Source organism: Anopheles marshallii, chromosome 3, assembly GCF_943734725.1.
Source record: "Anopheles marshallii chromosome 3, idAnoMarsDA_429_01, whole genome shotgun sequence".
Classification (NCBI taxonomy): domain Eukaryota; kingdom Metazoa; phylum Arthropoda; class Insecta; order Diptera; family Culicidae; genus Anopheles; species Anopheles marshallii.
In genome coordinates this window covers 71,896,259-71,998,384 of record NC_071327.1, presented here as the reverse complement: position 1 = coordinate 71,998,384, position 102,126 = coordinate 71,896,259, and the positions used below count along the sequence as shown (strand labels likewise).

The 102,126-nt window shown below is 43.1% G+C and overlaps 8 protein-coding genes across 8 annotated transcripts in view; 4 read left to right on the top strand and 4 right to left on the bottom strand.

Moving 5' to 3' along the window:
- Nucleotides 1-11,918: 11,918 nt before the first annotated feature.
- On the top strand, nucleotides 11,919-50,691 carry LOC128711896 (uncharacterized). The gene is made up of 7 exons (XM_053806785.1): nucleotides 11,919-12,027; nucleotides 23,298-23,662; nucleotides 27,317-27,418; nucleotides 27,730-27,838; nucleotides 42,753-42,929; nucleotides 49,460-49,573; nucleotides 50,339-50,691. Exons 1-7 carry the CDS (start codon nucleotides 11,919-11,921, stop codon nucleotides 50,689-50,691), a joined length of 1,329 nt encoding a protein of 442 aa, XP_053662760.1.
- A 4,908-nt stretch (nucleotides 50,692-55,599) lies between these two features.
- On the bottom strand, nucleotides 55,600-57,836 carry LOC128711725 (alpha-1,3-mannosyl-glycoprotein 4-beta-N-acetylglucosaminyltransferase A). The gene is made up of 5 exons (XM_053806609.1): nucleotides 56,840-57,836; nucleotides 56,614-56,744; nucleotides 56,243-56,544; nucleotides 55,694-55,955; nucleotides 55,600-55,629 (listed from the first exon to the last, which is right to left on the bottom strand). The coding sequence occupies exons 1-5, from the start codon at nucleotides 57,819-57,821 to the stop codon at nucleotides 55,600-55,602; spliced, it is 1,707 nt and encodes a 568-aa protein (XP_053662584.1). The 5' UTR covers nucleotides 57,822-57,836.
- Nucleotides 57,837-59,254: 1,418 nt separating this feature from the next.
- LOC128715016 (uncharacterized) lies at nucleotides 59,255-61,081 on the top strand. Its single transcript, XM_053809897.1, has 9 exons — nucleotides 59,255-59,312; nucleotides 59,373-59,566; nucleotides 59,635-59,739; nucleotides 59,797-59,967; nucleotides 60,032-60,166; nucleotides 60,232-60,345; nucleotides 60,408-60,553; nucleotides 60,626-60,763; nucleotides 60,829-61,081. Exons 1-9 carry the CDS (start codon nucleotides 59,255-59,257, stop codon nucleotides 61,079-61,081), a joined length of 1,314 nt encoding a protein of 437 aa, XP_053665872.1.
- Nucleotides 61,082-61,723: 642 nt separating this feature from the next.
- LOC128713642 (serine-threonine kinase receptor-associated protein) lies at nucleotides 61,724-64,393 on the top strand. The gene is made up of 3 exons (XM_053808505.1): nucleotides 61,724-61,829; nucleotides 63,341-64,006; nucleotides 64,074-64,393. The coding sequence occupies exons 1-3, from the start codon at nucleotides 61,724-61,726 to the stop codon at nucleotides 64,391-64,393; spliced, it is 1,092 nt and encodes a 363-aa protein (XP_053664480.1).
- A 5,611-nt stretch (nucleotides 64,394-70,004) lies between these two features.
- LOC128715685 (serine-rich adhesin for platelets-like) lies at nucleotides 70,005-78,795 on the bottom strand. Its single transcript, XM_053810595.1, has 14 exons — nucleotides 76,169-78,795; nucleotides 76,014-76,098; nucleotides 75,710-75,929; nucleotides 75,287-75,620; nucleotides 75,063-75,186; nucleotides 73,724-74,984; nucleotides 73,520-73,648; nucleotides 73,259-73,456; nucleotides 72,534-73,182; nucleotides 72,189-72,351; nucleotides 71,807-72,081; nucleotides 70,800-71,728; nucleotides 70,335-70,646; nucleotides 70,005-70,078 (listed from the first exon to the last, which is right to left on the bottom strand). Exons 1-14 carry the CDS (start codon nucleotides 78,688-78,690, stop codon nucleotides 70,005-70,007), a joined length of 7,275 nt encoding a protein of 2,424 aa, XP_053666570.1. The 5' UTR covers nucleotides 78,691-78,795.
- A 6,843-nt stretch (nucleotides 78,796-85,638) lies between these two features.
- LOC128713985 (E3 SUMO-protein ligase PIAS2) lies at nucleotides 85,639-92,847 on the bottom strand. The gene is made up of 11 exons (XM_053808860.1): nucleotides 92,806-92,847; nucleotides 91,577-91,740; nucleotides 90,847-91,501; nucleotides 90,521-90,761; nucleotides 90,334-90,439; nucleotides 90,116-90,244; nucleotides 89,876-90,039; nucleotides 89,486-89,583; nucleotides 89,221-89,404; nucleotides 86,808-86,885; nucleotides 85,639-85,772 (listed from the first exon to the last, which is right to left on the bottom strand). The coding sequence occupies exons 1-11, from the start codon at nucleotides 92,845-92,847 to the stop codon at nucleotides 85,639-85,641; spliced, it is 1,995 nt and encodes a 664-aa protein (XP_053664835.1).
- Nucleotides 92,848-94,192: 1,345 nt separating this feature from the next.
- Nucleotides 94,193-97,216, top strand: LOC128713986 (calnexin-like). The gene is made up of 7 exons (XM_053808861.1): nucleotides 94,193-94,315; nucleotides 94,449-94,853; nucleotides 94,923-95,056; nucleotides 95,126-95,714; nucleotides 95,787-95,927; nucleotides 96,252-96,380; nucleotides 96,839-97,216. The coding sequence occupies exons 1-7, from the start codon at nucleotides 94,193-94,195 to the stop codon at nucleotides 97,214-97,216; spliced, it is 1,899 nt and encodes a 632-aa protein (XP_053664836.1).
- Nucleotides 97,217-98,879: 1,663 nt separating this feature from the next.
- LOC128713687 (small subunit processome component 20 homolog) overlaps nucleotides 98,880-102,126 on the bottom strand; it is a 9,100-nt gene continuing 5,853 nt past the window's right edge. The window contains exons 2-5 of the mRNA XM_053808551.1: nucleotides 100,811-102,126; nucleotides 100,564-100,729; nucleotides 99,467-100,468; nucleotides 98,880-99,395 (exon numbers count right to left, since the gene is read on the bottom strand). The exon at nucleotides 100,811-102,126 is cut by the window's right edge and continues 1,529 nt beyond it. Coding sequence (XP_053664526.1) covers nucleotides 98,880-99,395; nucleotides 99,467-100,468; nucleotides 100,564-100,729; nucleotides 100,811-102,126 — 3,000 coding nt within the window. The remainder of the gene's footprint in view (nucleotides 99,396-99,466; nucleotides 100,469-100,563; nucleotides 100,730-100,810) is intronic.

The window sequence follows — 102,126 nt, the reverse complement described above, 5'->3', positions numbered from 1 at the left end:
ATCCGCTACCGCCCTACCATTCCATTTTACGATCGAGTGTAGTTACTGAGTAGTTAACTTATTCAATGTGACAGAAAGTAAGACTTGCCACTTCTCGGACCGTAGCAGCACATCGTGATGTGGTTTTAGTGCCCCGAAATCGAATCTTCTCACCAAGCCAAATGATGGGGTCGGTTCACTCGACAAGTCGCTCGCACACACACACGCAAACAAGGCTAACAATTCCGACCGGGGGAACGAACTTTTCTAACTAGATTCGCTTGGCAGATCTTTCCGTTGTTGTATCTCGTTACTTACCCGCTTAAAGGGCAATCTTTTTTATTTCTCCCACCCATCATGATGTCCTCTTATCCACTTTTCTTTTGTTTGTGTGTGTTTGTGCGTGTATGTGGGGAGGTGTGTGTGTGTTTTAGTCGTTGTTGTTGTTGTTGTTGCTTTGCTCACACTTGTCCATCGGTTACGAACGCTGCATGCAAAACTAAAGCAAAGAAAGCAACAGAAATTCAATAATCATCCTTTTGAGTTATTCTGTTTCCGTCCGACGGGATGGCCTCCGGATGGCATTTTCACAGCGCGCCCCTGGGAGGCTTTCGTGCTCCTTTACTTGATTTACATTATGAATACATAATAAAGTTGCCGCGGGACGACGAGGGCGCGGGGCGCCCCGGCGTCAACCGTAACGAACCATTACCACCGGAAGCCGCGCCCGCCTCCGAGACCGGGACCGTCCGAAGCTGCCTCCCGTGGTGGATTGTTTGGCCCGTGTTTGGCTAGATATGGATGGATTTACCGGCGCCTAATATCGACATTCTTCTACGCATTTTCGGGCGATACCTTCGGATGCCATTATGCGTAAGCTTTTCCGCGGTGTGCCCGATTGCATGATGGATGGTCTGGGTGGGGTTTCGCTTAATGGGCACACGCTTTCAAGTGTTACCACTGCGCAACGATATTCCGCGCGCCCTGATTGTTAATAAATATTGCGCCGGAATTATGCTGCCGCACGGGGCCCCGGGTACGTATCCGGTACCGTGCCGGCTGACGGGTGCGGTTTGTGTGTTTTTTTTTTCGAAGGCAAATCTTCCCTGGTGAAAGCGGTATTCGCGATACCCGAATATCTATCTTCATTTGATTAGGAGGAAATTAAATTTGCGCCTTTCCGGTCCTGCGAGTCTGTTTACAGAGCGGCTAGCGGCTAGATCGCGGAGGCGTTGTGGCTTAACAACCATCCAACCAAGACTTATGCACGCACTCTCTCTCTCTCTCACGAGGACCAACAAAAACAGGAAGAAATCATTTCCTGATGTAATTATTGTACGGCATAGCGATATTGATCACTGAGGCTGCTCCACCTAACCGATCATAATTTATTCCATTCCCCCGAACTGGCCACTCTAGCCCCTTCTGTGACGCACTGGCATGGAGTTGCGCTTTGCAATCCTTTTGATTATGGAAGTTCTATTCCTTACATTTTTTTTCGTTGCTTTGTCGCGTTGCCTTTGAGAGCGAAATTTACGACCACTTCAGTGGCAAAGTGTGTGCCCCGCGGGAAAAAGGCTATTACTCGGCTACAGCAGAGCAAAAACGCCGTTCCGGGAATATCACGCCCGGGGAAAGGGGTTGAACTTCTTTTATGCTGAGTAACTTCAATGTTTCACTGTTGGCGAAGGACCAAAGTTTTGCTAACAAGATTTACAAGATACGGAACTGTGGAACTTTGGCATTTTTTTTTTGTCTGTGTGTTTCAGTTTTGTGAGACATGGAATGAATTTCTTTAAAATCTCAAACTAAATTAGCATAGCAAATGCTGTCTGTTGGATGTCGGTTGGGAAAGGTGTAGGCAGTGAATTACAGTTTAATGAAACATTAAAATAAATGTCATTGTTTGAAGCATTATCATTTGTTACTTATTATTTCAGTATGTTAATAAACCTTAAAAAACTACCAATATTTACCAATTTACCAATATAATATCATTTTTTTTGTGAAGTGTAATAACCTCTTCAGGGTGATATTTCATTTTAATTACAAATTTGTAAGCATAGTATTGGGTGTTAATTGAAAATTGCATTTTAAAAGTATCCAATCATACCTTCACTGTAAATACCTTAACTGGGATGTAATTATTTTGAAACTAATCAACAATCGAATAGTCGTCAACGGATAGCAAAGACCGTGTGCCTTGTGCTTGTATTTAGTAAGATTTAAAATTTTTATATGATTTAATAATCAATATTCAAGAATTGGTCAAAAATGTCCAGGAATATGGCCGCGGCATTCTTTATAAATCAAAAAGATTGACTACAATATCTTTACACTGGATTAAATATAAGAACTCAGTTTACTCCTCCACAACTACAATCCGAGTCCGAGTACTATGGAATCTTTTGTATGTTTAATATACCGCTTGGAGGACACACCAATTTGATCATTTTATTTAAATTAATTATGTTATATTTGTATTCCCATTTCCATTTGCTTTCATGATTGCCCGCTTTTTGTCCATAAATATCGCAGTGACACTTTTATGACACACACCCAGCGTCATTTGCGTCATAATAATGCTACGAGACACATGCATCGATGAGATAAAGAAATATCACCCTGATTCTCATGCATGTTATGTCATCTCTTCATCGATACCTTAACAAATCTATTAAAAGGATTAAAGATAACGGCTTGGACGGGGAAAAAAACCCTAAAATAGGTGTCAGACAAATCGCACCCATTTATTTGATGCTTTACGGGATAACGAAAATCAATTTACTACGAATCGATTCGAAATCATAAATATGTGTCTACACCCGTCCCGAAATTTATTAGTGTGAGCGATAAAGGGACCGGTGCGTTGAATACGTTCCGTTGTTGTTCCACGTCCCAGCGGTCGTTATCAAAATTTATAAGAAAACTTTCGGGATTGGGAACAATGGCGAACGGCAGTAGCCCAAATTCTGAGTAAACAACAAAAAAAAAACACTCACACACACACACATACAGATTGGAAAACGAAACCAATGAGCCATCCGTGTGGGATGTGCGATGTTAAGCGGTGGGGTTACCATTGTTCCAGTGGTGTTTGTTTTTTTTTTGTCCAAACATAAAGTAGCACAACAATTTAAGCCTCACCGTACAGCAAACGATCAATTATAAATCTGCAAACTCATTAAAAATTATTCACACCGGCATTGGCGAGATTAGGCGGCCCGATGCCGTATGCTTGGCAGATAACGTGCAAAAAGTTACCTTTCGGTCGAGGAATTAGGGTGAAAACTTTCACCCCGTATATCGTTGAAGTTTCTAATCACACTATCGATTTTCTTTGCGGGCGTATCTTGCAATCTAAAGTGCCGCAGTACCAACTTACCCCACTCTCGAGCTAATTCTCGCACCGCAAGAAAACATTCGGCCGCAAAAAAACGGATGCAAGGAGAGGCAAAGGGTAGATTGCCGTGTTACGAATGGATTTATCGTTACGAGCTAGCAGCACACTGGCACCCCGCAACCAAGCCGGAGGATCGTTCGAATTCATGATCATTTGCACCACCTGGAACGTGACTTGCTGCCTTCTGGTTTTTGTGCTTAAACAAATGATCCAATCCCTCGTTAACTTTTACGACTTGACCCATCCAGGGCGGCAGTGTGGCCTCAACAGCTATGTTTGACGATTAGCGTGCGCTTGGTTGCCGAGTGGGTGGAAATGGAGATGAAAATTTAATAAGTTGTACTTGTTGCAGCCAATGATTACCAGGCGCCCGCCCAGCATGGGACTATTCTTATGCTCAACGGTGTGAATAGCTTGATGTGTTATTTTTGAGGGGTTAGGGCAACATTTAACCGTACGATGGACTGCAAGCACTGGGGATGGGGTTTAATGTTTTAAAGGTGCCAGCCATAATGTGCCGCATTGGAATCTTTCGGCACAAAAGAATTTCTAAGTTGATCCGCCTTAAAATACGTACCTGTTAATACATCAAAGCGCACAGAGCACGTAGGAACGTGCTGTTCAATGTACACAGCGCTAATGGGATTTCAATTGAAGCCGTTTCCACTTGGCGAACGCGTTAAACACCAGAGCAAAAACATTATCTTCCACAGCAATCTCTTCAACTTTCATCTAAATCGTTTCAACTCTAGCGTTGCTTTCAGCGACGTTCTTCACTCATCCGGTACGACGTTCTTCACTCATCCGGTACGACGATAAGCCTGCTTATCTTTAAAAAGCTTCCCATAACGCATTAACTCGGCGACGGGTGTAAAAAAAGGTAAAAGTAGGCAACGAAAAGACAGAAACCGTGCGACATGATTTCGCTCTTCCGCATTCAGTAATGCAATTGCAAATCCGGACCGAGACGTCGTTCATAAATGAAGGAACAAACGCTCTGGGTCGTTTCATGCCAAAGAAACCCTTGTGAGTGTGGTGAAGATTTAACACTACTTCGTGCGCATTGTAAGCAGCTTTAATACGCCATATAACACATTCATTGGTAGTGGATTCAAGTAACGTTTGCATGAAAACGGGATTAATTTTAGCATATGAGTTGCTTGAGCCAGCTACAAATGACTCCAGCAAACGGACAAAATTTGACAGCTCTGTTTGCTACTTTGTGTGTTCCAACTGCGTTGGAAGATTTGAAGTGTCCCCGGAGAGAAGATGCTTTACAATGTGAGATACTTCGTGCTCATTGTATATAGTCGGTCTGACATCTACAACATCTTTTTCCTCTTGGAGATAAGCCAGAGCGTTGAACAGAACTTTGTCCAGACATAGCCGATCGAGTCTCGAACAAAGTCCTACTTCCAGATTTCCATAACAGATATGGCCTTCAAATGCAGCGCAATGTAAGTGAGAAAATCGACTGCTAAATAACCTTGTCACACTCCCGGACACATACTGATTAAGAAACTGGACAAGATAGAAGGATACTCACGTACAAGAACGTACGTGAGTATCAGTAGAGTCCGACTTTTTGGTCTAGACGGGCGTCGAGAATGACTTGGCATTGGATGGATGACATGAGAACTGAGTTCTTTACGTCCTCCACCGAATTGAACCGAATTGAGAGTTACGAAGAATTGGAATATGATCACAAAATGTCTTCCTGCAAGTTGCCACCTCCATCAAGACATATCATGCAAAGGATTTTTTAGCCGAAGAATCACTGGAGGATGATATGACATTGTTAAAGATCAATGTTTTATTGAAGACTGCCAGACATTCCGTAATTGCGCTAAGAGGCGACAAACTGAACTTTTTGAGACAAACCTTTTATTGAGGATTTCGAGGATCTTTCGAAGATTTCAAAATCAAGAAGGATCTTGAGGATCTTTAAGGTGCTTAGAAAACAGTTATTCTCCATGTCCACGTAAGAGCTGAACTAAAAGCTGATATGTCCTTTTACATTAAACTTTTCTTAAATTTTGGTCAGCTGGCGAAGTTGTCTAGCAGGATGCCGACATCTATTTTTTTAGAAGACTTCCCAAACATAGAGCTCAATGCAAAATGTGTTTCTTACGATAACAGTCGGTAACAGAGCAAAATTTTTCAATTAAACCTCTCGTGTAATATTGTTGAACTCTTGTTTTTAAATAACAGAAATCTCTGAACTGTTGAACTTTACATTTTAAACAGAATCCCCCTTAAGTTAGGCTAACCAAGGGTTGGAGGTGGGTTTCGCCTGTCCGTCTCGCCGGCTCGAACTAGAACCGTTGAATGCGTATGTGTAAATTAAATTCGACCTAATAGAATTGTGTCACTGGCACCAACTTCAATCAGCTTTACCACTCCCAGCCAGGAACTCACTCCAGCAACGGGCTGTAGTGTAGCCGAACCAGTGTATGCGGGCGAACAAATTAAATGGTTAATTTCATTGGACGGCAGTTGTCTTGCACCGTTTTATGGCATCTCATCGGTGCTCGCGCCGAAACAGAGAGGGGGGAGGGAGAGATTGGTGCACGCACGCCCTGTGCTTCATTGCCAAGCCATTTCCAAGCCCGAATAGCAGTGTAATGAAATTTGCGTGCGTGCTTCCGGCCCTGCACGACACGTATCTGCCCCAGTCGTCCCCGGGGGCGGGAAGGTGGCGTTGTAAATGATGCTGGGCCGGGCATTGTTGTTCGCATTATTTGTGTCCTGCTGTGGTGTTCGGGTTTGGCGCTATCGAGCGATGCCTTCCTAAGCATTAATGAACACTATAACAGTTGATCATTAAATATCACATATCTTGTTCGAGGTGCGGTGTAAATGCGGGTCCCACACATTGTCTCGCGGGTATACTCAACCGGGACGTCTCGCTTGATGAGAGACTCACACATCCATGATAGGTCTAGCTTTACGCAGCATGACGCAGAACACACATTACCGGGGGGCGGAGGAGGATTCCGAGGGATTCCTGAATATCCCGCGAGGTGCATTAGCGTGGCCAGAAATCACGATGCTCTGCAATGCTAGTCTCATGGTGGGTTTGACCGAACGTATCGAAATCGGAAAGATGACTGCAGGGTATAAGTTCCAATCAAAGTAAGACCTTTGGGCGCCACCGCACGCAAGCTCCCGTCTGCGGTCGCCGTCTCCTGGCAGCGGAGGAAAATCATTAGCATATAATTATAGTTATTCGAACTTTTACGTGCAAGTACAACCTGAGCAAACAAACGATCACCCAGCGTACATGATACTGGTCGTTTGGTACCAATGCCCTGCTGCGGTTTATCCCTTCCGGTGCAAACGGCCCTCATTATGCTACGGGTATTGATTTTCACGTTCGTTAACGGTTCGCTTCCGTTACGTGGCTGTTGTTCTTTTCTATTATTTTTTGGCGCTTGATTGCAGCACGATGTGATGTCGAAGTTAGCTTCATTAGCCGAAATCACAGCCCGGTGGCTGGCCGTAACGAGATGAGCTATTTCGCTTTGGCTGCAGTTGCGCTTCGAACGCGATGTTATCGATACCACCGTGCGCCCGTCCCGATTTTCCCGAGCTAATCAAGCGCGGACGGTGGCAACTTCGGTATCACCGGGTAACCGAAAGCCGGTTAATCGAAACTAGAAAAGTCAGCAAAATTCAAACCGTGTAGTTGCGGGCACACAGCGGACCACTGCCCTGAAGCGCATCCAAACCATGACCGGATCGGATAGGAAAGAACGGCGAGTTCGTGGCCAGATTACTTAACGCCAAGTCTGGAAGTCTCCAAAACCGGCGACCCTCCCGACGCTCCGATAACTTACGGCTCAACGACCAATGCACACGGGTGGGACGGAAATCCGTCGAAAATTTACTAGCCTTCCGGACATCCGCTTTCCGCAGTCAGCACCGAACCAAAACACAACACAATGGATGATTTATTGATAGTTAAGTTACTTTACCATCCCACCTCGTGTCAGGGTCGTTGCTTCCTTTTCACCTTGTGGCCCCATTTTTTTTTTTTTGTTGTTGCGGGGCGTTTGTTCCCTTTTAAAGGTTATAATAGTGGCCGTTTGTTCCGCGCGGCTCGCTGGTTGATGTCTTTTATAATGCTTCCTGGCACTTTATTACAATGCACACACATACAACCCGTACCAATGGTGGCGTGGCGAATAGCGAACCGTAGAAGAATGCTGGGTTGTGTGTTGGAAGAACGTTTCCACTTCGCTGCAGATATGCTGGGGTTCGATTGACCACAGTCAGTCAAAAGGGCAACGAAAAACCCATCCATGCATGCAGTAGATTAGCGAACGGCGTCCAACTAGCGGTTGGATAAATTCGGGAGCACTTGGACGGTTTAGTGTATGGGTGTGTTTTCGCTGCTGCTTGCGGAAGCATGTACTGTGACGCTGTATGGGTGCTGGGTTTTATGGATTGCCTTTCAGCGGTGAAATGAAAGTGACCGTAGAACATATTTGTTTGATTAATAACGATATCTAATTACACATTGAGCTAACAATAAAATCTTTTATATACTCTTCCTTTTTTCTATATTTCTTGTTTGTAATAGTCTGCCTTACATAAAATCGTTCTTGGTTTTGGAATACCATTTGATAAGATATCAAACAAAATGTGTTCAATTTTCAAGTACATCCAAGTTATCGGACAGCTCGATAAGGATTGTTATCGGGCGGCCCGATAAGGATTGTTATCGGGCTGCCCGATAAGGATTGTTTTCGGGCTGCCCGATAAGGACGTTATCGGGCAGTCCGATAAGGACGTTATCGGGCAGTCCGATAAGGACGTTATCGGGCAGTCCGATAAGGACGTTATCGGGCAGCCCGTTAAGGACGTTATCGGGATGCCCGATAACAGCCCGTTAAGGACGTTATCGGGCAGCCCGTTAAGGACGTTATCGGGCAGCCCGTTAAGGACGTTATCGGGCTGCCCGATAAAAGCCCGTTAAGGACGTTATCGGGCAGCCCGTTGAGGACGTTATCGGGCAGCCCGTTAAGGACGTTATCGGGCAGCCCTACATAAAATGCCCACCATAAATTCAGTCAGTTACACGCGACTTACTCCATCTTCAATTTAACAAAACAAAACATTGCTATCCATGTTCTATTGCATACATCGGTTTTCCCATCAGGGCAGGAAAAACCCCCCTCGAAAGTACCGAGGAAAGATTGTTGCGTTGATTACGCAGATTGCTCAACGCTCAGCTACATCATGCAAAATTACACTCCTGTGGGCTCTTTGGCTCAAAACCAAACTTCCTCCCCTCCCTTACTGACGATAAGTTTTGATGAGCTTGAAGGTGGAATTCTCGTTGCAAATGATACGGCTGGATGACTTTATTGCTTCGATTTACCGGCGAGGCAGTGGAGCGTCGTTTGGCGAACAGAAGCGGCCAAAAGGGGGGCGGTACACCATAGCGATGGTGGCTCTCGTGTGGGTTTACTGTTCAAACTTCAAACACACAAAAAGATCCTACAGTATGCTCGCATCACCTGCAACCGACACACCATTCATAAGCAATCGGACGCATTTGCTGCCGCTGTCTTTCCTGGAAGAAATATTCAGCTATGGAACGCAACTGATTAAACTTTCGATATTATGCGCTGCATGCAAAATGTAGCAGCAAACTAGCATAAAATAAGGTGGCATTCTTTGGCAAAACCTCACAAACCACAACCCTCTCTCTCTCACACTCTTTCTGTTTGCTGTATCAACACATAACGAATACGTGCATCGATTTTTGGTTTTTGTTGCTCAGCACTCCACTGGTGTGAACTAGCATCTGCGAACAGTCGAGCAGGTTATTGGCGGTGTCAAATGCCCCCAGCATTCGATTGAAGGGTATAGATTGTTGCATACGTGTTCGGTTTGAAAAGGTCGCCGAGCGCCCGGGAATCCCTTTTCAAAGTCATTATACGATGCTTTTGTCAGCAGTTTCGTATAGCTTCATTGGTTGGCAGAAGCACCACCGAGAAACAAGGAAACGGAAGGGGGAGAAGAAAAAAAAAACCAGAAGAGAATGAATTTTCCAAATAGTGTCCCATTTAACATTGCACAGAATGCTAACTACATGCGATTCTGCGAAGGAGATCTCGCAATTTAATCATTCAACGACGTGATGCAAAACATATCTCGCAAATTTCCATCAAACATCAGCCGTCTGGTGTTCTTTTGCTGTGCTTCCATTTTCCAGCACTCACAAATTTCCAACTGCGTACCTTCTTCTCGAGGGTTGTGTCCTTCTGGGAGGGGTTGTTTTTTTTTTCTTTTGGTCCCAGAAGCTTCTTTACAAAGATGCACTTCACAAAAACGCCCTTGCAATGGATAGTGGTTTCAACAGCGCTACTGGCAGCGCAAAGGAACCTAATGAACCCTGACGCGAACGGCAACCACCGAATGGGATGGAAACCGTAAATAGACATTCGTTTTGATCTTCTGGAACGTTTCCACAATGATACACAAAAAAAAACAAAAAAAGAAAAGGCAAGAAAACCTCCAATGCAAACGAAAAATTACCAACCCCCAAGCCAAACCACGCGGGGTTCAAGCTTCAAACTGCTTCCAATGCAGTTCGTGCTGCTGCGGATTATTTGATTCTGGACAGCATTTTAAATAACCACGCGCTTTATTACGTGATCCCAGGCGTTCTTTACCCATTTCGCTGACCGTTGACCATCGGTTCGGTTCGGTTGCCATTTATTAAAAGAGTTTACAGTACACATAAGTTTACTCAAAGCTCATAACAAGCGCATTACGAGGTTGCGCTGCCAAAGCAAACAGGTGACTCGTACCCGCGCTGTGATGTTGGTGATCTTGATTTTTTTTTCTCTCTACCCTACTCATCGTCTCGTTTCATCGCAAAACCCTCCCTCGGGTCGCACAAATTTCGGCATCGTCCGTTCGAAACCAATTTGTCTGCATGTTATTTAATCCTGGCGTGTTGGGTGTCTGCGGTCGCAAAAACCGGGAACGTTGCCAACTTGCCGTAAGTGGTGCAGCAGGGAATGAAATAATTTTACCTCAGACGTAACGTTTGCTGATGCTGCTACTGCTGCTGCTGCTAACTATCGATCGTACTCGGAGCTCTCAAAAATGCTGAAACCAAAGCATTTTGGAAGGAAACGAAGAACGTCCTCTCCTATACGGGAGTCCTGCCCAAATAGTACTGCCGTTTTTCTCCGATAACGAACATTGGCGTGTTGACTCCCTTCTCCCTTCTCCACACTGCCAACCTCGCTCCCACCCTTACACCACATTCCCGAACTCCTACCCCAACATCCCCCCATGAGTTTCCCCGACCGGCAAGCTTTTTCTACGCTGTGTGTGTGTGTTTTTAAGCCGTTAGCTTTGCGGCTTCGTCTTAGCACCATCCCTAGGTATGGGAAAGGCATCTTCGACTCAAAAGCGAAAAGTGATTGTAACTCGGTAGATTATGGACGGAGAAACACAAGTATCAATTGTATAATAAAAGGCGAAAATAATCCTCTTATCTTTCCCACAGCGGATCCAGCAGGCAGTGCAACCGAGGGAGAAACCCCCGGGACGAGTGTACTGGACGTGTGTGCGTGAAGTGTGTGCAGTGCCGTGAAAGGGAGCTACACTTCGGTACCACAGAAAAATGGGACAAAAAAGTGTGTCGCCCGAAAATATGAAATTAAAATGATAGTACACCGCCCCCACCAACACTAACATCACACACATACACACCCGGCGCCACAGCTGGCAAACCACTGGGCCACATTGATTGTCAGGAATTGTTCCAGTTCCCGGGGCACAAATGTGAACAGTGGCTACGTGTGGAGGCGCTGTGGATCCATACATGCGGATGCCGATGTGTGAAGTTGAGAAAGAGTTTTTGTGTTTTGCCGACAAGAAAGTGGACACCAAAAAAAAAAAAAAGCTTGGGATAAAAGGGTGGCACAAACACCACACGCCGCAAGTGTTGCTCTGCGCCCGGTCGCACGCTAGTGCTGACTGGCTGGAAAATTGGCGTTAACGTAACGAAACAGTGGAAGCGGAACAGTTCCGACGCAGGACAGAAATCCCAAAGCACATAATCATGTTTTTTAATCTTCACACGTCCTTGCCACCGTTACAAGGATATTAACGGGGAAAACCGCTTCGTCGTGCGGTATTGATGCCGAACGAAACCGAGTCAGATGCACGAGTCTCATCCACGACCCCGACGGTCGCTATCTTCGAGCACCGTGATGCCGATATGGGAACGGGCAAATTGATGAGGATTGGGATTTGCACATCGGCAGTGAAGCGATAGGCAGCGGCATGTGTGTACTACACTTTACAGCACAAACGTACAAACAAACCGACGCAGTAATAGCACAAACTTCCACGGACCTCACGTGAATCCCGAACGGCTTAGCTCTGAGGAAGGGTTCCGGATAAAAAAAACAACAACCCCCTACAGGACACACAGTCTCCGTTCGCTCTGTTGCTGCCCACCAGCTGGGCGGTGTGACACGCAACGTCATAAAAATTCTAAATTATGATAAACGCTGTTTATCCATTGAGGATATCGACCAACTTGAATTGCCTGTTTAGGACGTGGATTATTGTGCTATACTTTTTGCAGGGCTGTCCTCAGCTTAATACGGGTAAGTACACCCTGTTCCGTTCCCTACGCTCCAAAACACACAATTGCGAATTCATATGCGGGAGACATAGAATTTTATTGTTACGGCGAGGCACTTGAAAATATGTTTTCGAAGTTCCCATTGTTAAAGCTTCGCGTGTGAGGACATCATTTATCTCTTAATGACTACCCGCTGTCGGTAGAAGATGCTGTTATGTTTTAATTCATACGTTACAAAATGTTAAATCGGTTCCTTTTGCGTGGGAAATTTCAAGTTGTATAAAGTAATGTTATGATTTTATGTATTTTTTTTCGATCCGAGATAATCTCATTCCTTTTCATATCATTCTAATGATATTCGTTTAACGAAATGTCTGTTCAAGCAGCCCACACGTACAGTGGTGGTTTGTGAAATAAGGCTACTGTGTAGTTCATATTATTTTAAATATGAATAAATTAAATATGACATTTTTTGCATGTTTGTTATAACTTTTCGGACAAGGATAGAAAGTCGACCTGCTGACCAACCTGTTCCACCATACGTACGCGAGTGCGCCTACTTTATTTTTCTATTTCCATCCGTACAACCCTATCTGTCATGATGCGTTTATGTTGAACGCTTCAGTGCTGCCCAAGGTGTATATTTTTATAACAATGTTCAGTAGACTACGGTCTTCAAGTCCCCATTTTGTTGAAAAAAAATATTTTTTTTCTGAACTTTGAGCTTTCTGAAGCCATTAAAGCAACAAGAGGTCCATTGCGCTCTATTTTTATTAATTAAATCTACACGTTTACTCAAATCAATCATTAACTCTGCCTTACTTCTATGGCCACCACTGTATACCCTACAAGAGCAAAAGGTATCGAAAGGAAAGATAGCTGGCGCTCCTCAGCTCAACGATACGCTTCACGTGAATTGATCGACTAGACTAATCTCGCCGACGGATGTATTGATTTAGATTTGATTAATTTTCCCATCATACTTCTTATAAAAGCGCCAGAGGGTTAAGGATTATACGTGCAAATACATAAGGTATTGTTTTTGTTGTTTCGATTTTAGACCCTTTCGAAGGTCTCGATCGGAAGCTATCGATCCTGGGCCGGTCCTGAGTCAGCATGTATGGCTTGATAGAGAGCACGAGTGATGTATTTCACACCAACCGGGCACACATTTTATCCTCCCTGGGGGGGTTTTTATTATATTCGATTTTGAATCCGAAAAAAAATGACAGGAAAGGTCCAATATGTTTCATAGTTCTCGGTACACCATTGCATCATCGCAAGAACAGCACCCAGCAAACGTTCGTGTGTGATTTTTAATTCAGCACAATAAAATGGTTGCTCACGGACACAGACACACCAGTGCCGTGATGTCGCCATATCAAGATGCAATCCATCAGCAAAGACATGAATTTTCGGAATGTTGTGAAAACATTAACACGGAATGGTTTGAAGTTTTCAGATGAATAATACACGCGTAAAACGGTCGGAACAGCCGGCAATCATACGGCCGGTACAGCAGCGCGAAACCATTTGCTTAGCCAGGCCGTCCCCACTATAGTTGCCGAGCGGATGAACGGCCGTCTGCCGTCTGCCGCTTTTATGTGTTTAGTGACGCCAGCGAGTGTTTGCGTCGTATTTGCTTTCCGGGTGCCACCGATGCCCATTTATTTCCATCTAATAGAGCTTTTCCGGCTCCGGCCAGCGGCAAAGCGTACTGAACGTCCAAATCCTTCACCCACTGGCCTGGTGGTTCTAGGGAATGAGACCCCCTTCTTCTACCCGTACCCTGCTGGTTTAGGACAATATAGGGAATTTTATTTTGTCCCACTCCACTCTCCGCATCCCAACTTCAACCATTCACACGCACAGTTCACAATAAATAACATTGATGTTCGGCCTCGGGGCGCTCGGATGGTCGAACGTCCACGTCCGCAGTCGCAACCTTCACGGCCCAAGAACACTTCTAAGAATCCAGCTCCATAAATGCTAAGAGCGTTTCATAGTTTCACCAGTGCCAGTGCCTTATCTCATGCCAAGCAGTTTAGCAGTGCCGTGTATGCGAAGAGTGAACAGATCGCCAGTTAATGTTGTTGTGCTTACCCCAGTCGCATCGGCCGGTACGGTTACGGCGGCGATAGAGGCGGGCTGGCCCGGTAGTCAGTTATTTCTATGACAAATGACTGGTGTGCTTGGTTGTATGTGTGTGAGTGTGTTGGTGGGCAAAAGGATTTAGTACGAGGAAAGCTAACTATAAGTGCCAGAAATAATCCATGGGACATAGTATATCCCGTACTTGCACGGCGAACGATATATGTTTGTACAACATAGATATTGATGATGTTTTGATGCTTTATGGTTTGAGATAAGCGCTGTTTAATTGATATTAATTAAAACAAAGTGCCCATGAGCATTAGAAAAATGATGCGAATGGCCATTGCGAAATTATTAATTAGTGAACCATAGCTGTACAAACCTTTTTTATGTTTGAGATACGAGACTGTGAGACATATAATCATTTAAAGTTCGTTGTAAAACACAAGCATTTTTAACGAGTCTTTATGTAGTGTAGTTACAGTTATGTTTTTGGCAGTTAGACGTTTAACGTTAATTAATTAAACAACCAGCACTAATTAAACCATCACTAACTAAATTAATTATTCGGCGTGGAGTATGTTAACTTATGAAGTTTTCGGTTTTACAGGACTTTAGATATATCAAATAGATTCGGAGCTTAGAATACAATCTGCCTACTTATTAGCAAAGACCTAAAAGGGCGAAGGATTCCAGATCTTTTTCGGCACAGTCTAATTACATTCGAACCGGATTCACACAAAGGTCCGAGTACACCGGATCAAAGCGTAAACCCTGTATGTGTATTACTAACAGGTTGGGAATTACAGACTAAATTTTCTTTGCAACAGGATCTCTTAAGTGGGAAGTTTGAATGTTTTAAATACATTCTAGTTCAACTTGAAAAACATCCTGAAATTTGAAACATTCTGTCATTTGAACTCGCAAACCCTGTAATGAAAGCAGAGAGATACACGATATATATCGCTTGAAGCACGTCGTATAGAGCACACATTGTTGTGGTTTATTTACCTTGTTAAAACATTATTTATTTAATCATATATTATCTCTCTATCACTTCAACTTTTACTTTTGTTCTCAATTTAAAAAAAGTGTGTCATGCACCGTCCGTAATTTTTAAATTAATTTATGTTATCTAAGAACTACCAGCAGTGTAGCTGTACTCTTTCCCTATAAATTCGACGGGGATTGTACCAAGTTTAAAGCACAACCCATGGTCCCATAAGTGCCGCTAGCACTGAAACTGCGGGAAGCAGTTAATCAAATGCCGAAGATTTTCAATTTAAATGCAAAACGATTTAATTAATGTTTCGCCGCCCTTACCAGTGTGTATCGCAGAGCAATGGCGAATGGTAAACACACAAACGGCACAGTGGGAGCGAGCACGACGAGTGCAAAACTATTTAGAAACAGCTTCATTTTACGTTCTCCATTTATGTGCAATGAACAGTGCTTGATTCCTCAAATTAAACTGCCACTTTATTGAGCACAAGATTGTACGAATTTGACCGACTTTGGAAAAATCTACGCTTAATTACTGGCAATGTAAGGGAACCCGGTCTAGCGATACGTTCGCACCGTGACGTAACATTGGCCATTGCATCGCAAACAGAACGCCACTAGTGGCAGCCAGAACGGGGGGGGGCAAAAATCAGCCAACATTTTATTACATCTATATCGAGTGCCGCGCACAAAAAACGATGGGACTGAAAAGTTTATTACGCTCGTTTACGGTTGCTCGAAGCTTGATAGTCAATTTCTGCTACCCTTAACGGGCACAAAAAGCTGAACAATCCGAAAGGTCTAAAACAAAAGCACACACTCTTCAAATGGGACGGATAGAACCGAAAAACCGGAAAAATAAACTCAAAATCGAAAGCACTTTGAGCGAAAGTCAACCAAAAGGCAAGCAAGTGAAAATGTGCCAAGCGACCCACGGGGTTGGGTTTATCTTTTCTTGGCCAGCATGTTTTTTTATGTTATGGAATCGAAGGGACATTTGCATTTAACGATGGGAGGATATTGAAATTCTCCCCTTTTCCCTTAGTCTAGTACACTCCCACCCCCCTCACTCCCTTGTTTTTGTTTTACTAAGGCCAACCCAATTTTACTACCCCCCAAAAACTACGCCAAACTTCGTGCCATTCTGTGTGCCCGGGGCGGTGTTTTGTCCGTGCGTAGTTCGAAACAAAACAAAAAGCGGCATCAATCGTGATTTACTATCTGCCTATAGAACTTAATTGCTGGCGTTGACGGGATTGACTGGCACAGCGCTTAATGATGCAGTAAAACGACAGACGGAAAAGCCGGAGATAGATGGAGCATCAGGATTTGCACTAAAAACGAGCAAAAATCACAGTACAGCAGTTGTAAACATCACGTCCCTGTGCAGCGTAGAGGGGCGCAGTAAATGGATCGTAATGGAATGAAATAATTTTCCTCCTGCACCGCGAGTTTCCGATCGTATTATTATGATCGAGAGCAGTTTTGAAGGAGTCGCGCTGAATTTAGAGTAGCTTAATTTTAGCAACATTAGCCATGCATGCGCGTGTCTTTCTCGGGCGTCGTATATGGGCGTCCCTCATAAATAATCAATCGTTTGGGTTTCGGAGCTTAAGCAGAATACTAAATTGACGAAGGTTTTTCGAGCTGTTTCGCTAGTTCATGCCGGTTTTTCGGGGCGGGTTTTTGCACCGGTGATAGGGATCGGGCCGGCCGGGATCCAATTTCATGCATTCCTAAACCAGACAATTCAGCAAATTTGCAAAATATCCTTTTCACGCCATCGAATGGTACTGTGTTTGGATGGATGTTTCACATTCATCCGCACACGGGGTTGTGAGAAATGCCAGCTGCAGGATTCGGGCGTGTGTTGATCGTTGTGGAGTGTTTTAAAAGAAGACATACTCGTTAATGAAGGCAAAAGGCTATTCAAGCCATACATTATGTACACCCCATAATTACGTCATTGATCCGGATCACTGTTCTGTGAAATAGCTCACATCGGGGAGGAGATCAAAACAAAACCGAATTTTTCACGGTGATTAGTTAGCGGACAAGCGCTTAAAGACATCACCGTTGCAGCTAGCTCACACATCGCGTGTTTTTACAGAGTATTATTGTAGTTTTATGGGTTTTTACTGAGAAAAAAAGTATTTTACTAGTCAACACAACCTAGTGATCTATTGACTAGGAAGCCATTCGTGCGATAAAATTCCCTTGAATAAATCCTTTCAGTTGTCTAAATTCCTATGCCTACAGATTGGAACCACAGTATCGCAAATATTTATCGATCACATCGGCCTATCATAATTTTCGTTGTCGCATTACAGGGTTTATTGGTTCCAATTTCTCTTGTAACATCATCAAACGAATTTACTTCCACTTGATAAAATACTTAATATGAAATGTGCATGGGAAAAATAATAAAATACCTTCTTTCGAATGAATCAATTAAATATTTTCTATTATTATAGCAGCACGACGAATGTTCAATACCTCTATTTTCTCGTTGAAGGATAGCTGTAACACACGTCGACGGTCCAGCTGAAACTCCCCAGTGAGACAGCGCGCTGTTAATTTACCCATTCGAGCAGTTTTCTTCGTCAGGCTGTCTCATTCGCTCGTGTGTCATGGAGGTAGTGTGGTGGCGTCCCAGGTTACATAAAATAAAACAGTGTTTTTGAGCTATTCATTAATTTTAAATGGTTTTAAAACGTTTAACAACATTTACTCTCCACGTGGTGCATGCTGATTTTCCCTCGATTTACCGTTTTTGAACATGTTTGAAACTGCTCGAAAGAGTAAATTCTTCACCTTTTCGGCACAACAACCTCAGGAGGCCTACCATTTCTGGCTTTCTTTGACTTATTTTACGCGTAGCTGGATAGTCAGTCCTGCGTCCAGGGGATTGATCCGGATAGGATTTTGGTCCGGGTCGTTCGACCACCGTCGCTACCATCATGCCACCGAGCTGTCCCCGAGGGTAAAAACCCTTTGATTTAAGATTGATGATTTAAGGGTAATTTAACGGAACTTGTCTCACTTAATCGTTTATTTCTAATCCTTCCCATTATCCGGTTCGTCTATACTTGTTACTTAATTTCTTATCCATAATCCAAATAGTTTAAACGACAAACATATCAACAAAACAAATAGCTTTTTAATACTGTTAGGCAAACATATTTCTCTCAAAGAATTATGTTGAACAAATTGATGAAAATGTAGAACAAAGTCCTCATTGATTGGATCAAATTGCGAATATTAATGTTGATGAAAAGATTGTGATGAAAAAAAACGTGCATTTGCCAGAGCAAAGAGTACGAAACATTGTTCCAAATATGTATTGCACACTCGGTCAGGTCATAATGAAATGTATTTTTCTGAGAATTTTTCAGAAACTCAAATACACAGTGTTGTATTGTACCTTACTGCTTGAAGGGTTCACTAGCTGTCAACAGATGAATTGCGACTCTTTGTTTTACCCAACATGCTAACAGTTCTGTTACACATTGCTTTTAATGGTAATGATATCTCTATCTGCTACAATTTTTCGGAATCCGAAATTAAACTTCGTATTTCACATTGATACTCGTTAATTTCGAAGAACGCACCTCCAATTTGAAAACCCATTTGGCGTTATTAATGTTTGCTCACCAATCATTAAATAACGCTGGTTAAAAGTCAGTTCCTAAAACAACATAAAAAGAATGCAAAACACATTACGACGACGACAACAAAACCGAACATTTTTACCATGGCAAAACAACTAATTGATGTTTGACCTTCAAACAACATTATCTAACGCTGCCTTGCAAATCGAATTTCCATACTGTGCCGAATGGCATGGACCGGGTGGCCGGGCATTACAGCTAAGCTTTGCGCTGCCTCGTCTCGGTATTACACAAAGGATTAAATATTCAAACATCACGCACAGTACGCAAAGCGTGGCACCAACAAAAGCAGAACCGTGCAAATGAATGTATAAAGCCGTGTAAATATTGAATATTCCACCGGTGTTTTAGCGTTGCCAGCGGCAGCACAAATCCATTCACGCTAAGCAACGCACCACCGCTTGCTGGTGGCGTTATTATGGTGGAATCAGGTGGCACCGATGCTGTGGGGGTGGTTTTTTCATCTTCCGTAAGCTTCCATCCATTGCATTGAATGAACCCTTTTCTTCGACGCATATCCTCCGGCCGGGAATGTTAAACCGGTCAATGGTAGGATTGTGTGTGAATGCAAGGAGATTATGGAAACCTCAAACTTTCAGCCGGATACACTGAGATACGATCGATATTGATAAAACCCAGTCAACTCAACCAAAAAACAACCTCTAAATCTAGCGTTTTTAAAACATTCTATTGATTTGTACGATTGCTGCAGGGGTTTTTTTGGGAAACGTAAAAGCTTGCACAGTAGAAGCGATTTGGCTTAGTTCTTTGTTGTACATTTTCCATTTGTTATGGTGCACTTTGCCTTGCACAGGGCAACGTACAAAGTCAACGTACAGTACAATAACAATGAACTGGTAAATTAACAACATATCATAAAGACATTTAGCATAAAAAGTTATGCGTGCAGGAACGTTCGAGTGTGCTCCCGTGCTCATGAATATGTGTACACAAAGTGAATCCCTTACAGTATGCGCACATTATGACATTCATTCGGAATGCTATCAAATTCTATATGCCGGCTGCCCATCAAGATAAAACGGCTCCAACTAAACATGGAAGCCGGTCCAAGCCGTTGAAATCAATTACACGGAATAGTTTGCATAACCTGCAAACCTATTGCAGCCATTATACAATCCATTAACAAACATGTTTGCCGCTAGTCCTTTCGTCTTGCTGGTTCCGGCCCACCCTTTGGACCCCCGCCCATCCGTTCACTATTGCTCGCTCGGCAGACGATACGCCAATGCGAACTGATGGACCGGAGTCTGTTCGGCTCTATTTGCGGAGTGTGTCTGCCCCGTGCCGGAAGGTACGGTTCCGATGATATCGATTAAATTTATTTTTGATCGCTGCACTGTTCCCCGGCCCCCGGAAGGGGCTTTTGCGATTTGTTTATCAAATATCAACAATTCATCCGACCCGACTGGATGGGCGGCACCCTTTAAAGGGTGCGCACTTTGCATTCAACCGATCACCCCCGGTATCAGTTTGCTGCCACACCGGCTGCTATCACGTGCCGGCAAGCATCATCCGTCCCGTAACGATGCCGGTGGTCGTCGGTTGTCTTCCGGCCTGCCAGTCACAGGATGCCTTACATCTGCTCCTTTCCTCGGGATGTGCGTTGACTTTTCCAATTCATCCAGCACTCCAGCCATGGCTGGCATGCGGAATGGTTTGCCAACAATTATTCTACATCCTTGTGAAGTGCACCCCCCGCCCTCTATTACCGACCGCCTTTCCCCCCACCTCATCCTTCTATCAATCCATGATACGTTGCTGGAGAATGGTCTTGTGGTTAGCAGCCCCATAAAAAGCTGATTTTGCCACCCTCGTTACACTCGTAACGATATTGGTACACATATTATGCATGAAATGTTGCTGCTCGAGCAGGGAATAAATTATAAGCTTTTTCCGGATCTCATCCCCGAACACTGCAGCCCACACGGTTTATGGAGTCCGATTCGAACAAAGACGAACCCCAGCCCGGCGATCGGGGCTGCGGCAAAGATCGGTACGCCCACCCAACCCCCTCCCCCCCTAAAACCGAGATGTGGGATAAATGTGAAAAATGGTGTCACGAAGACGATTATAGGATGCTCCCCACGGCAGATACGGAGTGTTCTACACGGTGGGTTTCCGGTTCTGTGGACGTGCAGCTATGTACCGTATAGTGCACGGTTCGCATCACTAGTGCCCGTGCACAAAGCGATAACTCACATACCAACTCGCTGATCCACATCCGACCAACAATTTATATTTGTTTTACCTCCCACTCATGGTGCTGCATATGCCCACACACGGGCTTCACGCGCCCCAGTCACCATGGGAGCGGCAAAACAAAACCAGGGGAAAACCGAAGAAGAACAAAAAAAAAACATTTCGAACATTCCACTTGCGGGTAAGAAGCAGCATCATGCATGCTGCTTAAGAAAGGCGTTTGCCTCCAACCATAATAAGCAGGGAGAAAATATGTCCATTCCTTTCGCTGGCAACTGGCTGTTTGCTGGTGCCACTGGTGCCAACCGTGCACCCGAAAGGTACGGAATGCCGGCTTGAAGTTAATTGACTGTAAAGCAATAAATTGTAGCTGTACATTTCAACCGACCGGTCCACCCGGCCCGGGGGACTCCATCGGCAATGGCTGCGCAACAACAGCGAAAAGCTCATTCCCGATTTTGTCTTTGTCGCTGTGTGTCGCATCGTACGCACTCTTCCTGTTTGGGGAAAAAACAGTTTTGTCTCCCTTGTCATCTCTGCTACCCTTAAATACCCTTAAATAATATCACCTTCTTCAACGCTCCGTTCCCACCATCATTTACCACGCCCAGATCAGATTCCAACACACGCACCGTGGGAACGGTCTAGTGCGATTCCATTTCTTACGCCCGTTCGGTTTCGACCGCAGCTTGCTGAGGTGATTTTTCATCCGCTTAAAATGAACGAGCTCACAAAAGTTAATAATGCTAGCCAATTTGCTGGCGTATCACCGACCGTCATACGTCACGCGGGCAAAAAGGAAGATGAATTAGTTTCACGCAATGCTAAGCTCATCTGCATCTCTAGGCAGTGTTTTTTTTTTCACTTCCTTCACGCTTCCTGAGTGTACTGGAGCTTATTTTTGCATACTAGACAGCTCAAAGTTTGGCTGCACCTAATTACTTAGTGTGTCACAAAACTGACAGGCTAGACCAAAAGACGCTTATATCTATGCACAAACACATACAAGAGTTATAATTTGCTTCCATTAAGGTTGATGCTAGAAAATGTTTTTTAATAAATTTGAATAAAGTATTGGAGCGATAAAATTCTACATCAAATCTGATTTGTTTATAATGTCAGATGATTGCTTACTTTGGTTCTTTTAGGAGGATTTTTTCCCCCTCCAAAATCTCCAATTTGATTGATCGCTCACTCGTTTTGACATCTTTTCCATCATTCAGCCGAAACAAGGGTCTTTAACAACTTTAATAATATTTGACCTTTTTACTTCTTTTTTTTCCTTTTTTTTTAATCGTAACCAATCGATTAATGTCAAGAGTGTAGTACGAACTCCCTTTGCTGTTCTTACGTTTATTAGGCCATTGTATATGCACAAAACAAAAACTGTACTTTTATTTAAAACCAAACTTTATAATTAAACATTATGAATTCCGACCATGTATACGACTTCATTCTATTTGTTTATCTTAAAATGTATTGATCTTATTTGAAAGTTCAATGAAACAATTATTTTCATTAATTCATGTATTATAGTTTAGATCTTTAAAATTCATTCAAAACAAAACTTAAATTGAGTTTGAATGATGGTGAACATTTAAAGTTACTTAATGACTGTGAATCGCAGAGCCATTTTTAGACAATAACAAAAAAAACTACGTTCTTTCATCTCCTGTTTGTTGTTGTCCTATTGCTTTTTTATTATTTGGCGAAGAAAACATCTGTTTCAATGCGCTACGTTTTGGTTTATTCACCTCTCAAAGCTTTTTTATACGAACTACTGGGCGTCGCCATTGCTCGTTTTTTATGGTGTTTCGTTCATTATTGATTTAGTCTCCTTTAGTAGTGTATGTGTGATTTGAGTATACCCCAGCATAATCGAATTCAGATCTTCCAACACTTTGGAAGGATAAGCTACAGCTACAGTTACAAATTTTAGAGGATATATTAATTTAAGTATCGATAAAAATTTATCACATTTTATCGAAAATGTTTCGAAAACTGAACACACGTTTTTCGTAATTGTTTTATTATTTATAAGTTTCGTTGATTTTGGTTTAAAATTGACAAATTAAATTTCCATCTCGTCCATTTCCATTTCCAAGCACATACCAATCAATTCCGGTTTAAACTCAAACGTCCATATTGACGAATGCTTTCAAACAGTCCGTGTAACTGCATTTGAACAAGTGTTTCGCCGATAAAAAAACTTCTTCGAGTGTGTGTGTGTTTGCCTATTTTTCAATAATGGCACCTGTTTACACTACTGTACTCGATTTGTTTCACTTTTCTTCCCCCCGCCCAGGAATGGCATCGTTGATCGACCGCAGCGATATGATACTCAGGACAGCGTTTTTCCTGCTTTCACCCCACACGCCGGACAAGAATGGTGCCGGCGGCAACACGAACTCACTCGACAAACATACGTACGGCCATCGGGGCGGCGGAAGTGCCGGCGGTACCGGCGAGGGTACGAATGCGGGCGAGAGTGGCGAATCCGGCGGTCCGGGACTATCGAACTACTTCGAACAGAGCAGCGACAGCGAGGAGCTGCTCAAGTACTACAAAATGCCGATGCAGTTCGGGACCGAGAACTACACGCTGGTGACGTCGCAGATAGGCAGCACGGCACACGTCCCCTGCCGGATTCATCACATCGGCGAGGGTGTGGTAAGTGAAGCCGCCTGTAACTGGCTCCATTTCGCGTTACAAATGTGGTCCATTTCCGGAGGGGGGGGTTGTTTGTGTGTGTGTGTGGTAAAAGGTAGCATAGTCGACAACAGTGGTGAAGGGTTTGTTGGGAGTGTACACTCAACCGGCGCACTACATATCGGATGGCACTTGATGGTTTGGCAGAGAGTTACTTTCGAATCAAATTTCGATTTTTGTTTTGTTCAGTTACTTCGAAAACAGGGAGTAAATCGATCTGTTTCGTGCTATTCGTGTGAATGAAATATTTCATTCATACTGCGATGTTGTGTTTGCCAACAATAGTATGTTGTATTGATTCTATTTTTGATTCCGCATTTCATATCGCGTAGATATTTTTAATTAAGTTTGTAACAAAAATGATTGAAGAATATTGGTTCTATTCTTTCTTTTTGTTAACAGAATATGATTCCTTCAATGCGTTTTATCAAATGATGTGCTTACAAAATAAGAATAGTTGAGTGAGTTAAATTGAGTGAATGTGTGAGTTATTTTGAATCTTTGTGAAAAGTTCTGTGTTTCAATTCACTAAGTGAGAATTTCAGTTCACTAAGTGAGAAGTGAGAAAAAATTAATTAAAGAGGTAATTCATCATTGAATCAAAGAATCTTCAAAGAGTTCAGGCGATTTTTAACTCACCTACCCAACCCGTCCGATTGTTTTATGGGTAATATTCTTAACGCGACAGGATCGGTACCAAATCTCATTCGGACCCTTTTTTCTATTAAGCTGAACTAACTGACATATCCAACTATTCCACAATAAAAAAGAATCAGTACATAACATGAATGATTAAACAAGCTAATTTACTTAACTTCTGGAATTGTCGAACCTTTGAAGTAAACTACAATTATTTACAGTAATTTTGTACAAATCTCACCATTGTGTAGCATAAACTTAATAAGCGCATCGTTTAATTTAATAACCAAACATTTCCCGTTGAAGAAACGATCGGAAATGCATGGAAAAATGGTAAATTGCTGCTAGATCTGTTGGAATCGTTTCAAGGATTAGATCCGAATTGCCTGGATGCCCGATAGCCCGACACCGAACCGAAAGGCAACCGTCCAACCGGTAGTCGTCAGCCATCGTGGCAGACTCTCAAACAACCATCAAATGATCGAAAATGGGTGATTACTGAAATTGTGATCGGTAGGAGTTTAGTGGGTCCGGTCAGGCGATAAATAAAACATGCCGAACGTTTCCCATGGACCTGTGGTGCAATGGGAGTTCGTGACTGGAATGCTAATTCTCGTTCGCTCTTTTCACGTGCAATAAACTAGGATTTACGTTCGCTGGCGCCATACCGAACCGAATGGACGAACGGTTAGGCACCACCTTAGCCTGCCATCCGATGGAAGCGACAAGCGTCTAGGCGGAAGGAAACATGAATGTTTAAAGTGCCACCGGATTGCGAAAGAACTGCACGTCACCGGTGTTGGGCGAAATCTGTGTGTCCGCGCGGAAGAATGTTGATCCGAGGACGTTAAAGAAACCGTTGCATCAAGAGCTTGGGAAAGAAAATCCGCCTGCCGGATTGATGGTTTCTTGCGCTGTGTACTATTTATTATGCTAATAGGCTACTATCCCAGGTAATATTTCCATCACAAAGCCGCTCTGCCTGCTGAGTTGGGTGATGTGTCAGTCGGCAAGGTATGTTGGAAGTTGCTTCCGCACCAAACATTCATCTTTGTTAGAATGTAAACGGTTACAATATCCTTTAATCCTATAAAATACGGCTTGAAGTCAACGAACACTTGAAAAAGCATGAGGCGAAGCACTAAAATTACTCAATAATGATCTATTAAACCCTCCTGCAGTGAATAGTGTCCTCGTTAACGTATCCAATCGATTCAAAGTAACGTGTACAGTGCGCATCACCGACTATTGATCCCATGCAACCACGGCGAACCATTTCATTCCTCAAAAGTCACTCTTTATTGTCCATTTCTTCAAGCAGAATAATACAGCAAAGTGCAAAGCGAGCGCTTTAGCTGTTGGCTGCATGAACGATTCGTGTATGCAACTGCACCAACGATCCGTTAGCGAAAGCAATGAATAAATAAAACACACAAACTGTCCCTCCGCAGCGGACGGGACGTTGCTAGCATGTGGAAGACTCGGGCGGTAACGTGGTTCGCGTTGTTCGCAACGCACGCTGCGCACGGAACAGACAAAAGCGCCGGATATCGGTGGCGCTTTTCTGCTTGCCACTATCGATACTGACAGATGAAGCGTGTACGTGCGATGGTACAGCATGGTGTATCGAGTGCAGCGATAAAAAATCGGTTTGATATACGAGTATTTGAGTGAAATTTAGCAAATCTGCACCGAATCCTTTGACAGTTTCCGTCCATTCAGTACCATCCGTCAAAGCGGGTGGAAGCGGTTCCAAAAACTCAAGTTGCTCTTGCATGCAGCATCGCCAGCACCGTTGATTGGTGGACAAGCTGTCTTTATGTCGTTTTTCCGTCGGTGACACTGCCTGCCCGTATATTAAGCCGTGAGAACACAGCTCTGTGTTCGGTTTCTTCTGGTGCATCTGTATTCGAGCATTCATCAAACACTTAACTTGAACGGGCGAGTATAATTGCAAAACTTTATCCTCAACCTCTCATTCACTCGCCCGTGCCCGGGAACTTTGTGACACGATCGGGGGTTGGGGTTGGAAAGTCACCGTTTCCGCCTAGCCGAACAGCATCGCAGCATCATCCAGATTGGAACAACATCCATGCCTGCAGTTCGGTATGAGCAGTCCGCCGTGAACCACAACCCAACAGCTCGCCCGACGATCCCATCTTCATCCATAACCTTCCACTGCACGTATCTTATCGTTACCCAGCAGGTGATCTATTGTTTTTTTTTTTCTCTGCTCCACCCGACGACTGTATGTGCCGCCTTCCGTACTGATGCCCACGTGCATTGTGTGCGCAAATACAGTGCACCCAGCAGAACACATTCCTGCTCACAATAAACATGTACGTTACGGTGGTACGAATTTTCGGGATGCGCGTTTGGGCGCGTAACTCGCTGAAGCTTCCTTGTGCAGTGTAATTTGTTTTCTCCGTACAAATAGTTGCACATAATGGAGGAGTGTTTTGTTTTTTGGAGGGGATACGAAACTGATCCAAACATGTTTGTAATAAAATTCTCAGCTAAAGCTCGTAATAACAATAAAAAAACAGCACCCACAAAGCTTACCTCCCAACAGGCACACCACTTCCAGGGCTTCCAAAAGGGGTTTTTACAAAGGGACCACCGAAAACCGCAAATTTCCGAAATTCTGCTGCAAGCCACTGCCAACCCGAGCGGAACAGCCAGGATATGGGCATGTTTAATGTTGACCGCACCACTATGGAATTAAACCAAGCAAGAAATCGTTGTAAAAGTTTGTTCATCGTTTAGCAATAAACCAGTCACGGCACGCATTTATCATTTCCGGGAAGTTTCTCCCATGGCGAAATCCAGACCCAGCGTGTGCGTGTTGCGCAGGCAACAAACACCAAACGTACCTTTTGCATAGCAATGTGAATGATCGTATGTGTGTGTGTGTGTTTTGTTTTCTTCTTTTCTTTTTATGATTCCGGCGCAACGACGACACGAACCCGCCCATAGGTGTCTTGGATCCGGCGAAAGGACTATCATCTACTCACCGTTGGCTTGACGACGTACAGCAGCGATGAAAGATTTAGTGCTACCCACCTGCAAAATTCAGAGGTTTGCCAATTGCACTTGTGTCGTGTTGTTTATTGTTTTTCCTTGTGTTTTTTTCGTCCGTAGTTAGTGTTTTCCTGTGCGTTATTTTGGTTTTTGCACCATCACCATGTGATATAAAAGAGGACCCCAGAAAAAAAAAACATAAAAGGTCCTGCTCTGTTCTGCTGAGCTTAAGTGTCGTTCCAGCACGCACGCACTCACACACGTTAACGCGTGTCCTTTCTAACCTATCACTAACATGTGTTTTGATGCTTTGCTGTTTTCCTTCCCCCAACCGCCCATCACACCCACACGCTGGCGCGGACGCGCAGGACTGGACGCTGCAGATAAAGTTCGTGCAGGATCGGGACGCCGGTCTGTACGAATGTCAGGTGTCAACACACCCACCAACGTCAATATTTTTAGAGCTGAAAGTGGTCGGTAAGTAGCATTAGATGACGATTCCCAACAGCAGTGTGTGTGTGTGTGTGTGTGTAATCACCGGCGTAAAAGAACCATTTTGGTGGAGTGCAAATAAACGCCGTACGGGTGTGTGTCGTAACCATTTCAATCGAGGCCAACGATTAAATAGCACCACAGCCCAATCTTTGCGCCCGTTGCATTAGTCGCACTCTAATTACGGTTGCATAAGAGGGTGGCGACCGTGTGTCTAGTGCTCACACGAATTGTGCAAGGCTTTGCAGGGTTGAGCAGGCTTGGAAAATCTCATCTTTTCCCTGCGAATGGGCATTTCCCTAGCAGCAGCTAGTTATTATCAGACATTACACACCGGTACGTGGGTGGGACATATATACACTGCATTTAATTATCGACGGCACAAGAGTGTGTCGACACGTGTAAAACACCACTAGAAATAGTACAACATTGGGAAAACTCGAGAGCATGTACAGTGACGGTCATTGAAATAAGACTATCTACTACTTTTAATGTTATTCAATAATTTTCTTTCTAAATGTCACTCAGCAATTTGGAAGTCTCTCAAATCTTGAATTCATTAAGTTAATATATTTAAAAAAACACATCTGTAAACCTTGGAAAATACCATCTCAGCTGAACTTGTTAACATAATCCCCGAAAATCCTCGGTAACTCAATGTTGATGTTGAAATTACATTCTGCAATCTGTAGTTCGAATTTATCAGATAAATGATATTCGATTTTGTGTGGCATAGTTGGAGCTTTTTCTAAACTCTGTTCAATAAGATGCCGAGACAGATGAGGAATCTTTCGCAATTTCTGAACGTTGCTCAAACAGAAGCTGATTCTGTTTTTTACTGTCTTGAACTACACAGTGAAAGCTTTGCTCATTAAAAAACATTCCAGATCTCTTTGAATCCCAGAGTTTAGACCTATCCTTTAGAATCCCGAAAAAATTCCGCCTTTAGCTTCGCCAGATGTGATCACTTACCTCAAGTTATAGTAAATTATGCAGTGGCCCTACTACACTGACCACCACTGTACATATCGTAGAACATCGTTACTAACTGGAAAGGCTTCTTGCCCATCATACTCATGCAGTATTGTTTTATTATAAATATATTTTCAATCTTATTTGCGCACAACCCTAGGCACCAACATTCCTACTTCCCTAGAAATGTCATCACCCAGCGTACTGTACCGACACCCATTAATACTATGCTTTATGTCGCTTCACTCGCACAGCATCAAGCAGATTGCGTTGCAACCTCACGTTGGCGGTGTCGTTCCTGCCGTGCTGCATGTAACGTAATACCGTAATGGGCAATTTTATATGCTCTTTATTGCGCCCAACACACACACAGACACAGGCACACGGGTCCAGTTACGCATGTGGAAGGCAAACACCCGCAGGGCCCAATGGAAAAATCCCACTCCGGCCCGGGCCAAGCACAAATATTTCAAACATTTTTCTGTCATTCTTTGCAGCAATTCTGCCGAGCAATGGGTGGAGAAGCCCAGCTATGCTTTGCAGCTATGCTCTGGCAAAACGTTTAGCTGCATTGCATTGGTTACGCACAGCGCAACGTTACGCAAGTTTGTGAAGCATAGTTTAAAGACACTGGCGCGTACCGTGTTGGTACACGGCTGGTAGATAAGAATTATTGCCGACAATTTTCATTAAAAGGATTTGAAATGAATTTGTGGCATGTGATTTAAAGCAACGATTTATTGCGTAACACTACTCGCATTGGATAACGCAACGTTCCATTGGCGTATGGTTGGCAGTGTGCAAATAGCATTAGCGAAACGTACTAAAGTGTCGTCAAGCTTGGAGTTGTTCATACACCACAACCAGACAACAGACAAGCGGTCGGTAGGTGTTTTTGCCAGTCTGACAAATAATAAGCTACTCATCTGAAGCACATCCAATATGCTGCAGCTTGTCTAATTCAACACAACAGCTCCTTCGCAACATCCCTTGGACCGGGGGAGATTAATTCGATAAATCTGTCCCGTGCTGGAGATTGTCTTTTCTTTCACCGGGAACACCGCCGTTGAAAGCTTAGCTGGCAGTATTTCCCTAACGCAACCACACAGTTTGTTTGTTTATCCGTGTCTGTGTCCGTTTTTTTTTTGTCCTTGCTTTTCTTACCTTTTTATCCTTCTTTCTTCGCGGTATGTCTTGCCGGCCCGGTCCAGATGACCCATTAATTCTGTCCATTTCAGGAATTTCCCTTTTTCGCACCGCTCAGCAAACGTACCACCGAACCAAACGTTCCGTGCATTCGGACCAGTTTTCCTTTTCCCACAAGTACATGATTCGTCATCTTGATTTTTCTTCTTGGTTTCTATTGCTTTACCGTGCCTTCGGGTTACCCCCCCAAAAAAAAAAAACAGATATAACCTGGAAGAGCCAGGCTCGTGTAATAAGTGCTGCGAGACAGCAACATCATGCGAACAACATCGTGCCGTGGCGCGTGTTTTCTCTCAGTCAATCCCTTTTGCCGTTCCGGTTTTTTTTTGGGGAGGAGACAATGCGCCGTCACGGCACTGTAACCGGGATGCTGTGGCAGTGTCAAGCAAGAACTGTACCGTAGCGCCGAAGTTGTTTGGAAGCTTGTTGATTTCAATTACATAACTGTCTCCCAAACCGGGCCCAACACGATTCGAAAGCGCTCAGTAAACCTGACGAAGTCACTGAATGCTCGCCCCGAACTGCTGGAAATGAAGAATCAAATAAAACCCTCTCCCCCGATATGGGGGGGGGGGGGAGGGATGGTGCGCGTTCGGGCAGGGCGAAATGGAAATCGTGACAAAATGTCACTCTAACTCGGGAATGAGGGGGGGTTGGAGTTTGTATGTTAGGTACACCCGATTGCTACGGAAGGACGGTAGTATTTACATTTTCCCTCCATTTATCACACATTCGATGCCGGTTTGGAGGGGCGAACAAAAAAAAAACGGGAAAGCTCATCGGGGCACAGGAAATTAAATGGTTTGCCTTTTGAAATGGTTGACGAGTCGCTGAAAATGGAAAAGAAGCCCACACACCGACAACAAAAAAAGAAAGCGGAACTAGACCCTTCGATGCGTGAGGTAGTTAATTTTCATCAAAACCGGAAGCACGAAATTGTCACGCGGATGTTGATTTAGCCATGAATGATGGAGTTTCCGGCTACCGTCGCTCACTTTGGCGGTGAGCCCTGCACCGATCGCACGGTGAAACGCAGCCTTAATACCGCAGTTTCCTTCACAGTGGGGAGAAAACAGAAACCCCGACTTCAAACATTCAAAGAACCAGCAACGGGACACGATACCACGTGCAGTGTTGTTGCGTCATGCGGAGCGTTTGTTTTGGGAGGGAGATCAAAAGTTTTGCGCAACACTGCCCAGAGCAATTGCTAGCGAATGAGCCCCTCTCTGTGTTGTGCCGTAATCGGAAGACAATCGAACCACGATTGAGACCTGCCTGACTTTTTTCTCCTGCCCCGGAAAACTCCAACGCCTAAAGCGGAACTTTTTTGCGAATGTCTGGCAAGTGGGGCCGTGGTTTTGCTGCATCCGCTGCTGATGTTGTCTGCATTTCTCATTAAGCGTATTGCGTGGCGCTTTGCCGGACGACACTAGGCGAGCGAGACCCATGCGAACAATCACAAATGGGCAATCACGGCAATGTTTCCGGAGCGCTTTACCAAGTCTGGTCACGTTTCGCCATGGGAAGTACGCCATGGCAAATAATATTCACGACGGTATAAAAGGGAGGGGTCTTCGTAATCACTTCCCGGCGCTGGTGAATTTTTGTCTCGGGGACGGTTGCGAAAGATTATCGCAACCGGGAGATCAGTGGTAGTTCCGTGGAGGACCTACTCATCGCCACTGATAGTGGACCGGGAAGCAGATTGTACCAATGCTTTCCTTCTTTTTTGACCGAAAAAAATTTAATAAGATCCACAGCGAAAGTACCAGCGAAGCTCCAAAATATGCTGCAACCAAAACTCCGACCCGAGCTTTCGGCATGAAGTTTTGCTCCGGGGGGGGGGAAAAATACTTTTCCACAGTCGCTAGATTCCGCGCGCATTTGCGTGAGAAATAAAGGAGATCACAAGTACTGGAACACTTTCGGGAAGTGGGGCCGGGGGAGGAGGAAGTGGTTGGACGCCAAAATTGAAAACCGAGTGCCAGGTTTGTGAACTCAAACCCCATTTCGGCAGTCCATTTACAGCCGGTTGCAAACAGAAGTGTAAACCCTGCCCCTCGTTCTCGAATAGGCTGACTTTGTTGTGATGTTTTGTGCTTACTCGTTACGTAGTACTCCCGTGTTCCTTCGGAAAACTCTACTTTGAATGTTCGCCAAGGCGACCTACGGAGGCCCTGTATAGTTATGGCTTGCTGCCTTGCATAAACGGGAGCACCACTAAAGCCGAAATAAATAGCACTTTGAGAGCTTTTCTTACATCCATCCCGTACGAACACCACCAGCAACTTCTCTTGCCGCTGGTACGGCGGACCAATACCGGAGGCGATTATTTGCAATCCCTTTTTTTCGTGCCCTTTCGTTGGTTTGTGCTTACATTTTTACACTACTTTTCTTTGTCTTCTCTCTGTCTCTTTCTCTCTTTCTCTTAAGGACGTGTGTGTGTGTGACTTAACAGCAGTGTAGGTTGGTTGGTGGTTAGATTGATGGCACTTCATATTTGTTGTGCGAACGAGGCAAGTTTGCAAAGTTTGCACCTCTTTGTAACGAGCTCATTGCAACATCCACCACAGCGGTACAACATTCACAATCCGTACGAGCACACTTTTTAAGGGTGCTGGCGAAGTTTTTCCTGCTCTGTTAACGGAAGGCACCGGTGTCCCTTTTCTGTATGTGTGGGTGCGTTACCAGCTGGAAAATGGGGGAGTAAAATTTCCTTCGTTAAAGTAGCAAATAAATAACGAACCCGGGCCAGGATTTTAACTACCCTTCGGGTTCTCATATGCAACCCCTTGTCCCCCCCCCCCCCCCCCCCCGTCCTGGTAGCGAATGAGTGATGGACCTGGCTGCCGGTACGAACAACGGGCGTACGAAAGTGATCCAAAACTGTCATCACGTGGTATGAATTTACTCACTGGCTTCAAGTTTTCGCACTTGTTCATTTTTCAAATTGATAGCTCATTGTTCGGGGGCGAGGAGGGAGAGTTTTTTTTATCTCAATCCCTCCTGCTGCTTGTGGGTAACACCCCCATTTCCACCCCACCCCGAAGTCGTGAATGTGGTGAATATTTATGTCCCGTAACTTTCAGCAATTCATTAACGTGATGTGCGCCGGGATAGGATGTGTGAAGGTGTGGAGAAAATTTTAAAACTTTCCATGCTGTGCATTGATTCTCCTTGGGGGTTCAATGATAGCGAAACTACAACGGATACATGTAACTTTCCGAAAGGTTTACCGAAAGCGGAGTTTAAAAGTTATTAAAACTTTTCCAAAATTCACCAGAATTATGAAACAATTAAACAATCAATTTCTAAGCACTGGGTTTTGAACAATTCTTGTAAGAAAAAAATGCCTTATTCTCCGTAAATGAATTTGTGCAAGTGTTCCACTCCACTGGCAATTTCTTGAAACAAAATGAGGCTGAAAAATCTTTTCCACTGAATTAAACTCAATTTGGTTCCGAGAAAAAACTTGTCATTTGGAGTGCCAAACGACACTTTCTGGCAATTTTCCAATGATGGGAGAAATGGCAAACAAATCTATTCACATCATAACCACGTAAACGAATTTTTGTTTCTAGTTTTGAGTTTTCGTGTTTAACGCAAGGGAGATTCTGATTGTAATTTGAGATTGTACGACTTAGTTGTTGCGCTTATATGCTATTTCTTACAATTTGTTTCCCCATTGTCACTTACTTTTTTCCATTTTAACTCAAGCTCTTGGGGAAGTACTTTTCATGCTTTTCACTCAAGTTGTAGCAAAACGATTTCGCAACAGTTAAAATGCAAATGAATTAAACATTTAGAGGATGCTCGCAGGAGATCTATAGCGTGTGGCACCAACACACGTCGTGTTTGTTTAGCGCCATCTTGATGTGATCTTTGCACCGACTCGACTGAACACATTCCTTCCCGAAGCGATAGATAATGACATTCTTTGTTCTATTAAAGTATTCGTGGAATGTCGCTCCATTCCTTCACCACTACGTACGTAACGGAACGCGTCCCAGTTCGAAACGCACCCAAACGCAACTGCTACCTCACGTTACCATCGATCCTGCCGAAGGAAGTGCCAACAACAAATCTCTTAAGAATATTATCCACTCCAGTTCCTGCTACGAGCAGGACACTTCGGAGGGTTACCGTAATGCTTGCACGTGGCATTGGCTTTTCGTGCCCGAGATTGCAGGAGTGCCGAAAACGCAAACAAAAAAACCCACAACACAATGTGCTCTATCTCGCTGCCCCCGTGCTGCTGCTGATGCGGCGCAACGGGACGGAAAATGTCATTTCGGTGCTGTTCAAACTTTAATATTGTAATTTGAAAAGTTCGTACCGTCGGCATGGTCGGCAAACTGGAAAAAGGACACCGGAGATTTCGTCCACCATCTCGCCAACGTCGGTGTTCCGTTGCTGGCGTTTTGGCGGGGTGTTACAGACGGCGGTTTTTTTTGGGCGGGGGAAGGGGGGTGTCGGTGTGCCGTTTGCCGGACACTCACGCGCGGGGTAGGGTGTCGTGAAATGGCACAGAAGTAATGCTTTCAAAAGTGCAGCCGCAACCTGTACTTACGGTTCGGCGGAAAGGTGCCATTATTCTCGGTTGGCGTAATTGTCGTAAATGGCAAAATGTTTGCTCATCCATTCGCCGGCAAGCGCAATTCTATTAGCTGCCGGTCAATAAAGCGACATGGCTCATAACCGGCGCTAAAGTGTAACGATTGCTTCAAGTACTTATTGAGGATTGTTAATGGAACGTGAGTTTACAATGAACAATTCATTCATGTAGTCGTTCTGTTTTTTTATTTATCATACCTTTATTAATAGTGTAACGTTCATTTTATATTTGTTTATAATACTCTTATCATTATATCCCCTGAACACTATCAAAAAGGTTAATCATTTTAGTGTTCCCTTCTTGCACCGCGCAAGCTTCCTGTTTCTAATATCAAAGGTCTGCACAAAATGAAGCTGCCGTTCCTCGCTTTCATGATTATTATACGCGTTCTATCTTGATGCGATGCTAGGGGATGAATAACGGATACGGGGGAACGCTAGAAGTTTCCACACTATTTCCGTTCGGTGGTAGCAAGCATCCGGAGATCGTCGAAAATGGCGATCGACATTCGCTAAGTGGATGATGACTCCCGGGAAACGAGTATTAGCTAATGAATACGTTTTCGTTAGTCCGTATAGTACACTTTTTCGCAGAGTCTTAAACAAACTAAGTTTGCACAACCAAACGGAAAGCACATTAGGATTATGAACCATTGTTTGAGTTGATAAATTCTCCGTTCTTTATTTAAAGCTTTTTCAATTTTTCCGAGCTTGTGCTCGGCAAAAGTAAAAAATGTGAACAAATATAATCCGTATATAAAAGAGAGAGATAAGCTAGAAGGAAGCAATTTCGTGGGTTTTATGGTGTTTTGTCTACAAAATATTCTCCCTTATGCTTCAAGATTGCATAAAATTGCACCAATCCTGAGTGGAGTAGTGAGGAAGGTGAGCACTAACAACAACATTATTATTGAAATATTAATGTCGCCAATCAATGTTTCATTGGTATTTTCCAACAAATTATAATTCTTTAGTCAAAGATTAAAACAATAGTTGAATAGTAACTGTTGATTGCGAAGCGTGGCCCGGTGGTGTATTGGTAGTGGCGTCAGTCCTCACACGACAGTATCGGTCCAGAATCCATCCGGACCAATCCTCCGTACGCAAGACTGACTATCCAGCTATAAAATTGAGATAAATAAAGGGCAAATAAAATCAAAGAAAACCAGAAACGACAGCCTCCTGAGGTTGTCGTGCCGATAAAGAAAAAAACTGATTCGAAGCGAAATGGAGACGCCCAGTACTTTGTACAAAAATTCACAATATTTTCATTGAAGCACAATGGAACAATTGGTTTTTTTTACGAAATTTCATATCCTTAATTATTGTTGAAAATAACCGATTTTTTATAGAAAATCGATTTTTAAATAATACACTCGTTTGTTCAGAAAATCATTGAAACTTTAATGGCCGATGCGTAGCATTCATCTTCGTATGGATCTTACGATAAGACACAAGATCCTTATAAGGCAAAACCCTCCAAGTAATTGTGATATAGTGGCTTCTATGGATACATTCGTAGGGTAAAAGTTGTTTTGCTGACCACTGCTCTTTGGCCATTTAGACCAGACAAGGGCATTCTAGTCTCCCTTCAAGCAAACTGTCCATTGCAATGGTGCGTTCTATGCCAACCGTAACCACAGTCAGTGCTTTAGCGTTTTCAGAGTTTTCTTCCCTCCCTGCTAGCAGTTAAGAAGAGCAGCAATCGCTACGATAATAATCCTTGTTTGTAATGATTCCGACCAAGAAAAAACACACACACACGAAAAGGTAACTTTAGCCCCAAATGTCCTCAACATACGCACGACAGGGAGACAAAAATACGATACAAGCACATAGCCTAGGGCCACCCGGATCACCGCCTTATTTTACCCCTTCCACGTGTGCAAGTATTTATCCTTCACCCCCCGAGCAATCTCAGTAATGAATCATAGGCTTTGCTTGGTAGCTGTTTTTGACTATCATTATTTACCCATTTCCAGCTGCTGCGTTAAGCAGTGTTGCGCTAAACCGGCCCATTTCAACATTGCCAAATAATACGTGGCAGTGGCAAATTATACCTTTCTATTTCCATTACCTAGAGCCAGAACGGGGCTTTTTTTATTGTTTCGTTGTTGTTCCTCGTTCCTCGTTGCCGTGTACACAAATGATGACGACGGTACATTTTCGTGGAACAGATCTCATCGACGATAAATTTTCTGCACGAACCGCCTTGATGGAAGGAGCTTCATAAGGCTCACCTTCAAACAGCGAACCAGCGGTAAAGTAGGAGAGACAAAAAAATCCTCATCACGGTTTACTTTCCTGCTGCAGAAGACAAACGGCTGTGGCTGTGGCTCTTAATTATACCTTTAATTTTGCATTCTAATACTAATGATTACCACATTTGGTGTCGGTTTTCTGTAACGCTTCCCGGGGTACGGTTTTTTTATTTACCGCACAGTGTAGTCAAATAAATCTCCATTGAAAACGGCAAAGCAGAGCCGTTTAGAAATAATCCAGACCACCAAAATGGTGATTTTCCATCGCGAATGACACCGTTTTGCTACCTTCACTAAAGCTGGCCTGAATTTGAGTTGGCTTTTTTTTCCTCTGCTCATCACGTTCATTAATTCTTGCTTTACATCCTCACCGTCCAGATGGACATTTTCGGTGGGTAGGTGTTACTAGTATATAAAAAAACCAAAACTCTAAAAATAAAACAACAAGCGTAAACAGCATTGTCATGCCCGCCATCTCACCCACCGAAAAATTGGTGAATAGGAAACACAATTTAGAGCTCCCGGTCAGGCCGGTGTGGGGAAAACAATTAGCACCCAGTGTCCGTACGCAAGCGTTCAGAGCGCCCAACCGTACGGCGCAAACTGTGAAATGAAAATAAAACAAGCTTAGCATAATATCAGCATGAAACCGGGCGACGGCAGTGCTACATGCAATCAATTCCCAGCGGCAAAGCGGTATGAATAGTCGGTACCCCGTTTCCTCCCCGGAAAATGTTCCTTTCCTCCCATTTCCATGGGTCCATCTCCGATTTTCATGACACTTTTTTTGTTTGGGCACCCTCCAACGGTCCTGGGAAATTGGTTTTGGTCGAAGAAAATAGTCCTTCAATTTATTGCCCTTACGCTTGGCAACGGTGGCTCAGCACAGTTCTATCGTAGTACCCCCCGCGGGAGGGGGGTGGATGGGGTGGAAAATTAATTAACTGTACTCACTGTTTGACCCATGCTGGCGAATGTTACCATTTGCTGTGTGTTTCGAATTTTCCCCCCTTTAGGTGGGGCGAATTTTCGCCTCATTGGTGCTCCATGATAAAAGTCAATCGCTTGGTTTTATTTTGACACTTTTTAACGTTCCCTCCTTTTTTAAATTATCCTAAAGAGGACCAACGTGACGATGTGTCCAGTAGTACCAAATGATCCATTTTAACGATTTTTCATAGCTTTAATAGCTGTGTTTTGCATTGCGAGCGTTTGAAAGCAAATAAATCTTACTATCTCGCTGAAAAATGTTACAAAACGATGAGCCATACCGTTGTTGTTAGTGTTGGAATTCGTTCATTTATATGTGGCACAGCGTGCATGAAACGAGCTTCAAACAGAACTGAATTGTAAATGTATTATTTTTTTTATTTGAAGATAATGCTAGTGTTTGCTTGCCGGTTGGTATTTAATCAAACACAAATTGCTTCCACATTATATCCGTATCGCCACTGGCACCGGGAACGTATCCCAGCGTATGGGCAAAAGTGTTTTTGTGTGCCGTGAAATTAATGTCGTTCCATTACTGAATGTGTCCCAATACATTTAAGATACACATTTTTGCATGTGTCACTTTACCTTCAATGGAACTTCCGATGGAGAAGAAACAAATTGCACACAGTACGCACGATCACAGCTACCGGTGATCTATCAACGAGCAAACTCGTTTTTGTCTGATCTGCCAGTTCCGGATGCGATGATGGAAATGGAAAAATCGATAAAATTGCCTTTTAACGTTTACTTAGCATCTATAAGCGGGACAAAAATGGAAGCATATTTTTATGTTGCAATGCGCTACAGCAAAATCAATAATGTGCATCGGTGTAGCTCAACCAAAAGGGATTCATATGATGTGTCTTTCCATCGATGCACAGTAGGCGGTTTCGATCGGTTTGTATTATTTTTCTTATCGCTTCTAAAGGTGTATTTACATCTGAAAAGTATTGTAAGTACAGTTTTTTTTTTATTTATTCCATTGAAATAATTTATTCTCAAGTAAAATTATTAAATGATTGTAATCCATACACAATTAAAGTTGATATACTCCGATTCACAAATCACGACTTATTTTCGCTTTGTTCACAAACAACCTTTTGGTAATAGATATTTTCATTCCAACTACCTTCTCCCATTAATCAGAGAATAAATTAAATTTGTATTTCGTGCAAATCTTCCAGGACAAAGGACTTTTAAAAAGTTAATCTAAAAACATTCACCGATGGAGACGCCTGGTACTTAATGTGTCTGTTTTAACGGATAGTGGATTAGAAACTTTAATAAAATATTGTATATCAAATAAGAGAAGTGACACAATTCTATGCCTCTTTTAAAATGGAATCCAGCTAAACTTTGAAAACATGTTTTTTTTTAATGTATTTTTTGAACTTGGATTTTTAGCATAATTAGAAGATGGAAAGCAAGATGACCATAATTATACAAATGGTTATAAGAGTTGTAATTATTAATCTTTCTGATGCAGAAAAATAATCAAGTTAGCATCCTAATTCCGTTGGGTTGGGTTGAAAATTACCAAATCAAACCTAATTTTTTCTTCGCAAACCTTTACTTTGTCAGCTTCGTCCTCGGAAAACAGCTAAGATAGAGGTACTTTAATATGAATCTTTTCTTAATTGAATAATAGATGAAACACCCATTGATTAGCCTACATCGTATAAAACATAATGTAGGACTTTTTCCACGGAAAATTTATGATGTCTCCATGATTTAAAACATGTTTTACTCACTTCAGCACAGCTAATTTAATGTTCAATAAATCGTCTAAAAAGTTTACCACGACATTGTGCCATCATACTAAAAAAACACGTGCAAAATTTGTGTACCTTCTACTCACGCCCTTCAGCTTCCTTTGGTAAGTGCACATCCTGCCCCATTGTAGAATGCATTCAGCAAAATTTATGTACTGCAATTTTGCAAATTTAAAAAACAAATAACACACGTTCGCGAACGGTGCCACACTTGCGCCAGATTACTGGTCCTAAAATTACGCTAAAATAAGAGCATGAGCTTGAAGTTGGCTTGAAAGAATGGCACCCGTACCGTACTACCATTCACCAGGCGCTAGATAGGGAAAGCCGAATAGGTAAACGGGATGGTAATAAAGGATGGTGGTTAGAAAATAATAGGAAATGGCTCTCGTCTCTTCTGGCGTTCACGGCAACAATATCCCACGTGTCCTCGTGTGTGTGTGTGTGTGTGCGTTTGTCCCCGCAGTCTTTTGTGTCGTAAAGTGACTTTATACTTGTGGAGGTTTTTTTTTACAGTTTCATTTGCTTTTTATTCCCTTCTCTCTGTGCGCCTTTTCAATTCCGTCAGCTACTACCGCTGAGCACAATGACGTTAATGGGCCACTCATTGTTGTTGAAGCTGTGCTGGAATGAAAGCCACCGCATGAATGAATGCATGACTGGTTCAGTGTTTGTGGTCAAAGTTAAGCCAAAGTCGGTGGTTGATGATGTGCCACTGATGAGCGCAGATATAAATGTGTGTGAGAAAGGGTGCACCAGCGAACATAAATAATCCCATAATGATGCATGAGCCACACAGCACACCATTCTTGCTGAGTTGAGTGGTACGATAAAGATGTCATTAAAAACAATGGACTGAACAGCTAATGGTTAATGATATCGCTCGAGCAATGAACCGTTCATGTAAGAAAAAAACTTTATTTTTAATAAAAAATACTTTAAAATATGATTTTATTAGGATATATGACACCATTTGAGGGATGATCGATATTGCATCATTAACTCTTTTTTAATGAATTTGACAATAATTATCAATCATAAAAATTGAGAAGTATGTTATGAAACCTGTAATGCTTTGTAACACATTTTGTATTGTTGTTATTTTTTTTATCAATCGATTTTTGTTTTATCAATTTCCAATACTACCTCACTCACTACCCACTCACAGCAGCATAGAAAATCATACTCAATCTCTAATCAACAGTCCAATTCACACTAATGTACTCACGGAAAAGTGACACAAATCACCGAAAATCCGAGAAAAGTAACAAGAAACGAAGAAACATTTTGCTGGTTGACAGTGTTTGACTGAAAGCTTTCGGCTGACAACCTCTACTGGGCTGTCCTGTTTCCGAATAAATGTTTCCCAAGACATGTTCAAACGCCTTTTATCAAGGCAACGTTTTTGTGCCTCGCAATCTTAATCTTTTTTTTGTGTTCAACTGTGTACTTGGCACAGTGTCGGATTATTTGTTTTCGGAAATCAAACCATCGCTGCTGCGTTGCCATTTTATTCCCTCATTCACAGTCACACTTTACCTTTTACCGTACGAACCATCCAGCGCGGGCCGCACGATTTACGGTGAGGGTATTTTTTGGGGGCGAACCATCCACAACCCCCACCCCCTTCCCCTTCTATCCCCATGATCGAGTCGTTCGATCACACGATTGAACAGTGTAGTGAACATCGAACGTCTCTCCTTGTTCAACTCCAGAAAAAAAACCGGTTGCCGTTGGCAGTGGCGATAAAAATTGAAAATCCACACCGAAAAAGACGGAAAAGTAAAAATTAGGATTTATGTCCCATAATCAGTTTATTGATAACATTCCGGGATTTTCTTTTGCTTGTGCTCGGTGCGCTTCGGTTGCTCTCCTTATTGCCTTCCGGATTTAGCAGATGGCGTAGGCTAGCAGCACATCTCGAGGGATGCTTCACCGGGCGAATGTTGCTACGAGGCCATCTTCGTTAACGTGCCGGTCCCACTTGCCCCGGGGAGCTGATGCTGCCGCCTTTCGCAAACTTGCAAAGCCGGAAAGAAAATGAGAGTTGACTGCTGGAAATAATCAAAGCCCCCAAGGTTGTTCGCCGCATTGTATTGAGGGCACGTTCTATTATGATGCACACAGTTTGTACAACTGTTACGGAATCGAGGGTTGACGAGCTCAAGATTTCTTGTAACAAAGCAACAACCCTGTCACGAGTCACAATTGACACGAGAGAACAATGTCCGTAGAATTTAAGACAAAAAGCCCCGGAAATGGAAGTAATATACGCAGGTCGAAAGGCCGACCTAATAAATGGTAGGCTTTTGATCCTTACCCAGCCCACATTTGGCGAAGTTACGCGGGAATGTCAATCCATTACTCAGGAATTGTACGGCTGGGGAAGTGGGTATCAAATAACCATGCTATAAAATAACCAACTTGGAATCGGTGAGGTCTAGCGTACATCATTCAGGGGGTTAATAGACAATGCAAGTTTCATGCATTTTTATTATCTTAAAAATTTCGTTGGAAGTAGTTCAAGTATTGTAAAGTATTTTATTGCTTTGTTAGTACTTTATTCTGTCTCATTATTATTAATATGATAATGGGGTATTTGTGAGAAAAATTGTTTTATTTTACCTCTATAATGTCTGCCAATGGTTTTTAATGTAATGGGTTTTAAAATGTCCACCAGTCTGCAAGTTGTCCCGCTATATCTAATGCAGGGAGCCGAAAATCAGCAAAATAAAAATTATTCAACCTAACTTATGTGATTCCACTTTTGACAAGCATTTATATTTATCTAAAAATATCCCAAACATATCCTTTTTTACACCGACTGAGTATACTACCCCCTTAAATAAAAGTCACATAATTAGAGAAGAAAGGCTGCCAACACTAATGCTAAACTTCAATGCACACGTTACAACTGTCAACTTCATCCAGCACTACGAAGTAGCAAATAAGAAATCTCCCATTGGTGACATCAAACACATAACACTGTTGTTGCTCTTCTCTGAAGCTGCACTGTTTCATGACATATTAGCAACTACACACCATTCATCTTCTTCACGTATTGTCATTTCCCATTTACAGAGGCACGGGCGGAAATAGTTGGACCACAAGTGAAGTATCTGACACCTGATTCGACGCTGAAGCTGATATGCCGGGTGGTACAGAGCACCGAAGCCTCGGCATTCATATTCTGGTACCACAACAACCGCATGATCAACTATGACCTCGACCGGGGCATCAACGTTTCCACCGAAGCCGGTAAGTGTGCTGTATTTGTGCTGTGCTTTGCCCGGTTCGCACCGTGCTCCGGCTCCTTTGGGATGGGTTTTTCATTAAGCGCCATCACCTCTTTCCGGCCTTGTTCTGTTGTACGCACGACCATCGACAGTGTTCCATCATGGGCACCCATCGTGAACCGTCGCGAACAGTGACGTTGATGTTGATCGAAATAGCTTTTCAAGTAGCATGATTGGATAAACACTACATAATGGTATTATAATGTGAGTGCCACTGGATCGATGCTTGTCCCCAGCATCGGTGGCAACAGGTATTCCCTGTACGGTGTGGCACATCCTGCAGACTGGTGTGTAACCCATCCGGAAGCCAAACAACAGTTCCACATTCGATAGTTTCCCGTTACCGGTACGAGATGGAACAGCATCCATTTTATTATGCAGCTTGTGGTTGTCGACAGGATTATTTACCGTGATAAGATATCAGAAAAGAGAGAGTGAGAGAGAGGGAGAAAAGGATAATAAAAAACCAGTTTTAGTAAGATGTTTTTCACGTTTTTGCTACTAATATTCAGCATGTAGTTATCGTTCTGATCGAAAACATCGATTTGAATGCTTGAAAAGCTTCTTGAATTTGAAAACCCTCGATCGAACACCCAACTCGCTTTCGGTCTGTATAATGTTGGAGAATTTTATGGTAAAAAAACAATCAGCTGCTGCTACAATTCCAGTCAAGATCTTCAGTGTCTTAGACAAAATTGATCAACCACCGTGCAGTTTTTACAGCAAAACACCATATATTGTATTAAAATTACTGATAAATTTCACAAAAGTTCTGTAAATAGGACAGTAGGACAATTTAGTGAGCAATGATCCACCATGAATAGCTCTATGAGTTGCACGTTAATCTCACTATGGCGCTACTCACTCCCTACTCACACCATGTTCCTATGATTATGTCACTGGAAAGACACCGGACGATCCAACTCGTGAAGTGTTTCCCCCATCTAGCTATAGCTCTATCTTATCATGAAAAATTCGGATGTAATGATACTTCAGCTAGCTCAAGAACTGGTGAATTAAACTTTCGCATGCCACTAAAACAGCTGGTGGGCATCTTGGAATTTGTGATCTTGTGTTTGCTCAGAACAGAGACACTTTATTACTTACCTACTTATCAGGCGCTACAACCGTTTCGCATAAGTCCTTTCAACCGCTTACGGTCGAGCCAATCCAATATCTGCTGGCGGACTCATCAATACCATCAATTTAGACATTCTATCACGCCTCCTCTGTCCATGTGGACAACCTAAAAAGACTTTACGAGCTGGGTCGTCCAGTGTCATTCTCATGACGTGACCAGCCCAACGGAGCCTAGCGAGTCTAATCAGTGAGTGTGAGACAGTGAGTTCGCCGTACCGCTCACAGAGCTGGTCATCGTAGCGGTTCCTTCATTGTCCTTCCACACATACGGGGCTCAACATTCATCTGAGCATCTTTCTCTCGAAGTCAACTAAGAGTTCATGCCTCAGAGGCGCATCTGAGTACTGGAACTATATAAGCCATAAAGAACTTCCCAAGAGTTCGTTCGTCGTAATGGGTGTTTTGAGTGGGGTAGTTTCCTCAGACTGCAGAAAGACCGATTGGCTGGCCTTCGGCACCCACGCGTCTATCTCAACATCAATGTCACTGGATTGATGTTCTGAATATCCAAGCGTACTTCCGTCTCGAAACCCAATTCTGGATTATAATTCATGTCTAAAACATCATTTTAAGTGCTACATACTCGAATAGGTACGGGATAATTGGCGCCACTTCCAAATTGACTTAATGAGTCTAATAATTAGAAATTAATTGCACAAATCGTGCATTCAATTTCGGCGTCTTTATTAAGATACAACTCATTTGTTTAACGTTCATTGACATTGAGTATGCTCGGTAGTAAATTAGTCCGTATATTAGCCTATTATCCTTCGTAATCCGTTCGTTAGCCCATTTTGAAACCCTTATACACCGAACTATTATTATTTAACCGTATCAACCGCGCACCACCGAAGCACGATAAAGCTTACCGCAGGAGTTACGCAGAGGAAGGATCGTACCGGCAAATGCACATCATCATATATGCGAACCGGACGACAATGCAACGCAAACATGATTACATTAGTCAGCCCCTTACAATAGATTACCCGGCTCGCTCCCTGTTTATGCACGGGCGCAGAATTATGCAATTGTCTACCATTCCACACCCAGCCGCCACCAGGTTAATTGATTTATGGACAGGAATCGACACAGCGTAGCGCGCACACCTTCATTTGCTGCCGTTATGCAACATTTATTTCCAATCCATTAGTCACCGAGGCGGACCGTTTGTACGCGGAAGCACTCAACGAAATTAGATAGCAACGATATTGACATTTTAAAACGAGACTACAGTCGGTGCTGCGTAGCAGGCGTGCGATCTTATCCTTCTGCTGCCGTACTGATTATGAGTGCAGAGTTGAGAAGGTCCAAGGCAAACACAACTTGTGCGAACAATAGTTGGCAGAAAGGAACCATTGGGGAGTACTTTAAACATTTTTGCATTTATTTAAAAAAGGCGTTAACAGCTTTTAGGGAATTTGGAACCGTAAATCATGGTGCTCGTCTGCCGCCTTCATGGATGGAGCGGAATAAAATATTGACATCACGTTAGTATGCTAAAACTAACACTGGCCGAACAAAAAAAAAGGTTAAACATGGTGCTGAAGAAGTTAGCTTTCGTCTCTTTTTTTTTTCTCTATTCCGAACAAACAACCATTGAATCATTGTGCATTGTGTCTGTTAACACCCTTCATGTGCCCATTGTCTGTTTGCCGACCAGAACCGAAGGCACTCGGCACTGTACGGTGACCCCCCCTTTTTTTCGGTGCAAACATCTCTATATCATTCAAAAAATATCCCCGGACTGGCTGTTTGGGGCTGCTTGTGGTTGAAGGAAGTTGAGGTATCAAAATAAATATTTTCCCATCCCGGGCCGTTGAGGGCCACTTCACTCGCAAGTTTGGCCCGGTCATGCTGCTGACATGGGCCCACGATTTCACATATCATGGTCGGTGGTGATAGATTTTCTTCATATTTGTTGCGAGGCTTTTCCAGCATGTTGCATGTCGGGTTTCGGTTGTACAAGCATATAACAGGGGTTCGTCGTTCTTTTTTATTACCGCTGCTTTGGTAGATCGTTAAGGGTACTGTATGTGTGTGGGTGTACTGCGTTCCTTACATTTATTAAAATGAATTTTTGACCCAGCCATGTTGCTTGCTCCCTCGGCTTCGGTGAGGCTTCCAACCACCCAACACTACACAAAGCTACTTGAAAACCGGGGAGAATAATGCCGGGAAGAATCAGACCGTCGCCCCGATGAAATATGGCCAATGTTAGCACACACGAGTGTGTCCGAAGTGGTGGCGGTGGCTCGTGATGGTATTTGTGATGAACGCCAGTTGCACCAGCTGACCAACCCGGAAGTGTACCAGGATATTGCACGATGCGAGATAAGGGTTAGCTCGAGCTGGAACCAACGTTGTACATCTGCAAGCAGTACGGTCTGCTCTGGTAGGTTGGGGATGTAGACCCCGTACCTCGGCCGAGTGACTTTATGAACCATGAAGAAGGCACTCGAGTAGATGCACATGGACAAAATCCATTTTTTTTTTCATTTCATTCAACACCACCAGCCGCCAGCACCAAGCCTCAAGCACCCGGGTTTTGGGGTGGCGTCAAGGTTGGCCAGCTGATGGTATCGGAATTGGAAGGAGCTGGCAAATGTGTCTTGTGCAGATTTTATAATAAATGATGGCCTTTTGTCCAAAATTTGCATTCAACTTTCCACCCAACTCGTTTGCAGTTTCATGCCCGAGAAGTTCTCCGCCACTTTGCAGTCGGTGATGTTGGTGAGGTCGCGCAGCAGCTGCAGGAATGAATATGCAGATTGAACGTGATAAATCCCTCGGCCCGAGCAAGCAGTACTGGCAACTCTAAGCTAACGCCACACACTCGGCAGCACCACGCTGCTCGAGCAGCATTTCCATTGCTCCCCAATTTCCGCTCGAGAAGATTTTGATCATGATCATTATAACGCATTTATTTTAATTAATTTTGTACGACAGCACTTTCCGGCTAGTGCAGGGGAGGTGAGATGAAGCTGCCGAGCTTGTAGGGAATCCGTAACATACGCCAGTTATCGACGCTGGTTACCGCACTCGGAGGAGATCTGTAAGATGTTGTACAGATTAACGAGCCTATCTGTCAGGATCGTTGACCAAAAATGTGGGCACCGGTGCTCGGACCACATCCCAAGCACAACACGGGAACTCTCTAAATCAAACGATTGTAACGTCCTTGTTTTGAGACGGTGGCCACATGCATGTGGAGCCCGATGAATCATTTCTTTTTTATGGCTATCTGCAGTATGTTAACGAATGTGCATTGGTACGATGTGTTCGATGTACTGGCTACGATTTATAGCTGACTTCCAGCAAGGCATTTACAAAGCAGAGTTTTTGGCGGCAAGTGTAGGCTCATGTTTAATTAAATACTCTGTATTGATGTCACGTCGATAAGGAATTGAGCTCATGTTATTGCCTAACCTACAGTATCGTTATCACGGAGCTGGTTTTTACCGATGACTTATGATGTTGTGCTTAATTAATTGTTGCTATTATATGTTTATTCTGCTAAAAAGAGGCTAATCAAAATTAGTAGTCACATAACTTATACACATAAAAAAGAAACCTAAAGACTCTTTTAGACAAAATTGTTGAGCGATTTAATGAGAAGAGTAATAGTAGAAATAATACAGATTAGACGAAGAATTAAAGAAGCTTGTTGGTATTTATGATGATCGATGCGGTCGAGCGTTATGATACAATGAAGAGTCATTAGTCATTTTGTGGTGATCTTCCAGAGGAATATGACCTCTCAGTACGATCTTTCTACGGATCCATTTAGACAACATGTGACTTTACAGGAGCGATCGTTACCAAGCGATATAAGTTGATAAGTTAGTATAAGGCTACGTTCATAGTAAAAGTGGGGCTGAAGTTTGGATCTTCGACCTGGGATCTTCGATCTGGAAATCTTGTGGAAATCTTGCGCTGAATTCAATTATTTAGTTATTCACCAAGTGGATGATCTTTATAACTGATCACCTACTGTACCATGATCGTATTGAACATCACTGCTTATATGACCTAAAGCTCTTGATATTACTATTCTGAAAAGGTTATTTAGATCAATATGTCTTCTGTGAAGCACTATGCCTTGCCTAATGTACACAATAAAGCTTTTTCTCTGCAAGATGACCAGATGAGTCCGAAACTTTCCAAGTGTCTTAAACCTCTAATACAATTATTGGCGACAATATTTGGTGATCTTGATTAAGTTTGGGCATTATGAGGGCATCCTTCTTTTCTATCGGCACAACAACCTCAAGATGTCTAAGAGGCCTGCCATTTTAGGCTTTCTTTGATTTTGTTTACCCCCTACTTTAGTCCTGCGTACAGAGGTTTAGTCCGGATGGGATTTTAGACCAAGCCTGTCGTGTGAAGACGGGCGTCGCTATCAATACACCACCGGGCTGCCCCGGAATCAAGGCATTAACACGCAATAATAAACCAAGAGTACGCAAAAATTCCGCGGGTTGTTGGGAAACGTAGTACTAACTTCTTTACCGAAGTCCTTCCAAGCACCTGTGGAGATAATTGAATCTGTAATCTATTTAACCGTGACACCGAATTCCCCACAAAAAAACGTGCTCTTTGTAACGTGAAACGGTTACGAGTTGCTTAATCGAATCTCTCCAGTCTTCAAACTAACACCTTGGTGGCCGTGTAACTGTTCCTATTGCTTTGTAGTACTTTTCAATTTCTCGTCCCATTGATCGATTTCTCGTTCCCAAGCAAGTTTGTTGTTAAAATGGGGAAAGATTCCGTTTCCAATTGACCGAGCATTATACATCCACCAGCACGAACTAGACGTTCGCATGAAGCGGAGCTAAATGTCAAGTGGCTTCAATTAGCGTTTACAGGCAACGGTGAGTGTGCTGCAACCCTGCAAGTTGCACGACAATGTACGAATTGAATTGTACGAATCCCAACGTTTCACCACAAAAGGAAAGCCGATACTCATTCAATTTCATTTCTTTCGTCGAAACACTGTCGGTCGGTCGGTACATCAAATTCGCTCGCGCTAATATTAACCATTCTGTGGGTTGTTGGCGTTTGCTGGAAACAAAAATAGAAAAGTAAATTGCCTTTTTTTTCTTAAACCTTAACCACCATCAAAACAAACAAGAAAGAAAAACCCCCCACCGCCAACGATTGATTGGCTCGATTCGCCCGAAAATTGGGTCCACACGGTTCCTTTTTTGTTGTTGGGGAAAGTTTGTTTTCGGTTGGCAAATGCATGACGCATCACCGTTTTTGGGTCGCACGAATTTGCCCGGTCAACGAAAAATTCACCGAAACTGGCCGCAACCGCTTACTGTTCACATTCTCTCGTTCTGATTTTGACAGATTTCCACTACTCGGAACTTACGATAAGTCAGGCCAGCAAGGAGCATTCGGGAAATTACACCTGCGTTCCAAGCAATTCACAGCCAGCGAGCGTGGTTGTACATATATTCAAAGGTAGGTAACCAACCTCTCCCGTCGTCCCCTTCCTCCCACGGAAGTGTGATGCCATGGTGGTCATAATAATCCGCCCGATCGCCACTTTCCCCTACTTTCCCACGATTACAATCCTGTCCGGGTTGGCGTTCGCCTGATGAAACTTTGACACCGGAGCATTTTTAATTTCCGTTACTGGGTCATTTGTGTGTGTGTGTTTATATTCATCCATTTTACTTTTTGTTGTTGTTTTCATTCCAAGCCAAGTTTCGGTTTTGCTCTGCCTGTTTGCATGACCATTTATGTCCATGGCCAGCTTTCTGCTGTGCATGTTTTGGATTTTTTTTACTTATTTTGTGTCCTTTTTTTTGCTTTTAACCTTTCGGTACAATTATTTTGCACGCAAATTATATGTTTCAGTTATTGTGCTTCCTGCAGCAACGGGCGGCAGCAACTTGTGAAAAGTTTAATTACCCACGCAACTCACCTACACAAAGCGAGCACATAATAATTACTCACTCATTTTCACACGAGCTTTTGATAGAATTGTCGCCATTTTTTTTTATTTAAAAGAGTTTTTTTTACGTTCATTAAAATCCAAACACCAATCTGTTTTTCCGACTTTAAAAAGGAATGTTTTTGCTGTTTCACTGCTACTTTATTCTTGCTTATTTATTCATTTTATTCAAACATGTACCATTTTCATCACACTCCACTCGTGTGTGTGTGTGTGTTTTTTTTTTCTTCTCACCCACACTCCGGACACCGTGTCTGCGACGTCGTTAGGTGATAATCCGGCCGCTATGTATCACGAGCATCGCAGCTCATCAACGATACCGTACCGGGACCGTTTGGAAATGTTGTGGTTGCTGGCCTTCCTAGCGGTGCCACTGTTCGTACGATGGTGGCGTGAAGCCGACCTAGCCGAGGACAACAGACACCGCGCGGTACGAGTGGTCGGCCGGCGGACGAACAGCGCTCCGTGCGAGAACGTTCGTTACTGCAGCGTGACGGCGGGATGGTTGGATGTAGCGTCCGACAGTAGAACACACCACGTACCGGTTTACACCGACGCCGACAACCGTCAGCCACAACAAGCGTTGCATCAAATGGGATGTCATCCGATCGCATGCTTCTGAATCGCCCCACCCGTCCCAGTGCGTTTGGACGCGTGGCATGGCATGAGTTCGATGGCGCTAAAGCTGTACCACTGCACGTGGGATGGTTCGGGCCGTGTCGTTATCTGGGGTTTTGCACTGTAATTTAACGATGTGCTTAAATTCCTTTTTTATCATTATTGTATACTCTTTTTCATTCTTCCTTTATTGGGTTGGGTTTACCTTTCGACAACGTTCATTTGCAGTTTTGTATCTGTTTTTCTTTCATTTTACTTAATTCGATTTTAATTTCACTTACTTTTGTTTTTATACTTTTGTTTTTTAACGTTTCGATTTTGTGTTTTTGTTACACGAGGTGTATATATTGAATTTCTTAGCATAACGCATTATAGGATAAAACAAATGGTGTTACATGTCACGTTTAATAAAACGATATTTTGGAATAAGTCTTCGAAATGCATTCGCGTTTTCAATTAATGTGTTTTTTTTTGTTTCTGCAAAACAATAAGTTTAATAAAACTTCCAGGTGAGTAGATGAGCTGACACGTGTCGCGTGGAATAAAATGCAACCAATGTTGGGAGAAGGCAGCTACAATTCTAAGGGAATTATTAGGCAGATCGAACGTTACATGTACAAAACAATATAGAAAAGTTGAGAAAAACAAACTTCTATACAGCAAGAGAAATTTACAAACTTATCTCATCTTCGTCAAAACAACTTCGTATCATCGCCAGCCAATTATTGCCAAAATATCCAATCAATCAGCGATCCTCTCAGGTTCCAACTCCACCCAGAAGTTACTCCTCCTATCTGTCTGGATTGACACCAAAGTTCCAAAGAGTTAATAGAATATACAAAACCATTCATTGATTCAATCTTTTATATGAAGGTGATTAGACCTTTGAGGTCCCATTAGAGGTGGGTCGAGATCTAGGAAGTTATCCAGATCAAACCGGATCTTTGTAACTCTCTTGTAAGAAGAGGAGAGCAGAATAGTTTATTTAAAAACCAACATGATGGTAGTACAGATTATCAGAATGAAAATTATAGCTACAACAGGTTATTGAGCTTGTTCTGCTATAAAGCAATATGTTAAACGCTCACAGTCGACTCCCATCGTCTATCAATCACTTAACCCCACTATTTCGGCAAACGCATCGACGCACACACTACGTATTCATTTAAGCTTATCTCGTTTCATCTATCCATTTGGCGGAAACGAAAGAAACTTCATAAACTCTTAAGTTCTATAACCAAACTACCGTCTTTCTGCACGACACTCCTGTAAGGTCATCGCCATTGTGCTGCCATGCGAAAAGAAACTAAAATTCCTTCACCGGTCATCAATAGGAATAACTTAGTAGCCTCTGACCAGTGTCCATGTGTTGGGAGTTGAGATACGCGCTGTACTAAACACAAGAGTTAACTGACGTTCGCTCACATCTGAGCAAGCTTTGAATGCGTTGCCAGCACCACAATCTAATGATGTGAGATACGAAATGAGGAATGCTCTACGAAACCACTGAAAATTCGAAACCCAGCTGTAAAGAAAATTCTCCGAAGGAATCCCGCAATAGATATACTTTTCCGCACTGCTTCGATTATTCCAAAATTCTCCAAAATACGTCGATTGCTCCGAACTTCATCGAACAGCTGCGGTGTTACGCCAGTACTCTGGAACGATTCCGGATCTTTCCATTTTCACGCGGATCATTTACAGCGTTTGAGTATTTGCTATTTACATGAGTTTTTCTCCCTCCACCGATTGGTTTTCCAGCAGGTTTTAACAGGTCGATCAGCAGAATTTCACGGGAATTTAGTTCTTCACAGTTTTCGCATCATTTTGTTTGGGAGAAATTTTTAGGAGAAGTATTCCAAAGGTTTTTTTTTAGAATTACTCCCTCTTGCAGTTTTTGTGCAGTTTTTTCAGCTGTCTTTCAGTTGGTAGAAGACATAATGCCAATACCGTAACTCTAGAAGAGCCCATCGCTCCTACACGTTCCAATCATCGAGGGAGATCACGATACGATGCTTTAATTATACGTGTCTAATTAAAACGTGAGTTGGCGTGATAGTGCGAATTGTGAATACTGGCACTGTCTGGTCGGTGCGGCTGCAAACAATCGTGTCTAGTCAGCATGTGAAGATAAATGAAACCAAACAACAATCGTATATTCAAACGAAGCTCTTTTATTTGACACCATTGCACCATTGTGTGTATGTTTCTGTTGAAGTTTATCGTCATAAATTTAGATTCTCATTGATGGATTGTTTGCAGGCTGAATATGGGCGCTACCCCAAATCTGGTTAGCTAGGACGCCTCATCGCTTTCAATCAGTAATAACATAGGTAATGTGGAATGATGATTCCGATCTAGTCAACCCCATTTGTAACGCCTTCGCCGTTTCTTGAGTGATAACACAATACTAGGTAGGGTGTGTGTATCCATTGCTTTACTGCAAACGTGTTCTGCTGAGTATTATCATCGCATCGTTTTGCTTGATTGAGAATAACTGGTACGAGATTCATCACGATTCAATTGCATAGCATGAGCGGTTCTTTTGTGCTGTTGTGAGCTTATGACAAAAACTAACGCTTGGCGAAAAATGAAGAGTACTTCAACAGCGTTGATGGCGTTCCCTTCGGACTGTATCTGCTAGCGGTATTTCGGTACGGGTACGGACTCTAAATTAAATTGTTTCTCTCACTGGGCTGCAGGGAGCACCGTAAAGTTTTACCACCTAAGCTTGTGATCGGAAATTACTGCACGAAACGACTACGAAACCGTGCATAACGAGTACATCCACGACAAACGACACGCCATCAGATGGTAACAGAGCATTAGTTTGATTATTGGCTTATTGCTTTCGCTAGACTACACGAATAGGAACGAACGCGGTGCAGTGCAGATTTAATCACGCTCCATCACATTCACACACAGCATATTAGTTTGCTTATACTTGGCCACAATCTATACATGTATATATATATATCCCCAAACCACGTTAGTACACTTTGTTTTACGAATTTTTAGCAAAAACACCCGATTATGAATTACTACCGAAACCAAAAAAAAAAAACGAAACATAAAACGAAAAGGTAAAGGACACCAATTTCGATTCCACAGCAAACATTACAAATGCCTATCCGTCACGGAAGGTGATCAATCCTTTGCATTCCCACCCGACCCGTCTATTCAGGGAAAAGGCTTTCCAAACCTGTTTTGGGGTTCCGGTTTTTAAGTCTTACTAAAAACGGTGTTTTTCTTCCTTTTGTTTTGCCTTTCTACTCAATTTTCTCTTCATATATCGTTTCTTCTGTTTTATAAATTTGTTCTTTTACAAAAGGCATTTGATTATCTTAACACATTATTCCACAACGAATTTGTCTGTGCGTGTGCATGCAGCATTGTTTCGGGTGTGTACGACTGAAACTGAACTTATTGGACACGCGGTACTGCAATCATTACTCGTTATAAATCCGTAAGTTATGGCCATTAGCGTCTCCGATACAAAACAGAGAAAAAAAAACGTACATAACGAAAAGTTCACTATTCCATTTGCTTATTTTGTTTGTGCTTATGAGTTTTGTTTGTTTGTTCTGAGGCTTTCTGAATGTAAAAATAGGTAAAAAGGTACGTAAAGGATTTTCCAATGCCACCATCCAACTCTTATTACGAAGAGGAAGGAAGCAACACTAACACTAAATTGAGATGGAAGTTTGCTAAATGAGCTAAAGATGTACGGCCTAGCCGTTCTGCGGTTAATAAGAAATAATTAGTAAAACTAAACTCCTGACCGGGACAGCTAATTCAATGAGTAAGACTTAAAACTAACTTAACAAGCGCATTAATTCCAAACAATTTAATCTTCAAAATGAGTAAAATACTTTCCGATGCTAGAATAGACGATAATAATAACAGAAAGAAAAGGTTCGACGGATTGAACAGAATGTTAGAAAGGAGATTATAACCAAGAGATTCCTTGTTCATGTGTCAACAGTATGCAAGCATGATTGTGCGTTTGTGTTACCTTATCGCAAAACGAAACAACAGTGTGTGCCACCTTACTCTAATCTCCATGTGTGGCAGCAGCCAAAACGATTCGCATCATTTGTTTGTCTATGATAATATTAGCATTATACATATATAACAATCGGCTTTCCATATATGTTTCACATACACAAAACTAGCAGTCTCACTAAACAAGTTACACACACACACGACTTACATGTACACACACACACGCATACGTACATTCACAGCAACAGCGATACAAAACGACTTATTAACATTATACCCTTCAAACGCGCTCTCCCGTACTTCCAAAACTGGGGGGGGTGTTATGATACTGTTCAATTGCATTATACATACATACGAAATACGACACGACGCATAACTAATCCTACACACAATATCCCATAATCATCTGTGCGATTCCAGGAGTACACAATAATAATATTCGTTGATCACAATTTGAGACGTTCCAACTGTATACCTTTTCTTGTTGCCAATCTACATGCTGGCCAACCACCGTTGTACATACGACGACGTTCCCCTTTAGAGGGTGATCATGATAAAAACACAACTACCAGGAAACAAGCTGGACATAGGATTAAAGTGCATGCTGCAAGTTGGCTAGACGACGGGTTTATCATGTTACTTTTGCGTTTGTTGCGTGAATTGTCATTCTGGCGCTGATCGGTTTAGCTGGTGGCAGCTCAACCATCAGTTTATCATCCCGTTTGGACAGTTTCGAGGGCAAAACACGACGTCGCTGACGCTGGCGAAGCATTACACTGCTGCTGTTACGTTTGGGCTGTGCAACAGCACGCGCCTGTTGCAGCTTACCGGTTGCAACGAGTGCTCTAGCCGCACGCGCTTTTATATCGCCAGATCCGAACGGATCCAACATTCGGTAATGTTTCTGTCACCGAACGCTGTTACTCTGCAAGTAGATCTACAAAACGTATAATTAGTAAACAGTGTGGACTTTAAGTTAGCTACCCAAGTGATTAGTTTACCTCCCGTAGTATAACCCAGTTCTGACTGTCACTGTTCACGTGCAGGCGGAGCTCCTTCAGTTTGCCTATTTTCGGGTCGATCACACCATCCGCTATGCCGTAATTGTTGAAACTACCCACCACTAGAAACCCATCCTTGGTGACGTTGAAGGGCAGCGTAGCACTGATCGCCGATCCATTACCACTGGCCGGTAGTACCTCAACGGTGGTATTGTAAAAACGATCGGAAGGTTGTTCGAAGTTACCACTCCGAAAAAGATATCTAAAAAGACAAAAGCACATGTTGAGACACTATTAAGTCCGTAATTATCTCACGTATAGTAGATCCACAACGAAGTAAAGTACGCGAGTAGCTTCGAGGCTAGCTAATGCAAAGTGGTAATGCTTTTCACCGCATCACCTTGATTACATCACCTTGAATGATCAATCACATTTACGATCACGATCGCAGTGAGCATAAAAGTGGACATTTATACCATCGATTCCAAAACGCACGTTGTTTAGTTGCAGATCTGCATATTTCGCAGTTGCTGTCCAGTTTACACTCACCTCCGTACAGTGGTTGGTTGCTTGAATTTGAATTCGATCAGATCACCGGGTTGTGGCATTAGTCCCCAGAAGAAACTATCGCCCGAGTATGCCTTCTGGAGCGTGTACGATTTATACGGCTGTATGCCGGTCCGTACCACAGCCGGTGGATTCCGATGGGGATGGAAGTTCGGTATCTTACCGAACTGTTTGTCCTTCAGCTTTTGCACTTTTCCCTTCAGGGACGATTGTGTGCCGATGTGTTGAAACAGTGAGGGTTTGTAATGGATCCACAGTTTGGACATTTCCTGCTTGCAACTTTTCTGTAAATCGTATAAACCCGCACGGTAAAACGATCGCTCAACAACTTTATCACTGCGTAGCATACTTACACCATCCTTCTCCACGCTGCAAACCTTCGTGTAGATCAAGTGATACAACAACCAGTCGACTGGTTTATCGTTGAAAAACATTTGGAAGAATGTTATTAACCAAGGCAGATCGGCGGATTTGAACATTTTTCCTAAAAAAATAGATAAAAAAAACAATTAGGAAAAATCAGTAACCAACCTGCCTCGTGATGGCCAATGATAAAAAAAACCCCCATCATAAGCTCACCTATGAAACCTAGCTGACAAAAATCCAGCACAAACCAGTTCGCGTGCTCTTTCTTGGCCGTTTTTTCCAGCGCAAAATTTTTCATTATCGTCACAAAGCCCTTCTTCGTGAGTATATCGTCCTCGAGCTGGAGATAGAAGGCACCCTTCGGTTGCGCGTACGCCATCAGGAACGCAAAGTCGAGATTCTGCTTGGAACGCCACCGCACACGTTCCTGGGAATCGTTCAGCGTTTGCCGGAGATTGTTCATGTTCGGGTAGTACGAAGCGGCCGGTGCAATAATCTCCAGGAAGCCGCTATCGATGTAGCTAGCAAAGCGTGTCCGTATCTGATGCGCTACCAGTTTCACATAGTCAAGATCCGTTTCACCCACGTACACAACGACCATCGTATCGTTTTGTTCCTCTTCGTCCATGTTCGCAATAAGATTGTCGATCGTTTCAACGAGGTACGATTGCTTGTCGCGCTTCACCGTCGGGATGCCGAGCACGATCGAAACGCCTTGCCGTTTCTTGCTCTCGATGTAGCTCGGTTGCAGCGAAGCCGAATCGTCCAGCAGGTGGGGCAGGAAGTGGAAAGCCGTCGGTAGCTTTAGACTTTCCGCTAACCGGTTCGTTGATGTGACGTTCCGTATGAGCGATCGCGAATCCGGGCTTAAACCTTCGAGCATATCCAAGTTGGCGAGCGAAACGTTCGCACCATCGGTCGAGCCCGTGCCACCACCGGAAACGGAGGCCCCGTTTAGTGCGGCCAACCGAAGGTACTGCGAAAGGATGGCCACATCTTCCTGCTTCGTGCGGTACATGGATTCTAGGTACTGCATGCGCATTTGAAACTCGGCCATACGTTGCGACATCGATTGTTCCGATGTGTAGTCGGTACCGATCACTACGATCAGTACCGTGCAGGGTATTAGCACGAGTACTATGCCGTAAAGGCAGCCACGCCTGCGCATGGATGAAGTGCTCAGTCCCATTTTCATGGTGTCCGGTAAGATGATATTATCTGGAAGGAGTATATTTAGACAAAATCAAGTGAGTTAGCTTGCGCACGTTGTGGAAGCTTCCACGCCTATGAATAAATTACAAGACGGTCATTTTCCAATCATGAAAATGTTCTCGTACGAGCACAACCAATGCAATCACTATCGCAGCATAAGCATAAACATCATCTTCCCGAAACAGAATGCGAAACGGTAGGCAAAGATTGAGAACAGCGTAATCTTAGTAGCCGTAGCCTTTGGCTTTTGGTTATCAAGAAACTGTGAGCTCGTTCGTACTTGGTGGTGAAGATGTAGTACAGCAAGAACAACAAAAGCACGTACACGTACCGACAACACTACCATGTGAAATGTTTCACATAACAACGCGATTCACCAGTCACAGGTAAATGTTGGGGTGGGTTTGGGTTGCAGTTAACATTTGCGCAACATCAGCTGTGGGTATAATTTTACACATTAGCACCCCCCCTCCCACACCCAAGGCAGCTGCATTGACGCCATCGATAATCGCCTCTCTTTTCTCCCCGCTACCGATCACCCTGTTTCCCATTGCCAATCCAACCAACGCCCATTAACTTTCTTCCATTTCCCGTAACGAATAAACCCCAAAAGAGGGGCGTGAAGGTTTGTTTCCCCTTTTCCACATGCACCTAAATGTGATTGGCATCATAAAACTTACTCACCACCATTCAGGCAACTATTGATGATTTCTATTTCTACTTGTACAAAAACATTCCCGTCGTTTCATTGCATGGATTGTGTATCCATTTGCAAAAGCAGCGTTACGGAGCGATACATGCACTGCTTATATCCACTAAAATAGCACCGAACAAAGCGTTTGTATGCAGCTCATGCTCATTTTCCACTTTTCACGGCCAAAATGAAGAAAATGCACTTTTGGGTTGGGTTTTTTGGATGGTCGCCGTTGCGTGTGTGTTGTGTTTTTTTTTTGTTCGGCTTTTATTTTGTTTTGTTGTTTTTTTTACCCAACTGTCATATGACCGTCACCAGGCCCAGCTTGCAAAAATACCAGCCCCAAAGATCACTCTACAGAGTGTTTACAGTGTCAAGGTGAGCGATCGTGATGGAGTTAGTCGAGTGTGGACGACATGGCATTTGATTTTGAAGTTCAAATCGAGTTTTATAGAATTATGATTTATTTATATTCTACGCTAATTTAGTTTTACTCTACACTAGTAAATAAATTTTATAATGAAAAACATTTAGTTTTTTTGTTTTGATGTAAATTACAATCATCGCTTTATAATAACAAACTTCCATTTTATTTAACTTTTCCCAGAAGATACAGCAACCCTTGACAATTTTTATACAATAGTACAGTTTAAACACAAACTGATCATCATCATTACAGAAAATTTACCATCAATTGTAAGCAATAGGTTTGGTTTGAAATCATGGATTGGACAGCAAATGATAAGATTGCACAGTACTATCACTACACTTGTCTGAGTGGTAAGTATCATACAAATTTTAACAAATCTCACATACCTAATACACTTTTCTCTTGTATAGAGAGAAATCTTGAACTCGCGCGGTTGAAAACCGTATACGAAAAGGCTTGCCATGCGGAACATTTTGCTAACGTAGAAAAAGAACTGATCACCCTGAATGAGGCACTTAAAAGAAAGCTAATAATTAACGAATCTAACATCCGCAATGTCATACAGCAGGATTGGTTTTTGGAAATACCTAGCGAATGTATGCAGGTATGCACGGAGTAAAGATTGCACTTCATGCGGCACTTTAATATCATTTTTAATCTGGATTTCTTCAGAAAATACATTCCAACTTTGATGAAATGAACATTGCCAAACGAAAATCATTGGATCTATTGATGCTGAAGGTGAACTCACTACGGGAACAGTACCGTAAACTACTGGTAATATATTTGATACTGCCGACAGACATTAACGCCACTAATTGCAATACTTTGTAGATGAAAATATTTTCTTGTAGAATTCAGATTGACACACACGATCCAAGAGCAACGGAAGAAAAGATTAAGTACAGATTAACGGCATTGCAGTTGAATCGCTGTGAGGCATCGATAAGAAATGCTCGTAACGTTCAAAATTACTATCGTCGTATTGGAAATTTCATGTTGAAGGTAGTATACAGCCACATTTTATCATTAATATCATTAAATCATTATTTCTGTTGTATCACCACAGGACAACCTTTACAATGATCGCTCATTAGCAGCGTTAAAGCAAGCTATCAAAGAACAGAAGACACTCATACGCAAAACTACTGTAATTGGACGTTCGGTTATTGAAAAAGTGGTTTCACTGAATAAAGATCTGAAGGTAAGATTTACAGCATTTTTTGTTCGAATATGCTCGAATCTTAAACCATTTCCGTTTAACTTTAGAAATCTACGATAGGTTTCAATATTGATCGTGCACGCAATATGAAATCGTTAATGTACCACAAAACCATATTGACGAGAGAGCGAACAGCGATAACAAGTGCCAGCATGGGTGAGGTTGGTATTTTTGCACAATTCCTTGTCAAAAGTATGCAGAAGAAGCTTGGCTATCTTTTCAGATTGATCCTAAACGTTGGCCATCACGTTACGATTCAATTACTCCCAGTATGATAGCGTTGCAAAAGGAAAAAGAAAGCTTACACAGTACGATAGAAAAATTCAAACACACATCTCTAACTGTATGGGAATCTAAAATTCTTAAAGAGTACGTACGATAAGTTTAAAGTCTGAAGAGAACCAGAAGTTTTTTAAGTATCTCTTTCACTATTTATCGTAGGATGGATGCTAAGACTCAGAAGATGATACAACTGGAGAAAGATATTTATGAGAACGAAAGAATCTACAAAGAGTTGGACGGAACGAATGAAAACACGAAACACTATGTTCAGGGCGGTTGTACATTGGATTCACCCAGGTAAGCAACCCATATTGAAGATGCATACAAGTAAAGATTAAAAAATGCTTCTCTATTTCAAACAGCTTGCTCTGCCATCAGGACAATGTGGTCATGTGCCTCGAGAAGGAGAAAGCGATTCAAACCACATTGAAAGCTTCGTTGGCACGCCTTAAATCGTTCCACATGCGTTTGGATCAATTCTTTGCCTACATTTCGAAAATTCTAGAACAAAACACTATCGAACCCTTCACTTCTGGCGAACACGACATAGCTGAACAGCACATAACAATGTCAGCGTTGTTACGTTTGTTCCGGTCTGAGCAAATCATGAAGTGACGTTAATTTTTTGAATGTTTGTTAAATATAATATTTTTTTAATATCCACTGTCGTAATTAAGGCGCGGAAGGAGTTTGAACGAAAGACGTGAAAATATGGAACTTTTTTCACTTTCAACGTTTTTTTATTCAAAACTGGCACACTGGTATAGTGTCATTGGGAATTATACCAGCATACAATGCTAGCGAAACTGCTAAGCTTCGAGCCGTTCGCTGCATGGTCGAAACAGCACCATCCTCAGTTGGCCGAAGTTTGACAGCAGCAGTGTGTCGTGAAAACAAGAGACATTTTTTTCTCTCTTGTCGTTTGAGGTACATGAAATTTAGCAATTTTATTATATTGTAAATTCCAAGAACAAAGTCGTACTATTCTCTCCGGCCGCCAACACTGCTTTCCATTTTCACGTTTTTGTGCCATTTCGCGTGCGTGCCTGTAGAGAGAACGCTTCTCCTTTTCATCTACCTCCTCCTGTGTGTCACTGGTGCTGCACCGTTTTTTGTGTGTGAATTGTGCATACGAAAAAAAAATAGTGAGCCCTCTCTCGACGCGGCCTGTGTACGTGTTCCGAAAAGTTGTAACTTTTTTGAACGTAAAACCGATCTTCGGCTGTGTCGCTGCTGTCTACTGTACATCGGCAAACCATGAAGCAGATTCCGCTGACCTGTTCCGGCCATACGCGACCCGTCGTGCATCTGGATTTCAGTGGTCAAACCGAATGTGGATACTTTCTGATTTCGGCCTGCAAAGGTAAGTCGCCCGAAAAGCAGTGAGAAGCCAACTAACGTAAGGTTAATTGATCAGCCAAGTTGTCGTTTCCAGTAGATTCTAATCCACCGCTTTTTTTAGTCAGTTGAAATCGGTGCCCGATGAAGTGATTTACTTTCACGACTTTCATCTCAAACATGTTCAGCATGAGCGAGCTTTACAAAACAAAACCAGTAATGATGCCATTGTCGCATACAAGGTTACAACACAAAACGAAAATCCCAAATCTGTTTTACTACACTTTAAACCAACCAACTCCTTCCCTGTTTCCCTCACGCATCGTGTCCCCCGGCGTCAACCTGCGCTAGAACCCAGATAGCCTTTGTTTCTCTGTGTCATTGGGACGCCAAGGTCCTTCCGCGATATGAAAAAAATCGCGTCTCACAGTGTCAAACGCACTGGTCCCACATGACCCAGTGCGAACGAGCAAGAATGGGACGACGCGTATGCGCGTATAGCTTAAGGGCTGGATCGATCGCTTCTCGTACCCGCGAGACCTCGTTTTCCTGGAACTCTTTTGACCGTGCCGGAACCAGTGGAAACAACAATAATAATAAAAAACCGGAGGCACCCTGATCGGTGTGCGTGCCGGTCACGTATAAATCAAAACCATCGGCGGTGTGTAGTTAAACACGATGCGGAAGTAGGAACAACCAATAACCGATTCAAGTAAAGCGTCGTATCCAAGGCGACAATGAGAGTACACTGCCGTGCGATGTGTATGTTGGACTGTGGTACCTCACTACCACTCCCCACCCCCACCCTCTTGCATTATTACCCTTTATCGCGTTCAACTCATAGCCGCCTGCGATGGAAACTAGTTTCACTTGCTGCTGTGGTTCCCTCGTGATATTTCACTCTTGTTTTGTTGCTCCGTCTCTTTCTTCTTTTTGTTTACATTCTACCGACGTCCGCAGACCGCATTGAAGGTTCGCACAAATCTGTTCGGAGGAAGTAGTATACGCGCGCATATACACGATCCCTTTCTAAACTTGGGCATTCAATGTCACTGTTGTGGTTCCGGTTCTCCCGTGCAAAGATGTGAACGAAATGTACTAAAACAAATTGTAAATATCCTGAAGGGCATCGTTAACTACAGTATAATACTGCAGTATAAGAGAAATATCAATTTGGAACTGAGAACTTTATGGGATGTAAGTTACGGTCCGAAGGATAAGCTTATTCACCTCCAAAACCGTGTATGTTCATTGTTCTCGGTTGCAAACCGGTGCCGAGAAATTTTCGAAGACCTTGAAACTAAGGAGTTTTGCTTTAAACGTTCGCGAGTTGATGATTAGTTGAAAGATTTAAAATGCGACTCGACTAGGCAATAGTTTTAAGTATATTCCTTAATCGTACTTTTACATTTGTTGGAATTCAATGAATATTGAGGAAAACCCAATGGAATTAACAAAATTTGTTCACATAAAATTCCATTCCAAATTAATCCAACGACGTCTGTTCTCTGTTTTCTTCTCCACCCACAAAATTAGATGGCAAACCGATGCTGCGGATGGGCGATACCGGCGATTGGGTCGGTACGTTCGAGGGACACAAGGGTGCAGTGTGGGGTGTAGCGCTGAATGATTCGGCGACACTAGCCGCATCCGGGGCGGCCGATTTTACCGGCAAAATTTGGAATGCCGTCACCGGCGAAGAGGTGCACAGTCTGCAGCACAATCACATCGTTAAAACGGTCGCGTTCAGCCACGACAGCCAGTACCTGGTCACCGGCAGCAACGAGAAGCTGGTACGGGTGTTCGATCTGAACTCGGACGGCAAAGCGCTAGAATCGTACGCCGGCCATGCCGGTGCGGTAAAGCGTGCGCTATTCTGCCGGAATGAAACGTGTGTGATTAGCTGTGCGGACGATAAGTCGATGCGGCTGTGGGATCGCAGCACAGGGCAGGAAGTGTCCCGTGTGGAGTTTAGCTCGCATCCGAACGGGCTCGAACTGTCCAAGGATGGCAACATTCTGACGGTGACGTATGGCAACTGTACCGCGTTTTATGATATGGAAACACTGACACAGCTGAAAGAGATCACCATTCCGACGCGCGTCAGTTCGGCCAGCTTGCATCCGGACAAGCACATCTTTGTGTGCGGTGGCGAAGACTTCAAAATGTACAAGTACGATTACATCACGGGCAACGAGATAGGTAAGGAGCAGAAAGGCCACGTTGCTAGGACGATTGTTCTAAGTTTTTTTCGCTTGCTTTGTTGCAGAGTCTTTCAAGGGTCATTTTGGACCGGTTCACTCGGTGAGCTTCAGTCCGGATGGTGAACTGTACGCCAGCGGATCGGAGGACGGTACGCTGCGACTATGGCAAACCACGGTGGGAAAAACGTACGGATTGTGGAAGTGCACAGAACCGACCGATCTCAACAATTCCATCAGCAATACGGCTGCCTCTGGTGGTGCTGTGACCCCAACACCAAACAATCCAACGGTAGCAGTAGCAGCAGTAAGCTGCCCGCCGGTGTCGTCGGCAACCGCACCGGTAACACCCACTCCAAACACCAACCGAGAAGTAACGGCCAACTGAACCGACGAGTAAAGCAAGGATACACACCCAACATCTTTGCAACATCCCAGAGAGCATAAAAAGCAAAAACGGAAACCTGCTTTACAGAGGAAAAAAAGGAAAAACAAAACGGCTGGTTTACTAGTAAGCAGAGAGGCGCAAACATAAGAAGCACAAGGCAAGAACTGGCACTACTGGGTAGGCGGCTATATAGACGCGGAGAACTGAATTGCAAACGCAGTGCAGAGTGCCCTTTCGGGATGTGTCTTCGTTTCGCCTTTGGCAGCAAAAACCAAAACCAATTTCCTTTTTTCTTTTACGCGCGAACAAAAAAACAATCCCGATTTTTGTGATCCGATATGAGGGTTCGTGCGACGCAACCGCGGTTCGGAATATGCGAGCAAACGTTTAACTATAGTACTACCACTACTCTCACTACTACTTTCACCAACACTACTGCACGTCCACCATATGTATTTCCCTGGCAACGAAGGATTTCGCAAAGAATCCCATGATCACGGACCGATCCACATAAGCGGAACTCTTTCACATAGGCGTGCGTACATTGATGTGCGTGTATGTGTGTTGGTTCCTTGTCAAGGAGAAATAGAACGCATGGTTTAAATTCGTTACTGGATTGTCTGTGCGTATCACAAACACGAACCCATCCACCGTACGGAGAGTAAGAGAGAGAGGATCATCCTTTTCCCACAACAGCAACGCGCATAACGACGGTCGTCAACGAACTTTTGATTTATTTGATTTGAGAATAATTTTTGTACTTCTGCAGACTGTGTTTGAAATCCACCCAAATAATGAACTGTTGTTTTGCTGTGTCCGGTTGCCTTTTCGCCACAAACACAAAGTACTTTGCGGTGTTGTGCAACAACGCCGAAAGATAGTAGGTGCGTTTGTGGCAGGGAGAGGACGGCGGCAATTTATACATAATATGTATGTTTCTAGTAATTTATCCATGTGTACCCCAAACTACGTGAGAGATTTTGTTGCGTTTTTTTTTAATTATTTCGAAATAAAGAACTAATTGAGCCTGACGCGCGCGCGTGCTCATGTGCAGCAAAAAGAAAGGTCGTTGAATTTCGTGTGAGTAGCATGATATTACATATTCCATACCGCATTAAACCTTCCGAAGCCGATCGCTACATCGGAATTATGGCTTCAGAAGATTGAGCTTATTCAAATGCTCAGTCTCTTGCATTCTAGCTTTGCGATCCCATTCTGGTATATAAAATAAATATTACTATATATATGTATTATTACATGAGCTTCGTTATCGAGGTCTCCGCCAGTAAGGTAAGGCTCCAAAGATCTTACACAAAGAAGAGATACCACAAATGTCCTGTCATCGACAATACGAGTCATTCATACTACTGTCAGTACCTCACACCTCGAGCTCGATAATTTGTGGGCCATTTTGAGATGACACACTGAATTAAAGGAAACATAAGTGGAATGATTAAATGATAAAAACTCATGATTCAAAAGTATGGTGTACTATTCTCTGTTATACTGTCATGCTGTTGTATGCTAGTATAACAGAGTCAGCTTTAAGTGCTGCGTGATCGTTGAAACATATAAACACACACTTGAAATAACAACAGATGGCAGACAAGATTGGATATTGTTTTTTAAATTTTTGATTTTATTCAATTTTTTTTGCCCATGTGTGTACTTGCTGTTTCTGGTTTTTTACTCTCCAGTATTGATTTGTTGTTTTTTTTTTGTTTTTACTTTGTTTATTTACTCCAATACAAGGAATGTATCCTCCTATATATTATGTAGGTATGATTTTGATAGGAGCTATATTCATATTTATATATGCTGATATATATATATATATATCTTTTCTGTATATATATACCATTTTTTCTTTTTTTTATAGGTGCGAATGCAATTTTCACATTTAGCAGATTTTGTGTTTGTCCGTCCCTCGGTCCATCTTTTTCTTCATTATTCATTTTGCACCGAACATTTACAAGCAAATATTCGGTAATGTCGAGTAATAATAGCAATTTTCATTATTCCTAGGTTCCAGTTATAGTTAATGTTAATGTTAGTATTAGTTAATAGTTATTATTATTTATACACATTCAACTTGATGCTTTTTCCTTCTGTGGCCTTTTCTCTCGCGATAAACGGGGGTGTACGAAGCACGCATTACCACGCACCATTGCTTCAGGGCGTCGTCCGTCATTCAGTTTCATACGCGAACACCCTCCGCTTGAGCCCGTTTTACACATGATTGAGGATTGTTCCATCACAGGAAATGTTCGCGCGTGCTTTTCCGACAGGAAGATTATGTGTTATAGATATGCGCACCAGCTATCTCGGACCCAGGTAAGAAACAATATTTCAAACAAAATGTTGTTTGCCTTCAGCGGACTTTAGCGGAGATTTAATGTGTCCCCGTCATAAATCGCATTGCTGTACAGCATAAAACTGATGCGCCCATTTTGACTTTGATTTGTCAGTTTGTATACAGAATGTTACAATACCAAGCTTAGCTCATCTTCATTCACAGAGCAAAAAGAGAAACGGAATAAACGAAAATTTAAGTATTCATTTTACTTCTGAAGAGAGATACTTTTTGAAATAAGACAAAATTTCATATCTTCCCTAGCGCATCCGAGAACATAAAGAAACACAAAAGAAACAATACACTAAAACAAGCCTCCCCACCGTGTGATGCCATGGAAATGCAGTTCTGAGTTCAGCAGCAGCAAGAGCTTAGCTGACATCATTCTTGTAACACAAATACACACACACACACGTACGTATTTTTATCGTACTTATCGAAACACGGGTTCAGAGTTATAGTTATATATCCTATTTACATACAATACACGGCCTTTCGATACAATTCTTCTTTAAAAAGCTTTGTTTTCAATCATTCGAAACAGTTTTCTCTGCTTTCATACATTTATATAGACTGTAACTGAGGGGCTAACTCTTAGGTTAACCGCTTGTCCTCGATTGTTTTGTCTACGTGCTCGGTTTATCTAGCCCGAATTGTTTGATTGACTTGCCGATTCGTTTTGCCAACTGTGTCCTCAATCCACTCACATAGCTACGACCGCAATCGATCGTGCATGATTCGACGACGCAAGCTAATCATAAATGACCAACACAACGCGTCATCCACCATCATCAATCGTGAGCTGTTCAACGAACACCAAAGATCTAATCGAGAAGAGCATAAAGAAGTTCATCCCCACCCACGAAGATGCCTTATAATACCTTTTTTCTTCCTGTATGTAATGCGCGCACACATACAATCTGTGCATAATTGCGTTTGTATTGTATATGTTTCGCTACCCATTTACAACGTATGTTGTGGAGTCTCCTTTGCTTCCGCATTCCGTCCACCTAAGTTTACTTATACTACCTCAACGCACTTAACGTGCGTTCCTACGGTGATATACACTATAGTTTTCGACCGCTTCGTTACAATTTAGTTCTCTAACATCCACACATACATACACTTCCCCCAGCTGTCGCCCAAAGTTCAATAAGCTTTATAATTACAGGCTCCTTCCAACATCGCTTCACTTAATGAAGGGAAAGTTCGGCTTACACACGATGATACTACTAACTGCTAATTAATTAATTAATCCGCTTATGATATTTTCTACAAAATTGTACAACAAAATGCTGCGCATATATTGGCCGTAGATTTGCCTGCCAGTACGCGGTTTCACGATAAACTGCACCTAAGGTTAAATGTGTGTGTGTTTTTTTTTGCCCCATGCTATATGTATTATGTATTCGCTGTACTGCCCTCCCGTTCGTCCGACTTACTTCACCTAACCAAACGCAGTAATTATCTCATCATACCCAGGAGGACCACTTCCTCAATTGCCAAACATTCGTTTCGATTTGTTTTGTACAAAAATATATGTATGAATATATATAACAACATGACACTTTCACAAACGTCATTCGCACTACCATTCACCTGTTGCAAAAAGATCGGCATACCAACATCATACGAATGTTACGATCGTTTCTTCCTCTATTTGCACACGATTGCATCGAACGATCTTAGCCCGTTCTCCCTTCCATATGCATTTGTTGTTTTCTTAAGATCCTTTTTCCGATCATAAAAAAATGTTAACCTCTTTCGCGAGGCCAACATGTTTTCCATTGTTAGCTCTTAAAGCAAACCTAACGTCAGGAAATAGTGAGGAGTTTCATGGGCACATCTTCACCCACACAAACGAGGAGTTTCCATGTGTTCGCTGTGCGATACAATATCGATGAACGATCGTGAATATAATACTTGACCTGATATCACCATATCCTATCCTCTTTGCTTCTTCGAACATACGCGACGCAATATTTACACCCTTACACTGGTGTGGGGACCATTTGTGTATTTGTTTGCTATCGAATAACATTGATCATTTGCCGTGAATGGTTTGCTTTTGCATATATTAGAGGCTAGACTTTTTAGTTTTTAGCAACACTCTGCTAGGCTTAGAACATTATGTCACTTCTAAGCGCATCATAAAAGAGGGATAAAACATAAGAAAGCAATCGAAATATGAATTTGCGGTTAAGAAAATATCCAAGAACATGACTGAAACGAGAGAAACAGACTGATTACTTATCGAGTACTATAACCGCTTAGAAATCATGGTCAATGCCCTCTGTGTTTATCGACTGGTCTAGACAGGATCGTCACGTTGCACTCCACAATCAGTGAGATCAATGTGCAACTACGGACAGAACTGGTAATTGTAAAGGCTCTGTCAGTATGCGTGAACCGGAACGAACGATCAATGTTCCAAACCCAGCATCCTTACCGGTAGCTCAACGCTAATGTTGCAAACCGTACGTATGTAAAGTTTTGGAAGACTTCGACGATGCGACCACCCTAGCCATCATCTTGGTCTCAGCTAATTTGCAATCCAAATTTCACAACTTCACATCTGCCCCCGGTATGTAACGCTTAGTCCATCCTAACTAGCCTTGTGACCATGACCAGATTTCCATAGAGGATCTTTATGTCACTTGTCGTGTTGGATACTCAGATTGCGTAGGATACCGTACACTACGCTAAAATATGAAACAAAAACCATATTAGCTGTCCCTTAAATATCACGCTTTATACTGATCATATACACTTTTGTTATGGTGGCTTACGGGTGTATGATACCGACCCAATTTTTACGATTACAGTAAAAACCTAATCTGCCGTGTGTGTAAGCTCTATACCACCACTAAAATGATAGAATAGTAGTTCGTAAGAATTTTACTACGTGGTTACACCATTAGATACTCTACTTGAACTGAACTGGTCCGCTTTAAATTACTACCAATTGTCTGCAAGGTAAATGATTTGCTTCGTCTTGTTTATCGCTAAGAAAAGAGTTTCATTACTTCCTAACCATTTCCCTTATCCGTTGCTTCGTAGCGACGAGAGTAATGGTAATAGAGTGTAGTTGTGCGGGAAAAGAGAGTATTGGGATCGTAAGTCATATGTTTATCACACACACATACACACACACGCGCACTCGCATACACGCTCATATACAACCCAACTGCAAAAGGAACACGCGCTGCTGCCAATCTTCGGTGCTTATTATCTGGCGGGCCGATCAGCTTTCTTGCTTCACTTGGTTGGTGGACCCGTCTGGAAAGGACTTAGCACAGTAACGGCCGCTGCCTGAGGACTCGCTAGTACGGCTAAATGTGGAGAGCAGATACGTCGATGTTAGGTGTCGTATAAATTATGTTTTTAGTTGCTATCGCTGAAGGTCAAGTGTTGTGTCAAACAGTTTATTAAGGTGATAGCTTAACAAGCTCACGAAGTAAGCAAAGGAGCTCATCTTCGGCGCTCACTTGATCACTTCGGTGAGAGCTGAACGATAGGTAATCACTCACACATCACTGTTTGTATGTAACACTTATCGTGCCTGTTCATTCGTAATAATATCCTTACCTCCGTATGGTGCTTGAAACATCGGGTAACCAAGTCCCACGTGGGTATGATGGTGTGTGTGCACATGACGCTGCGGTGGTGGGCTTCGTGTTCCGCCATTTCCACCACTGCTCGAACCACCCCCACCAGAGGAAGATTGTTGTTGCGAACTGCCGGTGCTGCCGCCGCCACCATGATCTTTGCCTTGGCCGTCATTACTACCGCTCCCACCACTGCCGCCTGTGTTATTTGCTCCTCCAGGACCACCACTGGCACCACTGTTACCACTATTTACATTACCACTGTTCCCGCTATTGCTACTTACTGAATTTCCTAAAATTAAATGTAACAAGAAGAAATAGATTAATTTCTGTCTCTGGACATCGTGAAACCGGTCGGTTCAACATAAAAACAGGCATGAAAAGAGCCATCTTTACTCTAATGTTTTGTTTGAACGTTACAAAACGTACATACATTCACTCTTACCTTGCATATGGTTTCCCGACGAAGGAGGTTGTGATGATTGCTGTAATGGTGGTGGTCCACCACCACCGCCTGCACCACCACCACCACCGCCACCACTAGAATTTGCTGATTGTTGTTGTGCGGCAGCAACTGACTGTTGTTGCTGCTGCTGCTGTTGTTGCTGTAAAGACAATCCTGCGCTACTACTGTTTGGTGGAGGAATGCATAGATTAGGATTTTGGCAACCTGGTTGCTGCGAGAGATTGGGACTTGATACGCTTACTTTAACGCTGTTGCTGGTCGGACTTTTCATTGCGCGCTCGCTAAGCTCGTGTATCTTGTGTGAGTTGTAGTACTGACTGGCATGGTGCTGCAGCAGATCTAGCGCTTTCGTACTCTGATTCCGCGACAAATCCTCGGGCGGGTGATTGAAGCGCGGTATTTGCAAGTGGTACGGTGCTGCAGAATACGGTGCAGTAGACACCAACATCTGTCGGTACATTTGATGGTTTGGATCAAACCCAAATGGTGAGGCGCTCATGTAAAGCGAAGGTGAATAGTACTGTGACGTTGGCGGTGGCGGTGGACCTTGCGTTTCCATCGTAGGTTTTTGGCCCTCTTGCTGCTGCTGTTTCAATTTCAGCGCACTACTGTCTTTGTCCTCCTGCTTGATGCTTCCGCTGCCACTATCCGAACCTTTTCCCATCCCTTTGCTGCCGCCCCCACCTGACGATGATGACGAGCCTGTTTGTCCCGAAGATTTCGAGCTTTTGCCCGAACTTTGACCCGACAGCGATTGTCCATGCAATCCTGATTGCTGTTGCGATTGCCCGTGCGATGAAGGTGAATGTGGCTCATCCTTGGAATTCAGTCCGGGCGGTAGCCCTGGTGGACCCCCGGGATGACCCGATGGAGGGGGATTGCGCCGTTGATCAGTGTAGCTGAACATTCTAAAAAGCGCGATTATAGATATTAAAATATATTATTTAACAACTGCTCGTTCGTCATGTAATTATTCTCCTTAGTACCTTCTAAGATCTTCCTCTCTAGAAGTTGCGATGTGGGACGGCGGTGGAGGACCACCCGGTGGTGGGCCAACGCCCAGCCCATGTCGGAACATGCTACCATATGGACCGAGTGATTGTGGCGGTAGGGAAGGCGGTTGTTGATTTGGACCAACTTGTTGAGGATCTTTAGGGTGCAAGCCAGGTCCGTGCATTGATGCGCCGCCACTTCCACTTAGGCCAGGTTCAGTCTTTATATCTTTAGTAGATTCCGTTTTTATGAGTTTCGAGGCCATGAGCTGCAAAGGAAACAGAAATTCAGATCCCGGTCAATCATAACATTCGCTACTAGCCGCGACAAAGTTAAGCTTATATTACGTTACTTAAGCTTATTCGATACACTTACCGGCGAAGCACCCATTTTACTATACTCGCTAGGACTTTGGCTCTCCTTCAACCGTTCCTCCTTGACTGTTACAACCGGACTGTGTTTCGTTTCATCCGATATTACTGAGAGCTGACTATAACCACCATCGAGACCAGGATAATTATACCCGGGTGGAACATAGCTGTACAAAGAACAACGAGGATGCAGATTAGACATTAAAAAAGAGGTAAACGTAAAATAATGTAACAGATATTCAATGTTATAAAATCGTTCAAATCTTTACAGAATATTCATCATAAAGATTCAAAATCATCCATTTGGTGTGAAGATTCATTCATATCATATATTAGTGATCATACGTACCCGTAAGGATAGTAGTGTGGCAATACTTTTCCGCCCGGTGGTGGAGGTGGACCAGCGTTTAACATGGAGCCATCCTTCACATCGTTACCACCCGCCATCGTGGACAACCCGCTAGTTACAGAAGGGTTCAGCATTAGCCCTCCGGCTGTGCGAACACCATCCGGTCCAGTAGGTGGTCCACTTGGTGCTAATGATGGCGGCGGCGGTAAAGCCGATGGCGGAGGTTGCGATTGATGTAATGGATGTGGTTGTGTTGGTCCTGTGTTGTTTGGTTTGTTCATAAGATCCAATGGCGGCTCCTTATTTTTGCTATACTCGAGCGGTCCTCCAGTGACGGAGGAGACAGACGGAGGCGCAATGTTTGTTGCTACACCATGAGGTAACGGGACTGAACCGATCGGTGGTGGCGGTGGTGGCTTATTCGCACCAAGGTCAGCTGCCGTAGGAAAGTATGGACCGCCCGGAGGCGGCGGCGGAGGTGGCTGCTGATGGGGCAACCCGGCGTAGTATGGATAGAGACCATAGCTAGATAATGGTCCAAGTGGACCACCCGTGCTTGGAGCGCTGGTGCTAGAATTGTTCACCGATTCTACCGGTGCTTCGTTCGTTTTCCTGGTGCCTTCCGTCAGATGAGATCCTTTTGATTTTTCTGTAATTATGAAGTTCATTAGCATTTAAATGAAAAGAGGCACTGTAATTTAAAAAGGCTCATAAAAAACACTTACCTGTTGCCCCCATGGGCAGATCAGTCGCATCGGTAACGGGAGTGGAATCGTCACTAATATCACTATAAGCTGGGCTTTGTACGTCCTCCGTGCGACTAGCCGCCGATGAAGCCAGTGAGTCATAATCGGTGTTGGTAGAGGGGCCGGGAGATTTACGACTTTTCTTCTGCTTAGCGTAGCTATGAGGAGGTTTATGGACTGAAAGTGACACGAAAATTATGCAAATGAACACAAGACATTTATTCGCTTCACTCGGCTTACCATCCACCGGTGTAGCAGGTGCGGAATTCGACAACATTGCAATGTTAACCGCCGGCGATCTTGCTATTGCTACCGGTGCAGCCGCATTAGCATTCATTCCTCCTGCCACGCTAACACTTGGATCTTCATCTGTAACGGAAAAAGATACACGCTTAAAATACTGCCCTATGACCGCCGAATGAAAGAGTTCACTTCGATTCTTACCGTTCATAACAGTGGAACCGCCATCTACCGACATGTCAGCCCCTCCACCGGTACCGTGACCAAGATCTTGGTGTTCACTGCCTCCAAGCGGACCCGCAGACGCAGCAGATGATGGAATTTGATCGGTAGATGATGACTGATGTAAAATATTACTAGTTACGTGTGTCGCTGCTGAGCTAGCGTCTTGCGAACTAATACTACCCCCAACAGTTCCATTGTTGATTGCGTTGGCACTATTTGGGCCAAGAGGCTGTTGTTTAGTTGCTAAATTTTGTTGTGACAATTGACTAGAGACGGTTGAAATGCAGGAAGTAGATCCGGACACTGTTTGCGATGGTGAAGGAGCTGAGGATGTCGCTATGACAGAGCTAGAACCTGATCCACCCGACGTGGTAGATAGCGCTAGCACGAGTTCGCTGTTGTTGCCCGTGGACGACGAGCCACTGCCTGTGCCTGTTGACGGAAGAGCTGTATTGCTACCGACGACCATAGACAGGGGTGACGGAGCCGTATTGTTGGTGGTCGGCGACGGTGCTATTCGTTGCGGTGACTCGGGAGCTTGCAATGAATCCTCATCCATCGAAGACGCACTGCCAGCATGTGCATGACTCTGGTGATACTTTAGCCCGTTAGCGTGCTTGTACTTTTTGCTACAGTCTTGTTCAGGACACTCTAGTAACACCGGGGAGATAGCACATGCTGCGGTGCTGCTTTTCGCCTTTTTACTGGCCGATCCACCACCGCCAGCGCTGTTGCCACTACTACCACCGCTAACCTGCACGTTCAATCCCGTGACGAGATTAACGATTGACGAGGAGTTTGACGTGTGGCCACCACCACCGTCTGTGTTGGAACCATTGTTAAAACCATTTCCTCCATTGCCCGAGCTATTGCCTCCCATATTTACAGACGCAGGGTTTATCACATTATTGCTCATGGTGTTCGATGCACCATTGTTACTACCGACTCCTGCTCCCGTGGTTCCACCACTACCACTACCAGCTCCAAGTGGAGATGGAGACTCATCTTTTGATTTGCGCTTTTCTGCCCTCGGCGGCAGAAAAGCTACGGGAGATGTAGAAGGTGTATTGGTAGCACCCAGCGATCCTCCATTGTTACCTGTGCCAAGAACGTTTGCACTGGCAGTGAGGGTTGGAAGTTTTGCTCCTCCAGTTGCGCCACTGTTTGCCACATTCGTTTCGATAATGCCCCCTCTGCCTCCTCGCCCTTTCGAACCACCATTTCTTAACTTACTGTGCATCTGTAATAAAAAAATATAAAGCACATAGAAACAGATTACAAGTTTTGCGCTTGAAAGTAATGAGTAAGAAATGCTTACCGAGCTTCGTGTTTCTGTGAAATTACTAAGATCGTTCGATGGAAGCAATGCTGAACTTCGTCCTCTTTTACCCCGTCCTTTTGGTGTCCTGGAGTCCAATTCTTCAGTTGGAGAATCACAAAACCTGAAGTAAAAATAAAAAAAAAAAAAAACATTAGCAAAATATGATACTATTTACTTAAAATAACATTTCTTTAATTTTTTAACTTTGTGCGTTTAGTTACCTTGGAGGAGCCCAATCGTGTTTGGTGCAGTCGATCAACGTCCCAACGTAGGTTTTGCCCCGCCAGGTGACATTTACTACCAAAACTCCACCCTCAGTTTCGTGCCAAACAATTCCTTCCAGCGTGACGGACGTGCCCGGCTCGCAAGGGCCCAAACAGTCCGGTTCGGTTATTGTGCCAACGGACGTTCCAACACATACATCTACCATTTCCTTCCTTTCACCCTTGTGACGCTTGGCGGGAGGAGGGCTTGAACCACTCTTATCATCGTGCGCTGACAGAGCTGCCGAAAGGTTTGGCGAGGATGCAACACCACCAGCAAACATTCCCACACCTTTTGGTATTGAAAAAAGATACAAATATGTTAGTGAGTCCCGACAACCATTTAATGCTTAACTAATGGCGCTCTGTATTATTCATTACCCATCATGTTTGTTGTCGTCGTTCCGGCAGCTTCGCTAACAGTCCCGGCCAGGGAACCGGCCTGCAGTTGAGCTTTTAACACACCGGTTCCACCGGTATGCATATTGTTGGCGATATTCGAAATGTTGCTGGTACCGGTGCCGGTTATACTGCTGCTGTTGTTGGTATTATTTCCACTGGAATTATGTGTTCCTGTGCTAGGAACATTTAGATTTAATAGCTAAAACGGGAATAAAAGAAACAATTATTATAACAAACTTACATCCATTGCAATATTCTAGAAGTTCATTTGAAATTATTTTACCTTGTTGATGTCCTTCCCTATCACCGGTGGACCAGGAGCGTTCGGAGCGTTAGTAGTACTTCCAGAAGTCGAACCCGTACCAACACTATTAAGACACAAAATGATAGTACATAAATAAGAATCCAAAAGTTTACAATTGACTCCTGTGTATTTACCTTAAACTTCCTGGAATGATTCCTCCAGCTCCTATTCGATGCGATGAGCCGTGTGTTATGCTGCCACCACTGCCATGATCACCATTATTGCTTCCAGACTTGGCATATATACAGGATGCACTGGAGCAGGGCTGTTGCTGTAGTAACCCGTTTACTTGTACATCGTGGTTGACCACACACATGCAGTTACCGCCGCTGGTGGATCGGCTATTGGTTAGTCCACTCGGACCAATGCCAATATCTGCTGGCCCACCACTATTAGCTCCACCGCCAGTTCCTTGATGTTGCTGCTGTTGTTGCAATTGCTCATTCTTATCACGCTGATTGTGGTGTGTAGTTTTATCCTTTCCCTTGTCTCTCCGGTGGCTGCTGCTGCCACGTTTATTTGAACTCTGGACCGGTTGTTGTTGATGTTGCTGATGCTGCTGGGACTGTTGCTGTTGTTGCGCTGTATGAATATTGGAACTCATCTGTTGTTGGGCAATGCTGCTACCACCACTATTGCTGTTCCCACCCATGGTACCGATACTGGCGGATTGGGACGAATGTTTCTTCCCAGACCCACCCAATACTATACTCCCGGTGTTGATGTTGCTCCCACTGCCACTGTTGCTAGCAGTGCTGCCACTGGTACTCATGCCTAAATTACTGTTATTACTGCCATTGGGAGTGTTACTATTGACGTGTGTATTACCACAGTTGACACCAGATCCGATCACTCCTGATCCGCCACTTGGATGACCAACCGTGCTCGAATTTAATCCCGGATTCAACACTCCTCCCACTCCACTTCCAGAGACTCCAGTCGCCGTTCCGATTGCTCCTCCACCACCCATACCCGTACTGTCGGAATCAGTCGATAAGTGACCACTCGTTGTACCGCCTCCGCTATTGATGTTCATATTAGCTCCACCAGCGCCCCCTAGTGTGCCAACGGCGTTTAATGAACCAGACCCAGAGCCTACCAAAGACGATGTGGTCATGCCTGTTACACCAGTCGTATTAGTTAGGGCAGCAGACGATCCAATGCCCGTCGTACCAGCACCCGCCGTACCACCACCGGTACTTAACGTTGCCGTTGTTGATGTGGTACCGTTTTGATCTGATTTGACAATTTCATGCTTTGCTTCGGATGTTTTTGTGCCTGGTTTCGTACGCTTGATCTTCATCTTAAGCCCCTTATCCAGAGTTGCTTGATGGTCAACGGACAGTTTGGTCGTTGACTTACTACCCGAGCTGCTGGTAGTCGAAGACATTGTGGTATTACTGCTGTTACTGCTGTTCGTATTGCCACCACCACTGCTGCTGCCAGGTGCGTTTTGTTTACTTCGACTACTACCACCGTGGGTATTCGAATAGGTGTGGGTATCTCCACGCGAACCACCACTATCGGGAGTGTCGTTACCCGTATGAGGTCTTACTCCTTGTCCTACAGATGTTGGAGCAGCAGTTACAGAAGCCGACTCGGAAGAGTGCGATGTGGACACAGAACCACCCGTAGATGTATTACTTGAGGTACGAACCCTGCTTCCTTGTGATTCTCCACTTTTTTCTCCGGAACTTATACTGGTACTGCTGCTACTACCACTCAACTGCTGCTGTTTGTGACGATGGTGATGATGATGATGATGATGATGATGGTGATGGTGATGATGGTGTCCTTTTGAACTACTACTTGCACCACTCCCACTGCTTCCTGCTGCCGCCCCCGATGTAGAAGTTTTCTCTCTAGTGTCGCTTGGCACACTTACTGGGCTAGTTTTTCGGCTTTTACCCGAAGTGTTCCCGCTTCGACCTTGATTACTATGAGCAGCAGCGGATGCAATAGCAGTTGTTGACTCACCACTGTTGCTGCCACCACCGCTGGTTGATAGGAATTGCAGCACACCACCACCGGGAGTCGTATTACTGGACTGTTGATTCTGCTGTAGTTGCTGTCTTTGCTGGTGTTGCTGTTGCTGTTGCTGATTCGCACCAGTCTTTTCAATGTCAGCGTCTAAATCGATTATTAAATCTCCTATTCCCACGTCCCACTCGTTGTCGTCGTCAAAATTAGAATCCTTGATATCCGCCGATGATGAGGACGAAGAGACGGCAGTCGGCACCACCCCCACAACACCCACTAGTGCGTTATAGCTTCCACGGTCCGCCGATTCGACCGAATTCGTAGGATGATCAAGCGTTGCCGGCGAAGATGCCGGGTGCTGCTGAAGACGATGTTGATGGATAGTGGTGTGCGTTGGTTGGTTACCGTCACCAGGGTTACCGTCACTGACGCCGCTATTGCTCTTACTACCGCTAATACTAATAATGTTGTTCCTACTACTGCTACTGCTAGTGATGTTGCCTCGTGTGCTGCTGTTACTGTGGCTGTTGGTGCCGCCGCTGTTGTTATTGCTGCTACCGCTACTGGTTAGATTATTAGCTCCTTCGTTATTGCTATCAGTTCCTTGATTCATTAAGACCACCTTGTTTTGGTGGTGGCTGCTGCTGTTCGCCTCGTTGCGACTCATTGAATCCATGCAGTGAAAGAATGCGGGGCATCCGCCGCCAGCGGGCCCATCAACAATCTTTGCCACCGGTTTGGTCTGGTCACGTTAGCAGCAACGTTCAACTGCAATGATAGCACAGACCGAAATCTTCCTTGCGATAGTAATACACCAACGGGCGACTTTGTTGTCCTTTGAAAGAATGGCTTATCGGTTGATCGCTTCTTGCTGGAACAGTCACTGCGGGACGTAACGGAGGATTCCGATGAAATAATGCACGGGTAATGATAGCAACTATGATAGCCGGTTATATGTCTGTTAAGATTCCAGGTATTTTGCAGTTGAACAGCAATATCGAAGGGCCACGGCCCTTGGGCCAACAATACCATTTTAATCTAAAATTAGACAAGAAAAAAGAGAGGAAAATCAATTTTAACAGTAACTAAAGAACAATATTTTTTTGTAGTAATCATAGTTGATATAGTTCATAGATGCATAGATCATAGTTGCACATAGCAAATTATATTAACATATTGTTTCTTTCATTTCAACGATCTGCTTACCAGACAAATAAAATAATCGTATCAATCGCATTTGGTTGCCATTTCAGATGCAGTGATCACACGCCTACTTTTAGACATTACCCCCAAAGTTTCTGCTCGAATGTGGTTTCATTCTTTACCATTAACATTTCAATGTTTGTCGCAGTTCTTCACATTTAGACCTTTTTATATTTTATGGAATTCATAGGAATAGGAGCTAACAAAGAACTAAATTATAATATGTTGCGTTATTTAAATTTTACATGGTAGTAGTTTGATAATAGTGTCCACACGTCTGATACTTTTAACAATACTTTACATAGTTTAATACAACATTGGCTCACGGTCACGGTAGAATCACGGTGTACCAAAGAACGATAGGAACGGCAGGATGGGTTTAAGAACCTGCAACACCACATAATTATACCCCAAATTTCATGGTTGCATGGTTGTGCAAAATCGTAGTTCACAATAAATTTAAATATCTAAGCTACCAAGCATTCGTGTCAAAATTGCACCACAGATTCATTCAATAAAACATTCAAGCGCATTTAGCATCCGTGTTCGTGTTCGGAGAGAAAATATGCCTCCCATGCCAGCGGTCGTCGGGTCGCCCTTTACAGGATATACAGCCATACAAAAACGTAGCATAACGTAGTGCTATCTCATACAGACGCACGCACGCACACACATTTGCACGGATGGCTCACACTATTCCGTCCCCGCGGTATTATCGCGTAGCAGTGCCCATCATCCATGCCTGCTTATACCGCATCATACCACTACTACTGAAGTTGCTTGCTGCTGCAAAACAACACACACACACGAGCGCGTACACAAACCGAATACTCGCACCTATCAATCTCACCTTCTCTATTTCACTCACTCTTTCTCGTTCTCTCACTCTGTCTGCCTTTACTGCCTTTCTTCGCCTGCTCGTGACAACTTTTTCAACCAATTTCCATTTGTGCGTAGCAAACAAACAACATTAGAATTGGCTTTCCATCGACTTTTCTAACATCACTGCATATCAATTAAACAGCATTAAACACGCTATCGCTTTTACCGCAAAACAAAAAAAAACACTCAAGAACCAGAGACATTCTTATTAATTACAACCGAACACACACTCTTCGGGGGCAGTGATTTTCTACTGTCACAAGCGCGAAGCACACACAACCCATTCTCCGGAAAAGGGACACAACATCCGGAGGCAACATATATTTTAAATCGCAATCACCAAACGCACCTTGCACAGCATTCGCAAACGTTTTGTGTATTGGTTTTGTGCACTTTGGTTACTGTTTCGCTACATTACATGTACGATTTCGCCCTCGAAAGTCATTCATTCTTAGCCCACAAGTAGCCAACCAAAGTGACGCGTTAAACTGTGTTGTAATAAAAATGGATACCCGAGCATTCTATGTTTCTGTTTTCCTTGTACAAACACGAGCGGGCCTCGCTCACCAACACACGCACACACGCGCGCCAGTTTATACTACACGCCGGCCGGGGTTGAAATGTACCGCGCGCGCTACACACGGAGGCACGATTCTCGAAATTGTCCCTTTTTTGTTTCGCCTGCTGCTTGGCAGTTTTTCTTTCGACGCTACCAGTTCTAGCTGGTTTCTTTTCCGCGTGTTCTGTCTGCATCCGTGTTACGCAAAGTATGTTTTACGGTTGTAGAACCATCGCCGAAACTGAACCGCCTTTTCAATCCTGATTGAACACTCGTCGCTCTCCTTGGATTGAGTTTGAATAACATCAAATCAAACAAGTCCAGAGAGTCTCCGGGGGATTCGTTTCGCTCAATTGTCTTTCGCACACAGGGTGGCTCCAAAAGACCCCTTATTGTATTCCTTGTTGTATCCTGACAGAGATAAAGATGACCAGAGTAGTGCTTAATTTTAAGAGTAATCTTTAAGGTAGTTAATTGTGGGTTTCATTTGATTATCCCCCATACTCTATCAGTGGGGTCTTTCTATCACCCCTCTTCCCAAGATACAGAATATCCAAAATTGAAAAAAATACTTGTTTAACTACTTCGTACATTGGGATTTGATCACATCTCTATAGCAACTGGGAGTAATTACAGAAACTGAGCATACAGTATCAGGACACGATTACCTCCAGAACTTATCTAGCCGAAGATACAATCGTTTCGCGATCGCGAGCCTGCTGCAGAAAACGTCTAAACCGCTCACGGATATGGGTCTTTGTATGCCTATCCAATATCGGCCGTTCTGGCGGACGTTATAACGCCATTTATCAATTTCAATTTGAACCTTTCACACATCCTCTGGTCATGTGGACGAACTAAAAGGACTCTGCGGGCTGGGTTGTCCGGTGATATTCCAGCCCAGTTCGCAGTACAGTAGTGAGTTCATAGTACAGCTCATAGAGCTTGTTATTGTAACGAACCATCCGTTATCCTTCTGAACATCTTCCTCTTCACTACGATTAAGAGGGTTTTCATCGGATTTGAACAAAGAACGTGTCCATGAGGTGTATGTGAGTATCGAAACTATAAAAGTTCTATACAGTCCCCCTATATAGTTGTTCGTTGCGACAGTTGTTTTGAGTCAAAGTTATCGCTATAGCAGGGATAACCGTTTGGGAAGGCTTCAAACTCCACAAACATTAAACCCTTGGCGCTAAGCACAGTTCCGTGCGTAATCATTCAGCAGCTCTGTGCGCTTTACAGTCGCTGCGTATTATCTCACGATCGCAGCATGCTTTGTGACGGAACAGTTCACATCGCTTGTAATATATGAACAATGTTAGGACAGCTATTCGAACGCTACAAATAAACATATTTTTCATTTGAGTTCAGTACAAATGTATTAATTTTTTTTTTGGCACTTATTCTATTTAAACCCACGACATTTTCATACTTCAATGAACTATTTTATAATTCCGTCATCTGCCACTATTTACACATGACAACAAAGTCGTGTTGTAACGGAGTTAAGGAGCTTACCTCGATAATATGGAGTATGAGTATTTTATCGACTCGGTTCTATTTCACATGATTTTTTTTTTTTTTGTTAAATTGCCGCACTTTAATCCAGATTGATGATTTGCAGCTGTTCTTAGCACATCCACAATACCTGAAACACGGCGACGTTCTTCGTAGAAATCACTGTGCACTGATGTAGATTATTATGATTCGGCGCTCGATACTTTCCCATTGCACACTAATGGACATTGGGCGCAAGATTGACGGGAACTTTTCGCACACTACACGCACACGAACCGGCAGAGGCCGTGAGAGGTCGCAAAACTGGCAGGAAGCTGGCTGGCTGGCAGGATCAACGATGCATACAGATAATATAAGCACGCACAAAAACACACACACATACACCGTATTCTGGTAAGCACATATACGCACACACACACACACGCATAGAAATTTTACACTTGCATCTCTCCTTTTCTCCCCGTCGTTGTCGTCGTTGTCACCCAGGAGCTATTATATGACGGGCTACTTTTTCTGCTTCTTTCTCTTGTGCGTTGTGTGCTTTTTCTCGTGGGAAGAAGGCTCACCGATCCATGCAAAATTACCTTTTTTCCGCAATATGCAAACCACACAGTGCGTTACAGCACAATCACATTTTCATTGCCCCAGATGCACTTTTCGCAAAAGGAAAATAGTTCGCGCACAAGGTTCCGGGAACGCTTTACGAACACTTCATACGGTTTTTTTCTTCTCTCACATAGGCAGATCCTTTACCGCAGTCACTACTGGTGGAAAAGTGCACCCAAAACGAAGACGATACACTGTGGTTCGCTGGTGTCGAACGCAAAATCGATACACCCAAGCACTTCCAACGCACACAACACTGACAATTTACACAGTAGCCGTGCCACTAGCGTTGTTGGTGCATTGTTTTAACAGTTTTATTCGGTCATTTTTGCACTCTTTATTTACGGCTTGAAAAATTACCGACGGCTAAGCTCATGGACTATACAAATATGGAGGAATGAATCCTTCTCTGCACTTTGGTCCATCTCGTGATTGACAGTTTAGCTGTTATGCTGCGTATATGCGGTGCGCTTCAGTTCTTCATTTAGGCGATTCGTGGCATTTCAAAATGCCGTTTTCTCGTTGGCATTACATCTCGGTAAAAATGTATGGTCAACTCTCGTGGCATATATTTACGGGTCGGAAGGTTCTCTTTTGGGAAATGATTAACTTATTTTTCCTTAAAATGATATTGATGTAACACTTCGGGATGTAATTTCTGTTCTGGGAAACAATACTGTTCCCCTTTAGTTACTTACAAGTGGGAAGTACAAAAATAGGAGATAAGGTAAAAGATCAAGCGACTTGGTATGTAGCAAGGTTCTCGGAAATAGTGTAGTTAGTTACAATACCCAAACATCACTTTTGTGTTTGATCTAAGGAGATCTTCAGGATCTGTGGCATGATGGTAGCGGCGCTGGACACGAACGGACCAGACGAAAATCCCATCCGGACCAATTCCCTGTACGCAGGACTGACTATCCAGCTACGGGGTTAATAAAGTCACAGAAAGCCAGAAATGGCGACTGAAAACCTTGGATTCACAATGCAAGAATCAAAATGATGATAGTACCGCCAGCCGCTCTGCTCACAATTCCTGACCTAAGTGAGCGTGATGTGTAGATAGTTGAACGCACGGTCCAGAATGTGAGACAGGGCAATGGAGTTGCCGCTATGAAGAACTCACAGCTAATTAGACTCCCAATGCTCCGGAAGATGATTATCTCACTAGAATGGATACTAGTGTAGTGTAGTAGTATCGAACAGTAGTACCAGCCTCATTAGTAGACCTGAAATTAGATGAAGACGACGACGGCCCCGACCATGAGCGGTTTAAGGACTCCTGCAGTAGTTCTAGAACGGATGTAGCGCCGGAAATGGAGACTTTCCTTGAGTAAGCATTAATTATTATTGTTCAATTTTATAATTCCACCAATACTTAGAAATACCACTCTTTTTTTTAATATTTCTCTTCGCGGATAGAGGAATGGATAATGGGATTGAGAAATGTGTCATCCATAGTGATTATTCTGCTCCAGCATATATGTAAGTAATAGACAGTCGTACAGCACAAGTAAATTGTTACCATTTTTCAGCTCCATAAAGAAAAAGAAAACACAGTTAATTCCATTCTCATGTAATGCATATTTATATTATTAGTTTTAAACTATACATTTAAACATTTCCGAACAAAAACTAAAACAATAAAAAATAAGAGAGTCGCACACTCCATACGTAAGATGTCGTGTAAATTCCAATGGCAATGTATATAAACGACTGGTTTTGCTCTCGCAAATGGAGTTACCGGTTGCGTGTGTCCAATATACTGAATCCGTAAACAACATATACTTCTAGTTAGTTCGGTAGGAGCATTTTTATAGTGCATAGTCAGCTATTTCTTCATAGAAAAAAGTTACATAAATTAAAAATCTTCGTCCGTTCCGTTCCGTTAAACCTACATGCGTACTACGTACTAAATGGTGCTTTAAGTTCACTTTTGCATGAAATTACATTCGTATATAATCAGTTCCTTTCCTATAAGACATAATTTGACAATCAGAAAAAAACCGGATGAACTATGAACAAAATGTTTATTACTTAAAAAAAAAAGATAGCTCATTTCCAATACTTCCTCTGTAAAGACAAGTTATGTTTTCAATTTTTGAACTGAACTTAATTTAAGGTATGTTGGTTGTGTACGGTTTGACAAAAAAAAAGTTCTCAACACATATGTCGCAACAAAAAATCCCTTAACTTATATCGCTCGTCTTCATGCACCAATTGTAAATTCCTCTTGCTTGAGGGCTTAGGGGTGGTCTTCTTATGTCATTTTATTATGATTTTATGTAATTACACGATTCGGTCGATTCTATACTAGACCTGCCTATGACTTAACTAGAAAACTGTTGTTTTGAAATTAAATCTTAACTCTTTCATGTCTCTTATACGGAGGACCTGCCAAGTTAAATCTTTAAGTCAAATCACATACACTCCAAGACCGACTCTGACCGAAGAACACAATAAAAAAAACATTTGAACGATTCAGATAGTTAATGATCAACGACGGAGCGACATGTATAATACTATAAGGATCTGCATACCTAAAATCGAACAAAGTGCTGATGATTGTAAAATTCTTCTTTTCTGTTGTTTCTTAAATTATTTTAATTGCTTTACGGTTTCCGGTTTGTCTAGTTGTTTGATGATCTACAATGTTTCGTAATCTGCATATGAGTGCGAAGGTTTGCATGAGTCGAGAGTATATCTGTTTTGGGGGAGGGTGTGTTATGTGTATTATAAAAAGTTATTTAAAAATAAATAATTGTTTGATTCATGGAGTAATGGAAAGTATAGTTGCTGCTTCCTCGGCGGTAGCTTTGTTGCAGCGGAACGCGGAGAGAATTTCTTATGGCTCTATCGTTGTAGTGCTAGCGGATTTATTTGAAAATTGCTCATTTGTTCGCCGGACCCGCCGTTTCCACCAGGAGATTCTTGCTGATGCTGATAATGGTACGCCGCCAAAGAAGGAGTGGTTGTCGAAGACACATCTATAATAAACGATTAAACAGAATCATTCGGCGCGCATTAAAGAAAACAGAACATTGAACCCAAATATTATAATTAACGGAAAAAACAGATTGGGGAGTTACAACTGATCCGAAACTCTTGATCGACGAGATTCTATGAACAATGGAAGTAGATCTTCACCAAAAATGTTATACTTTTGAGTATTATGATCGGAGGTAAGGAGATAAGCTTGATTCTAACACTGCCATTTGTCTATTTCACTTCATGGAAATGAATATGCGTTAGCGATAAAATTAGCCACAACAAAGAAAATGTTAAGATCATTGTGGTGATCCACATGTCCGTAGTTAACCTCCCAGCGTGTGGACCTTGGAGAAAATTGGTTTTTGGATCTAATACTAATACCTAATCTGTGATTCGAATTTGTCAAACTCGAATAGTAAACCTTGAAGGATCTTGCGTTTAATCAAACGGAGCTTGTTGTTTAGTAGTGCATTACCGACTGACCGAATTAAAGAGTTAATAATAGACATAAAACAAATTAATAAACCCTTCAAATTTATTTCTTCATCTCTGCCCACTATCTAGCTATCCAACAGCTCTGTCTGATTGTTTTACCCAGCTCCTAGCCCTTTTATTCACATTATTATAAGTTTTTGTTAAGTTAACGAACATATTGCATTCGTGTATTCGTAATATATCTTAGCTCGACCTCTCTTTATTCGTAAATTTCATTTTTCGTGAAATATTGTGTTTAGTGCGAAGGACATGTTTATGCCTGTGCCGAACCATACCTTGAAAACTCGGTGCAATGTTTTTTCTTACAAAAATATATGTAATTCTCTTCCATTACTTATTTCTTCTTTCCGAAGTTATTATGAAATTATGATGATTATTTTTTTATTCCGAAGGTATGATAAAAATTTATACCTCATTTATAGGTTAAGAAAAAGCTGATAAGCTGAATAAGCTGAAGGTGAAAATATTATTCAACATAATTTTCTTTATATAAAAACGATTGTAATCAAATTTAATTGAAATCGGTCATAGCATACCGTTGCTTCCATTGTGCGGGTTGGGTGTTGATGGTGGCGATGGCGAATCGAGAGATATTACTGACGATGAAGGGTCTTCTGTAATGTACGCGAAAAGAAAAAGAAAATGTACTTTATAGAATCAACAGTATCTTCTCATTTGGTTTGAAAGCATCCTACTAAGTGAATAAATCTAATTATCACACTATAATATTCACACGCCGTTATATAACCCAATATACGAAATGTTTTTCTTCAACCAATACTATTGTGTAGATACTAATAATATAAATCATATTGAGCTTATAGAAAATTAAATTAACTTAATTTAACCGTGATAAACGCTTATTTATGTTCGAATAGATAGCAGATGTTAGCTCTGCAGAGGACGGTGGTATACGATCCAACACAAGATCGCTGATCACAACTACAAAGTAGCTTTTCTCAATTTTTTTGTATAACATTGAATACCCAAACTAAACTTGAGAACAGGAAACCACATAGTCCATGGTGGTAGCAATTAATAAGTAATGGAAATAATTATAATTTGAAAAATAATTCATAAAAAAGAAACATCTGTTTTGTGTTATAAACACAAAAACTGTCAATAATTAAAAAATAAAAGAAAAACGAAGACTGTGACAATATAACGAAATTAGCACATAAATTTGATTCGATGCATAGAAAAACATAATTTGTTCCAGACGACGGAATAAAGGATCAAGCATATCGATAATTACAGTGATATAATTTAATTGTGTGAGACAATAGGTACAGAATGTTTTAATTTTATTGTTATTCCCGATTTAATGAATGAATTATGAGAATATCACACATATACACAATAGCATCGCATTGTAATGTTGGTATGATAAAAAATCTATTTTCACCAACTGCCCTTTACAATTCAACCATTGTAAAGCAATTTTTCGAGCTATCTCAATTTCATTCAACATTTGAGTTTCACTTTCTAAATGAGTTTATGTGCCTTTCGCGATCTCTTTTTATTTTTCGAACCGCTCTGTCTCTCACCCTTGGGGCGAATACTTTTTATACACATCGGAAGGATAACTGCTGTATTATGGTTTGTTATTTAAGTCCCTGTTTTTTTTAAATATCTTCATCGTTATCTAGTATTTCCTCGCTGATGACAACACTCTCACTTTCCACGGGATGTTGTTTGTCTGAGTTTCAGAGAGAGCGGTCGCAAAGGAAAGCAAAGGAAAGAGAGAGAGAAAGATGAAGAAATAATTGACAATTAGACAAATGCTATTTTGTCATTAGGCGGGCATATTTTTTTTAATGTTGTGTGTGGGTGAGTTTATGTGTACACATAGAGACAAAACATAATTGAAATTGATAAATAAAAAACAACAGAAGAGACGTGTCGTTTGGGATTTGCCAACTTCCTGTTGGAATCACTGTATGGAGGTTCACTTTTTGCACTATTTTATTGCAAACTGTAATTAAGTGAATAAACTTAAAAAAAAAACAAAAAATAAACTCTTGTAAAGTACAGCGAAAAATAAGTTCAATATCAATTGAAAGATCCAATACCATCGTATTGTATCAGCCAATAAGTAACAGTTTGATTCATCGCTTGAACGAATAGTTATCTGATTTACCAAATAATCAAGGCCACTTAGTGGACATGTTAACAACTTTACATACACTAGACTAGAGTGTTAACTTTATGTAAAAAGGCGAAAAAAGTATTTTTGGGTTGCACAGACCAACGCTACCGACCTACCGATAGGGGCTACTGATGAATTAAAAAAAAAGTGTTATAATACGAGAATATAACAAATTATTATCAATATACGAGAAATTTTCATACTTTGACATTATTAAGCACATTATTAATATGGACAGAAGGCACAAATAACATAAAAGTAGGGCTTTTCGCTAAAAAGACATTTGAGAGAAAAAGATCTTTTTGAAATTCCCGACACTATACACTTCAAAGTCTGATTCGAAGCAAGCTGTCCTGGGTGGGACGTATTGTTAAGATGTACATTTATGATCATGCCAAGGATTAAGCATACACCATTTTAACGGAAAGAAGCGTAAAGCATTCTCTATTAGGGACAGCATTAGAGTGCTAAATTAACCTTAACTTCTCGAAAGGAATTCAACAGTTATGTATTCCAAGTCCATCATCAAACAACAATCATGCCGTGAATCAGTTGCAACTGCTCGGTTACAGATGTTTGAAAAGCATTACCATTAGTAGGAACGCGACATTCCCTTTTAACGAAATGAATGTGCTAAATGTTTCAAGAATGATTACAGCAAAAAGAAAGGCACACCTTAAGCCAATTTTTCTCCTTTTATCATGAAATCAATTTACATTACACTGAATGTATGGCATATTTTGATAGTGTTTGTAGTTGTGTTAGAGCAATTGGTAAATGTTTACTACAAGTGCACTTACCGTTAATTTTGCAACGCGTTACTACCGCTCCCGAGCCAGCCGATGAGCTTCCGCTGGCAGCAGATGTGGAGGAAGCGGACGATGTAGGATTGTTCGAACTTCCTGCACCATTTGTGCGGTTATTGTTGGTTTTCTTCCGCTTTGAAGGAACTTCATCATCGGAGTCACTCAGTGTCAAATCAACCTTTCAGGGAAGTAATTAGAAAAATAGTTTATTAAGCTCAGACCATGGCCATGTTGGTGGAATATTTTTCAAGACATTTACCGTTTCACTGGAGGTAGTAGTTGAAGTGGGTTCGTTAGTTGAGATGACCGAAGTCTGCGATACAATACTCGGTTTTGGTGGATCCGTAGTTATTACTTCTGCAAAGACAGAACAGGAAAGAGAAAATAATATAGAGAAATATTACATTCAAAAACAACATAGATGATATTTATTAAACTATTGAATCAGGCAGTGTAGTAGTTCCCACTGAGGTTAAACCAACATACTTTTGCTCACTCTGCCTAACTAACACTCATGCCAGCCAAAACTTAAAAGCAGCATATGCTGGTTTGCTAGGTGGGAATTGTTTCAGTAAAAATCACAGGAATATGATAAATAAAATGTAAGCAAAATTAAGTAAACAAGACCCATCACATTTTCCCCACTTACCAACATCATCCGATATAACTTCGACCTTTTGCACAGCTTTGCTAGGCGACCCATCGTCAGAATCATTCTGTTTGACGCGTGTGCTCCATGAGCCGTCATTGTGAAGCTGAATTTCCGTATCTTCGCTCGACAGCTTATGTGAAGCCAAAACCTCTTGGAAGTACCTTCAATAAACAAACGCATTAAATTAGGTTAGGTGCTGTAACATGATTGTTTCCTTTGTCGCATTCAGATAAATACCCATCGATTACCAGATTGTTGTACACAGCCGGTTTGTCGCAAACCGGACAGTTCCACGTTGGTTTGCGTTCGTTCATCTGCAGATATAATGACGCATCAAAGCACTGCAAATGGGAGCAGGTTGATGAGCTAAATGCGGAAAAAGATAAACCAAAATTGTACATTCCTCAGCAAAAATTAAATCATTGTCGGTAAAGCCGGTGGAGCTATAAACTAACCGACAAGGGGTGCTCATGCGCATCTTTCCCAATGGACAAATTAACGATACTTTCAACATCGTTGTTGCGATTTCACAGTCAGCATCTTCTTTCAGTTTTTCTTTGACTGCAAAAAAAAGGAAAATCGCAACACGCGTTTACATTATTACACCGTTGGGCACTATTACAGTGTCATGCGGTAACTCACTTAATGCTCGTGTGTAATCAGCTGCCTTTACACCCTTTGTTTTCAGCCTTTGAAGGAGTTGGGCCGAGGATAGCTTGCGGACCAAGTAACAGGACGCAGCATATCCGCGGTTGTACTCCGTGCACCAGGACACGGCAATGTGATTCGCGACAGTCGGAGACAGCTTCACTTGCGGTGTAATGTTCACCGGTCGCGGAGGTCTCTTTGGTTCTACACCGGGTTTGTTTGTAGGTATGGGATTCTGTATGGATTTGCGAAAAACAAAACCAATGTTAGATAAAGATAAACAATAAAAGCACAGCATTTCCTAATGTTTTTCTTCTTACCGGCAATGGACACAACTTGTTGTTCACTTTCACTACAATGTTGGGCGGGAAATAATCCTCCTGTTCGCAGGTTGTTTCCAGCAGACAAAATCTAAGCTGCACCTGCACGACATGCTCCATTTTGTTCGGGTTGCTGATATCGCGGTTGAGTGCAATTTCGTTCGCCTGCTGAGGTGTTAGATGAAAGTAAAAGGAACCTTCCTGCACCCGTTGCGTTGTGTTGCTAGGAACCAATGTGGCCGGTTTCAGCAGTGTTGCCATGACATCGAAAAAGGCCAGCTTTTTCAGTTGTACGTCTGGATAGACCGGGTAATCGCCGTACCCCGGCACACCGATACCGTTGGCATGCACTTGCTGCCCGACCCGGTTGTCACTTTGTACGGCGTTGGCATACTGCTGCTGGTACATTCCCGCTGTCGTACGCGCGTTAACACTGTGAACGTTGTTGCTGTTGGGGTTTGTCACGACGGTACCGTTATTGCCGATGCCGCCAGTACCACTGTTGATGTTAATATGTCCACCCGATGCCAGCAGCGACTGAACCGCTAGGGCGTTACTATCGACCGACTGCAACACGACCTGCGGCAGTAGCTGGCTCACTGTACCGCCAGCTGGAACAGTCGATGAAGTTAAAAGTTCCTGAGCCTCTTGCTGACTGGAATGAGTAATTGTTCACCTAAGTTGAGCTCCTATGCGAAAGAAAAAAAATGTACAACTAAAACAAACGTACGCTTTTCGATGAAGCTCACGAACTCGATGCTTCAGTACAGCAACGTTTTGTCGCACTAAACTCAGCACGCGATCAACTAGATCCGATTTTCGGCCGCTTCGACTAATGTTATTTTCACCAAGTAGCTGTTGTAAATCGCAGACTCGTAGTTGGTGTACCAGTTCCTACAAATAGTGAAGAGAAAAAGCAGAACACACACACGACGCTTACAAATAGCATTCAAAAGAATTGATACTAATACTGCACACAATAGGCAAGAGTTCAATAGACGCCAATTCGTGGAAACCGTTAGCAAAAACTCTCTTGTTGTTGCGCCATTTTTGTTTATTCCATACACCCAGCGCACGCTTCATACTTGCCGAGCACACCCGGCGTGGAGAGAATCGTTGTTGCATTTGGCCTAGGTTTACCTAGCTCGAGATATACACACTCACAATTCCTAGGATGGCATGTTCCATCCCACATTTGGGTGCATTTTGTAAATAGTTCTGCAATACCTTTTGTTAAACGACGCTGTTTTTGCAACACTGAATTCTCGACGCGCTCGACCGTTCCGATCGAGCATGATTTTATAGCTTTTCTACCACAAAACACAACTGACGTCCAGCGAATGCTCAACCTCGGGACCGAAACATGGTTCCACGGTTTACAGAGCAGATAGGGCAGAAGCGACTCGCACGCATACCAACAAACAAACAGATATGTTATACGAGCTATACCCACGCACACATACATAGCGTGGTGTACTTCTGCCGCCTGATTTGCACACTCGGTTAAAAGTGTGGTTTGATTTCTTTTATGTTGGGGAGGAAAAAAAACCTATCCCAGGATGCTGCCGAACGCAAGCGAAGTATAGGCACTTCGATAACTAAGTTAAGGTATTTTTCCGGTTTGCAAATAGCTTTCATCGTTCGTTTGGGAGCTTAAGCAACATAATTTTGGCGAACATACCGTAACATGGGGAATTATCCACACGCGCAACATTTGTTCCATTTTGGACGATAGTTCACGAGGGAAACAACGCTTCAATCATCACCATTGCAACATCTTCACTTTCCCGTTAGAAGGAATGCAAACGTTGTAACAAAACAAACGCATTTGTATACTTTCGTGATTGGGCATTCGGCAGCTCTTGCAGATTTGCGTCGATTTCTGCTAAACTCTACATATTCTTTGCCGGAGCGATTGAAGAAACTTGCGATGTGTATTTTGGCAGGACATGGACATACCTTGAGCTCTGAAAATTCAGCGGCTTGCCGCGTCTTTCTCATCTTCTACTGACTGCTGTAGTGGAATGTGCATACGCGACAGAAGCTTTCTGCAAAGTTACATCGATTCGGCATGCAGGATACTAGCGGCATATGGTACAATTAATTGATTTTGATAACAGTAAAAAATAGAAAAGCGTACTGAACTCCACGCACAACAAGAGAACAATTTACAATGCAGCACGCACACGCAACGAGCTGACAGTTGACAGCTGCGAAAAAGATCAGGACCGAAGGAGGCAAACGACCAGGTTCGGTCATTTGTTTCACCGCGAGAAAACATGGATGAGTGTGGTAATTAGAAGAAGGAATTTTCCGCCCATGAGGATTCTCAAACATATAAGAAATCTATTGGGAATAATTAGAAAGAATTACGAAAGGAAGTAAAAGGAAATGTACAGTAGTGAGGTTATGCAAAGAAATCATTTTCATAAAAAAGACCAACATCATTTTTCACTAACTTCACCAGATTACCAGAAAATTATGGCAAATTTGGGTGAAGTTAAGACGAAGAGCCTGAGTTTACCACACGTTCTCAACTTTAAATTGCCTTGAGCAATTGAAAATGGAAGACAATTGAAACCTCCGGTGCGCCGTTACGTGAGTGGTGAATATAAAAATTCAAATAAAAAAAATCACCTCTTCTATTCACCGCACAAGCTTCGCTAAATACCTTGGCAATTTAACCGTCAACGCCGTACTTCAGAAAATCCGTGCTCCTGCTTTATCCGGAAGTTCCTTGAACGAATAAACGAGAGTTAACTGGTTATCTTATTTACATTCTTGCCTTGAAAACCGTTCGATAAACGCACTTTGGCAGCCGGATTGGATCAAATTGAGATAAAAACGCAAAGTTTTGATTTTTTAAAGGCATAAAACACCAATAAAGCCACTTCATTCGTCCAGTGACAGTGCCGTGATTGGCAGTGCATACCGAGTGTGTGGAAAAATTGGTTTACGAGTGTTGTGTTTGCCATAATTTTAGGGTGTTTTAATTTGATTATCCTCCAAACGAAGCCTGCAAAGTGTACTCTCGGCCACTAGGGGTTGTATTTGTTCTACTCACAACGAACATTGAAGTGCTGGAAAGCGGACGAAGCAAACGCATTTGTACCCCCAGAACAAACAGCAATCTGGCATCACGAGTTAGCCGGCAGACACAGACCGGACGGAGCAGTGGTAGAGTGGAGATCATGCGCTCATAGTTTTGTCATACGTGTACTAATCGAATTTGTGTGACCATTAAGGTACGGGGTGCCGTATTTGAGGGAGTTTGTTGGGTCGTTTGTGCACGGTGCACGGACCGAGAGGACAGTAAGGGATAAGTGTTACACGAGGGAAGTAGAGCATGATGAAATTGAACAGACCTCGGTGGTCGCCGCTTCTTTGGCGGATTACTTTACTGTGCGCCGTGCTGCTATTTCATAACCCCGCGGTGCATGGAAATGACGAAATTGCCACCGAAACTCAGGTAAGTTGTTTTGTTGCGGTAATGAGATGTTAGAAATTGGCTAACATCCTTAGTGCAACCAGTGACCGGTGTCTCGTGGTACACGATTAGTAATGTTTGTTTTGTTTCTTTTTTCCCTATTTCTCCTCTGAAGCCGGCCGAGGATGCTGAGCTGTACGAAACTCCAAAGATAGACTCCAAACGCATGTATTTTGCGGAACATTTCGATGATCTGCACCAAGACGATGCGATCGAAAAGCGCTGGGTTAAATCCAAAGCAAAGAAAGACGATGCGGCTGAAGAGGTGGCCAAGTACGATGGCGAATGGGCAGTCGAGCAACCGCAAAGACCTATCCTCGCAAACGACTATGGCTTGGTGCTGAAATCTAAAGCCAAGCATGCTGCGATTGCATCACATTTGCTACTGAACCGACCATTTGTGTTCGAGGATAAGCCACTGGTGGTGCAATATGAGGTAAATTTGCAGGAGGGTCAGGAATGCGGCGGATCTTACATCAAGCTACTGTCTGTCGGTGATGGCACGAAGGATTTGAAACAGGTACATTTGAACAATGTGAAAATCTATTGTTATGCATAATACGCTAAATCATGTCTGTTTTCCCTCCAGTTTCATGACAAAACGCCGTACACGATCATGTTCGGTCCGGACAAGTGTGGTAACGATGTGAAACTTCACTTCATCTTCCGACACGTCAACCCAGTCAATGGTTCCATAACGGAAAAGCATTGTAACAAGCAAAAGTAAGTTTCCGGCGAAGCTTTCCTGTTGTATACATTGAAGTTACATTTATATTCTGTTTACTTCGCCAGAGACCGGCTAGATGATCCCTTCAAAGACAAACGTCCCCATCTGTACCAGCTAATTATTCGTCCGGACAACACATACACCATTCGCGTTGATCACAAAACTGTCAACGAAGGTTCGCTGCTCACAAACTTCACCCCGGCAGTAAATCCACCGGCCGAAATTGACGATCCGGAAGACCGTAAGCCCGAAAATTGGGACGATCGGGAAAAGATTCCCGATCCGGACGCAACAAAGCCGGACGATTGGAATGAGGAAGAACCGGCCCAAATTGCCGATCCGAAAGCGACCAAACCGTCGGGATGGTTGGACGATGTGGAGGAAATGGTACCGGACAGTACGGCCGTAAAGCCGGCAGATTGGGACAATGATATGGATGGCGAATGGGAACCGCCCCTGATTCCGAACCCACTGTGTGAAAAGGCGGTCGGTTGCGGTCTGTGGAAACCACCGATGGTGGCAAATCCTAGTTACAAAGGCAAATGGCGTCCGCCGCTAATCGCGAATGTAAACTACCAAGGCAAATGGGCGCCACGAAAGATACCGAACCCGGACTTTTTCGAAGATTTGACTCCATTCCGAATGACCCCGATTGTAAGTGGAAGAAATCCTTTTTTTAACTTCACGAAGAAGATAGCACGAAGTTTAATATGCTGTATGTTTTAGGCTGCGGTAGGCTTCGAAATTTGGTCCATGTCTAGCGATATTCTGTTTGACAATGTTGTCATTTGTGATGATGAAGCTGTGGCGGACGATTGGGCAGCACAAACGTTCGATCTTAAAGTCAAAACACTCGATCGGCAAGCGGTAAGTTTTATGCTTATAATGTTCATCAAATACAAGAATGTGAGGAGTAGCGATGGGTCATACGACTCATTTCACAGATTGGCTCGGAGTCCGATTATTGACACCTTTGATCCTTTGATTTGTGATTTTATTGTTGCAATATCAATAACGATCACAAAACACCCAAAACGCGTAGAAACGGGAAATTACAGAACACTTGTTACATCTCAGTTCCTCAGTGTGACAAACCGACGTTACTGTATTAATTGAAATCGGTGTAGCGTACCACACTGATAAACTACTATTTTCTCTACCTTCTGTGATATGCATGATCAACTCCTGCAGCAAACACTCTGGGACAGAGCGATGAGATATATAAACTACAAACCAGGTTATTGGGGAGCATATTTCGTTTACTGTTCGATACCGTTGATCGCCTACATATGGTTCCTATGGTCGCGACGTGATACAGAGGTGGTGGTTTTGTTTTTTGTTTAAATGATAAAAATTATAGCTATTCGCCCGACATCTGAACATGAGCTCGATATTATATAGCGTTCGTTCTAGTTGATAAACATAGCTTAATTCACCTCGTTCTTCAATTACCACCCAATCACCCAGAGTGTTCTTTGTTATCGTGATGCTAAACAGTAGTTATTTGCTAGTTAGTAATCTCCTTCACTCTTCCTTATCTGAATTCCACCCCTTCCATAAACAGGAGACCTTGGTTTCGCGTGTCCTTAAGTATTGCAATAGCAACCCGTGGATGTGGGCCGTGCTGCTAGTAGTCGTAGGCTTGCCAGTTGCCATCATGATTTACTTCATGTGCTTTTCTAAGGTAATTTATTGCGCTCACAGTGTGATTTTACGCTTGACACCTGTTTGATTTAATGTTTTAACAATATCACTCTTTCCTCCATCTGGCCGAGAAGGCTGACGCTAAGGCGGAACTTGGGCGGAAGAAGAAGAACGATGATTACCCAGCACCGGAAGACGAGCTGGATGATATGGCCGGTTCTGGCGAAGTGGATGAAGATGGTCGTACAAGTAAAACAAAGCTGAACGCTGCCACAGCGGGGTCCTCCGGGTCACGATCTGCCAGTAGTGCCGGTGAAGCTTACGGAGAGGACGAAGACGAACAGGAGGTCGATGAAGCTGATGGCGACGAAGAAGAAAATGACCCACAGGAAGAGGCTCCGGAACTGGTGTCGGCCGGTGACGAGGATGCATCCTCAAGCGATGCACCGGTAGATAGTAAGAATTCGGAAGGTGCGGAAGGCCTTAAGAAGAGAAAAGCTCGCAGAGACTAGAGGCAGTTAGTGTAGAGGCGGAGGATGATGAGAGTAGAACAATAACTTTGAGCCGTTTCGGTGAGGGTAGTAGTAGTTTGTGTGGGAACAGAAACAACAGGTAGATCCGAAGTAATCCGTTAAATTATAAAGCTTTAGCATGAATCCATACGATCGATCTATTTCAGGACATATTAGCTGGTTATGGTTTTGTATCCATTCAATCTACACATTCAGATATAATTTCCAAACTTAAATTTATACGAATAATGCAGCAGTAGGAATTATTGAAATGGATTTAATTCTCATCTAAAGAATAATGATATTTTGCTGTTTATAATATCCAACCAATGAATTTTCCGTTCGTTCGATGGGAAATAGTCACGTGTTCTCCTTTGCACGCAGATTCAGGTTAATGGGTTTCGCCTTTAAATATGAACCAAAATGATTGAAGATAAATATTATTTATCTAATGCTTTTTGATGGTTTGGCATGGTTTCGTGACCAATCGGATAACAAAGTATAAGGAACACAGACCGGTAGCAGGAAAGCAATTTGGGTAAGAAGTCTTTTAGGCATCGTTCAGCACCAAAGGGTAAAGGCGGCTCTAGTTTAAGTAAAAGATTCTAAAGCAACACACGCGTAACAACAAATACGCGGGCGCACTTCGAGGTTGCATTATAATTAACTGTTTCATTCGATTTATTACTGTGTGACATTTGTAGGTTTTTTTTGTACCTACGACTCTTTCTTTTTTGCGATTTAACGGAGACTTATTAAAACTACGTGGAAGTAGGTATCGGTTTGAATTTCGGTTCTGTTCTATCGTACTTGGGGTATGGCTAGGAGTTTTTTTCCGTTTAGAGATTTCTTATTTAACGCTGATTTTCAGCGTTCAGCTGAAAATCATTCAGTTTATCATTCAGCATTTTCTTATAACTGTAAACAATCTCATTCGTAGAGTAGTTCGAACGTGAACGCTAAGCGCACCCAATGTGTGTGTGTGTGTTAAATTATCTGCTCGATGAAAGATTCGGCGAAGATTCGAGATCCCACTCGATATGAATAAATAAAGCGTAATTAATTGACCATCGAAAAATATGTGTTTATCAATTTGGAAAAGAACACACAGGTCTGACGCAAACGTATAAGTAATTATTATCTACTAGGTATGCAAATAAATAACAAATCAAATCAAGAAATAGGAACTTTAAGTGGCACGAAATAATCATGATTGTGTCATTTCCGAACTTGATTTATAACGTTTCGCAAACGAAACGCGCGAAACAGTCCAGCTGGCCCCGACGATTTCAAAACGGCCATTATTTACTTGCGAACCTGATATATGTTTATTATGTTCTTTTTTGCGTTTTTAGTAAAGTGTTTGTGTAAGACTAAACGATGGATGGATGAGAAAATTGGTCAATGATCATCTACGGAACCTATCAAGAGGTCGAAAGGTGGATTTTCATGGTTGTGTCCCTCCAGTCCCTCCAGTCCTTTTTTGCATTAAAGCAAATGAGGTTTCTTGTGTAGGATGTACTTGTGCATGTACCAGTCGGTAAATAACCTTACGACAATATCGTATTAACGATGTATGACTTCAGATGTTCATTTTATTGATTGATTCATAGCTAAACATATATTCCGCGAATGATTTTTTTTTGGCGACGAGCTGTTCAGTTCAATCTCTGAACATTGCTTCCATATTTCGCCTCTTTTTCGGAACTGCCCGTGTTGCTGACTTGGCACGACGTTTCATACCCGGAATTACACCGCCTCTGCTCGGTGCGTCCAAATCCCACGGATCATCGCGGCTTTGCATCTTTCGCTTTCTTGCCTCCTTGGTGCGTGTCTTTTTTGCATCTTTTCGACGTGCTGCCAGGATCGGTTGATTTATCTTCTCCTGTGCCAGCGTTACCCGACGACCCGCACGCTTGCGACGTAACGATGTCTCGATCGCGTTTCGGATCTTGTCGTACTGCTCCGTACCGAGCCGTGAGCATATTTCCTTGCCCACCTTTGACGCCACCTTACGGAGGGTAACCTTTAACGGATCGTTAGCGGCGCGAGTGCCAGCAATGTCTTGCGCGGTGAGTTCACGAACGGCCGGTATTAGCAGTGAAGGTGCCAACTGTTCCAGCGTATCCTGCTCTACGATTGCTACCACCGATACTATCCAGTGTAAGGCGTGTTTCCGCTAGACAAAAGGATCAAGAAACGCAAAGTTTTTAAATCGATGCATAGCGGCATTAGTTACGCAATACCTACCAGCGTGAATATGTGCGGTGTTTTTACAATTTCATTCTGCATAATATAGCGTACCCTGCGCACCAGCCAGTACAGGTTAATCTTTTTCGTTGACATTTGTTCATTTTCCAGCGGTACGGCGCGCAACACGTTCGCTATCAGGAACAGCAGCTGCGTAACGAGGGCGGCTGCCTCGTCATCATGCTCGTTCACCATCGCGCTATTCGGTGTCAGCTGAGCACAGAGATCGAGCGTTAGAGTTTTACAGTCACGCAGTGGGTTTAGGTAAAAGAATTGTTTCCCAGTGGACGTTGCAGCCGCGCCTTCGATCTCCTGATCGGCGTCTAGTTCCATCCCTTCAACCTCATCCTCCTGTTTCGTTTTTCGATGCTCCCTTACGCATCGGATACGCTCGTGGATGGCGTCAAAATCAAGCTCGTTCATGATTTGATGCAGCAGCTTGAGGGCACCGATACGCACCCACTGGTGACCACTGTTTAGTAAGGATTGTGCGGTATACGCTAACGAATCGACGGTATCGTTGTGCTTCGCAGTAGTGAGGATAGCAGGATACAGCTGCAATAACGCTTCAAACACGTTCAACGTCTGTATGATCAAATGGTCGACCCACGGATCAGTGCTTAGAAGGGTCGTGATCGTTGCTAGTGGTTTAACAAATTTCCCCTCAGCACTCGTTGCTGTTGCACCGCTGGTTACTGGGACCAAATTTTCCAGCAACGTTGGTAGCAAAGTGTCCAACCAGCTACAGATAAAAGGTACCGTAGGTTCACTACGAATAATACGCAGCAAGAGCTGTGTGGCGAGTTCGCCATGCTTGAGCGACGTGCCACAAAGCATCTCCTGAAGGAGTTCTACCAATGCAACTTTATCCTTGGTATCGAGACGCTTGAGCAGTGTTTCGATGCAATCGGCTGCAAGCGTACGGATTTCGATCGCATCATCATTGACCAATTGGACGCCTAGCACAAGAAAGATGGACACATGATTTTCCACTACAGTTGCCTAGCACAAAAAGAGAATGATTACAGAAAACATATGTTAGATAATAATCATAGTGCTCCTTGCCATGTTTTGTCTTAACCACAACACAGCCTTACCTTTGGAAGCTTCTGGAATAAAATTTTCAGTAGCAAACAGGCAGATTCTCGACCGGATGATACTGCATACTGCAGCTGGGTGGCAAAAAACCACAAATGTTTGGATACCCTTTTGCTCGCCGGAAAGTTCATAATGTACTCCACTATATTTTGTCGACATTCCGCCCTGTATCGGAAAATGTAAAAGAAAAATGCGCATCATTCTATGTGCTAACGTACTCCTATATCCACATTCTGATGTACTTACCGAACACTCTCACTTTCCGAACGCACGCAAATGTCAAACACCTTCTTCATGAGCGTGTGAAGTTCAGCGAACGCGAAGCGCCGCGCAAGCAGCGATCGCAACAGTATAAATGCGGTCGTTTGCCGGCCACCGCCAACCGCTAAATCCTGTTCAATGTACATCACCAACAGGCGCAACTGTTCCGTCGAGAATGTGTACGATTCTTTGCCATGCTTCAGCACGGCAACGATGGCCCTAAAACTGGCTCGAACCATACCAAAGTTGGGATTGTTAATATCGAGCGCGACCGTGTTGTAACGATGCAGTATGGTAAAGATCGACTTCACGATCATTTCTATTGTTTCGCGTTGCTGGAAACTTTTCAACGGCCATTGTGTGCTCCACAGCGCGCTGAAGCAATTGATTGAATGGCAAATAATTTTCGAATGCTTCGAGTCGAGCGATTCTATCAACGTTGGTACGATCGGATCGATAAGCTGCGGGACAAGTGATTCCTGGTCCGAATCAATCCGAGCGCCAAGCTGCTTGCGTCGAATGAAGCTTAGCAGTATCTCCAGTCCGCACTCGAGAAATGCGGGATCATTTCCTTCGGTTTTGGCAAGTATGTGATCCAATGTTGCAGTGCCCGCAGCGGAACCATACCGTTTCGGTTCCTCGGGAATGATATAAATACTGCCCGGTTTGGGTACGTTGCCTAACAGCTTCTTCGTTGCTTGTTTCTTCTCAGCGTCCGTTTGCGGCTGATCCTGGTCATCTGTTCCGTTGCTTCCGCACTGCGTGTAGATTTTCCCCGTCACCATACCGTATACGAACACGAGCAATGATTCGGGACTGATCGATTCGTTCGCTACCAAGCCCTCTGCTAGCTGGTGCAGTGCATCGTTTACCTTGGCCACCGTCTGATGCGTGCGGTACCGGCTGAGGATCGCACGAAACGGTGTAAGTAGATCGACCAACATGCGCTCCTGCACATTCTTTGCAAGAAGGTACAGCGTTTGATATGGTTTGCGGCTCGATTTCGATTCCGGCATGGAATTTTTCTTCAACGAACCCATCTCGATGGTCGTTCCATTCATAAGCCCTATCAGCTGGCCGAATATATCTTCTGTACAGATGTGCAGCACGGTTTGCAGTATGTTTTCCAGTACCGAACCACCGGTGAGATGTTTCTGTGCGCGTTCGATAATGGTATGGACGGTGAAGGTTAACACGTGGCGCTGGAATCCCCGGGTCAACATAGCTAACAGATTCTGCAGCACGAACGATATGTACGATGGTCCTAGCTCGAGCGTAATGTGCGCGAGCGTATTTCTCGC

Excerpts from the sequence above, each read along its gene's own strand:
- LOC128711896 (XM_053806785.1), top strand. The coding sequence starts at position 11,919 with ATGATAAACGCTGTTTATCCATTGAGGATATCGACCAACTTGAATTGC. Across the intron at positions 12,028-23,297 it reads CTGTCCTCAGCTTAATACGG|GAATGGCATCGTTGATCGAC; the intron begins GTAAGTACACCC and ends CCCCCCGCCCAG. Across the intron at positions 42,930-49,459 it reads CAACGTTTCCACCGAAGCCG|ATTTCCACTACTCGGAACTT; the intron begins GTAAGTGTGCTG and ends TGATTTTGACAG.
- LOC128711725 (XM_053806609.1), bottom strand. The coding sequence starts at position 57,821 with ATGAAAATGGGACTGAGCACTTCATCCATGCGCAGGCGTGGCTGCCTT. Across the intron at positions 56,745-56,839 it reads TTGTCAGCTAGGTTTCATAG|GAAAAATGTTCAAATCCGCC; the intron begins GTGAGCTTATGA and ends CTATTTTTTTAG. Across the intron at positions 55,956-56,242 it reads CAACCAACCACTGTACGGAG|ATATCTTTTTCGGAGTGGTA; the intron begins GTGAGTGTAAAC and ends TTGTCTTTTTAG.
- LOC128715016 (XM_053809897.1), top strand. The coding sequence starts at position 59,255 with ATGGATTGGACAGCAAATGATAAGATTGCACAGTACTATCACTACACT. Across the intron at positions 59,567-59,634 it reads TACCTAGCGAATGTATGCAG|AAAATACATTCCAACTTTGA; the intron begins GTATGCACGGAG and ends GGATTTCTTCAG. Across the intron at positions 60,764-60,828 it reads TGTACATTGGATTCACCCAG|CTTGCTCTGCCATCAGGACA; the intron begins GTAAGCAACCCA and ends TATTTCAAACAG.
- LOC128713642 (XM_053808505.1), top strand. The coding sequence starts at position 61,724 with ATGAAGCAGATTCCGCTGACCTGTTCCGGCCATACGCGACCCGTCGTG. Across the intron at positions 61,830-63,340 it reads TCTGATTTCGGCCTGCAAAG|ATGGCAAACCGATGCTGCGG; the intron begins GTAAGTCGCCCG and ends CCACAAAATTAG. Across the intron at positions 64,007-64,073 it reads CATCACGGGCAACGAGATAG|AGTCTTTCAAGGGTCATTTT; the intron begins GTAAGGAGCAGA and ends GCTTTGTTGCAG.
- LOC128715685 (XM_053810595.1), bottom strand. The coding sequence starts at position 78,690 with ATGGATTCAATGAGTCGCAACGAGGCGAACAGCAGCAGCCACCACCAA. Across the intron at positions 75,930-76,013 it reads TAGGGAAGGACATCAACAAG|CTATTAAATCTAAATGTTCC; the intron begins GTAAAATAATTT and ends TTCCCGTTTTAG. Across the intron at positions 73,649-73,723 it reads CGGTTCCACTGTTATGAACG|ATGAAGATCCAAGTGTTAGC; the intron begins GTAAGAATCGAA and ends TTTCCGTTACAG.
- LOC128713985 (XM_053808860.1), bottom strand. The coding sequence starts at position 92,847 with ATGAGAAAGACGCGGCAAGCCGCTGAATTTTCAGAGCTCAAG. Across the intron at positions 90,245-90,333 it reads CGCATGAGCACCCCTTGTCG|CTCATCAACCTGCTCCCATT; the intron begins GTTAGTTTATAG and ends TTCCGCATTTAG. Across the intron at positions 85,773-86,807 it reads CCCGCACAATGGAAGCAACG|ATGTGTCTTCGACAACCACT; the intron begins GTATGCTATGAC and ends CGTTTATTATAG.
- LOC128713986 (XM_053808861.1), top strand. The coding sequence starts at position 94,193 with ATGATGAAATTGAACAGACCTCGGTGGTCGCCGCTTCTTTGGCGGATT. Across the intron at positions 95,715-95,786 it reads CATTCCGAATGACCCCGATT|GCTGCGGTAGGCTTCGAAAT; the intron begins GTAAGTGGAAGA and ends TGTATGTTTTAG. Across the intron at positions 96,381-96,838 it reads GGTCGCGACGTGATACAGAG|GCTGACGCTAAGGCGGAACT; the intron begins GTGGTGGTTTTG and ends CTGGCCGAGAAG.